The sequence below is a fragment of the Xyrauchen texanus genome, chromosome 15 (genome assembly GCF_025860055.1).
Source record: "Xyrauchen texanus isolate HMW12.3.18 chromosome 15, RBS_HiC_50CHRs, whole genome shotgun sequence".
In the NCBI taxonomy this organism is placed as follows: Eukaryota; Metazoa; Chordata; class Actinopteri; order Cypriniformes; family Catostomidae; genus Xyrauchen; species Xyrauchen texanus.
The window spans coordinates 12,089,392-12,233,570 of NC_068290.1; the positions used below are offsets into that span (position 1 = coordinate 12,089,392).

The window sequence follows — 144,179 nt, forward strand, 5'->3', positions numbered from 1 at the left end:
ACTCTTCTCCACATTATCTGAGCTATGCTATCCACATTCATCTTGTATCTCTTTACTCTTACTGCATGTCAACAATTGTCTCCTTTGTTTCTATTTTTATGTTTCCTAAGGATTTTTTAGAAAGACAAAGTTGAGACTACAATACAACATATTTCCAACAAGTCTCTGCGTGATACGATATTCCTCGCATTCATTACAGGGCATGAAGCACTTTTGTGAAAACTCCTATCCGACTATACCCTGAAGCTGACTGATAAACAATATTGCAATGAGGAAACATACTACGTTTGCTGAGAAGATCATTACTGGCATTAAAAAACAATGGTTGTTATTATTGTGATTGTTGCAAATAAATGATTGCTGTAAATGTCACATAACTTTATGTGAAGTGTCTAATTTGTCTTCATGTCCACATGATATATATACTGTATATATATTTGTATTTAAAACCATATGACTCAGTGCTCCCAGAATAAAAGCAGCATGGTATCTTCCTGTATGGAATCAGGTTCTCAGGGTGAGCTCAGTGCCTGGGTGCTCAATTTTTAAAGTGACTAATGGCACATGGAAATGTTGCGATGACATCAGAATGGTCTCCAAGATGTCTGTCTACTGCTTTTCTCTGTGACCTCACATATTCCTCGCCTTTAAGTGCTGTAAAAGTACATGAGACATTGAATTGTCAGGGAAAAAAATGCCACTTAGGCCTGAGAGATGATCCATCCACTTTTAGCCTAATAATTCCCTAAGGACACAGGCTATTGATAATTTTGGCATAAAGTAAATGCACTGGAAATAATGAATGACAGCAGGTGCTCATATTTTTGTAATTTATTGCCCCATAATTGGACAAATTATAAAGCTCACATGACGTTTTTCAGAAAGTAACTGCTTCACAGGGGGAAAAAAAAAGAATTGTTTTTGAATATGAAACACAGGTACAGCACTTTTTAATTAATATGGCCCAGCATGGTAATTTTGCATGCCAGAGTCAGTCATGTCGCTGTCTGTATATGCATTTTTAAAGTTATTATGTTCACACTTATCTGGCCAATGTATAATTGCTGATGTTTTCCATCTGGCTCATTCAATCTTTACTGTCTTCTCTATTCCTACAGATCTTTCTGAGGTTGTGTGGCATCATGGACAACAAACTGTTTCAATAAGCCAAAGTTTTCTCTCACCCTAAGCTGTCAGTCTCAATGGTTCAGCAAACATCTGAGAATATTACCAGATCAACAATAAGAGGCTGCTGAACCAACATTCCAACAAAAGAAAAGGTGCAAAGGAGAAATAAAGTTCAGCCTCTCTTTTCTGCACATACTTCTGTCATTTACAGCCATGATATCAAAATTCATACAGAACTGTTCGTCATTGGTCCTGCTGTTTCCTCTTCTCCAATTATTGCAGTTGGACATGCTCAACGCTGCCCCCTCTGGCCCGGAGTCTGACACTTGCTCTACCCTGGTCCAGAGTCGTTTCTTTGGTTTCTTTCTCTCATCCTCTGTATTTACCAGCACACCCTGCTCCTGGACACTGCAGAACCCTGACCCACGGCGCTACACCATCTTTATCAAGGTCACAAAGCCAACCAGAGACTGTATTCCCAGACAGCACCGGACTTTCCAGTTCGACTCCTTCTTGGAAACAACACGAACCTTCCTTGGAATGGAGAGCTTCGACGAGGTAGTGAAGCTGTGTGATTCCTCCACTCATGTTGCCTTCATGGAGGCAGGAAAACAATTCTTGCAGATCCGGAAAGGGCTGCCCAGAGCAGGCGCCGGGCCCAGGAATGGGGAAGGGGAGTTTAAAGTGGAATATCTTGTGGTTGGGAAGCGTAATCCAAGCATGGCTGCCTGTCAAATGCTGTGCCAGTGGTTGGAGGACTGCCTCACTTACAGTACCTCCAACCGGCCTTGTGGAATCATGCAGACACCATGCCAATGTTGGGACCAGCCTCCACCTGACAAAGAGATTAATGGATGCTACAGAGATGGAGTCTACTTGGAGAACTGCATCCCTGTAGTGAAAGAAGGAATGGCAGATATTGACACAAGTGGTGAGCAACCCGTTTTTTGTTTTGTTGTATCTAAAAAACTTGTTCTACCACTGTGAGATAGTTAGCATGTCATAGTAGCAAAGCAATAGAGCACAACAGTGCCTGCCACTTTTTCGTCCATCTTGGTTCCAAGTACAGGATAAGTCTCATTCATTTTTTTTTCATATGGTTTGAGGTTAGGGTTAGGTTAGGGTTAGACTGATGGCTTGAGCAGAAGCATGTACCATTGATTAAAAATCTCAGAGCTAACAGTCTGTATTTAAAGTTATCGTTAAAAATAAATGTTTCTATGAATGTGATTTTTACTTCAGAACCAGACTGTTGTCTATTATAGAGCAAGAACAAAAACATTAGTTCTGAGAGAACTGATGGAGGTTAAAAATGAGAAAGAGAGGAGTGTTAGGTTTCAGCTGATGTGTTCCAAGCTGGGTGACCTTGGGTTCTGGCGCCATGCATGATCCTGTGAGGGTTCAGACAGGGATATTGGATCGGCTCGTGGGAGACTTGATGCGGCAGACATGCTCAGGAATTGACATGGGATAGCGGTGATGTTGGGCTCTGAGATTGATTATAAGGAAGGGAAAGAGGCCGGTTACTGAGTTAAGAGCTATGATGTGATCTCTTATCAAAGAGTGGATGTGGTAAAGAAACTCAACACCTAGAAGAGGCTGAAGCCATGGGTGTGGAAGATCACTCACCCAATCACACTGTGTGACTTTCTACTCTTTATTCTCCACTTCAGTGTCTGTTTTTTCATCTGCTTGTTAAAAATTCCACAGGGTAATGGACCTCCAGAGTTTAAAGTGTCCGAAACTCTCTAAAAAAGGCATTTACCGGCTTGCAATGGATATTATGTGCGATTATTATACAGTAGAACCAGAAGATAAAAAGTTAGACAAGCACGGCAGATGGATAGATGGACGGAGGGCGTGACAAAGAGAAAACATCTAATTCAGTAGATTGATTGTGATCTCGGGAGGCGAGCCAGGAACGTCTGGCTGGGTCATTGGACAGAGCCATGGCAGAATGGTAAATGAAAGATGACTTTTGAAGGATATGCCCTGCATCATTATCATGTTGCTCTCTTGGACCTATCACTCCATGGATGTCCCCAACACAGTATTAATGGTAGGATGTTCCTGCTTTCTTGGAGCGACAGTGGTGAGTGAAAATTATGAGAGAGTGGGACACATAAGAGGGTGGGTGTGCGTTCCATCTTAAAATACTAAAGGCGTGTCTATTGTGTCAGTGTGACTCATTGCACAGAAGGTGGAAGAAGAGTGGAAGTAAGAAAGAATGAGAGAGGCTGTGTCTGAAACCTGAAAAGAGCTGCCTTTTCATGCAGTATATGGAGGCACATTCAAACCCTGCATCACATCCTGTCACATCCACATACTAAGATGCCTTCAGTGCAAAAACATTTTCTCACTCAGTATTCTTGTCTTATTTTTCCGGTAAAAATATGTACAAATTCCTAAAACAAGATAAATAATATAAGATATTAAGTCTTGTTTTCAGAGAATCTAACAAGCTGTGTCCCAAATGATGCACTATACACAGTGCAGTTACAGTATACACTATGCACTTGGCCATCCAGAGTATGAATTTTCAAAGTACTGTATTGTTTCAATTGGAACACTAATGTTTTTAACTACACAGAAGCATTCATTAATGTGTTGCCGCTAGCTTTTGTATGCTAGCCAACCCTACTCAAACACTTATTTTTCAAATAATGTACATATTCACACAGGTTGAATGATGGTAAAGCATTCAACCCATCTTTTCAAGGTGCTGTCTTCATATAAGTTTTGCTAGTTGTCACATTAAACATTAATTACAATTGTTTTGTCAAGCAAGTATCGCAGCCACATTATTCCACCCCTTACGCTACATAGGGCAAGCCAGGACCACTGAGTGTATGAAGTGTCCAACATTCCACACTCCGTTATATTGGTTGAAGAACTTACTGTACATCATCTGGGTACTCATAATACTCTTCTTATGATTGTGTTTTCAGTGTGAACACTTCTCACACTACTATGCTATGCTTTGCTTTAGAATAGTGCATAATTATGCCATTTGGTATGCAGCTAAACTTTTGTAAGGTTTATGATTAAAACAAGAGGGGTTTGCCAGAGGGGTTAGAAAAATAAACTGGTTTCTCCTTTGAATTAAGTTTATATTCCTTATTCCATTGGCAAATGGTTTTTATTTCTGAATTTAAGATTAAACCTCTCTGAACTTTGGTAGATTTCTTTGAAAACATCTTTTGCTTCTCAAGTAAACCTACCTTATTTTAAGGATGTTTGATAAATGTCAATTATTTGTTCTAGATGTGACATGATGGTGCCTTAATACAAAACTGCTGTCTCTTAAGCCATTGACTGATGGGGCATCAAGGCAGCAGCCTTCGATTTCAGACAGAGCCAGAAAGAGAGAGACAGTTTAAAGAGAAATGGAGGGAGAGGGGAGTGGGAAGGAAAGTTCAGGTGTCAAGCGATGATGAGAGCAGAGAGAAGAAAATATTGTCCTTATGGCTTGCACTTTTCCCTATTCTGGATGGATGTGTCTCAGAGAGCTTTGGTTAAGTAAGATGAAAGTGTGTCCTTGTTATTTCTCAGCAAGGTGCTTTGAATTGTGAGCGGGCAATTATATATTATAGATTTTAGATGGGCTGTGATGTTGCTAAACAAAGGGATTTCAATTGACTGTCACCATATTCCACAGTCCATTGTGTTCAGGCACAATAATTGATCACTTATGAGTCAATATCACTATAAAGTGCCTTTGGTGTCCTCATCAGAATCGCTCAGTCATCATGATCATAATGCAAAATAATGAAATTCTGAGGTTTTATTATAAATGGCCAAACACTTACACACATACAAGTACAATGATAAGTCTCTTGAAATGTGTTTTTCTGATTTTATACCATTTTCTTTGATTGGATGAATGTGATTTTGGCATGTCCCACACGCTACTCAGCTAAATTCAGTGAGTGTAAAAAGTGGTTAAATGACATAAAATTTAAATACTTTTTGAATGTTCTTATTGTCCTCATCAAATTATTTAATAAAACAAGTCATTTTGATTATTTATATTTTATTTTCATAATAATATTAAGCATTTTGCATGTGTCCCTGAAATTGCTGTCCACCCTGTCATTATTGGGTAAACGCCCCTTTAAGAAACCAACTGATGTACACAGTGTCATCCCCTCCCCCATTTGGTCTTTCTTCAGTGGAGGTTAAAACATCTGCTGCACACACAGTAAGTATCTACACTTATATTTCCTAATTTTCATCATATTGTGTTTGTAGTTGCGTGTTGTCAAGCTTAATATGTCCACCCTGTCATTGTGAAATATTAATTAATATAAAAACATTTCAGAAATTCAAAATATAGATTTTAAACAGTGCACAGTCAGCTTCAGTCAGTGAATCACTTTGCTAACTGCTACACACCATGTGCTCATTAAATGCTAACTTTAGCCAAAAATGTCCACCCTGTCATTGTCCACCCTGTCACCAAGCCTTCCAATGACAGGGTGGACATGGTTCATGACAGGGAGGACATTTACAGTTTTTGCCACATTTTGATGTTTATTTCACATATCAGAACAGTTATAACACATATTATAACAGTAGATTATATACATGTTCCAGTCCATAATCCAACGTACTCCATAAGGGGCTTTTGCACCGCATAGCTCTAGCAGGGTGGTAGGGGTAGGGTTAGGGTTAGGTTAGGGTTAGAACTAATTTCCCCCTGGACCATATTTCTGGTTGCATTTGCACTGGCAGTAGGAATTAAGGGTTTCTTGTTGTTCCTGTTGTTTCTTTAATGTTCCTGTTCTCTTCTAGTTCACCCATTAAAGCATTTGTCCAACCTGTCATGCCAGGTTCCACCCTGTCATCTTGTTGTCCACCCTGTCATCTTGTTGTCCACCTGTCATGTTCAACTTTTATGAAAATAAACAAATTATTTTAACTAATTAAGTTAACAAAACCTTGTGTGTAATTTCTTAATAAACAAATGAGGCCCAGTTAGTATTGTTTTAAAGTTTGACTAAATATCTTTGTTGTTAGATTTTATTTAGAAAAGAATGTGCAACTATCACATATTTTATTGGGCAAAACATATTTAGGCAGTAACTTCATTATTATCAAAAGACTTTTACCATTAACTAAAATGTTTTGTTGGGAAAGGGACACATTATCTTTCTGCAGATCTACATTTTATAATCACTATGCAATGAAAATGTATTTATTCTACTTTGAATTTGTCCATGACAGGGTGGACATATTTTATGGTTTGGTTGTATATTGTCAGCTTGCAGTTAATTTATAAAAAGTGCTGGAGCTTGACCAATATGCATTTCTAACAGCCTAAGGTCTCCTTAATACAAAACATATAAAGTTAAATAGAAAATCTCAGATTTGTTTTGTGGAAATTGTGAAGTCTCAAAGACACTTTATGGTGATTTTGACCCTTATATAACTTATCACTCTTTCGTTGTCTCTCTTTTTAACAGTTGGGCACACACAGGTGTGCATTTGTGAGCCAGTTCATGCAGAGAAGTTTCATTGTAGATGGTTGTACAGGCGGTGCTCAGTCTCTGTGTGTGGGGGTGGGGGTGTCATGTGCATGTTTGGCCACCAGGGGCACGCTCAATTTTAGCACGGTGCTTAGAAAACTGCTTCCACTGCTCAAAGAAGGATAAGCACAGTCCTTAGCTCTGCTGGATGGATGATCACTATCACTCCCTCTCTCTTTGTCTCTCACTCACTTTTGCTCACTCGCTGTCTATTAACGTTGCCAATGTAAGCTCTTGGCCCCTCCACAGCACTCCAGAGCTCATGAAAAATTCATATTTTAATTAAGCAGTTTTACTGCCTGTGTGCTTGATAATAAAATGCCTCAGGTTGGTTGTGTGTTAGGGTGTGAATATGTGTTTAAAATATGTATGTTAGCCATGAGACTGTAACTAGTCCATGGTAAACACTTACAGGAGAAGAGAAAAAAAATAATTTGTCAGACATTTGTCTTGCTGCAGGGGTTCAGTGTTATTTCATGCACACATTCACGGGGGGATTTTTTTAGGTTATTTTTTCCAAAACTATGTTACATTGTCATTCAGGAGAATATCAATGTTTCACTGTTTATTTAGAACTGACTCTGTCTCTAAAGACTCTCATTAATACCTAAAATGACACTGCCCCCCTTCCAAGGTAAACATTCTAGTTAATTGTCCACAGCTAGTTGTAAACGTCAAGGCGAAATCTTGTAAAACAAAGATCCTGGTCTACGTTCACCCTGAAAATAAGAAAAGAAAGACATTATATATTGTTTAAAGAAAATGAAGCCTATTTTCAGGACCATTAAGATTTTAATAGTTGCATTGTGATATTATTTTCAAGACAATTAAGCACCCCTACTACGCCTTTCTTATGCATAGTATTCAAATTCATTTTCACTCTCATAGCTATAATGCAAAAAAGGTTATATTATTTATATGGCTAAGTATTCATAAATCAAAGCAGCAATTTGTTGCACTGTTGAAAATCTAATCACTGTTGAGAAAAAGGGGAATAATACAAAAATAAAATAAATCAAAAGTTAAACACCCACATACATTAACCTACAGTAATCAGAATTTGGAAAAAAAACATGATTATGTCACAACCTTGGTCTAACAGCTCTCTCCTTTCTGTTGTCTGTTAATGTGTGTCTGTCTTGTGTTTGAGCGCATTGCTTTGCTTTGTTTTGTTTTCTGTCTGCCATGCACTGTCCTAACCCTGCCTGCTTTCTTCCTCCTGCCAAGCCTTCTCGTATCGTCCTCCTCATGTTTATTGTCTGCACCTGTTCCTCATGTGTTTGGTTCTATATATTTTGCCCTCTTTCCTCTTGTATTTGTTAAATCATTTTGTGAGTTTGTCAGCCCTAGCCCTAGCCCTGTTTTGTTTGTTTCCTCTCCCTCATGAGAGTTTTGTGTTGCCTGTTTGTTTCTATTGATTATTTTTTTTTTTGGTTTTCACTCATTCCTGCGCTTGGGTCCTTCTTCCTGCTAATGTACTGTGACTGGTTAATTGTCATGAAAAATTGTCTCAATCCAAACAATCCTAATGGCTCTAAAAATAAAAATGTTCTTTATTATGTCCCCTGGGGGTTAGGACTCCCCGCACAACTATCAGACCAAAAAGACTGAGATGGATCCAATGTTTGATTTATTTGATTAAAATATTTTGAAAAAGAGCAGCAAGTATTTGGCTTAAGGGTGACCCCTGGCCCAAAAAAGCATCAAAAGATAAAAAAGGAAAGCCACCTGAAAAAAAAAAAAAATGATTAGCTCTGAATCAGACTATTATTGCTAAGTATAAATGCAAAGAACTCTTGCAGTTCTCACGTGCAAGGTGTTGGTCTGGCAGCTAGAGGGGAGCGTGGAGAAGTGCGACTGCCTGGAGTCACAACAGCTCCCATCTCACAGGCAGAACATGGATTTTGTATGTCCTCGTCCACACTAAGGCATTTTCATTTGACATTTGTTTTCTGACCACACTGAGATGCTGTCTTTGACAGCGAAAAAGGATCTTTTCATAAACGCTCTCCCAATTGGATACATTTGAAAACACCATCTTCACGATGTAGTGTGGACAGGGAAATGGAGATACCTGAAAACAATGACGGATTTGTTGTCACGTGATGCATTCATGTGATCCATTCAACCCAAAACAATCAAGCTGGCGGCCCATGTTGTAGCTGCACTGTTGTGCCTGGTATTCCCTTTGATAGCGTCATTAAAGATTAATGTTACTTTGTACAACATTCACATTGCATGCCTTCAAATGTGAAGGGAAGTTTACTCAGAATTTCTGTCCAGCGACAGGACATATGGACAACTGCGTTTCAGGCCGTACATGGAACAGTGATTTTTCGAATTCGCAGAAAGGGGATTTAAGAGTTTTTATACGTTTCAGTGTGGATGAGAAACTTTTGGAATAATACTTGAAAAAGCCATTATGGACAGAGAGCTGTTCAAAAACCAAAACGCTATGGATGTATCCTAAAACACATGCTGTTTCTCGTTTGGAAGGCTGCATTCTAGGTAGGTTGCGTGCCTTTGAAGGTTGCAGTATACCGAGTGTCCTCCTTTAAACATGTCATGTTTAAACGAGATGGCCTTCGTAGGACAAACGGAAACGGAACGTAACATGGTTACTATGACAGCACACCACTCTTAAACAAGCGCGAGCACGTTGAGCGAGAAGGGAACAAAGTCCCTCTGGAAAGGAATGTATGAGGTAAATTTTAGGTGAGTTATAATGATGTATAGAGAAAGAAAAATATATTTTACAGGTGTACTTTTAGTCAAATACTTTATTTTAATTATATATTAATATAATATTGATATAATATAATTTTTTTTTATATACATTTCTGTTGAAGCAAAGAATTGTGGGTTGTGAGTGCCCACGAAGGATAAACCTCATACATTCTCTGAATTCCTGTGAAAGAAGGTTGCATTCGAAGGCTGCATTCAAAGTGTCCTAGTCTCTTTTCTGAAATGAGACAGACTCGATGACGTATTCGGCCAAAAAATGTGACCTCCGGAGGATGCATTCTTCCATATGAGACACAGCCAGTGTCAGGAACAGCCAATCGCCATCGTTAAGGTGGAGCAAACAATTTCTGAATTGGCAGCACCTGGAACAGACACACACAGAGACAGAGATAAAGAGCAGAGCACAACAGCAAAAATGCATACAACAACACAGAACGTTACATTTATGCTTATTTTAAATTTTTTTCCTTTTGATTTTTTGTGAGATTTACCCACAGTGTACAGTCATAAGCACACGTCTTCACATTGCAGAGTTGTGTCTGGGCCCAACTGAGCTGTAAAAAGCCCTGGGGAGCTGCTTATTAGCAAAACATGCTCCAGGATATAGACCTGTTGTGTTTGTGCATGGGTGTGTGTGTGTGTTTGTGTGTTCTTCTGTCTATGACGGAGGGAGAGAGACAACAATGCTGTATGAAACCAAATGATTACCCTTTTCTCTTAGTCACATCTAACCCACAGCCATACAAAACAGAACCCATCAAAAATGGAAAATATCTTCTATCATACTGAGACTGACCCAGAGCAAATGAGTGAGAGATAGAGTGAGAGCGAGAGATAAATGGTTTGATTAAGGGGATTAGGGGTTATTTGCCTGATAAAGCCTCTCACCCTTGAGAGGTTCCACAAATGGGCATGTAGGAATGCCTAATGCATCTAGCCCATGGGACATACATGTACTGTAGCATAGGAATATTAACTCATGATGAAACACTCTGTTTGTTTTAATCAGGTTTACTACCATATGGGGCTAACGCACATTATCTTTCTCTCTCATGCTCTCCCTCTTTCGACCTCTATAATGAGGTGCAGTGTAACTCTCGATGCGGTAAAAAAGTTTGTTTACTGTCATTCACCAAGTCAAGCATTCACAAGTGCCTGCAGGCGCAGTACTCCCAGTTTATCTCAGTCTGCCGACGTTGCATAAGTTCAGAGGCTGTCTAAACTGCAGGTAACCTCAGAATTATTTCTAACCATGGACCAATCAGCTGTAAACCTGAGGATCAACTTTAGCCACAGTAACAGGAACATAGGAACGGATAACCAGTTGAAAGATTTTCATGACTTTCGGTTCCATAATTGATTCTTCCACTGTTGCGGACTCAACACTGTGCTAAAATACTAATTAGTGTTTCCTATGCTACCATTCAGCAGCACTGCTACACTGCTAATCAATTAGTGACTTCCTCCTGATCTAATCACTTTCATCAGTTCTTTGAAGTAAATCAAATAGTAACTGAACAGCAGATCATTCATTTTCTCATGTCCGACATAAGGCTCACAATACTTAATGACAATATTTACTGCATGGTTGTTGATATGAAAAAGTATGATGTAGTTAGAGATATATATTATTCCATGATGAGCTGACTACCCTTGACCGGGTGGTAGGCCACTTAGATCTTCCGCATCCTATCCAGGAGCCTGACGTGGAGGTTCTAGAGGTCTGGGTGTGGATGTCAGAGGGTGCCCCATCCCTGAGAAAGAAGGTCCTTCTTAAATATAGCATATCAGAAGGTCACTTAAGTCCTGTGGAGCTTGACCATTAAAGACTTTTATTTAGTTAACAGAATTTGAATGTATATGAAATTTAACAGGTAGCCAATGTAACGATGATACAATTGGGCTAATATTAACACATTTCTTGGTTCTAGTCAGCACTTTGAACTAATTGTTTGAACTAAGTTTATCTATTTAACTTCCTGGACATTCTCCCAGTAATGCATTACAATAATCTAGTCTTGAGGCCATGAACGTATGAATACACTTTTCGGCATCAGCAACAGAGAGCATGTGTCGTAATATTTCTCAGGTGAAAGAATGCTGTTCTGCAAACATTGGAAATTAGAATTTCAAAGGACAGATTGGTATAAAATATAACACCTAAGATCTTTGCAGAAGAAGACAACATAACACTACATCATCAAGAGTCAAATTATTTTTTAGCTAGGTTTTTGGTCCAATCATTAGTACCTCTGTTTTGTCTGAATTGAGTAGAAGGATATTTCTGACCATCCAGTCTTTACATTTACATTTACATTTATGCATTTGGCAGACGCTTTTATCCAAAGCGACTTACAGTGCACTTATTACAGGGACAATCCCCCTGGAGCAACCTGGAGTTAAGTGCCTTGCTCAAGGACGCAATGGTGGTGGCCATGGGGTTAGAACCTGTGACCTTCTGATTAACAGCCCTGTGCTTTAGCCACTACGCCACCACCACCTAGTATCTTTGATTTAATTGATACTCTCTGCTAATTTGGAGAATTGTGCATTTTTGTTGGGTTTAGAAGAAATATTAAGCTGGGTATCATCAGCATAACAGTGGAAACTTATTCCATGATTCCTGATAATATCTCCCATGGGAAGCATGTATATGGAGAAAAGCAGAGGTTCTAAAACTGATCCCTGTGGCACTCCATAGTTAACTTTTGTTTGACTTGACAATTCCTTGTTTACACATACAAAGGGGTAGCGGTCTGATAAATAGGACCTAAACCATGCTAATGCAAGTCCACTAATGCCAGCATAATTCTCCAGCCTATTCAAGAGAATGTTGTGATCTTTGGTGTCGAGGGTAGCACTAAGATCTAAAAGCACTAGAAGAGGAATGCAGCCGCGATCAGATGATAAGAGCAAGTCATTTGTGAATCTGATATATGCAGTCTCTGTACTGTGATGGGGCCTGAATCCTGTATGAAATTGTTCATATATTACATTTCTCTGTTGAAATGAACATATTTGGGAAGGCACTAACTTTTCTAGTATTTTTTACATAAATGATAGATTTGAAATCATTCTGCATTTAGCCAATTTTCTAGGATCAAGCTGTGGCTTCTTAATAAGTGGTTTGATAACTGCCGTTTTTGGGACATATCCTAAGGATAGCGAGAAGTTAATAATATTAAGAGGAGGTTCTGATATTACTTGGAATACCTTTTTTAAGAGCTTAGTTGGTATTGGATCTAACATACACAACCGGTCAAAAGTTTTGAAAAACTTGACTGAAGTGTTTCTCATGATTTATAATGTTTTGATCTGAATGCTTAAATGTTGGAAAATTATTTTGTAGACAAAAATATATTTGTGCCACCATATTAATTTATTTAATTATAAAACAATAATTTAATAAAAAAAAAAAAAAAACATTTTTTAAATTGATGACATGGACCAAATAATAAAGGAAAGCAACCAGTATTTGCCCAGCATAGTTGGCAGCTCCTTCAATCCTGTTTTAAATGCATCCCAGGGTGATACCTCACCCAAGTTGGTGAGAAAATGCCAAGAGTACATTTCTGCAAATTCTTGGCAAAGGGTGACTACTTTGAAGATGCTAAAATAAAACACAGTTTTGATTTATTTTGGATTTTGTTTAGTCAAAACATAATTCCCATAGTTCCATTTATTTTATTCCATTGTTTTGATGACTTTACTATTATTCTAAAATGTGAAGAAAAAAAAATGATAATGAAGAATGAGTAAATGTTAAAAACTTTTGACCGGTAGTGTTTATGTTGTGGCTTTTGATTTTTGTATACATTTTATTAGCTCTTCGTGACCTATGACAGAGAAGAATTGAAGATGCTCGTGAGCAAAATTATGAGATACTGAATGTATTTCTGAGGTGCTGTGAGAGTTCATTAAATAGTTCCAATTTTATTTCTGATTATTTAAATTTTATCAGTAAAGAAATCATTACTATTGTGTTGCGACGCAATATCTGGTTCAGTCGATGCTTTAATCCTAAACAATTTATCCACAGTACTGAATAAATACCTAGGACTGTTGTGGTTATTTTTTATGAGTTTGCTATAATATGCTGACTTGGCTGCTTTTAGTTCCTGTCTTTAGCTACAGACACTATCCTTCATTGCACTTTGAAATACCTCTAATTTTGTATTCTTCCATTTGCGCTCCATTTTCCGAGCTGCTCTCTTGAGAGCATGAGTGTGATCATTGTACCAGGGTGCAATTTTGAATTTTATTTAATTGAAGGGGGGGTCGACACTATCTAGAATGCTAGAGAAGACTGTACTCATATTTTCGGTTATTTCATCTTACCATTCTAAACTTTTTGGCTTACTGAGTATTTGAGACATTTCTGGAAGATTATTATTGAAACTATATTTAGTGGTTCTACCTGAATGATAGCATAGTGTAGATTGAATGACATTATCTGATCACAACAAAAACGAGATGAGGTAATGATCTGAGATGTCATCACTCTGCAGTAGAATTTCTATAGTATCAGCATCAACTCCATATGACAGAATGAAATATAGTGTATGATTATGGCGATGAGTTGGTCCTGTCAGATTTGTCTGACTCCAAGAGAGTTGAGAATATCAATAAATGCTAATCCCAATGTGTCATTTCATTATCTATGTGAATGTTGAGGTCACGAACAATTAAAGCTCTATCTACATTAACTACTAGATCAGACAGAAAATAAGCAAATTCACCAAGGAAACCAGAGTAAGGCCCAGGTGATCTATATACTAGAGCAAGGGCAAAAGCTGACAGATATTTTTTATTTATATCTGACAGTGTTACATTAAGCATTATTAGTTCAAAAGACTTAAACTTATATCCTGTCTTCTGAGTAACACCCAAAATGACACTGTAAATTGTAGCAACACCTCCTCCTCGACCCAGATAAGGCTCATGTTTATAACAATAACCTGGGGGAGTAAATTCATTTAAAATAATATATTCATCCAGTTTAAGCCAGGTTTCAGTCAAATAGGGCGCATCCAAAATATGATCTATAATAATTTAATTTACAATTAGTGCTGAAAGATATCTAATGTTTAGTAGCACTACCTTTCAGTTTAACGTTAATCATATTTTCTATAATGATTTAGTAAAGGGGTTTGTGTTTGGTAGTTCGGGGAACAGACACAGTCTCAATATGATATCTAGGTGGTCTCTATGTGTTGTAGTTTATGTGACCTATCTGATATCTCAAGGCAGCTAGCAGATGTTCGGATAAACCAGTTTGTCTGCTTACTGGGACCCAGTTAGTCAAATTATGTAATTATTAAGAATATTAGCCAAATTACTAGATTACTAGCGACACCTTTCCTGGAGGGACGGAGTCCGTCTCTTTTAAGTTAGGTCTACCCCAAAAAGTCTTCCAATTGTCTATAAATCCTATGCTATTCTCCAGACGCCGCTCAGACATCCAGCCATTCAGTGACACTAATCTACTATGAACCTTGTCACCACGATGAGTGGGAAGGGGGCCCAAGCTAATTACAGTATCTGTCATAGTTTCTGCAAGTTCACACACCTCTTTAACATTATCTCTAGTGCTCTCCGACTGCCGAAGCATTAGTTATTACTGCCAACGTGGATAACAATTTTAGAAAATCTATGTTTAGCATTACCCAGCACTTGTAAATTTGATCTGATGACAGACACTCTGGCACCCGAAATGCATTTAACAGTAGTGGCTGAAGTCTCTATTTCCACATTCCTTACAATAGAATAATAGAATTATTAGGGCTCTTTCAACATGATTCTCAGTTGGGTGCATCACTGAGTGGTGCGAATCGATTGGAAACTCTAACAGGAATGGGACTCTAGAGCCGGAACCAAAGTGTGTGTGTTGGTTGTTCTACTTGCACCCAAAACAGGAACTACCAGCTTCTATTTCTCATTGACCTCCACTAATGTTCGGATGCTTGTCTCAGTCTCAGTAACCTTCTCCGTCAGCCTGACTAATTCCTTAAATTTTTCACATGTAAATCCCTCGCTGCTGACGGAAGAAGCTATAGTAAATTTGTGGCATGTAATACAGGAAGAAATAACATGAGCGGATGCCATGTCTTACCACAACTGTTTGTTGTTTTTGTTGTTATGGTTGTTCTTGAGCGGCAAGGATTTGAGATTGATGTGGTTCCTAATCAGCAGATGTTTGAGATTGATGGAATAATCCATGTAAAACATAAAAACGAATACACGCAGCCGAGACACAAGATGTTGACAAGAGGAAAAAGTAAAATGAAAAAACAGAAACAGGTCCGCGTGGTATAATACACACAGATAAAACAGTAAAAAATTTAAAAACCTGAAGCACGCAGTAAAATGGTAAAAGATAGAATAATGAACGTATAAGAATAAGCAATGCTAAGCAGGCTAGCAAGCTACAAACAAACCGGCAGCTACAGAAGCAGGCAAGGAATAGGAATAGCATTTAGTGGAATAGGAATCAGAACTGGAATCGTTAAATCCCTTACAATACCACTCCCTAAAAATGTATATGTTTCCTACTTTATTTCCATTGGAAATCCATTGTTAAGCTTACGTTATACTGACTATTTGAGAATAGATCATTTTAAAACTGTGTATACATATTATTATCGATTTAGATGATTAGGCAATACACCAGAAACATAACAAGCTGGCTTTGACAGTCAGCTATTTAAAGGTACTGTATATAACGAATGAAATTTAAAGCAATTAATTAAAAATGTTTGTAAATAAAAACCTTTAATTTTTGTCAGATAAAGAGAATAAAGTGGCTGGAGTAGCTATGCAGCATGCAAAAAACTGAAACTGGACATCCATCAATAAAAGATTTTCTCGTCGGGTGCTTGCAGTAGACAGCTCTGTTCATTATAATGGACATGATTTAGTTTTGTTGTGTTGCTACATGACGCATACATTTGTTGTAGACACAATATTGTTTGTGATTTGCCACCTTAAATACCACAAAACATCTGCCATTAGTAGTCAATATATTTTGTTTTGATTAAAGGGATATTTCACCCAAAAAAATTTATTCTATCATACACTCACACTCATGCCATCTTAGATGTGTGCTTTCTTTCTTGTGCTGAACAAAAACAAAGAATTTTAGAAGAATATCTTAGCTCTTTGTTTGTGTTCTGCAAAAGAAAGAAAGTCATACACACCTGGGATGTCTTGAGGGTAAGCAAATGATGTGAGAATCTTCATTTCTGGCTGAACTATCCGTTTAGTTCCTTTAATTCCTGAACTTTATCACAGTCTGCGTTTTATAACTGGTTCTGAATAGAAGCATTATGAAATTTACATCTGCTTTCTTGTCAATGGAATGTCGCCAAAATCATTTAATGAGTTCACTGGTATAGACCTGGAGCACATTAAGGTTAATGGATTTGCCATTGAAAGTACAGCTTGGGGTGAAATACAGTTTCTGACCTCTGCATGATTTTTCTGGAGCACTTTTATGATTTTGGAATTTTCACCTTAATGAAATGCTATAAAATTTTGTCATTTGTAATTAGTTTGAATATTTAGTTTTAATTATGCTCATTACATACCAATTTGAGAACACAACTGCATATGTTGCCTTTACATATATTCAGGAAATTGCTTTCCTTTTTGTATCACATTTGAAATTAGATTAACTTTTTTCTTTTTAAATGTCACAGAGTTTCAAAGAGTCAGATATGGTTTCGGGCAGTTCAGCCTAAGTGTGACGGTGCATTTTGCCAGTCATGGTTCCAAGAACTGAAAGTGCATGAAAGTGGATGTGTTTGTGTGTGTGTTCCACTTGGGTAATTTGCCTTCACGGCCACGGAGTGCTCATGGCCATGGAGGTTGTTTCCTATTTGCTGCCAGCGGTCCTGAACATGGTGTCTGTCAAAGAGGCTGTCCAGTTCCCCGAAGCTGTTGACGAGCCTGTCCATTCCCCGAGCCTGTCAACGAGTCTTCAACGGCTCCGCCCCTCGGGTCTTTCATGGCTTTGCCCCTAGAATCGTCTAAGATTTCTAAGTCTTCCGAGGCTCCATCCGCTCTTGAGACTTCTCCTCATGCGGCTCCGCTTGCTCCTCCACCAGTGACTCCCCCAATCCATTTGAGACTCAAATTCCTGATCCTCCAGTGGCTCCACCCCTCCCCCTCCACCTCCAGCTCCACCCCCGAGTCTAAATTCCCTGGTCCTCCTGCAGCTCCGCTCACTCCACCTCTGGCTCAGCCCCCGAGTCTCAATTCCCTGTGTCTCCGTCTACTCCACCTCTGGCTCTACCCCTGAGATTTAAATTCCTGATCCTCCAGCAGATCCACCACTGGCTCCCTCTGCTGAGCCTCCATCCCTGGTAGCTCTTCCCTCGGAGTCCCTACTTTCAGCAGTTCCATTCCTTGGGCCTCTGCCTCCTGCGGCTTCACCTCCTGACCCTGTGCCAGTTCCGTCCTGGTTTCCTGACCTTCTACCAGTTCCGTCCTGGTCTCCTGATCCTAAGCCAGTTCCGTTCCTGGAGCCGCCTCTCAAATCGTCAGACCCCGATACCTTTCTGGAACTACCTCCCTGGCCACTGGCTCCGCTCTGGTCTACTGAGCATCCGCTTGATCTGAACTAACCTGTTTGGTCTCCTGGTTCACGTTGGTCTTTGGACACCCTGTTTGCTCTGCCTTGGCCGCCTTGTCCGTTTTGCCCTCTCGTTTCCCCTGTGTTTTCTTGGACTGCCGGTTCCATGATGTCCCGCTCCTCCCATTAACAATTTATTTATTTTTATTGGTGTTATGTTTAGGAGCGCCAGGAATCACTACTTAAAGGGGGGGTATGTTACACTTGGAAAATTTGTCCTAGCTGCCACTAGAGGTTACTAGGTGTTTTTGAGACTTTTAGTTTGTAATTCTGAGTTTTCCTTGTCTAGTCTTGTGATATCCTGTTTCCCTCATGTTCATGTGTCTTGTTCTCATTGGTTTATTGTCTTGTTAATTTGTTGTCAGTTCTGTTTTGTTATGGGTTCCTGTTTAGCTGTGTTGTTATCTTGTTATTAGTTAAGTCTAATCATTGGTTATCTTTGTCATGTGTTTCCCTTGCTAGTTTATTTAAGCCCTCGTTTTTGCTATAGTCCTCGTTGAGTATTGTTGATTGTAACTGTTCAGAGTCCAGTCTATTCGGTTCCTAGTTAAGTCTAAGTTTATAGTTTAGTCAAGTCAAGTCATTTATGTTTGTCTTATACTGGATTCATGTTTTGTATATCAGCACTGTAAATAAATCTGTACTTGGGTTTTCACACATCTTCCTCTCGTCCTCTCTTCAGTCAAGCCTGCCAGAATGTTACACCTATGTACACCCACGTCCATTTGCTCTTATGAGCAGATGTTTCTCTGCCTAAGATTGATGTGCAAGGGGAAAATAAGAAAAGCCTGTTATTTTTCCACTCATCTGTGAGCCTGTGAAAAGTGGGAGGCCCATCTGATCCTTTTAGTGAAGGTGTTTTTGATTCGTGCTGTTTTTTCCCCTTTTGTTCATGCTGAAGAGAGGCATCCATCTTCGGAATTGAAACGTCGACTTCTCTGACCCACACCTGCAACCGAAGAACATTCAACCAAACCCTTATTCTTATCGCTGTCGTACTTTTGATCTGTTTATCTTGCTTATCAGTAAACCTCCTAAATGCACTCTGCCATAAAGAGGTCAGAGACTTTGACATTGTGGGACAATTGAAAGACACAGCAGAAGTTTGATTATTATTATCACCATAAACAAGATCATATTGTTTGTGTCTATGTGATAAAAGAGATTTACAACTCACTTGTTCAATTAATTGCTCACCAATGAGCCAATGAAAGAGAATTTGACTGATCGCATGTCACCAGAATATAAAACAACAGAGCATACTGCTTTATTGTCTAAACTGTGCCTTATTAAACTTTATATAAATATCTTAAATTACCATGGATTGTTCAAAAACATTTGTTGCACAATTAGAGACAGTTTTAAACATAATGAAGAATAAATTGCATTATTTATCATTTGATATATGTGCGTGTTTACTAGAATATGTGGAATGATATATTAAATGGTGTCATTACATATCGGAATTAATTTTATGTATATTATTTGATTTAATTAAGGGACAAATACACTGCCTGCTGCCTAGAATGTTTCAGATATGCTCAGCAAATATGGGCAAATATGGGTGCAGGAAAAATATTACTTGGATTTCTGAATAAATTGGTAACAAAATATGATATCAGATCTTCACATACTTCATATACCTTTTCTCCAACTGCATGCTAGGGAACAATATTTCACAGTTTCAAACCATCAAAAATCTCAATTCCAAATGTTACAAATAAAAATTAAATGTTGGCTAGTTTAATGCACACCACGTTTCAGAGTTAAACTATTACTATAGAGTGTAAACAGCATGTAAATTGTGTCTTACAGCACTAGGGTTGCTTAATTGAGTGTGGGTTTGCATGGGGCATTTTGGGGGCTGTGGCTCAAAAGGGGAAAGATTATGTGAAGCGTTAAGGGAGCAGAACTGAGTTGTGTTTCCTGCCCCTGGAGTGAGGTTAATCAATGAGATGTGTAAGCACAGCAGTTCAAATATTTTTTCTAAGCAGGATACTGACTTCAGTAATACACACTCATGCACACTGAACAGTGGATTTGACCTGTGAGCTTTAGCCATCAGGGAGAGAGACAGAGATAGACAGAGGGAAAAAGGAGTGTGATGATGAATGGCTGATTTCCTTTTTGATCAAATACTTCCAGAAAGCCAGATTTGATCTGTTTAGTTTCTGCATCAATAAGAAAATACATTTTAAAAGAGTAAGATGAGATAACAAGATCGATTTTTCCAGACATTTTTTAAGTGTTACATTTTCTAATTTCTCTTTATTGTTACCAAGATCACCTTTACATAGTTTTTAAAGTTTAAAAAAAATAAAAATTCTCATCATTTATTCACCCTCATTCCATCCCAAATGTGAATGACTTTCTTCTACAGAACACACACAACACACACACAAAGATTTTTAGAAGAATATTTCAGCTCTCTAGGTCCATACAATGCAAGTTAATGGTGACAAGAAATTTCAAGCTCCAAAAATCACATAAAGGCAGCATAAAAGTAATTCCAGTGGTAAAATCTATGTCTCTTAAAGCAATTCTGAAATTCAAAGTGAAAGTTGAGATTTATAGTAAAAAAGGATTTAATCTGTTTCTCTGATCTGTTTCTCACCCAAAGTGACTGCCACACTTCAGAAGATAAATATTAAACCACTGGAGTTATATGATTACTTTTATGCTGCCTTTATTTGACTTTTGGAGATTCAAAGTTCCAGACACCATTCACTTGCATTGTATAGACATAGAGAGCTGAAATATTCTTCTAAACATATTTGTTTGTGTTCAACAGAACAAAGAAAGTCATACACATCTGGAATGGCATGAAAGTTAGTAAATGATGAGAGAATTTACATTTTTGAGTGAAATTTAAATAGGCAAATTGAAAGTAAAACATAAATACAAAAACAAAATAAACTATAAAAAAACACGTAAAGGAGATCTGATGTAACAATAAAGAGAAATTAGAAAATTTAACACTTGAAAAGGTCTGGGAATTATCCCTTTAAGTTTCATTTAGTTTAATTATTTGTTTTGACTTTATTTCTCAGGGCAACTCATTTATTACCATCTACTGGCATGTTCATGTTAAATAAAGCCTGGTTTCAAATTTTATAATATACGTTGTATCAAAAGACAGAAATTAAATTAATCAATTAATCAGAAAGTTAGTGTTAATTTTATTTATTTTTATATTATTATTATTATTATTATTATTATTATTATTATTCCAGTTAATGAAAATCTTTAAATTAGTATTATTACTATTATTATTATTATTTGATAATAACACTGGACATAATCTCTCTCTCACTCTCTCGCTCTCTCTGTCTGTCTCTATGGATTGCCTTCTTTCTAATTCAGTGTTGTCTGTATGGATGCCAATGACTAGTTGCATCCTCTGGGTGTCAGCACTTACCGTGTTTTGCTTTTCACTTTGTGTCCCCAGCAGACAGCTGTTTTAATACACAAAAGCAGAAATAAAACAGTTAAAATGCTTAGTAATCAGTAATCTAAATGTACTGAAAGATCTTTTTTAGTAGTATATGCTCTATTTGGTGTTGTAGGTGGGATGATGTGAGATCTCGTATTGATGTTTTCTGTAACTGGAGCTGCAAAGCTTCAGCACAACTATGAGGGGTAGTCAAGGTGACTTTGAAGGCTTGGTAAGGTTTTCAGCTTGGTGGTATTTACTAATGGGCAAAGTGATATATATCCACACACACACACTCATCCACTGAAAACAGGTGCATGCCGCAGCAGTAATGCAAAGATGGGGGAAAAGACAGAATGATAGAGGAGGAGTTCACAAATAGAAAAATAGAGGATGAATATAAGAATTTAAAGATGGCATTCTATGCAGAGGTTCTGAATGTTCGCGAGCTACCACCGATCAAGAGAAGCACACTAAATTATTGAAAGCATAATAAACACTACATTAGTCTGTCCCCCTTTTTTCTCCAGCTTGTGGTTATTGAGCCAAAAAAGGTTGTTCTCTCCCATAATTTTTCACAGAGAGAGAGAGAGAGATAACCTTATCTCCAAATGGGTATTGTTTTTTCCATATCAGGATGTTTTCTTATCCTCTATATTAAGATTGTTTGCCTTCGAATATTCTGACCCTTCTCATTTTTACCGTACCCATTTTCACTGTCACTTCATATTCCCATTTCATTTAAATACATTTGAAGTCATTCAGCACAGAAGCTGAAAAGTTTATGTATTGTATATATAGTCTGATTTTTACCACTTATAGTCCCTTGTGGAGCAAGGATTGGCTATACATGCTGTTTATGGCACTTTTCATTGGTTGATGAAGTTATCTGATTGCATGATTGGTGGATGAGATTAATCAAGTTAGCGCTTTGAGAGCTGCCCCGGTTCATTTTGCAAGTGATTGTCACTTGCTGTGCAAGGAGGACATTTGATTGTATATTCAAAGCTGAGGCATTGAAGATTAGAATCCGTTATGTTTATCAGGTGAATATGTCTCCCGCACCATGCTACTAAACCAATCTCAGCACCCCAAGTAAACAATTTGCCATTAATCGCTCATCCTGCTCAAACAAATAGATATTGATTCTGCTTTTCAGTGCGCGCCTGCTGGCAGATTTGTATCAGCATTGCAGAAAGAGCATAAATAGTTTTTTCTTGCCTATATGTGGCATAATACATTAACTTGGGCCTTGCATGAGGGCTATTTCAAGTGGAACCATCTTGGCAGGGTTTATTTTATATTAACTGGTCTATACAAGGTCAATATGGACCCTATACATAAAAATAAATGCGTCAATGTTCTAATGCATTCTACTAATTCTTTCTTTCTCTCTTTCTATTGTGTTCTCATTTTCTGAGTAGATCAGCACTGAGTGTAGAATTACGTACCCTCCCACGTACAATTGATTTGTGAGTAATTAAAAATGTCTACAGCTGGACATGGTCCAGCTTCATGTTCTATTCATGTAGATTAATACATATTTGTCGGGGCCTCCGGGATCAGACAGGCAGCAATGTCTGCTATAAAACATTCATGAGACAGCAGAACTCAGGGACTCATATCCTACTGGTATTTATGGGTCTATTCCTACATCTTTGTGCCATCATAATGGATTATGAAATAAGGACATTATTGCTTAGCACGGATGGAAATTTAATTTGTGTCATGGAAATGTATTAACAAATGGGTTTTGCTTGGGCATTATGCTCACAGGACATTTGTGTGTCTATGTTGTATGTGTGGGTTTAATACAGGTGGCTGGAGTGGGTGGGGCAACTGGGCGGAGTGTAGCAGTGAATGTGAGGGCGGGGTCCAGACACGCACACGCACTTGTCAATCACCTCCTGAGGAGGCGTACCTGTGTGAGGGAGTTCTGGAGGAGGGCCGGCCTTGCAACACACAGCCTTGCATCGGTAAGTTTTGTTTGATACTAATGCACATGTGCATGTGATTGTTTGCCTGTGCACAACCACAAACCTCTCTCTACCTCAGTTCCTCTCTCTTTCCTTATATCTCTCACTGCAACCAAATATCCTTACTTCCCTACTGTATAGTATGTCAAAAATAGTACGCGAATGGAGTAGTATACTGTCCGAATCCTCAGTATTCATAAAATAGTTAGCAAGAAATAACCAGATGACCTACTATTCCCGGCAAAATTCGGAAGTGTGGACTGAGAACTGGATGCTTTACGATTCCATAATGCCATGGGAGCTGAGGAGATGTCACGTTCAAAATGCTGGATTTAAAAAAAATCTTCAGACAACCACGAGTCGAGCAGCTCTTCTCAATTTGTAAGTGCTAAATATATCAAGAAAGTTGTTCCTTGAGCTTAAATGGTGCTTGTTTATCAAAACCTGAACAAATAATTTTTGCATTTGTTATTATGTCATACACTCACTTAGCACTTTATTAGAAACATTATGGTCCTAATAAAGTGTCCGACAAGGTTTTCTGCTGTTTTAGACCACATGCCTCAATGTTCGACGTGTTGTGCATTCCAAAATCCTAGTCTTCGCTCTACAATTGAACAGAGAGGTTATCTGATTTACTATATCCTTTCTTTCAGCTCGAACCAGTCTGGCCATTCTCCATTAACCTCTCTCATCAACAAGGCGTTTCAGTCCGCAGAACTAACACTCACTGGATTTTTTTGTTTTGTTTTTGGCACCATTCTGAGTAAACTCTAGAGACTGCTGTGAGTGAAAATCCCAGGAGATTAGCAGTTACAGAAACACTCAAACCAGCCCTCCTGGCACCAACAATCATGCCACGGTCTAAATCACTGAGATAAAAATGTAGCCCCATTCTGATTGTTGATGTGAACATTAACTGAAGCTCCTGACCCGTATCAGCATGATTTTATGCATTGCGGAGCTTCCACACGATTAGCTGATTAGCTGATTAGATAATCGCAAGAATAAGTAGTTGTACAGGTGTTCCTAATAAAGTGCTCAGTGAGTGTATATCCTTGTCATGGGACAATGCTTACGTTCTTGAATGAAGTATGTCCAGAATCTGTTCATAATACTTGCAGACATACCTAAAGAACATACTGTTTTACTTGTCAAGAAGTGAATTTTTCATCAAATACAGTACATGATTTCTCTCTCTGTCTCTCACTATCTGACACCTCATTTACATTCTTCACATTTCACTGTAAAACAAGCTGTTATGCTTCCTGTGTGACAGAATAAGAGAGCTTAATCAGCTTAATCAGCATTCTTCCTTTGAACACGCTTGAATCAAGGTGCGTTTACTTAGCAAAATTGTGAGATCAGAAGGCTGGTTTTGAGAGAAAATATCTTGAATTAGGAACTGTAACAGAGATAGTATTCTCAGAGCAAATGGAGGAGTCAGGAGGCAGTGTAAACAGTTAACGGGAGTACTTTATTACTTTTCAGCTTCATTCGCAAAACTCAAACAAAAAGGGCACTCAGTGGCTAAATAATCACACACAAACAAGTCACCCAATCGGGTTGTACACACATAGCAAGAGTTTCTCTCTGCCGACTGATGCTCTTTGTCGGCCTTTTCAGGTCTCCCTCCACCATCAATATAACAAGTGACAGGTGTTAATGATAATGACAGCCCAGGTGATGAGCCTTAACACTCTCCCTCTCCCACAGACAAACACACCATCACACCCCATCCTCACAGGAACATAAATATAACAGAATTTAGTTTCACTTAAAATATGAAAAAAAGACCAATTTGTAAACCAATATATGAATGTCACGATTCCCTGTTGTCTGCCCTGTGTTTCTCACTTGCCATCTGTCCTGGACTACACTTCCCATAATTCCCTGCCCTCATCACTGCCAGTTTCATTGTTCTCACCTGCGTTAAATTTATTCATTATCCTTGTGTATTTAAGCCCTGTTGTTTGTTCATTCGTTGTCAGTAGTTAAATGTATGTATGTTCTTGAATGTGGTCCTGCCCGTGCCCTTCGTGGATGTTTCACTTGTTTATATTTTGGTTTTCCCCATTGTGGATTTTTATTATTTTTTTTATTTTTTTCTGATCTAGATGCAGCTTTTAATGGAAAAACAAGAGGTGAACAGGGTAACTCAAATAACAAAACAGGGAACAAATAAAACATCCACGATGGGAAAAACAAAATATAAACGAGAGAAACATCCAAGAAGGGCACGGGCAGGAACACATGCATACATTTAACTACTGACAACGAATGAATGAAAAAACAACAGGGCTTAAATACACAAGGATAATGATTCAATTAAACACCGGTGAAAAAATGAAACAGCAGTGATGAGGGCAGGGAATTATGGGTAGTGTAGTCTGGGACAGATGGCAAGTGAGAAACACAGGGCAGACAACAGGGAATTGTGACAATGAAACTGTAAATGAAAATAATATAAATGAGATTTACAATACTAATATACATTTTTAAATAGTTATATAATATAATTAATATTATTATAAATATATTATATTAATATTACAAATATTTATATTAACTAAAAGCTTTAAATAAGATATATTCTCTTATACAATTTTGCTTCTCATGTAAATAAAACTAACTAATATATATATAATTTATATATTATATTAAAGTATTATAAATACAACATTAATATAATATTAATATTTATATAAACTACAAGCTATAAATATGATACATTTGTCTAATATAAGAATATTTTTCAATTTTGCCTCTTAAGTAAATGTATCTTCTTTTAATGGTATTTTTGACTGGAAAACAGGACAAACATACTGATTAATAAAAGTCTCATTCTTTGCAGTGTAACTTAATACAAACAAGTATTCTCTAAAAAAAGGTAATATTTTTAGTAATATTCTGCAATTTTGTCTACTAAAGTTAACTTGTTTTAAGGAATAATTTCCTTGGAAAAAATAAATAAATAAATAAATAATATATATATATATATATATATATATATATATATATATATATATATATATATATATTCTTTGCAATGTAACATAATAAAATTATAGAATTATAGACTGATGATAGAATGAGCCATTTTTGTGTGCTTTTCATTGGACCCATAGGGTACAGGCAGCATTCCTCTAAAGGCAAGGGTTTAAGTCCAGTGAAATACAATGGAATGCAAGAGGCCATGCTTGGTAAGGGCAACACTGACCAAGTCACTGTAAATATGACAGTAGTGAGTAGATCTCCATTTCAGTTTAAATGGAGGCCATGAGTAAATAACCCACTCCATTGTCGAGGCCATCGGCTGCAGATGTCTTCACCACAATTGTCTGTGTCTCCGATCCGCATGGTCTGCTTATTTTCATCCGCCATCCACTGCTCAATCCATTTTGCCGCCTTCTTGCACACTGCTGATTCTCGGGGTTCAAAGCACACATTTTGAGGACACACAACCTCTTTCAACCACACATACGTAAGTGTCAAAACTCTCATAGAATCTCCAATGATGTATGAACACATCTCATGATTGGTACCAGAAACATGTACACAGGTTCACTATTTCACTCCTCCTCAGCTATGTAACATGTTCACACAAAATCCCAAGCATGGCTGATGCTGATTTAGGTGTTCAGGTCACACAAATCAGCCCAATCAGAAGTCGACTGTAGTTGCTAACCCCACCCCATCCTGCAGGCAAAAGCCGACTTGGCACTCGTAGCCAATCCCTGCGCTCTGTGGACAGCCGTAAACGGGAGGTCTCAGATAAGACCCGCAGCGGACAGCAGTCTTCCCAAACAGGTAAGAAGACATCAGCCTCCTCTGCAGCTTGGGGTTACACACACATACATACACATCAACGTATATGCACACACTTGCAAACTTTGCAACTAATCATACAATTTCACATACAGGGGAGTAGACTGGATGCGTATGTGGCTATGGCTTTGTGTTTTTATGTTGTTGACGTTGCAATTTTTGCTTTGTATGTCTTTTCATGTGTATTATGGCATGGTTCATGGTGATACTTTGGGATGTATGAATCATGGACACCATTGCTTAATTTGAAGCTAAAAGAGTTTCGAAAGTGTCTTGACCCTTTAGCCATACTTTAAAAACAAACAAGATCAAGACACACCTTGCTTGGGGGTGGTCGTAATTGGTTTGCATGCTTTAGTAAAATATATTTTTGGCTACTAATATGATGTAATACTTATTATTTGTATTTGGCTGTATTTTATGTGAATACTGCATGAATTTGCTGTTCTATGTATGTAGCACCTGAATGTTGTTAGAATGAGATTAGTTTCCCTTTTGACAGTCAACATCATTCTATTGGGCATTCTTGATTCTTCAATGACACTCTGTTTCCTCCTATTGGACAGCCTTGACAGCCCATATTATCTATTCTACTGCCATGACAGCCAAGTGCTTCCTATAGAGTGCAACAGTCCGGTTCCAGTAGTAAAAATTCTGTTAATTTTTCCATACGGGAAATTATTATTTAAAGCTACACTATGTACGATATTTTTGCTTAAAATGAACAAATTCACATTATTGATTGAATACATCAACAATCAGTGTTCAAAAAATTATTCTTACCTTACCCAGATTTACTTCTGTAAGCCTATACAAATGATTTGCATTTTGAGCTGTCGGGTTCAATTTGGCACAAAATCACTGGTTTATGACGTTCATCCTTGCATCATTACATCATGTCTGCACACACAGGAAAGAACTGCCGGCTGTCTCATGTTCCGTCTGGAGAATCTAACTACGCTGTTCAACTCAGTTCATTAAAACTCTCACACAGTTTAGGACAGAATCGTTGCGGTCTAGATGGATGTTTATCTGTTATCCGGTTGGCAAAGTTATTTACCTGCTATAATGCTTGGCTATGTTTTCTGGTAGGGTTTTTGAAGCATATATTGCTTGTCATGCTTTTATGAATCGAATATTACTCGTGTGTTAACCGATCGCAATGTATCTACGTTGTTCAGTAAAGTTACTGTGAAATGTTTAACATGTATGGCTTCTGAAATTGACTTCTTGTAATTGTTATATTGCATATTTATATTCTGTCAGCCTGAAGTCGACTAGTCACTTTCCATGTGATATAAAAAACGTATCTGTAAAGTAATACAGCGGATGGTCTATTTCCCTTGCCATCCTATGTTTCAGAAGATTCATATTAACGAGGGAAGCTCTATCTGATTAGTCAGGGTTAGGTTTACTGGTTGGGTCATGGAGCCTACCTGATGAATATTAGTTAATCAACCAATCATTTATCGCTTTTCTCGTTAATATAAATGACTGTTTCCCTGCTATCTTTCATTTCGGAAACTCTCCAGCAGGTGTGTAGGCCGATGACTCTGCACTGAAAGAGCGAAAGTGCTCAAATGTACAGTACTTTGATAAATATGGCACAGATGCCACAGACCTCCAACACATGCAAAATGGCCTTTAAATATACCAGAAATACTAGTGCTATGCATAATCATATAAAAAGGCACCAGTTAGTGCTAGTTAGGGATTTTCAACATGATCAGCACAACTTTATGTGTTTGGGCATCTGACCTGGTTGATGTTTGCTTCTTCAAGAACATGATTTGGCGAGTAAGAAAAGAGCTTCAAGTTTGAGTATGATGACATGATGGAATACATCCCCATCCTGCATGCTAGATCCCCTGTCCACCTGTAATCATCTGTACAAGCGGCTGCAAGAGGAAGGGGAAACTGCCAGCAGATGCAGGTAGTCTACGTAGGCTAATCTAAATATGTCTAGACACTTACAGTATGTTAACTTTTAGCTATGTTACAGCTTGATGCATGCCTACCTATTGTTGCGCATTTTTAATAAAATGATGCTTACGATGAGATAACATAATGGTTGATGTGTATTCCGTTCAATCTGATCCGATCGAATTTGACTCAGTCTCGACCAGTTAAAAATCAGTAGCCATGCAATCTCTACACTACCGATGATCCTGCAGAGCAAGATCCACCAATCAGAGAAATGCAGCCAATAAAGTGCACCAAAAGAGCTATGTAGTAACAGTTCACATCCATTATGCACTTTTTCTCTTCACTCTCAAACTATATACTATATATATTTTTATATTTCTGTAAATGTTGCAATTAAGTTAATATATATTGTTTTGTTACTTATAATCAACTCTTTTTTTTTTTTTTTAAGGATTTTATGAAATCCTTAAATAAATAAAAAATAATGGAAAAACATTACTGAAACCAAGACGGCTGTAAAAAGTGGCTGAGCACTGTTGCGCTCTATTGGAAATTGAGTATTTTTATATTCCTGTGGGATTACTCAATGATTTCTAGGCTAATCCAGTTGGACATCTCTGTAAAACCGGTTGACAGATATTAAAGTGTGGCTGATCTATTGGACAGCCTTATGTAAATGACTGACTTACAAAATCAAAACTGAATGTGTGAACTTATCCTATGGGTAAAGGCTCAGAATATGGCATTAGCCACAAAATGATTTAGAGTTACCCTTTCCTGTTTGATGAAGTGGCTAATCCTGCATTCTAATTAGTTTTGGCCCTTTTCCTACCCTTTCGTCCACACCTTAAACCCCACCCCCACCTCCCCATCCCATACCTCCCCCCGCCCCTCTTAGTGGATCCTCCGTCGGGTGAGGAGTGGTCTGCGTGGAGCGTGTGTTCGGCCACGTGCGGTGAGGGCTGGCAAAGCCGCACGCGCTTCTGCGTCTCCGTGTCATACAGCACGCAGTGCAGCGGGCCGCTGCGCGAACAGAGACCATGCAATAACACTGCTGTGTGTCCAGGTAAGCACAGCCCACCTCAGGCCTCTCCTCACCCCCACCATCTTCCTTATTTCTCCTTTCACCCGTCCCAACTCCACATAGCTCCACTAGTCTGTCACACTCACCATCTAATTACTGCCTGCTTAAGGCTCACTCTTCCTGGCTTCAGTGCACGGCTGCTCCTTTCTCAACACTGGACGCTGGAGAGCAGTGGTAAGGTGTTATTGGGATTAAGTGCAGGATAAGTCCCTATAGTTCCCACTGCATATAGGATGGTGTGTTTTTGTCTCTGTTTTTATGCCTCTCACTGTCTCTTTTCATCCCACCATTTCAGAATCTCAAGGGGCCAGAGAAACGTTTTATTAAAAACTCTACTGGCACGCATATCAGAAATAAACACGTGTCTGCCCAACGTTGTATTAAAGGGATTGTTCACCCAAAAGTTTTTACATTTCTCACCCAGATTGTGTTATAAACACATTTTAAATTCACAGTTGATCTTTTGGGGGGAACTATCCCATTTAATTATATAAATTTAATGTGGGAAATGGTTTTCTTTGAATTTGCCTGACAAGCGCAGTTTTGTTCTTGTGTTGACACAGTACCTCTTGAAACAGGAAGTTTGGGTGGGATAAATTGACGGACTCTTTCCGTCTTTTATTTTTTTTAAATAGCCAATATGCTTTTGTTATATCACAGCCATGAACTTGGTAGTTTGTAGTTGGTGGCAGATTGTATTAGAATTCTTATTCTTGAGAGCATTAGATTTGAAAAAAGTCTGTTGTCATCCATATTTTTGTCCATTTTCCTGGAAGAAAAAAAAACATAGATTTCAAAGCTAAATTAAAAAAAAGTTAACGCTAAAAGTGAATTGTGTCAACATTTTAGAGTACACTAGCAGATAGATGGCCTCAAAGCTATCAAACATTGACTAAAAACAAGAAAACTCTGATTTAGATTTTAACTTTAAGATTCAGAACTTGGAGCCGGAAACTGTAGTTCAGGTTTTTACACACAAACAGTTCCACATGTACTTGCGTTAACATTCCCTCATCAAGTTTTTCTCTAGTGCATGTTTGTGTCTGTAGAGGTGTGTCTTTCTCTCTATAAATCATACCCTAGCCGCTCTGATTGCAGTGCACGGGGCATGGGATGAGTGGTCTCCATGGAGCTTGTGTTCTTCAACGTGTGGCCGTGGATACAGGGATCGCACACGCTCCTGCAAACCGCCACAGTTCGGAGGAAACCCCTGTGAGGGTCCGGAGAAGCAGACCAAATTCTGCAACATCGCCGTGTGTCCAGGTGATTTTTGGGTCTTTAAATACATACTGTCTCACGCAGATTTAATGATTTCCATCAAGCTGCACAATTAAAGCCTAATGCGATGCAGTGTGAGAGGAGTTTGAAAGTAACTATTGTGAAGTTCACAGAGAGACAGTGATTTAGTGAGTCTTTAAATCACTGCAGATTGGACAGCTGTTTGGCAACCCAAAGCCCTTCCTCTCCCTTACAATATATCTTTCAACAATGGCTCCTTTTTATGCTCGCTCTTTTGCTTTGTCTGTCCTGCTTTCACTTTCTCTCTGTCTCTCACACTGGGTTTGTGCAGTTAAGGCTCAGGGCTGATAATCTGTAGATTGCTGGTTCGATCCCCGCAAAAAAGCAAGCCATGAACCATCAACTTTGTGCCCTTGAGCAGAACAATACGTTCATGGCGGCGTAATACTGCAACATCACATGAAAGTCCTAGACACGAATTTCGCCTGCCCTGGTCATGTACAGTGGGTAAGCAACCAAAAGTCTTACTACCGTGGGGAGTACCGCCATGTGAAAACTTGAAATTCTCACACGTGAGACACATTAGCAAAATCACAGCCAAGAGGTGGAAAGGGTCCGTGTACTTTTGCATCTTTTCCTTTTTTAACCCAAAAATGAAAAACAAAAAATTTGTTTCATTATTGATTTTAACACTGATTAAAATAAGCAGATAGCCTACAATTGCATGTTGACCATTTCATTTTCTATTTAAAATGGAATAAAGAGATTGGTGGGAAAGGCTACATTTTTGTTTCCCTTCAGTGTTTAAAAAATGTGTTTACACCTTGAAATTTATGACACATATCATAACTGAAACGCCCCTTTCATCTGATTGGTCAACTTGCCCCATCCTCTGTAGCTTACTGCCTTAATCCTATTAATGCTTTAAAAGATATTAGGCTAAATATCGTCCCGAACCCCCACTAACTGCAAACTCTGCATGCCACGTGTATTGGAATCTTGCTGCTTGGCACATCATGGTGTTGTTGCCTCTAATGGACGGCGTGTGAACGATCGCAAGCCACATCCATTGGCCATATGCTGACTGAGAGTGGGTCTATTGTATATTATTTTTTATTTTAATAAAATATTATGATTTTGTAGTACCCGTGTATTCATGTCCTATTGCTAAAGGTCATAAGAAGTTGTGTCACTTTGTATAAAAGCCCAACAAGTTAATATGAGTTAACACTCTGTAAAGGGATCAATGGAAAGGAGGAGGCAAGAACCGGCTTTTCAACATAAATAATATTTTAATAATAAACTGAAACAAAGGACAAACACACACATGATGGACATGTCCGTAAACTATCTCTCTCTCTCGCACGATCCTCTGCAGTCGACCTTTATCCCTCACGGAGGCTTGATTAGCCTAATACGGGACAGGGTGTGTAATACGGGACCCGGCCCCGCCCTCCGCCCTGCCACACACTCATACAGGCTGAACCAATTAGTTGGCATCACACTCTATCAGCAATATAGTTTACAGAAATGAACATTGCACATAAGGAGATAGGGTGACTAGACGTCCCAATAACAGGGACTGTCCTGATTTTACACCGTGTCCCACATCCCGATGGACTTGCAGTTGGGACAGCTTGTGTCGGAATCTTAGCTATTACAATTTTATGTCCACTCCAATCCATGTTCATTAATGCCAAAACATTAATTTTATTCAAAGCAACAGAACTCCTTTTTTCATTTATCAATGGGACATGAATACACAGGTACTATAAAATCATACAATGTTATTCAAAATAAAAAAATTATATATAATTAATAAAAACATTAATATAATCAAATCTATGTTTTCTGCCAAAACAAATCTAGTTTTATATAGAGTTACTACAATATTACTATAGTAAAACTACCTTTTGAAACAATTTTTATTTATTATAAATTGTAATAAAGAAAATCTTAAGAGTGGAGTTAAGAAATAGAATGGGAAGCGAGTAAAGACGCTGACTACAACCCCTGGAGTCGCGAGTTCGAATCATTGTGTGCTGAGTGAGTCCAGCCAGGTCCCCTAAGGAACAAAATTGGCCCGGTTGCTAGGGAGGGTAGAGTCACATGGGGTAACCTGCTCATGGTAACAATAGAAAAGAAAAGAGAAATAGAATGAGAAAATAATATGCTAAATGCAGAACCGAACCCTGGTTGTACAGGCATACTTACGCTCCACGCCACTGGATCGACACTCTTAACACACTTTGACTATTGGGGTTATCAATAGACTTTTGGGGTACATCTGAAAGCAAATAGTCACTCCAAAAAATAATCATTTTGATCAAGCTTTGGGGCAACATTGGTTATTATCACATATTAACTACTAATAAAATACAATGATAGATAATGAATTACAAAGCTAGTAACCTACAGGTTTGAGACAAATAATGTGGTCACAAAACTTCCAGCTTAATTCACGTAATGGAAAATTGCGATTCTTTTTCAAATATTTTATGATATTTTATTTGATAAGCTGCCATACATATTGATTTTGTTCACTTTTTCTTTCATTTTTATTTTCAGGATAATACAACATAATATTACACAATGGTATAGATATCAATTAATTCATTCACATTTGATAATCCTATTTAAAAATAGAAAATATGGGCAAGCCTATTGGCACGTAAAAAGAAAGCACAGGTTTAGAGTCTTAACAGTTTTTGTAAGTCACAATTGTTTGAATATGCAGTCTAATGATGCACGCTCAATGTCTGTGTGTATAAAATACTCGCAAAATATATTTCTCTCTAATGAAATATGAATTAATAAATGCAAACAAATAACTCTCGAATATGTAGATGTCATTGTGAATGCTGAATGCTGCAGTAAAAATGTAATCATGCGTCTACATTTCAACGTTTAGCAAAAAACTAAGTTTGTGTTTTTAAGTTTGTTGTTCTTCTCCTCTTTTTTTTCTTTTTGTGGCAGTTGGCAAAACAAGCGTAACATGCACTTACCACCTCTCAATAATCATTACGCTGGGAGAAAGAGCTCTGAGGCATTCAGCTCTGGCCTGTTGAAATTATATGTTTATATTGCCCCTTAGCGGTTTATGGCTGCCAGTGAGCTGCTAATGACTCATTCACGCGGTGATCACGGTGGTAAAAAGCCTATTCTGTATGGATACCCACTGTAATTATAAATAAAAGAGTGTTTAGATAATTTTCTCCCTTGCATCATTGTAACTTCTATCCCTCACTAGGCTGGAGGAGATATTGAATATTTACAATACTTTTGCTGAAGATTAGTAAAATTTTTAATATCGCAATAATTTTTATGTGCTTTATATTTGGCAATTAAAGGAGTCATGAGATGATGAACCCAATTTTCTTTAATCTTTTGACATTAATTGTCCATTTGACAATTGATAAATTGTCATTTTACTATAAAAACCTAATTTAAGTAACGACTCGTTCTCAACTTCCTCAACATTGTGATGTCACACTGTGTTAGACTGCCTCCACAACAACACATCAACGGCAACTTTAACTTATCACTTTTGTAGCCCACCCAGTAGTGGTGAGCAGTGAGAGAGCGCATGTCAGTCAAGAGCAAAGTGCCAATCATAGCAGTGGCCATTTACTAACAAGTCTTAAAGGAGATGCAGCACCAAAACCTTTGGCTTTAAAACAGCACCAATTCTCCTAGGTACACCTGGACACAGTTTTTCTTGGTTGTTGGCAGATAAGATGTTCCAAGCTTCTTGGAGAATTCACAATAGTTATTCTATCTATTTAGGCTGTCTCAATTGCTTCTGTCTCTTTATGTAATCTCAGACTGACATGATGTTCAGTAGAGGGCATTGTGGGGGCCATGACATTTGTTGCAGGGTTCCCTGTTCTTCTATTCTAATCTTTTCTAATTACAAAAGTAAAGTTTGTGAGTCTAAAATGTATATTTTCTATTGACACACTAAAGCTTAAGATATTAATAACCATCTTAAGACAAATGCTTTTGTGAAACATCTTAAGTGCCTAAGGCTTTTGCAAAGTACTATATATTTAAATATATTGCCCAGCCCTTATCCTAAAAATAGTTCCAGAATATTTCTTCTGTTTCTCTTATGTTATAAACACATCTATTCCTCTGTAGTTGACGGCGTATGGAATGAGTGGTCCAGCTGGAGTTCCTGTTCTTCATCCTGTTCTAATGGGACAATGCAGCGCACACGGGAGTGTAACGGGCCCTCGTATGGGGGCTTAGAGTGTCAGGGCGAGTGGCTGCAGAAACAGGATTGCTTCCTAAGAGAGTGTCCTGTTGATGGTCAATGGCAGCTCTGGAGCTCTTGGGCTGGTTGTACCAAAACATGTGGTGGAGGGAGCCAACAAAGGCAAAGGGTGTGCTATGGCCCCTTCTTTGGTGGGGAGTCATGTCCAGGGGACAGAGAGGAAGTTCGACGTTGCAACGAGAAGAGATGTCCTGGTAAGACGTTCTGTGTTATATTTGTTACTTTGTTCACATCTTAAAAAATACAACTTAAGGACCTCAAGTTGTATTTTGCAGGATTGTTGCAGGTATTTTGTTTTCTCTTCTGACATCTGTGGTTTAATGCAGAGCCACATGAGATCTGTGACGAGGAGAATTTCTCCAACGTAGTGTGGAAGAGAACTCCTGCAGGAGACACAGCGGCTGTCCGCTGCCCTCCAAATGCTGTGGGTAAGACATGACTCATACAAGCACTACACACACACACACACACACACACACACAGGGATCACGTTTTGTAAACAGTCATCACCAAAAGCTGCACACAGACATATTCAGCACCACGGACAGCTCCAGATGCTTAGTTTAAAGAAGTTAAAGTGATAGTTCACCCAAACTTAATTCTGTCATTTACTCACACTCATCTTTCAAAACCCATATGACTTACTTTCTTACATGGAACACAAAAGGAGATGTATGGCAAAATGTTAGCTTCTTTTGTCTACTTTTGAAAAAAGTCTCCTTTTGTGTTCTACAAAAGAAACAACATGAGATGAGACATGAGACAATATGAGGGGAAAATGATGACAGGATTTTCATTTTGGGGTGAACTATCCCTTTAAAGTAAACCAGCAAGACCTTCATTAACAGCCATTCAGCACAGAGTTAATAATCAATTTATGTTCAAGCTCTTTTCATGATGGCTCATTTCTTTTGTGCAGGACTAATTCTTCGGCAATGTTCATTGGACGATGAGGGCATTGCATACTGGGAGAACCCAACTTACATGAAGTGTGTTTCTAATGATTACCGCAGTATCCAAACACTGGTGAGATCAAACAGATGTCCAAACCTAGCCAAGAAATGATCATGCAGACCCATTCAAAAATGGTGTTTTCAAACTTGTTGTTGATCTTTCTCTACTCCAGACTAGAGATCACTTGTCTAAGGCTCAGAGGGGGCTTGTGGGAGATGGGGTTTCTGAGGTGATGACCAAATTGAGGGTGACCTCCAGTGATGGAACAAGCTACAGTGGAGACCTTCTAGCTATCATAGATGTACTAAAGAACATGACAGAGATCTTTAGGAGATCTTACTACAGCCCCAGTAATGCAGACATGAGAGTCAGTATTCTGTATTATTTGTTTGGTTCCAATTGAAATAAACTTTGCTGAAGTGAATTGACTCTGAATGTTTCTCTGTCGTGTTGTTTTGTTTATAGAATTTTGTGCAGTCAGTTAGTAACCTACTGATGGAAGAAAACAGGGAGAGGTGGGAGGAGGCCCAACTGGTGAGTCACCCGTTACTCTAATTCTCAAGTGATTAACACAAATGCTTCATTCTTTCATTCAATATTTATTTCAGTCATTCTTTCACTCATTCATTCACTTATTCATTCCCTGCATTTTCATCTATTCACATTGTTTCACTCTTATTTACTCAGTAATTGTGCTAGATTCAGCTGGTTTTAAAGATGATTAATTGGCTTCTTTTCTCCTCTTCACTGCGCATCTTTCTTTCAGCTTAATGTCTCCTGCTGTTTAGAAAGATCATTAGTTAGGTTAGGATGTATGTCTTAAAACAAGCTTCAATTTACATTCTTAAAAAGGATGTCATAAAGCTCATGCACACGCTTAACTGCATTAGTATCGTCATTTTTAGAAAATACTATTTATCCGTAAAAATATATGTCATTATATGTCAGAATCACAATGTTAAAGGAAAACTTTAATTTGAAATTAAGATGTTTCTTTCATACAGCTGGGCCCTAATGTTAAGGAGTTGTTTCGTCTAATGGAGGACTTTGTGGATGTCATCAGTCTTCGCATGAAGGACTTCCAAGATAACTATGAGGTCACAGACAACTTGGGTCAGTTTCTGATGACATTCAGCTATGGTCATACCTTGTTTTTCTCCTGTCTGATGACACTACAGGCTAGTAGTAGCCAGGGCTGGAACTTGGACGGAGTGAATTACGTGGGATTACGGCGTTCCCGTACAAACTGACTACATTTATCAGGGGGTTTATAAAGAGTATTTCTATCTTTTCTCCACTAAATAGCCTACGAAATCAGTGTGGGTTCAGCACATAAATGCGTGGGATCTTCTGCGTCTGTGGTTGCGCAATGTTGATTATCGTGAGTGGCTAGAACACATTCACACAACAGATTGACAGATACACACGGGAATCCACGGGCACGCAACTGATCCACACGTGCAGTTTACAAATCCACGCACCAGAATAATGCACAAATATATGTTTTTCTTTGCTCACAATACCATCCACAAGTACATATGTGTATGTGTAATTTAATTAAATTGTATCGTTATATATACCTGTACTGTGAATTTTTTATTATTTTCAGTCAGTTTAATGCATCCTCAGTGAACTAACCCCCACAATCAAACAAACACACACCCCCAGACTAGAGTCCCCCCTTTGAATCTCTGCCATTCCAACCACTGATAATAGTGGTAGTGTAGTGGTTGAATATCTTAGTAGGCAACCTTGTAGCTTTAAAAAGCAGAAAGGGGTTATTTGTGTACTTGAAATGGTGATATAATAAAGAAAATTGCAGTGAAATGTTATTATTAAATATCACTTGAAGCTTTTTATGATGCTGAAATAGATCACAAATTGAAATCACCCCAAAATCAGTACTGACAACAACTCCTTTAAAAGCTTCCCAGTTTCAAACTGGTTATTCACACTATATCCATTTATAAATCCTAAGTAGTCCCTGAGCAATGAATAAGTCTGTCCCTGGGATGCTATACACTAGGATTTCCAAAAAACTGTAGCTCCGGGCATTTGGAATCCCACTCTGAATCGCCCACGTCTCTTTAGCTCAACAAGTGCTGTGTTTTACTCAGCACACAGCTAATAAAAACAGTGGGAAGATGAGCCACCATGGTCATACATTGTGGGTCGCAGCTGAGGGAGAGTTTAAAGGTTAGGGGTCTTAGGGGCAGCAGCACTTTCTGTTTACTTCTGAATCACAGAGCTGTCCATGAACTTAGATTATGCAATAGCATCTCCTGTTAGTCCCACACATGGCATAAAAATATGCATGCACTCATATATAATGACAAACTTTCATGGAACACCCAGAACACATTTTACAAGAACTTTCTAAAGAATGGTATGGGTTTTTGGTTTATTTGGTTGGTTAGTGTAAAGGGATTAATGGAAAGGAGGAGGCGAGAACCGTCTTGATAATATAAATGATATTTCAATAAAAACTTAAACCAAAAGTCACCAACACACACATATGACGGACAGCTGCCTGTAAATGCTCTCTCTATCTGTTGCACCACCGTCCGCAGTCGGCCTTTATCACTTTATCCCTCTATCCCTTTAGGCTTGATTAGCCTGATAAGGGGCCGGGTGTGAGAACCGGCTTGACAATATAAATTCTATTTAATTAAAAACTCAAAGACTCCAACACACACATATGATGGACAGCTGCCCGTAAACGCTCTCTCTCCGTCCACAGTCGGCCTTTATCCCTCTCGGAGGCTTGATTAGCCTGATAAGGGGCCGGGTGTGTAGAATCACGACCTGGCCCGCCCTCCGCCCTGTCACAGTTAGTTAGTTAGTTAGTTAGTTTGTTCCTTCGTTCCTTCGTTCGTTCAAAATTAAGTTCGAAAAGGTCAGAAATGTATGGGCACACACCTCACATTCCCCAGGTCTTCTAACTAGAAGGCTTTGCTGGCTCTTGAGAAATCGCCACTGCCACCTCCCATATCAAATTGTGAGTTAACAGAAAAAAATAATAATAAAATGACAGGTAAAAAGTCAACAATCCTCAAATTGTTTAAAACCTTTAATAAGATAAGAACTACATGGATCATCTGGAACGAGAATTTAATAAATGAGTCAATCAAGAAATGAAGTTAACTATTTAATATTTCCAGTTAGCACCATTCCTTCCATCCCTCCTAATTTATCAAACAGTATAATGAAAGCTCAAAAGTAATGGAATGAATATTCATTATTTTATATATATTATATACGTATCTGTCACAAGATACAAATATTTTTTAGAATAAGGGGATCATTTAGATAAAAGAAAGAGGGGAGGGATGTAAAAAATGATTGGGTTAGGACAGAAAGAAAATTAAAAGGTTTAGGATTAGAGTTAGGGTAGGGGCAGGGTTATAAAAGAATTATGGTTAGGAAAAGAAAACAGTTAGAAATAATAGGGTTAAGACCAAATTAAAAGAGAAATTGGGTTTAGGAAAAAAAAGAGGTAAGGATTAGATTTGGGGTTAGGGAAGGGGGTTAAATAAAATAATAAAATAGGATTAGAAAAAGAAGGAGGTTAAAAATTAATAGGGTTAAGTTCAATACAAATTTAAATTATGAATTAGAGTAAGGGAAGGACATTGAATTAAAACAAACACTGGTATTAATTCAAAGAAAAGGGAATTAAGGATTTTAGGAGAAGGAAGAATATAATATATATTTTTTAAATAAAAATATATTTTAACTGAATTGTAATAAATGAATTTACTTGAGAAACAAAATGTATCAAGGTTTTGTGGCGTTTTTTTGTTCACAGCAAGAAGGTCCCGGGTTCAAGACCTGGTTTAACTCTATCTTTCTGTGTTGAGTTTGCATGTTCTCCCCATGTTAATGTGGGGGGTTTCCTCCAGGTGCTTCAGTACAAGTCCAAAAACATGCAGGTAAAGTGAATTGGAGACTCCAAAATTACCCTGTAGGTGTGAGTGCGTGGCGTACAACCTGTGTTAAGTCAAATATGTGGATCACAGTTGGTCTGCTGTGGCAACCCCTAATGGGAGCATCCAAAAGAAGAAGAAAACGAATCAAGGTTTTATGTTCCTTGAATATTGTTTGTGATCTACCTTCTCCAAACTCCCTTTGTTCTTGTAATTTGATATATCTAAGAAAGCGTTACAAACAATAAATCAATTTAATTATAATTTAGAGACAATTACATATAAAGGAAACAATAGCACAAAAATAACAATGAATATACATTATAATTAATAATAAAACAAATTAATGGACAAAACTTTATACAATAAAAATGCAAGATCTTTTATAAGTATTATTATTATTTTTATTAGTGCATCATTTTTGCTCCAAATAATGGAAGTGTGGTTAGTTTGAAGCTGTATAGATAATATTTGCATAGCTAGCAATAAAAGACAGATATTAAAAAAATAATCAAATAATTTGAGCTAAGAGAGTTTGTACTATAGAGTCTTCTAACATCATGACACTCTTGTTAAGATGTAACCTCTACGCAGTCAGTATTTTGATGTTCTCACTGTTCCCTGTGGGTTTTCCCTCCAGTGTTGAGTATTCACAAGCGTCCTGTCGCCGGAAATACAGATATCAATTTTCCTATGAAGGGATGGAGGGGGATGGTGGACTGGGCTCGCAATTCTGAGGACAAAGTTAGAGTGGCCAAAAACATCCTGGTCACTGAAAAAACAGGTAAGAAACAAATAGAATCATGCACAACTTTACACACATACACATACTTTGACTAAGTAGTAAACACACTCTGGCATTAATTGCACACAAAAATGTGCTCCAGACACATTGACACTTGGTGCTCATGAGAATTGCACAGGTACGTATCTTGCCTGCATTGCATGTCAATTCTCCCCTGGCTTGTGCTGGCTTGTCAGAGGTGTGACTTAGCATTTAGCTCATCTGATCCAGATGCATTAAGCCTTTTTGCTCATGTGGGAAGCACAGAATCAAATCTTGCCTTGCATGCAGATTCTATTCCCAATAATTCCCTGTCTCCCCTCTACTGGCTCTCTCAATAAAAGCAGCAAAAAGCGCTAATATAAAAAATTATGTACTAGCTCTAATATGAAACTCTGTTTATAAACAAATCATCTAGACAGAAAGTTAGGTAGGAAAGTAGATTGCTATAGCCTGTGTAATGTACATCATGTCCGACTTTATAGACCTTTAAAGAAGATCCTTCCCCGTGACTATGCTAATAGAGGAGTTGCTACTTAATCATGAGGTGGCAGGAGCCAATCAAGAGCAATTAAGTTTAATTCCCCCTCCCATTGGGAGATCTGTTGCCATGCCACCAGTGGCAGACTGACAGGTCGTCAAGCATAGGACATGCTGAGACGAGCGTTTATATTAACAATGGTTTTGGATGAGGCAAATGACCTCTGGTGGATATGAAGAGAGAGGGATTTGACAGACTCTGATGGAAAACATGCACACTTCCACAAAGTAGACTAAACTATCTCATCCTAGTCTTGTATATAGCTTTTTCTGACCAACAACCGCGCACTTAGACAGGAAGAGCTGTCTCACTGACATATAAAGCAAACTGTCACAGTTCGTGTTGTCCCTACGTGCTGTTTAGTTGATTATCTGAGATATACAATACCATAAAAATAGACTGGCATAGAAAAATGTATGTAAATAATGTGTAGAAAGTCTAAGTAAAGTACAGAAAATAAGTACAGACTATTTCACAGACATAACTAAGAAAGCATCTTATCTTGTCGATATCTAGTTTACTTGCCTCAAACAAAACTCTTAATATCTTACAAACAAATGGCACTAACCTAGCAAACTTTGGAAAATCCAATGATTTTTTCATCCTCAAAAGTGCTCGTCATATTAACTCAATACCTTGTATACATTACTTTGATCCAGGCGGACTGATATAAAGTACCTTATGTGTGGAAGCTGTGCCCAACCAGCATATCATGTTAGTGCTTTCTAATGTCCCCTAAATAGCATGAACATTCCTTCAGTACGCTGTGTTGCAGATAAATGCCCCCTCAGGTCTCATCTGTTTGCATAATTGTGGCTGTGGCCATGGCATATTGGTAGACATGCTTGGGGAAGGCGGCAAGCAAAAACACAATTACCCCGAGGGAGTCCAAAACAGTCACACGCACACACCCTCCCGCCTTCATAACTCTTATGTTCTTGCCCATGGGAGCTCAGCTGGAGCTGCCTGGAGCTGTGGCCTCTGCCCGCTGCCTGGCACACCCCCACCATCTCTTTCTCTCTCTCTCGCCCTACAGCATATGCCAGTCTGCCAGGCTCTAGTCCACATGTTTTTGCATGAGCTGAAGCAATGTAGCTAGAAGACCAGATGGACTTTATGTGTGTGTATGCATTGTTTTAGGAGATCCTGCTGTCCACTGTTCTTCGACAGTGATGCAGTGAGTGTGACAGAGGCTGGACCTCTGCCCTTCCATCTCACGCATACCTTTTAAGCTGCTTTAATCTCTTCATTAGTGCTGGAAATATGGCCTTTTCATAGCAAACCAACAGGCATTTCCAATGTGTGTCACCATTAAGCACGTATCTGTGCATGTACAATACTCTGCAAAAGTTTTGGGCACTTTTGAAAAATGTTGCATTGTGAGGATTTCTTCAAAAATAATGCTATAAATAGTTTTTTTATTTATAAATTAATTTCATACAAAGTCCATTAAACACAAAAAAGCTGAATCAGTATTTGGTGTGTCCACCTTTGCCTAGACACTGTTTTTCTTGGTTGCTGGCAGATAGGATGTCCCAAGCTTCTTGGTGAATTTGCCACAGTTCTTCTATCTATTTTGGCTGTCTCAACTGCTTCTGTATCTTCATGTAATCACAGACTGACTAGATGCTCTGTGGGGGCCATGCCACCTGTTAAAGGGCTCCCTGTTCATCTATTCTATTCTATTTATAATAGTAATGTTTTGGGACTCTAACGTTTATATTTCCTATTGACACACTAAAGCTGAAGATATAATTGAGACAAATGTCACAAATGTCAAAATACTTTTGTACAGAACTGTATGTGTGAACTTTTTATGCACCTGGGAAGATCCTACATCTGATTTGGGCAGGCGTTATTATGGCATGACACACGATCAAATCAGAAAACAAAATACGGAAATAGACTGGCAGCCACCTAGAAACCACCCAAAAGCCATAGCAACCTGCAAAACAGCATGCTAAAAACACCGGGGGCACCTTAGCAACCACATAGCAACCACATAGCAACCATGGCAACTATCCACAACACATTTACAGGAGTAACTGAATTTTCAATAAAAAAAAAAAAATAAGCATAATTTCCATTAAATCTGTGTAATGTGTTCAGAACCAAACAGAACAACTAGCCGTAATGTTATTTAGAAGCACAAAACTTTGCTGAGAAAAAAAACAATGGCAAAAGCTCTTTTTTTTCTGTTGTACCAGAGGTTAAGATTTGTGAATGCATCTTCTGATTTTTCACAACCTATATGATTATACATGATATATAACAAATAATTAATTATTTTGCATAAAGCAGTCCGTAAAGGGTGAGTCATTTGCCTTGGAGAGACTACAGTTGATTATAAGTTTAGTTTTTGTAACAAATTAAAGCTGATGTGTGTAATTTTTCGATAAATAATTTATGTTTACATGCACACCAATTCACAACTACCAAAGATCAGCTTGTTTAAAAATTAAAAAAAAAAAAAAACGGTTACATGAGGCTAATCTGATTAGCCTCTGCTTTTAATGTCAAAGAGTTAATAGGCATGCGCATAACACTTGCTGGTAAAAATGCTGGTGAAGATGTTTACATGCAATGCAAAATGGGCAAAAATCTACATATGTTGATCGGTTTATGCTTAAACCATTTAGGACCTTAACCTCGATAAACTAAATCTGTTGATGGCTTTCAATGCGCTTAAATTTATTTTGACGCTAGTGTCACAGAAATGAAACACTTCAGCTTTAATATCATTGAATACAGCACTTAAATTGAAATTACTTTACAAAATTATTTACTAGCCACTTCAGTAGAGTAGCTTTCTTCTTTCATGGGAAACATACGTCACAACATCTTAGCAACTCGAGTATTGAGGTATTGAGGATTCTGAGTTTCGACTACCCTTGGTCATTCATTTACACGTATTGGGTAATTACGATATTTCTGTCTCTACTTGAGGGCTGTATAAATGAATGTCAGTGTATGTCTGCACATTTGTGTTTGTTTGTGTGTATGTAATGAAGGTGTGTGTAAACATATATTTGAAAGCATCAGTCATGTGGGCCAAATCTGTGGTGAGAAGCTGGAGGGAAGAGAAGGTGAGAGAGAGCAAAAGAGTAACCTGCAATCTCGCCTACAGTTACATTACAGTTCTCTAAATGAAGGGTTTCATTACTCGACACTGCTCTTCAACAAACAACACAATACATACCACTCAAGTGATCTCTATTATAGCTTTTCTTTTCCTCAACACATTGCTTTATGGCTGTTTTTGGAGGAATGTGATATGCCTATATCTATTATATATGTTTGTGTTACAGATGAAGACGATGCATCAGCTTTTGTGACTGGCATTGTACTCTACAGAAACTTGGGCAGTATTCTCTCTCTACAGAGGTGAGACTTCAATCAAAAACTCCCATAGTAAATTACAATTTAAATCAATGCTAAAGTATTGTTCTGTTTGTTTTGAACAGTCCAATATGGTAACATTTGCTCAACATTTGACCAACCTGTTTATCCAAAAACCAGTGGATGGTGCTAATGGAGTGTTTGGGAAACTTGTTTTGAAACATCAAGTCATTGTTTTGGAGCTCCATGTTGTGCCAAATATCCTCACTTTACCATTATTGGGACACTTCACCCAGAAATGAAAATTCTCTCATCAATTGCTCACCCTAAAGCCATTCCAGATGTATATGACTTTCTTTCTTCTGCAGAACACAAACAACAATTTTTATAAAAATATCTCTGCTCTGGAGCTCCATACAATGCAAGTGAATGGTGGCTATTCCAAATAGCACTTAAAGGCAGCATAAAAGTAACTTACATGACTCCAGTGGTTAAAGGTGCACTCAGTAAGTTTTTGTTCATGTCATCTTGGACTTACACTGACACCTGGAGGCCTGGATGCAGCATCATTCAAACGCAATTGTTTTCAATTAAAGATGCCATTGTAAAAATTTACTATTTACAGTCAGCCATGATTAATTTAATCCATAAATGAAAGTGTCTAATAAGTAAGTAGTATTTGGCTGGTCATGTGATCATAACATAGCAGTCCCCATGAAGGGACCCTCTCAATGTAGATTAAAACAGCCTTTATTAGGTTACTGATACAACTAGAATCTTCATCTAGTGTGAATCATATATACTAGGAAAAAGTATATGCCCCCTTCCTGATTTCTCCTATTTTTGTGTTTTTTCATACTAAATATATAGATATAGATATAAGACAGCAACAAAGGCAACCTGAGTAAACACAAATACAGTTTTCAAAAATATCTTTCATTTATTGAAGCAAAAAGGTATTCCAACCTATATATCACCTATATAAACTATCTGCCCCCTAACCTAATAGCTGGTTCTGACAACTTTAGCAGCAATAACTGCAACCAAATGCTTCCGATAACTGGAAATCCCTCTTTCACAATGCTGTGGTGGAATTTTGGCCCACTCTTCTTTGTAGAACTGCTTTAGTTCAGCACATTGGAGGGTTTTTGAGCATGACCTGCCAGTTTAAGGTCCTGCCACAGCATCTCAATCGGGTTCAAAACAAGACTTTGGCTAGACCACTCCAAAACTTTATATTAGCTTCTTTTGAGCTATTCAGAGGTGTACTTACAGTACTCCTATGCTTTGGATCATTGTCTTGCTGCATAATCCAGCTTGAGCTTCAACTCACGGACTGATGACCAGATGTTCTCCTTTAGGATTTTCTGGTAGAATGTAGAATTGATGTTGGCCCTGAAGCTCCAAAGCATCCCCACACCATCACACTACCACCAACATGCTTGACCGTAGGTATGATTTTTTTTTTGGGATGGAATTCTGTATTTGATTAATTCCAGATGTAACGGGACTCGTCTTCTAAATAGTTCCACTTTTGACTCATCAGTCCACAGAGCATTTTCCCAAAAGCTTTGAGGATCATCAAGGTGTGTTTTGGCAAAATTCAGATTCAGACATTTTTTAAATACAAAAAAATACCACCTGCCTAATATTCTGTAGGTCCCCCTCGTGCTGCCGAAACAGCACTGCCAAAATAGCATTCTGAGATGCTATTTTTTTCACCACAATTGTACAGAGCGGCTATCTGAGTTACCGTAGACTTTTTCAGTTGGAACCAGTCTGGCCATTCTCTGTTGACCTCTCTAATCAACAAGGCATTTCCATCCACAGAACTGCCACTCAATTGATGTTTTTTGTTTTTGGGACTATTCTGAGTGAATTCTAGAGACTGTAAAATCCCAGGATATCAGCAGTTACAGAAATTCTCAAACCAGCCCATCTGGCACCAATAATCATCCATGCGATTATCTAATCAGCCAATCATGTGGCAACAGTGCAGTGTATAAAGTCATGCACATACGGGTCAGGAGCTTCAGCTAATGTTCACATCAAACATCAGAATGGGGAAAAAATTAGATCTCAGTGATTTGGACCATGGCATAATTGTTGGTGCCAGATGGGCTGGTTTGAGTAGGGGACCTACACAATATTAGGCAATATTAGACAGACAAAAAGACAGATAGACAGACAGACAGACAGACAGACAGAGACAGACAGATAGATAGATAGACAGACCAATAAAAAATATTGATCAGTGTCTTAACCACATCTATCATATTGCTTCTGAAGATATGGATTTAAACACTGGAGTTGTATGGATTACTTTTATCCTGTATATGCTTTTTGGACCTTCAAAGTTCTGACCACCATTCACATGCATTGTATGGACCTACAGAGCTGAGATATGTTTTATAAAAATCTTTGTTTGTGTTCTGCAGAAGAAATAAAGTATATACATCTGGGATGAATGAGGGTGAGGAAATGATGAGAGAATTAAAATTTTTGAGTGAACAATCCCTTTAAGCTTATTAAAATGTCTGTGATATTAAGAGGCAAGGTTCACCCCTCCATCCTTTGCAGAATAGATGGTAGTTTTTCTTTTTGTTTCTCTCTGCTCATCATCCTTCATTTGTCTGTTTTTCATTTCCTGGAATGTGGTGATTTTGAAACAGATGACTCAAACATTTTTCAAACACTTTTTGTGACTTAATTGGAAAGGCAAAAGCAGTGGGTGGAAAGAGAAGGTATACTGTTATGTATATGTAGGCGGGTAAATGTGCATGTATGTTATGTATGTTTACTAACCAATGGATTGTAAAGAATGTTTTTTTTTATTAATGCCTATTATATGGGAAATTGTCTGGTTTGATTTTCAAGGCCATTACCTCATCTCTTTTCCCCCCTGTGATTTTTGCAGTTCTCCTCATATTCTCTGTCATGCTTCTCTTTGATTTTGACAGAAATAGCACAGTGCTGAACTCCAAGGTGATCTCTGTGACAATCAAACCCACCCCAAGCTCCCTCTCAACTCCACTAGAGGTTGAGTTCTCCCACCTATACAATGTAAGTCAGCCTGACATTTAAACTGACCTGAACGGGGATATGTTTACAGTCGCATTCCAATATTATTTAAATTATGAATACAAAACTGTTTCTCTCTGACGCATTGATATTAATTCATAAAGACAACACCATCTGATTGTTTTAGTCATATAAATATTGGCTAGGCACAATTGCAAGTTGTTACATCCTTCCCTCTCTCTCACCCTCCAACTCTCTCCACAGGGTACCATAAACCAAACCTGCATTTCCTGGGATGAGAATGACAGGTGAGAACCTGTTTATTGACTTAAAATGTTTTTGCTGTCTGCTGAGCTTTTAAGATGAATCTTGAGTCACACAGTGACACAGTAGGGTGTATTTTCAAAGGTTATAGAGGGAGAATATATGGTATGTTGTTAAAGTATTTGTGAAAATATACTGTATAATGTTAAAACACTGATGAAACGTAATTAACAGAGCATGCCATGATGCTAAATGCTGCAGATACTGTTGCATGGACCTTGAGTTGACCCAGCACTAGCTCCACTCAGACACTGAGTTGAGGAGTTGAGACCACATGAATACTTTTTATGTTGTTAATGTAGCACTGATGAAACTGGGCTTTGCATGGCATGCGATAGGAAGAGTAAATGTTAAAATTAAGTGTTATTTTATGTGTTTTTGAGAAAAATGAAGGATACTTGTTTAATATGTTATGTTGGGATTTAGAAGTGTTTCTGTTATGTTGGACTTTTGGGGGTAACTATTATGGTGAAGAGTGGAGCCTGAACTAATGATGAAGACAGGTAGATGCTACACATGAAATCGTCAAACACGTGGAACCACTGTCCACAATTGAATCATGTTCAGCCAAAGAGCTATTTTATAATATAGGGCAATTTTATGTTACAGGGGTTGATCTTTATTAAGACAAACAGATTTGTTTTTATTATATATATATATTTATATTAAGATCTCATTAAAACTGTCTTGAAAACTATTTTCCCATGCATTCATATATTTTTTTTTGTGCTTTTTTCAGATGCTTTTTAGGTATATATATATATATATATGTTATTTTTTGTAATCTTAAAATATAAAGGCTCATCCAAAAATATGAATGATACATTTTTCAATCAATTATAACCGAAACAAAGATTGAAACCATTCTAATATATATTGTGTGGAAATTATCAGTTTTTACCAAAATTTCAACTATTCTCCAGTTAAGTGTCATTTCCATTCAACCATTCAAAGTTTTATACAAAGATGATAACAGTGTCAGTAAAGAGCATGCTTGAGATGAAATATGGGACATGAAACAAACAAACATCACTTGAACAGAATGTTGTTTTCTTGTGTAATTTCCAATCAAGCTTTAATTTTGTCAAATTATGCTAGTTAAAAAATAATATTTAATTGTATGTATTTACGGTAACTTAAATTCAAGCTTTAAAATTAGCCTTCGTAAGACAGATAAGTCAAAATTTGTATTCCAAAAATATAATTTCCATCACTGTCATTACCATCACAGAATGCAATTGAACTTGCCACATAATTTGAGATATGATGGAAATCACACTTTGCTGAAATTTTCATGAAATTCAGAATTAAAATGTTAACAAATTTGACAAAATGACAAAAGTATCCTGCGATATATTGGACATTATTATTACACCATTTAAATTAGTTTAATTTAATTAAATTTTTAGGAGTGTAAAAAACATTTTTTTAAAGAGTTTATTTTATTAAAATCCATAGAGTCAAAAGTGCCCATCGTTATGCTCTTGCATTTTAAACAGAGAAAAGAAACACAAACCTGGTTAGAGGAAAAAGCAGTTAGAAAGAGAGAGAAAAAGATTGACATGTACTTTTTTTTTCCTTAACTGAGAATAACTATACTGTGCCCATAGCACTTAATACAGTGTGGGTGGAACATTTGCATTTAGATGGATACATACAGTATAGATAATACGGGGCATTAAAAATAAGTTTTATATATTTTTCCTGGAGGGGACAAAGAGTAAGAAAAAAAAAATCTAAGAAAAAAATAGGTTTTTGCATTTTCTGAAGAAAGTGGGAGTGGTGTTTGCTTATTCCAAACTTGCTATGGTGCTAAGGCATGATTGGTTGCCAGGGCGTTGCTATGTAGTTGCAAGATGTTCTTTGTGGGTTTTTTGTTGTTGTTGTTGTTGTTGTGTTGTGTGACTCTGTTGCTAGGGTGTTTTGTGTTTCTACAAGGTTGCTAGGATGATCTGGGTGGTTACTAGGATGCTTGCCTGGTCCTTTACCGATGCCATCATTTCCTGTCTCCCTCTCCACTATACTATCTAATAAATGTGAAAAATTCCCTAGAAATCCTTTAATGTCTATGGATTTTTTTTTTTTATTAAAAAATAATAATAATAATACGTTTTTTCGTGCATCTGGTGAAAGGTCAAAGTCTAATCTGAAATTCAAAAATCTGAAAGTCCAATTGCTTAGAAAAAGTAATACCACAATTCTCCTCAATATGCTGCATGATTTGAGGTATCATTCATGTCCATAACACAAACCAAGCTTAATACTTGGGGTTAGGGGGTTGTTGAAACCCCTAAACCTTAGTATGAGCAATAATAGATTCTTGCCTTGGCAAGCAGCACTGATAACAAAAGAAAAAAAAACAAGGAGAGACTGGTGACTGTGTGGAAGAAGAAATTAGAAAGGAGTCAGATAAAGGGACCGACAGAGAGAGGGTGAGAGAAGGAAAGAGGACAGTGAAATTTAATCTGCCTGCATTGAGCGAAAAGGGAAACGGGGGATGGTGTGTGTTCAGCGCAAAATTTAAATCCATCTTGGACAGCAGCTGTGATTAATGAGTTCATATTTGGCAGAGAAATTGGAATATGAGGAGGCGTCCTTGTCACTGACTTTCTTTTATTTAACAGCTTTAAGAAGTGTGGGCTTACTGTTGACTCACACCTCAATCACAAGCCAGCGACACAAGCCGACATGTTGCCAATCATTTTCCTGCCAGTTCATACATGATCTTTCTCATTCATGTCTGTGCTTAAGACATTTTGAATATTCATATGTTAAAAATTGACATGACGAAAATATTTTTTCCATTTGTTTACGTGACACAGCCTTGGCTTGTTTTCTCGCTGGCGTCTTTCTCACACCTCTGGACTTGGCATGTTCTCCTCAAACACACGCTCTCTCTATGGCTGGACTGCAATCCCAGTGATCCAATTACACAGCCGTGCTGTGCTGTCTTTATATTTGTGTGGTCGACACAAAGTCTTAATCGTATCACGCACAGTGTCTGTGCAGTGGGTGATAATATATTGGGTTTCAGGTTTATGTGCTAATGTTAACACTGAGCCCTCCCTTGGGGCTGCATCATGCTATGCTTCCAGTGCTATACGCTTTGGCCCTCAGCACTCTTTCTAGCCCCGGTGCATTATGGGTAACCCAGGCTGAGACACTGCAGAGCGCTACTGCACAGTGGGTTTGGATTGATGCCGGTTAGCCCTAGGTTTGTGTGGAAAACAGCAGTGTGTGTGTGTGTGTGTTTTGTAAGTATATTGACTCCATATTGCAGCTGCTTGAAGGGGATGCTACATGATTGATGGTTTGCTTTTAGGATCAGTTGAGCGTGGAGCGGGTATGTTTGCGTTTCCATATGACTTTCATATCACTTTCATTGATGTCATTATGAGGTCTTTGTTACAATTATTTGAGCATCATATCAGACACAGACGAATCACGCTGTCAGGAGGGGTCCCCATCAAGATGATGAGATTCAAATTGGTGTAGGTGGTGGAATGGACTAATTACAGTCTGGCTTTGGGCAACAGCAAAATGGATTCCCTAACAGTTTTTTATTTATATTCATGAAATTCATAGGCTGTTGTTTTCATCTGCTTTATTGCATATGTACTTGGAAGCATAACAAAGAGACTAAATTTGGTTCTACAAGATTACAAAAATTAATTTAGCTTTGGGGTCTACTGCAGAGTTATGAAAACTATAAACAGACATAGCTTGAGCATAAAATGGCTAATGTATTGTTTTAGTGTTTAAGTTGTGGCAATGCAGTCTTAACACCCACTCTTCTTTTTAAGATTATAATATTTAGTTATAGGAACATATTATGATACATAATTCAAATGTAACTATAACCAATAAAAATTTAAAAAACGTTAGAACGTTATGCAAATTCATTTGTGATGTAAAAGGTCAGATCCCAGTCAGACGAGACCTGATACAAAAAAGGCATTCATTCAGGTCTGCATGGTGTAAAGTATGTATTTTATGTTCAGGATAGTCTGTTAGATATGGGTATGATGACATCACTTATGACTCTGTTATTAATTTTTCACATGCTGTGCTCCAAATCTCAGTGGCCCTATTTAATATCAGTACACTGCACTTCTTCACAACACTTTATAAACTTACAAAGTTTTGACAGGCGAATAGAGACTGTGCTTTACTTTTCTTGCAAGCCTGGCTGCAGGCTGACAATAGTGTGAAAAGTCTAAATCCAAACTGTCCATTAGTCCTTCCATCTTAAAGTGGAGATTTTTACATGGGAGACCTTTGCTTTTTGACAATGCAACAAGCTGAATAATAATAATAATATAAAATATGCTGACATATTATTTGAATGATGATGATGATGATGATGATTGTTATTATTATACATTGGAAATCTTTGCTTTTTGTCATGCAAAAAGCTGCATAATTATAATAATATATTTTATATTTTATTATTATTATTATTGCAGGGTTTTGACAGACAAATAGAGGCTTTACTCCTCTTGTAAACCTGGCTGTAGGCTAAGCACATTGTGAAAAGTCAAAACCCAAACTGTCTATTGGGAACTTCCATCTAAAAGTATAGATCATGAGTACTTTGGAGTCTTTGCTGTTTTGCAATGCACAAGCTGTAAGTTAATACCAAAGCTAAAATGTATTATTTGAATATTGAACATTATTTTTGTTTTTATTATTATTATTAGCCTATTGTTATATTTAATAATAATAATAATAATAATATAATAATAATACATACATATATTATGTGAATGCATATTATAATTATTATTATTATGAAACTACAGTATGTCATAATACTTACTATAACGGCATTTGTTATATTATTTGTTTGTACATTTTCATAATTTTCTGGCTGCTTTTTTGTATCTACGAACTTGGCCATGCACAAAGCAGAGGTGCGCGCTGCATCACATCATCTATTCGTCTGTCTTTCCACTGTCTTTTCTGGTGCTCCGGCTCTCATATAAGGCGGGCTCGGTGTGCTCTGGATTAAGGGGGGGAAATAGCCGTTTTATCGCGCAGGGATTTGATCTCACTGAGCGCTCGTTTCTCTCTCCGCTCCGCAGCTCGTCGTTGCTGGGCTCCTGGTCTGCGCGCGGCTGTAGAGCCGTGCCCGTCGACTCCAGCACAACCAAATGCTTGTGTGACAGACTCTCCACCTTCGCCATTTTAGCACGCCTTAATCCCGATGTGGTAAGTCGAGCCATTTCTTTCGCTTTCTTTAATTCAGAAGAATGTAAAAAGACGCATTTGTGTGGCATCTTTAGAATAAAGGTAGTGCTTTTTTTTGTTATAGGCGTCAATGTCATTATGTATCAACAAATCCCTCTCACACACACACTGCCCCCTCTCCTCTCCTCGACATGCCACAGCCATACAGGAGATTTAATGCAAGCAAATTAAGACATATTTCAGTCTTTAATGTGAGACGTATATGCATAGATGTTATAGCAAAATTCGTTTTTAGCTATGTTTGTGTATAAAACATGCTGGCTTTATATACAATGGATGTGCATGCATTATAATGTATGCATGTTTGTAGACAAAACTGCATTTGACTAAAGAACATATATTTTTCCACCTATATACTGTATACTGATTTCTTAAATGCAATGTGTATTAGTGAAAATACATTCCAAATACCCATATACTGTATATCATTCGTTAATTATTTTACATTTTATGCTGTGTGAACACACACACACACACACACACACACACACACACACACACATACACATTTTCCTAGAGCTGCATAATGTTGATAGGATCTTTTCATTGGTGTGAAATGTATAGATCGTAATGGTACACCATCGGTTCAGTTGGGCCTTACAGGGCTGTCATTGTGTATAACTATATAATATGTGGATCTTTAAAGCAGAATTTCTGATTCTGAGTTTCTTTAAAATGCTGGGATTTGGCTTGGTTTTATGCAGGAAAAGGCAATGTCTCTGTGTGGAATTTTCATTCAGTGTGATTAGTTATTATTAGACTGGAAACTGCCTCTGAAGCAGTTTATTCACCAGTTGCCCTGGAAACAGCATGGGCAGTGGAACTTCTTAAAGCTATAGAAGACGCTATGACGCTCTCTTTGTTCAGCCTGGCCCAGATATGCAAAAATAAGAGGAAAAGGAAGCTTCACACCCTACTGGCCAAAAACAAAGGCAACATTGTTTCACATTTACTGAGCCAAAATGTGTCATATTGGCTATTTCAAGTATAAGTCACTGTTGTGACACTGTTTTGATTTGGAAAGCCAAGTGAAAAGGGTTATCATAAACAAACAGTTTACGACTTCTTCATTTCAGATTGTGTTTTTAATGCTGTAAAAGGACTGGTCTGTGTGGGTAATGAGGAAGAGTGGTTCAGGTATATTTAAACTCTTTATTCACACAATAAAACTCAATGTTGGGGTCAATACTCTAATGCGCCACACTCCTTTGCATCACTCACTCTTTCTCTCCCTGGGCTCTGGCGTGGGCTCCTCTTATCACTCTTCCCAGATTATTGCAAAAACAGCTGTTAGACCTAATTGTCACCCAGGAATGAATCCTTACCGCTTCCCCTCTCCTGGACGGACACTCAACCACGCCCTCGTCACACACCCTCACCACCCGACTCAGGCCTAGGTACCCCCCCCCCATTTCTGGAGAGGAAATCTGTGATAGCCATCTGCACCCCTAGCCTGTGGACCACCTCAAACTTAAAAGGCTGTAACACCAGATACCAATGGGTGATCCACAATGTGGAGACACTGGAGCAGGGCATGATCTAAACAGATGGTGAACGCCTGCCCCAACAGGTAGTAACAGAGAGTGAGGACGGCCCACTTGATGGCCAATCATTCCTTCTCCACAGTGCTGTACTGTGTCTCTCTCAAAGAGAGCTTCTGACTAATGTTCAGCGCTGGCCGTTCCTCCACCTCCATCACCTGTGAGAGTACTGCCCCCAACTCCCTGTCTGAACCAGCTGTCTGTAAAATGAAAGGGCAAGAGAAGTCAGGTGTATGTAAAAGCAGTCCACCACAAAGTACAGTTTTCACCTGCATAAACACCTGTTGACACTGCTTCGTTCCCTGGACCGGATCTGTTGCTGCCTTTTTAGTAAGATCAGACAGCGAGCTGGTAACAGACGAATAATTAGGTACAAACCTATGATCATAGCCAGCCAGCCCCAGGAAGTCAATTCAAGTTATTTTTATTTGTATAGCGTCTTTCACACACATTGTTTCAAAACAGCTTTAAAGAAGATTTTGCATTAACAGAAAATAAAACTGTAACATCTATATTGTCTTAGTCATCATTGTGTAAATGAACTGTCTTGCCTCCCTTTTGGTCTTAGGTTTCAGGGAGGCTGCAAAAAATGTAGATTTATTAATTTGGTGCCACACCTGCACATGGCCTAAGTGTAAGTTCAGATACCGTACCTCCACCCACCCAATTGCACAATTCTTCGGGTTTGCCGTGAGCCCCGCTCGCCTCAATGACTTCAGGACAGCCCTCAGATGTTGCAGATGCCGCTGCCAATCAAAAATGTAAATAATGATATTGCCTAAATGAGCAGCGGCATAAGCAATGTGCGGTCTGAGGACTCGGCCCATGAGCTGCTGGAACGTAGCCGGACCCCCAAACAAACCAAACAAATGCGTCACGAATTGGTGTAAGCCGAACAGTGTGGAGAAGGCCATTTTCTTATAGGATATTGAGGTTAAGGGGATTTGCCAATAGCCCTTTTTCAAATCCAGTAAAAACGTGCTAACCGATCGAGCAGTTCATCAATACGAGACATTGGATATGAATAAAATGTAGACACCGTATTTACCTTTCGATAATCCACACAGAACCAGACTGACCCGTCGCTCTTAGGCACCAGCACTACCTGGCTGGACCAGTCACTGTGGGATTCTTCTATTAATTCCATCTCAAGCATTGCATCCAATTCTTCTCACACCACTTTTTTCTTGTGCTCGGGACACGTCTGCAAATTCTTTCTGCAATTTAGCAACATCTGTGAGTTGAAACAGTGAGAGATGGTCTCCACAAGTGACCGGGTGAGATGATTGGCTTTTAAATTCACCTCCGGCCCGAGTTCTGCACTCTCCAGAACCACCGTCACCGATGTCACAAGGACCGCCTTCCTCCATAATTTTAGGAGATTAAGATGTTATATTTGACATGTGTCACCTCTATCTGTTCGTTTTACCTCATAAGTGAGATCTCCCACTCGTTATGTGAACTCAAATGTCCCTTACCACTTGGCAAGTAATTTGGAGCTCGAGGTTGGTAGTAATACAAGCACTTTTTCTCCTGGTGTAGATTCCCGTAACTGAGCTCCCCTATCATACAGCTGGCTTTGGTGTTCTTGAACTTGGAGTAAATTCTCCTGTGTTAGTAGACCCAAAGTGTGGAGTTTTGCTCTTAAGTACTGAATTTCATTTTTACTGTTTAAAGGTACCCCCTCCCAGGCTTCACGCATGACATCGAGCCTGCCGCATGGCCGACGCATGTACAGCAGCTTGAATGGGGAAATCCCTGTGGAGGCTTGGGGGACCACTCGGACTATGAATAACGGGTTCAAGCCACTTATCCCAATTTCCAGCGTCCTTGTGCACAAATATATAAATCATATTTTTCATGGTTTTATTAATTAATTCCATTAACCCGTTTATTTTTGGGTGATAAACACTGGTGCGAATCAATTTAATACCCAATAATTCATACAGATCACGTAGTTATGTGACATAAAAGTAGTGCCTTGATCAGTGAGGATTTCCTTCGTAATTCCTATTTGGGAGATTATTCTGAAGAGTGCCTCCGCAACACTACCTGCTGAGATGTTGCGTAGAGACACTGCTTCCAGATATCACATTGCATAATCCAACAGAACTAACACAAAGTGATGTACACGTGCCATCCATTCTAAAGGCCCGACAAGGTCCATACCAATTCTCTCGAAGGGGACCTAGATTAACAGCAGAGGGCGCAATGGTGCTTTTGGGGTGGCCGGTGGATTCACCAACTGTCATTCACGGCATGTCGCACACCACCTGCAAACATCCCTGTGAATGCCCAACCAATAGAAACGGGCCATTAGAAAGTTTTTTCTCACCCTAAGTGACCTGCTATTGGATTATGTTGAGCCGTCTGGATTAGTATTTCCCAACGGCTCTTCGATATCAACAACTGGGTTGTATCTTCTTTTGCCTGAGTGTCCTGCTTCACTTGATAGAACCTATCTTTAATTATTGAAAAATACGGATATGTGAGTGCAGCGTCTGGCCGGAGACAATGACCTAGGGGTCTTGTCTCGTGACTGCCCCAGAGGGAAATCTCCAGCAGGGAAACCTCTAAGGGCTGGGGTAGCCGAGACTTCCCTCTCCCTTACGTCATCCTGACGTGGAGGTGATGTAGACAGCCCTGGCTCTGCCTCCCCAACTAGCGAGTCACACACCAATATGCTTTGTTGCAGGATCCACACACATGCCCCTCAATAAAGATGTAAATGCCAGCCAATTGATTCGCAAAATTAGTGGATCGCCACCATATTGTCCTCAGTCAGCTGGACCGTCTCTTCTAGTGATGCCGGACAGTGGCACTGGACCCATTCTGTTGTTCTGGTCAGTAGATGCAGGACGAACAGCTCCAACACCACCAGATCAACGACTCCCTCAGCATTGCTTTTTCTCAGCCAGCAGCCACTTTCGGCAGACATCACAGAGTTGTTGGGCGAATGAATGCAAACGGGCGGCCGCACCAGGCGAATGATTGAAGTTCTGTCGTTGTTGCTCGGCACTGTGATTTCGGCCATTTCCACAGCTTCGATGTTGGCTCGAACAACTCAAGGAATGAACCTCTGGTTCATCGTGCAGGTCCATTTTCATCAGGGTGAGCGGGGACATGGAAGGTGTTGGTCCAGAGTCGCGACTGAGCCTTATTCCTGGTGTATGAAGCTCTGGATGTCTACCGGAGCCCAGAGAATCACCTGGAAACACAGGTCTCATCGCAGCTCAAGCAGGGCCTGGTGCTGCGCTTGGTGCATGCTGGTGAGGGACTTGATGACTTTGGCCAGTAGTGAGGACTCCATGATGGCGTATTATTTTCCTCAAGGTTCTTGGGTTTCGGCACCACTGTAACAGGACTGGTCGGTATGGGGAATGAGGAAGCATGGTTCAGGTATCTTTAAACTATTCACAAAATAACACTAAAAGTCAGGTCAATACTCTAATGCACCACACTCCTGTGCATCACACTCTCTCTCTCTCCCTCTCTCCCTGGGCTCTGGCGTGGGCTCCCCTTATCGCTCTTCTTGTATTATTGCAACAAGTAACCACTGTTAGGCCTAATTGTCACCCAGGGATGAATCTTTACCGCTTCTCCTCTCCCTGGACAGACACTCAACCACGCCCTTGCCGCAAATGCCAACATGAATTAAAATTGTCCCTGTTTAATTATTATTGTGAATAATTCATTCAGACATATTATTACAAAGAAAAACATTTAATCAAAATGTAACAACTAATCACACCTCTGAAATGACTTTTCTTTTTGACTGACATCATCAAGCCCTCTTATTTTTATTTTTGTTTTATTTTGGAATGCTCAATTCCCAATGCCCTCTAAGTCCTCATGGTGGCATAGTGACGCTCAGTTGCCTGAGACATCAATTTGTGCATCTTATCATGTGGCGTGTTGAGCATGTGAATCATTCATTCACCGCAGAGATGTAGCGCATGTGAAGGGTAAGCTACTGAGCTGAGCTACCCAGGCCCCCGAGCCCTCTAATGTTTTTAACTCCTCCCCTCCAACAACCTGGTTCCATTCTGGTGTGTTGAGCCCACTTAGTACAATTCAATCAATTCCTAGTTAATACAATCAAGCCCACCCTACATTATTTTAGCTGATTATTCTGCTTCACCCTGAAATACATCACATTATGGAAATAAAATAGGTTGTGAATGCCATTACACATTGACTTTAAAGCTAAACCAACCTTAAAATCAGGAACAAGGCTGATGTTACATTTCAAATACCATTTTAGAACAGATTGGGTTTGTGCCATCTTAAAGGCAGATATATCCATTTTATTCTATGACGATCTGTGTAGTCTATAATCTGGTTTTAGTAGGCTTCCTTGAGCATTTACTGTATGCATGAGATGTACTGGTATTTGCATTCATAGTTGCTTGTGTGAAGACCGCATGATCTGCATATGGTTTCACTGTAAACCAGAGTTATAGCAGTATGATAATTTTTGTTTCTTGATGGCTGCACGAATTGCTCTACCTGGTCAGATAGAAGTAGAATTAGGCAGTGTCGCAGTTAGTATACATGCCTCATGGGAAGCATATTGTGGGGATTACATTTATGTTGCCGTGTGCCAGCAGAAGGGAGGGTCGCTCCTCCCCTTGGCTTCTTTCCCTGTCTATCTCTCTCTTTCTCTCCCTTGCTCCAGACCCCCACTGCTACGCTGCTAATTTTTCCTGCAGCTCCACTTGCCACCTCAAAATGGCCCATCCAGTGGCCCCTCCGCTGGCAATAGCATCCTACAGCTTCACAATTATAAAGAGCCAGAAAAACACTTCTCTTTCCCTCTCTCTTTCTTTTTCTATCTTTTTTACTTCTTTCCCTCCCACATTCTAAGAATGATGTGTAAAATACAGCTCAGCTGCAGTGCAAAGAAAGATAGTACACTGCAGCCATTCTAACCACATTCAGTCTGTTTGCAGCTGGGTCTTTCTACAGATTTTGCCAGTTTGGAGCCCAGCTCTGTTTTACATGGGTTTACAATATGACAACAAATCGTTATAATCATGAAACCCCTTACACAGACAATTAAATCGTTGTTTGTAATTATTTGAATGACAATTAATCATCAGCCAAATTTCATAATCTGCAGCCCTACATCTTACTTATCGTTAGATGGTTATTGGATGACTAGCCAATCATCATGACCCATCCTTACTCACAATCAGCTGTCATTTTTAGACAGAAATAGTAGGTTGATTTTTCTTTAGCTAAAATTGGTCTGTAGGTGGGCCTGGGTAGCTCAGTGGTAAAGATACTGACTTCCACCCCTGGAGTTCGCTAGTTTGAATCCAGGGTGTGCTGAGTGACTTCAGCCAGGTCTCCTAATCAACCAAATTGGCCCGGTTGCTAGGGAGGGTAGAGTCACATGGGGTAACCTCCTCGCTATAATGTGGTTTGTTCTCAGTTGGGCTTGTGGTGAGTTGAGCGTGGATGCCTCCACACACGCTATGTCTCTGTGGCAACGCGCTAAATAAGCCACTTGATAAGATGCGGGTTGACGGTCTCAGATGCGGAGGCAACTGAGATTTGTCCTCCGCCACCCGGATTGAGGTGAGTCAATACGTGACCTCGAGGACTTAAAAGTGCATTGGGCATTCCAAATTGAGAGAAAAAGGAAAAATAAATAAATCGCCAAAGCGTTGTCGGCATAATGTGGTCAATCATAGAGTACTGCAACCCTCAGAAACAACATACCAACTTCCCAAGTGAACCATCTCATCAGCTTTGCTGTGGGTGTCTGTCTGCACTGATGGACTGATGGACTAAATCATTCCCTTGGTTCGATAGATGTTGCTCTGTGTACTAGCTGTCTTCCACAGCTTAGGCTTAGTCAAGTGTTTGATTGACTATAGGAGAAGACAAACTTAGTCTCAGAGGATACATTTCTTTCTTGATTATCAGTGGAGACCTCACTGCAGTGCAGATTAATCAGAGGGATTTAATTAACTTGGCCCAGTGCGCACATTACACATAGAGACAAGATAGGCTATAAACTCAACCAATTTTCTTTGTGTGTTCCTATATGTCTGAGTGTTTCTGAGTTAAGGTGAGAAGTTCATACTTATGGGAATACCTAGTACCAGTGGGCATTCTTACTTATGCAGCAGTAATCATCAAACCATTTAAAATGTTTAAAGACATAAAAAATAAAAACTCATTTTGCTCTAAAACTGTATGACTCAGTAAACGTTCTCTTTCATTTTATGTAAAAGTGAGTCGTGACTGAGGTTAACATTTTGCCTAACATCACTTTCTATCAGGAAGACTCGCAGACTTGAGTGAAATTGAAGATGACAATTTATTTGATGAATATAAAACAGAAAAGTAATGTCTCTCTTTGGCTTAAGCCCGTCTGGCAGTCCGACGTTGTAGTACTCAAAACCGTCATATCCTGCCGGAGATAAGAGGCAGGGGCGAGGAGCCTACCCCCGTGCAGGACGGGACTCAACTTGTGGTGGTGCGGTGGTGGAGGTTGCCTCGTTAGAGCACTGAAACAGCAATGTAATAGATTGTGAGCAGACTTATAAAGCAATGGCTTACATGTGATTGGCTGGGAATTACCCAGCTAATGGTGCGATGATGTACAGCTGCTAGTCTTCCCGCTAGAACTACGCTGCACTTACATTTTTGAGTTCCATGGAAGAAAGAAACTCATACAGTTTTAGAACAACATGCGGGTTAGTAAATGATGACAGAATTCTCATTTACAGAATACACCTTTGCATAGTTTGTTGCCTAGTGTTTCTAGACATTGATTAGAAATGAAAAATATCATGTAGCATACTAGCTTAAACCAGCTTGTCAACAAGCTGTCATCCTCTGCAAGGAATGCAGATATTCACAAACACAAACTAGAAACACTGCTCACACCTATGGTATGGTTAATGCTGCGTACACCACAGCAGTGGCCACTGTTTCTCCACTACATCGCCATGGCAACCAAGACAATGGTTGCGCCAGCCTACAAATGTGTTATATTTGAAGATTTTGGCTCTCAGTATAAGTAATTCAAAGATTCTATTTTGGTTTTTGTATGGATTCAGTCTTGCTCACATTCATCGGTTGTTCTAGTGAGCATCTCTGCTGTGCTCTCTGGATCTCAAAGCCCTCAGTATTCAGCCCTTTACTGTGTGACCTTCATCTCACCTTGTTCCTTAGCTGGAGGCTTACGGACAGCAGCCCACTCCCCCTGTTCTCTTCAGTATAGTGAATAGCAGACGGTTAGCCTAATGCACCGTTAGCATCACAGAGTGCTAATTGTGTCCATTTCTTGTGTTGACAGAACATGGATAAGACTCAGATTCCATCAGTGACTCTGATTGTTGGGTGCGGGGTCTCGTCCCTTACTCTGCTGCTACTCATCATCATCTATGTGTCTGTTTGGAGGTAAGCTAAAGACCTTAAACTGCTGAAACTCTATTTAACTGTTTACAATAAGAGGAAATGGCTTAAGAGAGCTTTGGAGTTTGTGATGATAGTACAGAGAACAATAGTATTGTTCCGGAAGTAAAAATCCCAAATGTATTTTTAACAATAACTTAGAAACCATTGCAAACAGGATATTAATCGACGGTATGTGCTTCTTTTGAGGCCATCAGTCTGTGTTATTTCAACTAAAAAAAAATTATAAATCACATTGAATAGCAGAATTTGTAATTAAGAACTACACTACACATCATGATCTAGCGGAGGATGATCCATTAATCAAAGAAATGGGGCAAACAAATTGCACCAAAATAGCTCTGCAGTGACCGCCTACTTTCATGACACTCTGTGAATGACACAAAAAAAGTTGGTTTCTCTACATTCAAAAAACTCTTATATTAGTTTATATCTGGAAAGTTTATAATAAACTAAATTAAATATGTTGCTTTGTTCTTATAATTTACCAACTTTATATCAGTAGCTGTATAGTTTCCATTGTTTTTCATTAGATTATGTAATTCTCAATGATTTATTGAATTGTTTCAATGCTTTATTCCCTCATTAAATAAGCTAAGAACACAGTTGGGAACTTTTGTCTTTTTGTCTGATTTTCATTTTTTTTTTTGCCTCAAATCAAAGTTTGTAATGTTGTGATTTACCTCAGTATTTGTTGTTTTTATTCATGGATTTTATGAAGTATTCAAAGAAATCCCAATGTAAGAAATTAATGTAAAATACATCTGGAACTATGATGGCTGAAAAAGTGGACGGGCACTGTTGCACTTTATTATAAGCATTCAATTCTTTAAATAAGGTTGGTGATGTGACAAGTCCTAAACAAGTCCTGAACATTTACATCATATTAAGCATTTACAATATACCGTGGGGTGCAAAAGTCTCAGATAACTAGAAAAATTGCCTAGTAGCCTTTTTTTCCAAAGGAGTTAACATGTACAAAATCCCTAAATTGCTTATTTGATTAGTGACCTTGAAATAGTACCCAATCTGAAATATTTCTTTATCAATTTTACATAATGACACTTATTTGCTTGAAAATGTTTCATAATCATAAACAGTTTATGTCCAGTTTTAAATTAGAGTTTGAGATTAGAGATCTTCAATCTGGTTTTAGACTTTTGGACCCCACTGTAATAACGTCAGGTCATGTTCAACTGATCTGTTGAAAGCTTGTATGAACAAGGAGAGTGTGTGAATTTTTTTTTGTGGAAGCAATTGGTGTCATCCAAGTGTCTCAGCTCAGTGTGTTCTTCAACAGATATATCCGCTCAGAACGCTCCGTCATCCTCATCAACTTCTGTCTGTCTATCATCTCCTCCAACGCTCTCATACTCATCGGACAAACTCAGACTCGGAACAAGGTATGTCAAAGTTTTGTGTTTTGATAAACTCTTTAATCATTTCAGAATCTGTTTCTTAACCTTTCTAATTTCTCCTTTTTACGTACCGTCCTTACCTATGCTGGTCTCTTTTTCTCTCTCTTTCCTCTTTTCTCTCTCTCTCTCTCTCTCTCTCTCCCTCTCAGGTTGTTTGTACACTTGTTGCTGCTTTTCTGCACTTCTTCTTTCTCTCCTCTTTCTGTTGGGTTCTGACAGAGGCGTGGCAATCTTACATGGCCGTGACTGGCCGTCTTAGAAACCGCATCATACGCAAGCGTTTCCTCTGCCTTGGTTGGGGTGAGGCCTCTGTCTCTGTCTTCCTGCTCGTCCTCATTGATATCTTCATTTACATCTTTGTTTTTCCAATTTTCCCAGTACATATAACATATGCAGTTTTATGACATTATTTTATTTGAGACACTACATGGAGTATGTGTACTTTTAAAGATTAATTTCTAACACTGCATGACCATTTAAAATGAAATAGTGAAAGCAAAAGGTGATTAAAAGTTGCAACAACAAAAAAGATGGTGACCAGTTCAAGGACCTGTTTATCACAAATTGATGCTGTATTAAAAGTTCATGTTACGCCATGTCAACAACAGACCTATTCATTTCTGTTTCGCTCTTGTAGGTTTACCTGCTCTCGTTGTAGCAATTTCTGTTGGTTTCACCAAGGCAAAGGGATATGGCACTGCTAACTAGTAAGTATGACCAATGTTTGATCTACTGTTCTATTTGTGCTTATTCTCATTGCATCCACTTCATCGTCATTGACTGTCACATGACTGGGACATTTATAATATGACTTCCTCACGATTTCTTTGATCTCTTTCCTGTTTGGTCTCTTTATCCTTCTCTTTCTATCTTTCGTTTTCTCTCTGTCTTTCCACTACTTTCTGATCTCTTTTCTTGTGCTTTGTGTTAGTTGCTGGCTGTCTCTGGAAGGTGGACTGTTGTATGCATTTGTTGGACCAGCCGCTGCTGTCGTCTTGGTACAGTCTTTCACTCAACCAAATGTATTCACATAAATCTGCAATTTTTATATCCAGATTCAGTGCTATACATTACTAGCATCAATACACCCAAACACACAAATATTTTACAAACAATAAGCCTCTTCTTTAATGGCAATCACTTAGATTGGAAGTAAATGGAGATGCTGGCAATTTCAGATTTGACCTTCATAACCCCCAACGCAATCTCCAACAAATAAGTGTTTTAGCTGATCTGTTTATGCCAAGTGTGATTAATTTGGTTTGGGCATAATAGTCAGTTCATTACACCACTGCAGATGAATTAAAACTGATCTGAGGTCAAACTCTATTACCATTATAGCAGGAGCTATTTTGCTGTATTACAGATTTCAATTTGTTAGACATTGATGTAATGGTGGTTTTGATTTCTGTCTCACAAGGAAATGTCACTCTAGCAACATTTTCTTGTGTACCACCAAAACACGTTTTTCACCCTTTTAATGTACTAGTAATAATCAGCCCTGATCATCGTCTGTTTTGAAACAACGGCTGACATTTGATAGTGCAGATACAGTAATTGCTTTTACTAGCCAATGCTGATGATTGGACGATACATTGTGCATCACAGAGTCCAGAAAAGGCCCAGTATCACTAACTACTTCACTAAACAATACACATTGTGATACATATGTCAAGATTCTATACATTGAAATGCACCACAATATCATAATTGGATTATGCTTTCTGATGAATCTTAATTAATTTAACTTTAGGATATTATATCAAAATCAGAATCAGTTTTATTCGCCATATACATTTACATGTATTAAGAATTCTTCTTGGAGTTTGGTCACAGCATGATACATTCACCACACACATGTCAGACAGCACAACAAAATTATATAATATACAGATTTACAAATAAACAAATACAAATATTGCACCTAATATACAAATATTACACCCTTACACACCAGCGAAAAGGTAATGAACACAAATAAAATGTATCGATTCAAGAATGTGAAGTAGAATTTTATCAGCACATTCCTTAGTATGGAAGTAGCTAAAGCAACAATATTGATTGTTATTTTTATTGTTAGTACTGTACAAATCGCATTACACTTTGTTTAATTGCAATTTACTCTGCATATATAATGAGCAGAGTAACACTATACAACATGCATGTTGGTATGTTAGCAAGTTAACATAACATAAAAGAAGATAAGTTAACTGTATGCTGAGGTTTTCTCAATAAAAATAAAAAAGGATAAGAAAATTGTATACGCTTCTGTCTAAACAAGCTCAAAAAAGGCCACTTTGTGCACGAGATGGTGTCAACCCAGCATCATGACAAGTCATAATAATAGTACAAGTTGGCGAAATCTTAAGAAAAAGTTGGTTAATACAAAAACATACTACGTTTACTCCCATAAACCCTAAACCTAACCATGATTTTAATAGGAAAATAACTTTTGTGTACAGTACCACAGAAGAAAGAAACCATCAGGGTTTGGAATGAGACAAGGAAAGTGTATTACTAGTTATTGACAGTCTTTTGCATTGCATAAATATGGAAAGTAACCTATTGGCAGACGTTTCTTTTCTTAAAATAAAGTGTTGGATAGGAGGCTAGATAAAATGTGATGCCTGTATTATATCGATCTGAAATTATGTTTGATGTTGGGTGGACTCTATGGGAATAAAAATCATATATTTTTGTTGGTGCCAAGTCATGCAATATCTTGTGATTTCGACATCGCGTATGAATTATAATAATTTGTCACGAGACTGTGTTGGAAAGTGTCACTAGGACAATTCTAGGACTATTACATTGTGAGACTGGATTGGATTTTGATATGCCCATGTGTGTTCACCTCTCTCCTCTCTCTTCAACAGGTTAACATGGTTATCGGGATTCTGGTTTTTAACAAACTGGTTTCCAAAGATGGCATAACTGATATGAAACTCAAGGAGAGGGCAGGGTATGCCTCAAAGCATGCATTCATCTCATTGGCTGACTTCTGAACAGCCCTGGGAAAGAGATTCAATGACCAGACCTTTCATAACATCTCTACCTCCTCCAGAAGCACACATATTTGCTCAAATTAATAAGAAAAAATACTTTATGGAAGACAAGAAATTACAAAAAGAATGATGAGAAATAATGAGGGATGATGGACAATTTAAAGGAAGATAAAGAGAGGATCAGTCATAGGCAATTAAAAAAAAATCACATTAACTGCCTTTTCAAATTAAAAAATTTAACTTTAAAGCTGAAGTGTATCATTTCTATGCCTCTAGCATCACTAAACGAAATTGCAAAAATAATGATTTTTTTCAAACAGGCTTCCTGAGCACACTCCCTATTTACCATTGGTCAGACAAACAGGTAGTCCCACCCCTAAACTCACACCATTGGTTGAACCAGTTTTGAGCTGTTGGGCTCATCAGGTTACTAAAAAAAAAAACAGAGCAATATTTTGATAGCGCCAAATTGTTTAGAGGTTTGGGAGGAATTTAACTACTAACGTTTTACTTGTAGTTGCTTCCACATATTAAGCAGGGATTAAGCTGGAAAACGTTGAAAAAATGACACACTTCAGCTTTAAATGACTCCAGGAGGATGGAAGTGAACAGCAGTTCATCCAGAGAAAAACAGAGAGGGGAGAGATCATAAAGGACTGGTTATTGATCCCATCAAATGCAAAATGACTCCTCTGCCCACCTCATTTCATTTCTTTTACATTTCTTTTGATGATTTGCATGTGTCAATTAATCATCTCTCCAGCTTCTCTTGATTTCAAGGTGTTTCTGTGCATCTTGATACGAAGCTGTTTGAATCCATGTGTGTCTTTTCTTTGTGTGAAATGTTTATTTGAGGGGCAGACGCAAGACCTGGCAAAGGAAATCTCATGCAAAACGTTGGTTTCATGTTTCTGATCGATAGCATTCAGGCTGAGTGATTTTCTCATTTTATTTTCATTGATTTTGACAAGTTTTCATTCTCGTGAGTTAAATGTCATTGGAGCTGAAGTTTGAATTGGGAATTGTTATTATAGACCTCATTATAAGAGTTCTACATTCTTATGCTGTCCATCTCGCTACCATGGACCATTAATTACACAGTCGTATTGTTAATCATCCAAGAATCACATGCTTTCTTCCAAAATTAAAGCTCTCATCTGGCATTACAGCATAAATTTGGTCTGGGATTTATTACAGAGAAGAAGAATATTACTCATGCTTTGACTCATGATAGACTGTCTGTGTTTCCTTTTCTGGGCTGTGCTCCTCTGCCTGCAGGCTGTCGTGTGCCCTTACTGGGATTGTTTCTGCATCCAACTGCTTTATTTCCCTTGTCCTTATCTCTTTTTTTATATATTTTTTTTAATTATTTTATTTGAACACCGTTGTGTTTACCTCTGTTCTCTATGATCGATTGTGTTTTTGTGCTGTTTGAGACATTGAGTTACCACAGCATCCCCTCGCTCACACTCAGGGCTCTCCTTTCTGCCCCGCCCCCCACCTCACTGATTGGTTGAGATGCAAGTCCGGCCACTAAATCTCTGATTACCTCAACTTTAGCTCCTCCCATAATCCGGCTACTATAAATCTTTGGGTCAATTTTAATGAGTATTTCTAATTTTAAATCCACATTCTGCCTTACAATTCTCTGATTAATTTGGATGAAAGCTTGTAGGTTAAATTAGAAGTTTTTCTTTAGATTTTTGTATGGATGCATAAAGTATTTCTGCAAGGAAAATGGCTTAATAATATATGAATGAAAATGTAAGCATGAGGGTTATGGTTAGGAAAGGGTAAGGTATATAACATTATAGAACACTAGCTCTGTATAAAAACAACAGCAGTCAATGGGAAGTCCCCACGAAGATAGAAAAACAAGTTTTAAAAACAAATTGTGAGTGTGTGTGTGGGGGGGGGGGGGGGTAATTCAATTAGCTTAAAAAACATACTAAACAGTGTTTTTTTTTAATGTAAAAATGCAGAGTTTTTTGTGAGGGTTAGGTTTAGGGGTTATGGGTAGGGTTAGGGGATATAATATATAGTTCATACAGTATGAAAATCATCGTGTCTGTGGAGAGTCCTCATAAGGATAGCTGCACCAACGTGTGTGTGTGTGTGTGTGTGGAAAATAGTTTTGTATGTCCAAATTTGCAAACTCTTATCAACATATTTGCTGCAGTATTTTACAGCAGTCAATTCATGTGCCGCACTGCATTCTCTGCAGATTAACTCAAGGCTGACTGCCATTGTTCAGGGCTCAGAGTGAATGAGATTTGGAGGGAAGATTTTTTTTCTCTCTCCCTTGCCCTCATTATTAAACACAGCATTTTCCATTTGCCTAATTAATAAGTGCTTCTGTTAATTACACACAATGCGGGAACAGCACTTTTTAAGTCTCTGTAAACCGAATTATGGCATTTTCGACAGTTTTATATATAAATTTTGACAAATTGCTCTTTGCCTCCCAAAGCAAGAACTTTTGTATTGTTTACCACCTGCGGCAATAAAAACTGAAAGATGAACTTTGTCAAAAGAAAAGTTGTTTTAATATTTAGTTGGATCCAATCAGCTCTGTTTTTGAAGTCCCTCTCACCTCCTCCTTAAGACTAGCAAGATGGTCTTGTAATTCCAAAACACTGATTGCTTTCTAATATCACTGCCTCCAGTGAGGTTTTATTGGTCGTATTGGTCTTTTGCTTGGAATTGAATTTCTGATATTATGTGGGTTTTAATCTACATGTCTAACAGTAGCAGAATAGACTTCCTGCCCGTTACAGCAGCCATGCCAAGCTGATGGCTTTAATTGTTTTTTGCAGGTGGCCATTTTGTGTAAGCGAACAGTTACATGAAATATTTTGGGACGTTAAATAATTAATGCAGCTTTAATTGCATTCTAAGGGGATTGTGATATTTATACCAAAAGGGGGAAATATATTCTGCATATTTTTTTCCATCAGCTGTCTGCAAATATTAAAATGTTCTTGAGTTCCTTGGTATAAGCATATTTAGATCGTTTTTGTCTCAGAGGTGACATTACAGTAATGCATGGCTGAAACTTTATCTCTGCCGCAAAGCATAATAGGAATAGAACGAAAATTAAAAGCACTATTGTATATTGCAATGAAATGTAAAAACAGCAATAAAAATCTTTTAGCCACACAGATAAGTGCAAAGTTTGGACACATGCACACATAATTTTGGCAGTTATGGCTGTGAATGACTTTAATATGTCTGCTAAAATGACTGATTTAGCAAGAGTTTGTGTATGCATGATCTCTGGCTGTCAACATGAATGAATGTTTGTGTGTATGTTTCTCAGCCAGCTTTATGGATTTGCCATATCTCTCTCCAGGGCCCAAAGACAGATGCAGAGTGGGATGGACAAACCTAAATAAAAAAAGATTCCATATGGCATACTAATGTAAAAGAAGACTTTGATGTCATTGATATGAAAGAATCAAAATCTAATCATGTAGTATTTCACATAGGTTTATTTTAAATAAATGATAGTAATCCAGACATACGTGCATTGCATATATAATTTTTCTCACAACCTTTTTTCCCACATTCGAGACCATTCGAGAAATAAAACTAATGTAACAGCACATTTTCCATTATTCTCACACTCTTCCCAAAGCCCTGGCAGAGATCCACCCTGAGTGAGAGCTGGAAAGGGGATTCTGTGTCCACTAGATCTGTGTATCTACGTGTGTATAGCTGTATGTAGTTGTGTTTCCATTCACATATTTTAATGCAAATTTTGGAATATTGCATAAATAATGTTGGATGGAAAGGCAAGATGTGAATTAAATTTGCTAAATGCGAATAAAATGGATGAACTTCTGTACCACATTCACTCTTAAATGTGCGTCAAAGAAGTCACGTGACTGCATATTTTGCTTATAACTGGACTAAACAGGAGACAAATGCCATCGAATAGCATATCAAATGTTGCTCTGGTCATTCTAAAATGCCAGAGACAAAGCCTGCCATCAAAATAATTGGCTAATGTTACCACCCAGAATACGTCTGATACGCCTCAGATCGCTATCAAACATGAAGTTTGTCAGAGCAATTTGTCTGTGCCCTCCTAACCACCAAGTAATTTATTACATTTCCTAAAAGAGCCATAATGGCTTCCCCAGAGGCTAAAACATCAGATCCCCCAAGGAAGTGACGGTTGTGTTCTATTAAATCCATGGATTGGAAAAGATGCTTCATTTGCAAATTGTTTTTTCACATAAATTATATTTAAAACTTGGATGGAAACCTGACTTTTGTCTTTATATGGTTGTGAGAGTATGTTTGTGTGTGTGTGGTTATATGTCTGCGTACATGTGTATTTCAGTATGTTGATTTGACTTTGCAGTCAGATGACAGTGCCACTGTACAATATGACGCTCAAATGTGCCAAGTGCGGAGTTATCTCATCGGCTGACGTTTCCACCACAGCTACCAGTAACGCCATGTTAGTCCCGATAATTATTTACCAACTTTTTGATGCTCTGCCTTCGGTTTTGTTTACCTTTCTTTTTGCATTTTTCTACTTCACTCCTTCTTTTTCTTTTCTGGTTTCCTCCCCCATTCATTTCCCTCACCCTACTATTGCTCTATAGCTGTTATGACATAAATTAATAGCAAAGACAGCTTTCATGTTGTCAGTGTACTAAATGTGCACACAGATTGCAATAGGAGCAAATCCTAGGATTGCTACGTTCAGTATGTTTGTGTGAGTGTGCATGCTGTATGTGTTTGCATTGTGCAGTTGACCAGCCCATTGAATAAAATGTATCATGGTAACTGACAAAATACATTAGTTAATGCAGTTAATGCTGAAGCGTACTCTACCCAAGTCCGTGAACGCAGATACTTTTAGCTATGCAAGATCAATTTAGTGCGTAGTTTAGACCACAATTCATAACACAAAGCAAGTATTTGTTGCATTCAACTCACATTTGTAAGGTCCTGTATCCACTGAAGTTTCGTTAGAAACTTCTTCATTATTTACAACTTCATTATTTACAACTGTTTTGTCAGACCAGCAGTGCAGCAAGGTAACTCCGCCCCTTCTACTATGTACAGCAGGCGTTGAGTGCATGAAGTGTTTAAAATGTCTAATATTCCACACTCTGATTTGAAATTGAAAAAATGCATAATCTGGGTACTTAAAGTACACTTCTTTATGCTAAAGTTTCAGTGTAAACATACTACTCGCACTACTCACACTACAAAATGGAGTAGAATAGTGCAGAAGTGTGCGGTTTGGGGATGCACCTTATGGTATTTTGGTGGAAACTATGCTGCCATTCAAAGGCAAAATTAAGTAACAAAATTGAGTTATGATTGAAAAACTCTTAGCTTACAATCTGTTCTGAGGTAGACGAGTTTGGCTCAACCATGCTCAGATTCTGAGAAAACGGATTGTGAAAAATTGAAAATTCACATATGGCTTGACAATAAAAAATGTAAAGCCTTTTTTCTCAATTTCATTGTCACAATTATTATTGTGTTTTGCCTTTGTAAGGCAGCATGGTTACCATGGCATATTTTAGTGAAAGTTTCATAATAGCTGTAATCTAAAAATGGCTGATTGTGAGAATGAAATGAGCGATGCTGGTCTGGTCTCCATTATTACCTTGTTGCTAGTTTGTTGGCTGGTGTTCTCATCTTGTTATCTGAGATAGTGCAGACCAGTCATATAATAATGTAGTTGAGTGTGCTTGTTTGTGTGAAGGATTATTCCATATGCATTTGTGTGTGGTGGCAGATGACTAAAAAAGAGGGAGCGAAGGTTAAAATCGTGCTTGACACAACCTGCAATATACAGTATTCATATATTTTTATTTTGCTGGTGAATTGCAGAAATTTGCAAACATACATCAATAAACAATAGGGTTTAAGGTTGAGTAGGTTTACATATTTGTTACATATATACACTCACCTAAAGGATTATTAGGAACACCTGTTCAATTTCTCATTAATGCAATTATCTAATCAACCAATCACATGGCAGTTGCTTCAATGCATTTAGGGGTGTGGTCCTGGTCAAGACAATCTCCTGAACTCCAAACTGAATGTCAGAATTGGAAAGAAAGGTGATGTAAGCAATTTTGAGCGTGGCATGGTTGTTGGTGCCAGACGGGCCGGTCTGAGTATTTCACAATCTGCTCAGTTACTGGGATTTTCACGCACAACCATTTCTAGGGTTTACAAAGAATGGTGTGAAAAGGGAAAAACATCCAGTATGCGGCAGTCCCGTGGGCGAAAATGCCTTGTTGATGCTAGAGGTCAGAGGAGAATGGGGCCGACTGATTCAAGCTGATAGAAGAGCAACTTTGCCTGAAATAACCACTCGTTACAACCGAGGTATGCAGCAAAGCACAACACGCACAACCTTGAGGCGGATGGGCTACAACAGCAGAAGACCCCACCGGATACCACTCATCTCCACTACAAATAGGAAAAAGAGTCTACAATTTGCAAGAGCTCACCAAAATTAGACAGATGAAGACTGGAAAAATCTTCCCTGGTCTGATGAGTCTCGATTTCTGTTGAGATATTCAGATGGTAGAGTCAGAATGTGGCGTAAACAGAATGAGAACATGGATCCATAATGCCTTGTTACCACTGTGCAGGCTGGTGGTAGTGGTGTAATGGTGTGGGGGATGTTTTCTCAGCACACTTTAGGCCCCTTAGTGCCAATTGGGCATCGTTTAAATGCCACGGCCTATCTGAGCATTGTTTCTGACCATGTCCATCTCTTTATGGCCACCATGTACCCATCCTCTGATGGCTAATTCCAGCAGGATAATGCACCATGTCACAAAGCTCGAATCATTTCAAATTGGTTTCTTGAACATGACAATGAGTTCACTGTACTAAAATGGCCCCCACAGTCACCAGATCTCAACCCAATAGAGCATCTTTGGGATGTGGTGGAACGGGAGCTTCGTGCCCTGGATGTGCATCCCACAAATCTCCATCAACTGCAAGATGCTATCCTATCAATATGGGCCAACATTTCTACAGAATGCTTTCAGCACCTTGTTGAATCAATGCCACGTAGAATTAAGGCAGTTCTGAAGGCGAAAGGGGGTCAAACACAGTATTAGTATGGTGTTCCTAATAATCCTTTAGGTGAGTGTATGTTTCGATGTCTGGGGTTACTTACATTTGTATTTTGAATTGCTTGCAGAGTGCTATCCATCGTCAGACAAAAAGGTTATCTATTAGGGATGCACAATATATCTGCAACCATAACAGTAATGTCTGTTTTTTGTTTTCTTTAGTTATCAGTGTCTGTCTGATCAGGTCGATATTAGAATTATTTAAAAGAATGGCTTATTTGTGTTTATATTTAAACTGTACTTTAGACTCTCTTTCTATGTTAGGATTCAAAAGTACCTAACAATTATCCATGCCCCTACTATACAGTACGTTATGATTTGATGCCTGATTTCACTGGGAGCATGTGATTTCACTTAGTATACAGTGAGGAAAATAAGTATTTGAACACCCTGCTATTTTGCAAGTTCTCCCACTTAGAAAACATGGAGGGGTCTAAAATTGTCATCGTAGGTGCATGTCCACTGTGAGAGACATAATCTAAAAAAAAAAAAAATCCAGAAATCACAATGTATGATTTTTTAACTATTTATTTGTATAATACAGGTGCAAATAAGTATTTGAACACCTGTCTATCAGCTAGAATTCTGACCCTCAAAGACCTGTTAGTCTGCCTTTAAAATGTCCACCTCCACTCAATTTATTATCCTAAATTAAATGCACCTATTTGAGGTCAGTTAGCTGCATAAAGACACCTGTCCACCCCATACAATCAGTAAGAATCCAACTACTAACATGACCAAGACCAAAGAGCTGTCCAAAGACACTAGAGACAAAATTGTACACCTCCACAAGGCTGGAAAGGGCTACGGGGAAATTGCCAAGCAGCTTGGTGAAAAAAGGTCCACTGTTGGAGCAATCATTAGAAAATGGAAGAAGCTAAACATGACTGTCAATCTCCCTCGGACTGGGGCTCCATGCAAGATCTCACCTCGTTTGGTCTCAATGATCCTAAGAAAGGTGAGAAATCAGCCCAGAACTACACTGGAGGAGCTGGTCAATGACCTGAAAAGAGCTGGGACCACCGTTTCCAAGGTTACTGTTGGTAATACACTAAGACGTCATGGTTTGAAATCATGCATGGCACGGAAGGTTCCCCTGCTTAAACCAGCACATGTCAAGGCCCGTCTTAAGTTTGCCAATGACCATTTGGATGATCCAGAGGAGTCATGGGAGAAAGTCATGTGGTCAGATGAGACCAAAATAGAACTTTTTGGTCATAATTCCACTAACCGTGTTTGGAGGAAGAAGAATGATGAGTACCATCCCAAGAACACCATCCCTACTGTGAAGCATGGGGGTGGTAGCATCATGCTTTAGGGGTGTTTTTCTGCACATGGGACAGGGCTGACTGCACTGTATTAAGGAGAGGATGACCGGGGCCATGTATTGCGAGATTTTGGGGAACAACCTCCTTCCCTCAGTTAGAGCATTGAAGATGGGTCGAGGCTGGGTCTTCCAACATGACAATGACCCGAAGCACACAGCCAGGATAACCAAGGAGTGGCTCTGTAAGAAGCATATCAAGGTTCTGGCGTGGCCTAGCCAGTCTCCAGACCTATACCCAATAGAGAATCTTTGGAGGGAGCTCAAACTCCGTGTTTCTCAGCGACAGCCCAGAAACCTGACTGATCTAGAGAAGATCTGTGTGGAGGAGTGGGCCAAAATCCCTCCTGCAGTGTGTGCAAACCTGGTGAAAAACTACAGGAAACGTTTGACCTCTGTAATTGCAAACAAAGGCTACTGTACCAAATATTAACATTGATTTTCTCAGGTGTTCAAATACTTATTTGCAGCTGTATCATACAAATAAATAGTTAAAAAATCATACATTGTGATTTCTGGATTTTTTTTTTTAGATTATGTCTCTCACAGTGGACATGCACCTACGATGACAATTTCAGACCCCTCCATGATTTCTAAGTGGGAGAACTTGCAAAATAGCAGGGTGTTCAAATACTTATTTTCCTCACTGTAAATGGTATATTTGCATAAATGCTGGAAAAACAGTGTAGATTTACAATGTTGGTCATCATTTAGTCACAACAAGAAAATTACCCTCCATACAGTAAGTCTTAAGACAAATGAAAATGCCCTTATGTGTCTGTATGGGAGAATATGTGTTTGTGTTTGTGTTTGTAAAAAGACATTAATGCAGAACACCAATTCAGATCAAGACTAAAATAAATAATAATAAAAATAAAAAGAATGCTGAGCATGATGGCCCTTCCTTCCAAATTGACAAACAATGGAGAGATCTTCTCTAAAGTCCACTAGTGTGTCTTCATACCTTCATCTCTCACCCTGCCATTTGTCCTTCTCTTCATCCATCTTCCATTGCTCCTTTTTCTTGGCTTCTTTAGGCTTTTATTTACCTTTTGCAACAGTTTTCGTATGTTTTGAACTGTGATGAACCTACATGTTTTAAGTATATTGATATTGTATAATAAACAAAAAGGGCATCTCTAGCTCATGTAGAAAACTGTGTTGAACAAATGTATTGATCTATGTATTTGTGTGGATTCAGATATTAATGCTTTTTAGTGAAATACCAGATTTGTGCCTTTAAAATACTTCATATCTTATAACTATGAATTGATTCTCTAACATTTTCATTTCTAAATATCAACCAAGGTCACTTTGTTTATACTTTTATACTTTAGTTTTGCCCTCTTTGTCATTTTGTATGTCATTGGAGATATGCTGTAAGCACTAAGCACCCACTAACTGTTATTCTGCTCCTATCCTGTAGGGCGTCACTGTGGAGCTCCTGTGTTGTACTGCCACTGCTGGCCCTCACATGGATGTCTGCCGTTCTGGCCATTACTGACCGCCGCTCGGCCCTGTTTCAGATACTCTTTGCTGTTTTTGACTCCCTAGAGGGCTTTGTCATTGTAATGGTGCACTGCATCCTACGCAGAGAGGTGGGCGAACATGTCTAAAACCTGGTGTTACAGTTTTGAATCTGTCTTGAAATTTGAAACGTGGACTTTCCATTTTAGATAAAGATGTTTAGACATGATTTTGGCATCTGTTTAGGTCCAAGAAGCTGTAAAGTGTCGAGTAGTTGATCACCAAGAAGATGGAAATGGTGACTCTGGTGGATCTTTCCAGAACGGCCATGCTCAGCTGATGGTGACTTGCTACTAGATAACAATAAACTTAACTCTCATGATATGTTTGGGGTCTGAGGGACCTCAAGGCCCTTTAAATAGTTCAGAAAACCTACTGAACATTAAAGTATCAGATTGATACTTCTTGATTTTTTGTAATTAGAGAACTGATTATAAACAAACATTCAACTTAATAACATGACATAAGGTCTCAGAGACCTTAGGAATTAAACATGAAGAAATGCAATGCATTTTCATCTGGCCATGGCTGCATTCCACTTCACTTTAAACATACACTGGCTAACTTCCCCTTGGGAGAATTCCGCCTCCATTTTGGAAGTCCATTTAACTTCATTAAGTGGGCGATGTGAAGTTTCTGCTGTCAGACTCTCAACCCCTCGATTTTGACAGAGGGAGCAAGCCTACACTTATTCAGGCAGCTCCATGTCCCAAAATCTATCTTGATTACAACATCACAGCAGATCGTGCTTCATCTACACCCACCCCACACAAATCTAGTGTGTGATGGAAGGGAAAGCTGTTTACAGCTGTAAGTGAGGTTCAAATGCAAATCAGGAATTGCATCAATCTCTGAAGATGTTGTCTTCTCAGGTGCAAAAAAAAAAAAAGACACACCAAATAATTCAACAAAATGACATCAGCCTTATTGCTGGAGCAACGGTAGGTTGCATAAGGGGTGAAGTGATCAAGGGATAAGGCCTACATTTAAACCCATGGCACGGATTTCACCAGTAGTGGGCACTAGCACAATGTACGCAATGATGTAAATCCGAGCCCATGAGATGGATTGAAGTTAGCAAAAGAAGAGCATACAAATTTTAACTGGAATGCAGCCCATGACTACGAACGTTGCCCCACACCAGCTATTAGTTTCACGTACTGCTGCTCATTGTTAACTGTACCCTCATTTTAATAAGTTTATACAGACAGATTTGTAGACCGTTCCTTTAATAAATTAATTAATCTGTGCCTACTGATTTAGTGCACAACCTCTCAAGTTGTTGACATTGGACCTAATTAATCATAGATGAATAATCATCTAAATCTGATGCAGCTCCTCACTTCGACCAGAAGCATCGAGCCCTAGCTTTTATTCAAATTTGATCACACTTGTAAAAAAAACCTCAAAGGATTTAGGAGTTGTTTTTATCAACTTATTCATGCAAATAATCCTTTGAAAAGAACTTGTAACCTTTGTCGAGTTTTGATTTAACCATTGATTAATTAATTTGGATGAGGCTGTCAACTTCTCCAAATGTAAATGCCTGCAAAATTTTTAAGGACTGTGAAAACACATACACCTTGGCCTCAGCCATGCTTGCGTTAACCAAATCTAGGATGACTTCTGTTTAGCAATTGCATAAGTGTGAAAAGGCTGTATTGGATAACTGTCACATTTCTGAAAAGTCTGTGCCTATTCTATGATTCTGTTTAGGGTTGAAGCTTCCATTTGGTTAATTTCAAAATTACAATGATTATTTTCAGTGTTGGGTGTAATCCATGGCCCCGTAATGAGTCACTGTTAAGAAGAAATGTAATGTGCTGAGTGTATGACTTGTGTGTAACAATGTGCAGGGAGAAGTATACTGTAGAAACTATTTTACATTTTTTAAGTGGAAAAGTGTTTTAGAAAGTAACTTAAAAGTAAATGATGTGTATTTAATGTTAAGTAAGTATTGTAAGTAATGTGATTACTTTTTAAGTTATTATTAAAATAGTCTGATTACTATTTTAGAGAAATTATTAGTAATTTAAACTGGATTACTATTTTTAAATAATTTACCCACTTGTACATAATTTGGGTCTCTGGATCACTAATCATAAACACAGTAAAGTCTATCTCAACAGAACATGAGGGTTAAATTCATGTTACTATAGTACACAAACTATAATTGTCTACTTTCTCTCTTGAAAAAACTCCCTGTTTTTTGTCCCTGTTTTCTCCAGACTGACTTTGAGAAGGATGTGGACATGGCTTGCCGATCAGGTAAGTCTCATAACAACATAATTTAGAGTCAGTGACTGACTGAGAGGGCTCAGTTCTTCCAAAAGAGCTCCACTCACTTAGTAACATCCCCCTGCTATCTGCAGCCTGCTGTTTTAACAAGAGAAGTGCCACATTACAGGGCCCATAATGCATTTTTTTCAAGGAGATTCGGAACTTGATCTGCTTGCCGACGAGCAGCAAATGCAGATAAGTAGGCTTTCTTCTTTGATATCTATCGGGAATGGGATTCTGATTATGTGTCCAGAAGACATATCAAGCCAGCATCTAGAAATAGAGACTTGGATGTGGTGACAAAGTGATATTTTTGCACACTTTGAAGTGAGAAGGAATAAGAATTAAGCTTTCCATTAGACTCTGTTTATTTAGTTACACTAAAGGCCTTATTACATGACTTGCATCCCCAATGTATTGGCATCTAAGAAGCGAAGTATCAATCTAAAGTGTTGCATATGGGACAAGCATGACATGATGCTCAATGTAAAAAAAAAAAAATTACACTTTTCCCCTGTAAGTCACTGGTCTCTCAAAGAGCATCAAATGATTACCAGACAATGAACCTTTTTCATATTTCCGGGTTTGGAACGTGGAAGTAATCCACAGTGAGGTAAACTTCTATAGTGGTGAATGGAAGACCACAGCAAAAAGAAAATACATTTCTTTTCCATTTACTCCAACAGCAAAAGAAACCACTAAAACCACCATTCTGTTTCCACGTCTTTCCAAAAGAGGGAAATAAATGCATAAAGTGTGGTGGATAACTGCAAATGCCAAATTTACTCTCACTCCCTCAGCAGCTGTATTTGAATCTCCATTGCAGATGATGTGAATATGTATTATTATTATTAATGCCTGGGTAATATAAAACAAAAATTATGTTATAAATGTACTCAAAATCATTAAAATGTAAAACATTTAATAAAAATTAAATAGTTTGCTAGATTAACGCTGCTAAATAAGGCGGAAGCGCATCATGACAGTCTGTGAAAAGGGTCTATTCACATGATGTATTTTTATGTGGGTTGTGCCAGTGTGAAAATCAAAACAAGATGGAATTGAGATGGATCCTTGGTGTTTCTAGGTACATACGTATACCCACATTCAATAAATGTTTTTTTTATTTTTACGTTATATCAAAGTTAACACCAGGACTTTTATCAGTTCCAAGCTCAAATACATGTTACCTCTTTGGTTTGCTTTCACTATTTTCACTGTTAGTACACTTTCTGTTTTCTTGCTATCTAACAACCTTGCAAAATTGCCCCTTTGATGCTATCTGCAATAGTTTTTACCTGAAAGTAAAAGCGGTGCATGGCCCTTGTGTTGAAAGGTGCATTGAAACCCTAAGTCATGTGAAAGGTCCTTAAAGGATAACTACCCAAAAATGACTTTTTTAACACAAAAGGATATGTTAGGCAGAATAAGAGCCTTAGTCACAATTCACTAATATTCACTAAATGTGAAGAGCTAATCTTATTTGCAAATCATTAAGCATACATTGGTCTTACCCTGTTTTGTTCTGGACCGTGTTTGAGTTTCATGATTCATGTTTTATTTAGATGGATTATGTCGATATATGAGCTTAGACTCACTGAGCACTTTATTAGGAACACCTGTACACCTACTTATTAATGTGATTATCTAATCAGACAATCACGTGGCAGCAGTGCAATGCATACAATCATGCAGATACGAATCAGGAGCTTCGGTTACTGTTCACATCAACCATCAGAATGAGGAACAATTTAATCTCAGTGATTTTAACCAGGGTATGATTGTTGGTGACATACGGGCTGGTTTGAGTATTTCTGTAACTGCTGATCTCCTTTTCACATACAACAGTTTCTATAGTTTCCTCAGAATAGAGCCAAAAACAAAAAAACATCCAGTGAGTGGCAGTTCTGCAGACAGAAACGCCTTGTTGATGAGAGAGGTCAATGGAGAATGGTCAGACTGGTTTCAGCTGACAGAAAGACTACAGTAACTCAGATAAACACTCTGTGCAATTGTAGTGTGCAGAATAGCATCTCAGAATGCACAATACATCGAACCTTGAGATGGCTACAACAGCAGAAGACCACATCTGGCACTTTATTAGGACCATAGTGCTCCTAATAAAGTGCTCAGTGATTGTATGAGGTGAAATTGCAATGAAATTTAGTATGGCCTGTATCATATTTCCTGCATTCTCCTTTCAATTTGTAAACCTTTTCTCTATGATTTTCAGGCACCCTGAAACGTTCCTCCCTACAAGGTGAGGAGAAAGTAGCTTCACAGCAAATCACAGCACAGAAAGGCTCCAACTTTAATACTCTTCCTGCCAGCTTGGCAAAGGTCCACTTGCAAAACGTTGCAGACTATGCCAGCCACACGCTCACCATGCGGCGTGAAAAGGGAGCCGTCGCCGGGGTCAGCACCGAGCTGCCTGGAGCCAAGTCTATCTACATATGTGATGGAGAGCTCTTCAAGCAGCTGGACAGAGCTCCAGGAGACAGTGGTGGACCCGAAGGAGGAGTATCAGGCCAGGGTTATGTCCTCTTACCCAACAACAACAACACCCTAAGGCCTACAAAGGGCAGCAAGGAGGACCAAGCCACCAAGTACAACATTAGCATTGAACAGTTACCCCAGACCAGGCTCATCCATCTGGCCAACAGTGCTGGTGCAGATCCCGTGACAGGCTTTGGATTGAAGAGCCTCCCCACCGACCGAGTTAGCGTTTCCTGCACGGAAAGGGACTCTCCTGTGCAGACGGTACAGAACATCTCCAGCGAGTCCCAGATGACCAACAACACATTTGAGCCAGGGGACTCTGTCAACTCGGGCATGATGTCTAAGTGTGAAACCGTTTCCACACTGTCTATGAGCTCTCTGGAGGTAAGACATGATGATCAGCACGTGATCACAAACCATAAGGTACTCAGCATCACCATAATAGTCTGCACCTGTTCCCACAATTTAGAGAAGCTTGTTTGACTTCATGTATTCTAAATAATGTAGACCACGCATCACTGTTTGTATGGTAGGATTCACAGCTTAAATTTATCAGAGCCCCTGTGACAGAGCTACTTTCTAAATGACTATCCATTAACATTTGATGGCAAACAGTGCTGAGAGGGTAAGTGCGTGCGAAGCGCATCTAACAACTCCGTGGAATTAGCTCAAAATTGAGGTTTCTTTCTTCTCTTTTAAATCACGATTTCTTTTCATGCTATTCTGTCTTAAGTTGTTGACTTGTGCACTCTCTTTTCTCAGCAATGACTATTCCTGATCACTGATGGTAAACTTTGGTTTATGGTCCAAGGGGACATGCTATAGACCAGGGGATCTCTACGGGGGCGTTCAAAGGATGCCTTGGGGCCCTAAGAGCAAATTAGTAGAGAGGGGGGTGTTAGGTTACAAATGAGGGGTGTTTATCAGTCATATTAATCAAATCTATCATCTAGGTCCTCTTTGCATTAAAACGTTTAAGTCAAGTGAGGCATCTGAAGTGTCTGGTTTAGCTGCGTCAAATAGACAGGTGCTGTCACAACTTACACTAATGTACCTGTATGGCTCTGTAGATGGATACGGGTCAATGGACAGAGGAGAGCGAATGCAAAGCAGCTGCTCTTAAATGCGCGAGCTGCGAGATTCAGTGAGAAGCATGGCGCAAGATGGCACGGCATGAGATGTGAAAACCATTTGAATTTGGCATAGAATTCTACATCACCAACCTTGAATTTACTGTAGTAAAACTAACTGAAAATGATTAATATTAAATATTATCAGATCTCTGCTTAAGCTCTATTAAATTTGTAATAGTCTACATTAAGGAAGTGAAGGAACATAATTTATTTTGTTACAACTTATAAATGTCTATACTTTGTATTTATTGTTTTTAAGTGTGTTTAGGGTATGCCTACCATTTATAATTACAAAAATGCCATAGTTTGTTTTAATAGAAATCATGTTGCATCTAACCATGGTAGTGAAGAAGATCCATGCTTCCATGTGCTTACTATGGTCTTGTTACAAATACCACTCTTAAAACTGTAAAATAAATTAATACATTTAAATTTGAAAATGCTAAATACACTAAATAAAATTTAAGTTGAGATAGAAAATAGGCAAAAATCATTTTTTGAGTGTAAGAAAAAATATCTGCTTTTGTTTGCCTACAGAAATTCCATGAGATGACTGAATTTGAATCAATAAGAACCTATAAACAAGTTCCAACTTAGTCACACCATCAGAATATTTTAGCCACATAAATTAGGTGTTAGCTTTTTACTTTTTATAGAAGTTATAGATACCCTTATTGTTATTATTAGAAAATGTACATCTGCATCCAACTCAGAATCAATGTCTTGCTGTAGAATGAGCATTTCAGTGGGACAAAATATGCAATATTATTAGTCTTTTCACTTATTTTTGAAATATAATATAAATATCACTTTTATGATTAGTTTCTGTCTTCGCATTTTTATTTAATTGGCCCCAGATATAGCCCACCATCTGAATGCAAGAAATGCAAGGTTTGGTCTCACATTCATGATGTTGAATTTATTAACAAAATTGTAATATTATGCAATGCATTGAAGTTGCATCGAGCAAATTAAGCAAGTAACACAAATATTGAGTTTTATGTTATTTTATTTTTTTTATAACACAAAGCCTCTGCTGTTGAGAACCACTGGTGTAAACCCATCTGCCAACAAGGCTGTGAATTCGCATAAATGCTTGTCCTATTTGCCACAAGGGAGTGAATGCCCTAATTTCTGTGCAGAGTGGAAAAAGCATGTTAGTGGAGTGGAGTGTCTGTGTAGATTCGTTTTGACTGACATTAAGCAATGCACTTCGCTTCAACAAAACTGAAGCCACATCAAAACACTCAGTGGCATAAAAAATCTGTCATTTCAAAAAGGAAATGCCTGAAAACTACATAAATTCTGCCTTTTTACATTTGCAATTATCCCTCTTAGGAAAGGAAGAGTCTCTTCAAAGGTCGGATTTTGCTCATGTTTTAAAAGGGAGCAGATGATAAGCACGGCTTCTTCCTCACCTCAGGCAGTGCTCCCGGAATGCATTGCAGGTCTACAGCTGCAGCCGTTCACAGCTCAGGCAGAATGTCAGACTGCCCTCAGACGCTCACAGACAGGCTAAAGAAAGGCCATGCGGTCACAAGCTGTTTACCACATACTCATGCCAGGGGCTTATTCGAAACATGCAATATAGAAGCAATACAATGCCTTCTTAATGTCTGCCTTTAGTACCAAAGTTTTATGATTAACTCTGTTAGATATCATATGGTGTTCTTTCCAAAGATCTCTTTGGATTGTCAAGCATTCTACATTCAAACATTGTACACATTTAAGATTTTTTTTATCCCTAACTCTGGACAAATTTAATCTATCTATCTATCTGTCTATCTATCTGTCTGTCTGTCTGTCTGTCTGTCTGTCTGTCATCTGCATAAATCCTTAATGCTCACGTGCAAGCTTTTTTAAAGTTTTCCTTTATTGTTAAAAATTGTACACTTTTGCAATAACATCCTCATTCTTTATATTTCTTTCTTATAGAGACGAAAATCACGCTATGCAGAGCTGGACTTCGAGGTGAGTGTAACGTCATTATAGAAGTGTAAATCCAGTTGTGTGGTGATTTTGTTAATTTCTGTAGAGTTTTTAGTCTTGTTGTATCTTACAGAAGATTATGCATACACGAAAGCGCCATCAGGACATGTTCCAAGACTTGAACAGGAAGCTACACCATGCAGAGAAGGACAGAGACTCTCCTCCAGTAGATGGGAAGGCTGGGAAGAGATGGAGTGTGTCCTCGGGAGGCAGTGATAAAACCAACCTTAGTGTACAATTCTTCTTTTTTTACTCCTCACATATTCCTTTTTCTATTCTTCTTTTAGCTATTAACTTAAAAAGAAATGTCTAGGTCATATTTTAAAAAGAATCATATCAGAATATGGCAAAAATCACTACTAATACTGACAAAAATGTATTTTCATTACTGTAATGTGTAAAAAAATCTAATTCTAATTCGGTAATGAAAATCATCCTGTTCAAACACCATTATTATATTAATCATAATAATTGAACAGTAATAAAGTAATAATTTGACATGTATTATATTTTTATTATTATTATACATTATAAATGTATGCCTAAATAAAATTTAGTACAACAAAACTACCATGATGATTGTATTTTACTTATTTACTTTACAATAATTAACTTTTTTATTTTATTGCCTTATTTTTATAGTTTTTATTATTATTATAGGCTACTGACAATTGGAATCAGGGAGTGGGGTGGGGCGGAATAGTATCATAATGGCAAAAAAAATAAAAGAAATAAACTTAATGAACCAAAAAAAAAGGCTTAATTTTATGTAAAATATAATTTATTTCCTGTAATTATTATTTAGGGGTGAAACGTGACCCAGAAATGTATTCACAGTTTATATATATATTTACCCTAACATCCTTCTCTTATTAATCCAGGACAAGCAGCAGACCCCCAGTAAGCGAGTGTGGGAGGGCATCCGGAAGACCCATTCCCCACCATCATGGGTGCGTAAAGAGCTGGAACCTCTGCAGGCCTCCCCCCTTGAGATGCAGGCAGTGGAATGGGAGAAGGCCAGTGCTACCATCCCTCTGGTAGGCCAGGAAATCATGGATCTGCAGACGGAGGTCTGAGAGACTGCCAGCGCTACTCTGAGAAACAGAACAAACTCTACTTGCAGGGAAAATGGATAACGAGAACGAATTATGTGTTAGAAAAAGTGTGTGAAATAAAACAGGACAACAAATAAAAAAGTCTTTCCGAAAGACACTGAAAGATTGGGAGAAACAAAGAGAAAGAAAGTCACTGAGAGAAAGGAACATGGAATTGTGGATGAGCAATTTGTTTTTTCTTTTTTCCTGGAATGGCCTTTTCCTTAATGTCAAAGCGAATCATAACACTTTTGAAAAATCAGGTCTGAGCCTGTTGCCATGGTAATAAGCTGGCACGACCAAGAATTGCTGAACTGGGAAAATCAAGTGGTGACCCTCTTTGGCATTCTGGGATGTTGCCATGGGTATGTTGGGAGTGAGTGACTAAAGGGAAGGCCTGAAATTCAGGCAATGAGCAGATGAGCCTTAGTGAGTGGCCTTCAATTACTTACAACCTCTGGATACACACAAACACACACATATATTAGTGATTCTGTCATCAAAGGTTAAAAAGAGTACATAATGGATGAGAGATTTGGAACTAAATATACAGAAAGCTTTCAAACTGCCTGGCAGGAATCAGGAGAGACATATAATTCAAATGAAACAATCTAATTATAGATATTATTAATATTCTCTTTGTGATTACTGTTAGTTATGACACAGCACATGCATACACTTGGGATGTGTGGGGTGATGTGATCAGTGAGTTGTCCTTCGCCCACAATGCAGTGCCCAAATCCATCTGCATATGACTGTTAATCTGTCTCAAACGCCCTTCCATTATGGCAAGAAGATCTCTCAGAGCCAGTATAGCCCACAGCAGTGCCACTCACGCCTACAACTTAGCTACTGTGCTGTTCTGTGCACCTCACCGACCCATGGACTCTTCAAAGATGGCAGTGAAAGTTGCAACTTCCATTGGTCACTGTCTCAGTGACGTCAGCAGACTTGTCAAGTACTCTTACCAGTGCATTAGTCAGTGACTGTGGAACAGGAAGTTAGCAGGGCCAGAGTTGGTGGGTTTGCGCATTCTTCGTGCTAAACCAACACGATTTCATTCGCTTGATGTTTAAGCCTTGGTGTTTTCATCAGAATCACTGGTGAGAATCGTTCAGAATCATGTTTGAAAAGAAAATGGAAATGTGAAGATATATATATATATATATATATATATATATATATATATATATATATATATATAATTATTATTATAAATAGTCTGTAGAGGGGTGATATTCTCTTGTAAGGTCATGGTTGCACATAGAGAAAGCACAAGACTCACTCCTCAAGAGTCCTGTTGTACAGCATTGTAATTATTTCCAAGAGAGTTCTACAAAAATTAATTTTAGCATATAAATATCTTTCTTACAGTACTTGGGGAATAACGTTATCATTATTATAGATATTACTGCGATTCTGAGATCCCCAAATCTCATCGGGTTACTGGACTATATCAGTGTTCTGTAACTTCATGTAATTGTGTGTATTTTCGGTATCACTGACTGTCACTCCAGATGATACGTACTTGCCTGAATTCTCCACCATCGCCCATCCTTTACCCTACCCTCCCTGCCTATCCACACTCCCTTTTTTTAAGTTTACTGGGGTTTCTTTGTTATTGTACAGTTTTCAGAGCACAAAATGAATGTGTAAAATTTCTAATAAAAAGTATATCTATATAATAAATGATAAGGTGTCTTATTTATTGCTTTTCGTTTCAATGGTGGAACACTGTATAGATAGATAGATAGATAGATAGATAGATAGATAGATAGATAGATAGATAGATAGATAGATAGATAGATAGATAACAATGTATTCTAAAATATATAAATTGTTGGTGAATAGTGGCTGTGGAGAGGCCTGAATGAAAGCATGCAGAGAGAATTAGGAGAATGACATTAAAATTATTTGCACTCTGTGCCCTGCAATTTCAACCAGGGAGCCCACAATCTGCTGATAAAATGATCAATTGTTAATGCTGGTGAAAATAAATGTGTGTTATTGTTTGATTAAAAGTAAACTTCAGGATTTGAGTAACAGGAATTTGGTGGGAAGAATAATTTGGCCATGCTACAAATGGGGGACATTAATTTCATGTCAGCCCAGGGCAGGCCAGTGTCCCGAACCCAATTATGCCAGCATTATTTACCCAATATTTACTTCAATACATACTTCAATAAAAAGAGTGGTATTACAGATAAATTAACTGATAAATCTGTTAAATGGAATCTGTTAATCTGCTGCTACAACAACAAATTCTGTTTCAAGGTCCACCCCATTTCTTCAGATGATTCTGATAAAATAAAATAAAATAATATAGAGAAGAGGAATTATCAAGTCATGGTGATAAGTGGTTCAATAATAAAATAATAATATAAAAAAATTTATAAACATTTCAAAATTGTATTCATTAGGTTTTATATTATGCATTTAGAATGACATATGGTGAAAAGATCTATAAGTAAGCTATTAACGTAACTATACTAAGGTATAATTAAGGTACGAGAAATGCATTTCCGTTCAGTTCATTTGGTTTGTGGTGCAGTTATAGGGTCAGTCTAGTTCACTGTTGTAAACAAAACTCAAGGGCAAACCTCCATATGTCAAAGACATACATTCAGTTCAAACACACTCACAGCTAAGAAGGGAAAAACAGCAGAGAAATATCAAAGTAATAATTAAAATGACATAACCCTACTGGCTTTGTTTCATTTATGTCTGTTTTCAAAGTTTTCCTAATACAAAATGAAATCCAGTAATGATGTCAAGTGCAGACTGTAGATAGATTAACTGTTCAGACCAATAAACCCACATTAAAGTCCTTTTTTTGCACAACAAATATATGATATTACTAATAAATAGATCTGTCAGGTGTATGTAAAAAGGCCTTAGCAATTAAATGGATAAGACGTGCATCAAAGCATTTGGTGACTCACTGGAGAACATGCTATACTAATTAAACCCACCTTGAGCTAATGGGGTATGCTAAGATGAGCAGAGACAGACAGAAAAAAGTGGTGTATGTTTATCTTGCACATAGAGAAATTAAGAATGCATGTTCTGGCTAATTATACCTGTGTGTGTGTGTGTGTGTGTGTGTGTGTGTGTGTGTGTGTGTGTGTGTGTGTGTGTGTGTGTGTGAGAGAGAGAGAGAATTTTGCTATATCGTGTAGGCCTATATTGTGATATGTAAAATATACATTTGTGTGATGGGAGCGTATTTATCAGTGGTCAGGGCTTGAAATGAAATCACCTGTTAAATCGAGGGTTATTTGCTCCATTCACTAGGAATTATGCAGATCAGGCAACAATGCAAACGTGCCCAAAAACTTGATTTCGATCTTGCGGGGAGATTATGATGAAATAATGGAAGAAGCATATTCATCTACATTTTTATTCTTAGATGGTTGCTGCGATGATTCAAATGAAAGAAAATGGGAAGATCCGAAAAAGAAAGAATAAGAGTGTACATCAAGCCATTGTAATCTTGCTAACAAAACTACTTGTAAGCCTCAAGCCAGATTTTGATTCTGTAGGAATCATGCTCATTGATGAAGAATTCCCTTCTCTCCCCAACAGGGGATAAACTGGGGCGTAACAGACCGGAACAGTGTTCCGGAACTCTCTAGGTTGGAGGAGGGAAAATAAATATATTGTGATTTGACCGCCCGGATCCTTTGCTTAGTTTTACTGACAGCCTGAACCATATTTGCTGTAGCTGTCAATTTAAGAGCCAAACATGTTTCAGCTTTGTTAAAGGGTGTCCCAGCCATTGCCCGCCAGTAGTAGTGGAGAAAGCTCAGTTTGAAATGCAAGAAGCAGAGCATGCATGCACAAACTCACAAAGTTTAAATCAATTTGAATTGCACTTGCAAGGTCCTCCAAACAAAACTTTTAAATAAATATGATAATCTTATGTATGATTTACTCCCTAATAATGTCCAACATTTTTATAAAATTATGTTCGAATAGAGCTAGCTAGCCAGTTGGTTTTCATGGCGTAACATTAGCTTGTGTCTTAGTGATTAAGTCCATTGCTGTAGCCTAAGCTAGTGCATTTAAGTCAGAGAGTTGAACAGAACATTTTAATAATAAATAAGATAATCCTATATTTAACTTGCAAACAGTGTAATACCACACTATCTAATTCAGACCAACTAATTGATCATTCCAACTTACTGTCGTGATGTTTACTATTCAATAACAGTGCACACCAGTGAAATAAATGAAAATAAAAATATATATGTGAGATGTATCAAATATAGGCCTGCACTGCATTTATTTACTGAAGTTCTGTTATATGTAAGATAAACTTTGCATTTGCTTTTAGAATGAACAGCTGCTCAAAATCAAAGATAATCAAAGGTCAGGTCAGGTCAGGACAGTGCCACTGGTCAGAGAAGCAGTGCCACAGCCCAGAACAGCAACATTGCCACAGGTCAGAGCAGCAGCGCCACAGCCCGGAACAGCAACATTGCCACAGGTCAGAGCAGCAGCGCCACAGCCCGGAACAGCAGCAGTGTCACTGGTCAGAGAAGCAGTGCCACAGCCAGAACAGCAGCAGCTTCACAGCCTAGAACAGCAACAGCGTCACAGGTCAGTGCCGCAGCAGCATTGCCATAGCCCAGAACAGCAACAATGCCACAGGTCAGAGAAGCAGCACCACAGCCCAGAACAGCAACATTGCCACAGGTCAGAGCAGCTGCGCCACAGCCCAGAACAGCAACAGTGCCACAGGTCAGAGCAGCAGAGCCACAGCTCAGAATAGCTACAATACCACAGGTCGGAGCATTCGGCAGCACATACCTGATAATCTTTTCCCGGTTTTTGAATATTCTGAAGTTTTACTGGACATTTTAGTTGGAGGTGCAGCTGTGTTGTTTAAACGCGCTATGAGACGCAGTCGAGGGAAACGAGCCGGTGCGCTGGTTAAACTCCGTCAGCACGGCGTTCGAACGGCACTGCCAAGCATTCATCTAGCAAATTTCTGCTCTCTTCCTAACAAAATGTACAAACTACATCTCCTCACACATACTAATAAGGACTTCTCAATCTCTGCTGCACTATGCTTCACAGAAACCTTGCTGAGTGAAGGCATACCGGACAGCACATTACATCTGCCGGGCTTTCAGCTGTTCAGAGCGGATCACATCGCGGAGTTAACGAGGAAAACGAGAGACGGTGGAACATGCTTTTACATCAATGAAAGTTGGTGTACAGATGTAACAACATTACACTCTTTATTAACTGTAAGCCGTTCTACTCACCACAGGAGTTTTCTTCGTTTATTCTGGTATGTGTGTACATTCCTCAAAACTTAGGCGGGAACATAGCGATGCAACAGCTGGCTGATCAAATCACAGACACCCGCACTCAGATATTATTATTCTTGGAGACTTTAACAAAGCAAAGCTCACATGTGAACTGCCCAAATACAAACAGCACATTACATGCCCCACCAGAGACAGGAATATACAGGATCATTGCTACACAACAATAAAGGATGCATATCGCTCTGTCCCACGTGCAGCTTTGGGACTCTCTGATCACTGTCTGGTTCATCTTCTTCTGACCTACAGGTAGAAATTAAAATCAACAAAGCCAGTTGGTGGACCAATGAAGCAGAGCTGGAACTACAAGCCTGCTTCGATTGCACTGATTGGAGTATTTTTGAGCTGCAGCTACAGACCTGGATGAGCTCACAGATACTGTTACATCATACATCAGTTTCAGTGAGGACATGTGCATCCCTACTAGGACATTTTTATTATTCAACAATGATAAACCATGGTTCACAGGAAAACTCAGAAAGCTTCGTCATGCCAAAGAGGATGCTTACAGGGGTGGGGATAAAGTCTTGTACAATCAGGCCAGGAACACACTGGATAAGGAAATCAAAGTGGCTAAAAGAAGTTACTCTGAGAAGCTGAAAAACAAGTTTTCAGCTAATGACCCTGCATCAGTGTGGAGTGGCCGAAAACAACTTACCAATTACAGGACTCCTACCCCCAACCCTGTGGTGGTCCAATGACTGGCTGATGACCTGAATGTGTTTGTGGCAGTTTGTTTAAGTTTTCATTAAATTATTATTTATATTGACAAGCCGGTTCTCGCCATGGTCATATCCTCGCAATGAGGACATGACGCATCCATGAAGGATGTCTCTTCGTGGGCAGCACTCAGGCATGAAAGACAGCGATCGTTGCCGTCTGAAGGCAAGAGATAATGACCGCACCCAGGAATAACACACAAACGGAAGGGCATCTTTAAAAAGACGTGTCTTTAAAAAGACATTCCGTTGTGTGCCACTCTTTTAGAATATATTCTTTTAGGTTTGAAAAAATACTCTTTCAGAATATATTCTTGCTACCAGCATAACTATCATGTAGTGTGATATGGTGTGAGGCTGTACTAAGCCATAACCCTACCACAACCTTAAAAGTATGTGAATATAACATTGGTAGCACATCTTGATAGGGAGCATATATTTTCAGGACACCGGCCACGAAACGGGCAGAATGGGCCGCGATAAACTGAAATGAGCCACCGCGTTATGCAGAACAGGCCACAAAACGGCATCGCAATATGCCGAAGGGGGCAGCAATATGCAGAAAAGGACAGCAACACCCCCATAAAACCACGTTGAAGCACTTTTTTGCTAAACAAATATTTGTTACCAATAAATAGATCTGTCAGGTCTATGATATGTGAAAGGACCTTAGCAATGAAACGGATGATAGGAAAGATGGTAAGATGTGCAAAAACAAAATGAAGATTTTCTTTATAGATTGGAAGAACATACATGGGCACTGTTAACTAAATATCCCAATTCATTTACAATTTTGGGAGGAGATTTCAATGTGTTTCTGAATAGTAGCATTGACAGGTGGCCACCAAAATCTGAAAATTATATTTTTTTACTTAAAGATGTTCATGCAAAGATTTTGATAGCTGAAAGTTGATAGATGGAGGGAGACTCATCCCATTTAAAAAGATCTAACATGGAGAAATAACTCTCTCTCAAACCAATCTCAGATTGACCTGTGGCTTACTTTCAACTGACATTATATCATTGCCTTTCTCCGACCATAAATGCATTATTATTTTCATTTCACTCCTTATTGGAAGCTTAATAACGCAACTGTTATGTTTGATAATGATCACACCGACACAGTGAGTAGCCTCAACTTATCTTCACTTTTACTTCATCCCAACTGTCTGTCCAGACCCAAGTAAAACAACACATCGATTCGTCAGGCATAACCGAATGATTCAGCACAATCAAACTCTAAGCATCACTGAACACTAACTCAATGCATTAGTAACCCCACTTGATAGAACACAACATTTCCCCCCCTCCTACAGGTTTTCAAACATGAAATGTTGACACAAAGTCCTGTAGGTGCCCTGGCCGAGAACGAGTGCGAACAGGCCGCGGTGAAAGACAAGGATGAGGCTGGGCAGTCTGTGATGGACAAGCACACATCTCAGCTGGCAGGTTGACAGGGATGTCTGGGGCCCGTGCAGGAGCTATCTGAGGTCTCGGCTGAATCGCCGGATTGTCCTGCCAAGCTGCGGGAGTGGCTTGAGATGTGACACCTGTTGTATGTGCCGGGGCCGGTACTTTGCGGAGACGGCCTGCATGCCACCGCGTGCCATCACTGAGCAAGAAGGTGGCTGGGCCCAGCTGATGACTAACTTTGAGAGGTGAAGACCAATACGAAGCAAGTTTGTGGTCTCTGTGGGGCCTGCGAACCCTGACCCAATCTGTGGCCTGTATGTCCGGGACCTTTGCGTGTGCTGAGAGATCGAATTTCTGCTTCATCCGCCTCTGCTGGCGTTCGACTGAGGCCCTGACCTTTGGTAGTGGGCCCTGAGGCATGGCTGGACTGAGCCTGTCGAGGGGAAGGTGGAGCTCATGGCCAAGCATGAGGAAAGCTGGAGAAACCCCGTTGTAGAGTGTTGGGTGGCCCTGTAGTGCAGCAGTGTGTGTCGGATGGCCTGTTCGAAGGTCCATCCCTGGAACAGGTGTGCTCTGAGGCTGTTTTTCAGCGACTGGTGAAAGCGTTCAACGCCACCGTTAGCCTGGGGATGATAGTATGCCGTGCGGATGTGGCGAATACCCTTGTTTTTGAGGTATGTGATGAACTCAGCCGAGGTCAGCTGCGGGCCATTGTCCGTAGTGATAGTATTTGGGAGGCCCCAGCGGGAGAACAGAGAGTCCATAAAGTTGATTATGACCAGAGAGGTCACAGAGCCTGTGGTAATGAGCTCGGGCCATTTCGAGTGCAGGTCATAGACAACCACTAGGAAGCGTTGGTGATGAGGAACTCCCTGTATCTCACCACATATGTCCAGCTGCAGGTGATCCCAAGGCTGTGATGGCCAAGAAAGAGGTTGTAAGGGTGGGGGGCCTGGTGACCCGTCTTCCCGCTCAAAAGACAGGCGGCACAGTCTTTCACCAGGGCCTCAATGTCTTTATCTATCCCTGGCCACCAAACCCGGTCTCTGCAGCGCTGTTTCAGCTTCACAATACCAAGGTGGCCCTCGTGAGCCATTGCCAAGACACGTGCACGTAATGTGCTGGGGATGACTGTGCAGAGGCCGCGTGCCACACAAGTGTCATTCCAGCAGGACAACTCCTGCTTTATTCTGGAAAATGCTGCAAGCCCCTCCGATATCTCATGAGGCCAGCCGTTCAGAATATAGACACGGAGTTGAGAAAGAATCGGGTCCTGTTCAGATGCGTCCTTCAGTTCTTGTAATGATACGACGGCCTGGAGGGGTGTGTGTAACATCTGAACAATGTCTCGTTCCCCTTGGTCCGTGTCGGTGTGTGTGTGTATGGCAGGGTGGGGTGGAGTAGCGCGGGACAGTAGATCAGCCACAACATTGTCTCTGCCAGGGGTGAACTTCAGGTCAAAGTTATACTGGCGAAGACGGTCGGACCAACGGTGTAGCCGCAGTGGTCTGTGGCCTGTCCCCGATGTAGAAAGCAGTGCCGTCAGGGCCTGGTGATCAGTCCTGAGGGTGAAAGCGCGGCCATAGAGATACAAGTGCCACCTCTCGCAGGCCCAGATGCAGGCTAATGCTTCACGTTCCCCCACCGAGTACCGCTGCTCCGTCTGATTGAGGGCCCGCGACGCAAAGGCGATGGGCTTCTCCACGCCCCGCTGAATCTGTGACAGCACTGCTCCTATGGCTGTAGCCGACGCATCGCAGGTCACCAAGGTGGGGCTAGAGATATCGAAATGAGCCAACACTGGAGCTGTGGTGAGCTGCACCTTGAGCGCCTGCACCGCCTCAGAGCATGCCCGTGACCATATCCAGGGCTCATCCTTACGCAGCAGACGCCGTAATGGGGCAGTGGAAGCAGAATAATGTGGGAGGAACTTCAGATAGTAACCTGTCATGCCCAAGAAGGAGGCAACCTGTGCAGCCGAGCTGGGTTCGGGAAGTGCTAGTATAGCATCTACATTTGACTGAAGTGGTGTGATGCCATCAGCCGACAGTCGGAAACCCACATACTCAATGGTCGGTGCAGAGAAAACACATTTTTCGGCATTGAGGGTTAGTTTGTGTTCAGCTAGGGCTGCAAAAACTCTGCTGAGGCGTTCATCATGACTCACCGGAGAAGGCCCATGGATAACCACATCATCCAGGTAAATGGCCACCCCGGTATACCAGCCAATACGGACACCATGATTTTTGAAAGCAGCTGGGGGCGGAGCTAAGTCCAAACGGCATGCGCGTGTAACGAAACACACCTGCATGGGTCACAAAGGCTGTGAGGTTTCTGCTGCTCGGGTGGAGAGGCACTTGTAGGTAGCCCTGTCTGAGATCCAGTTTAGAGAACACGGTTGAGCCATGGAACTGAGCAGTGAGCTCTTCAGAGGTAGGCAGTGGGAACCTGTCCGGGATCACTGCCTTATTCACTGCTCGCAGGTCGACACACACTCGTAGGGCCCCTGACTTCTTCTGAGCTACCACCAGGTTTGAGACCCAGGGTGATGCATCCACTGGTTCGATAATGCCAGCGTCCAGCAGCTGCTTAAGTTCAGCTGAGACACCATCACGGAAAGCCAGAGGAATGCGGCGAAGCGGTTGAATGACCGGTTTAACGGCAGGGTTCAGGAGAGGTTGGTGGGCAAAAGCAGTGAGGCACCCCAAGCCGTCAAACAGGGACGGCCATTTTTTCTGCCAAGGCATGGAGACTGTCAGGATCGCAGCTCCCTTTGTGTCCACCAGGGAGAAACCCAGAGCCGAGAACAAATCCAGACCCATCAGATTGGCCCCGCGACGGGCAACATGGAAGTTAAAGTCGGGTACCAATTTGTTGCCATACCTAACAGTCACTTGCAGGGAACCCACTAGGTCAATCTTTGAATCGCCATAGCCACAGAGTGAAGCAGAGGGTGGCGAAAGTAGCAGTGCACTGAAAAAACAACTGTATGTGTGCATGTTCAAGAGGGACACACTGGCACCAGTGTCTAACAGCAGTGGGATACATACATCATTTAGGTGTACTGAGCATGCTTTAAATGAGACTGGCCCAGAGTAGACATTGTGAATGATAGTGGGTGACTCAGCTGGAGCAGAGCGGCAGACTGAAGCAAAATGGTTGCGTTTGCCACAGTTGCGACACGTTTGACCACGGGCTGGGCAGTTCTGCGCTCTAGACGGATGAGATGAGGATCCACAGTTATCACAGGACCGTGACGCTAGTGTTTGTGGGCGTGGCCGAGACCGCTGTGTGCGTTTCAGTAGCATAACTGCAGAGGAGTCTGCTGCTGGCAACGTGTCGTTCTGACTAGGCTGTAATATTGATGTAGGCATGGGGGAGGGGGCTGGGTAGTCCGTGATTGTTTGCTGTTTAGTCAGTGCCGACGCACATGCAGCTGCACTCTCTATTTGTAATGCAATCGTGATTGCTCGGGACAGTGATAAATCGTCCGGTTCTAATAGCAGAGTTTCACGTACTTTTGCGTTGTTGGTATGTTCAATTAACTGGTCGCGAATCATTTCGTCCTGCAACGCACCGAACTTGCATGTGCTGGCCAATCCATGCAAGTTGGCTACATACTGTTGCACTGGCTCACCGGGCAGCTGTTGTCTTTGGCGGAACAGAAAACGGCGCAAGAGCGCGCTCTGTGGGGGCGCAAAGTGTGCGGTCAGTAGTTCCACGTCTTCGTCATAATCACTTGTGGCGCGTGACTGAAGCGTTCCCAGCACACGCTGACCCTCGGCTCCCAAGCAATGCAGTAACAGCGCCTTTTTGCGGGCTGTGCTCACATCAGTCAGCCCCACTGCCAAGATGAAAGTCTCGAAGGAATGTAACCAGCGAGTCCAGGGAATCGGAGGCTCACCAGGCAGCGCGAGGAAAGGAGCAGGCGGTGGTAGTGCGATATATCCCATCCTCGTCGCCAAATGTTATGTTTGATAATGATCACACCGACACAGTGAGTAGCCTCAACTTATCTTCACTTTTACTTCATCCCAACTGTCTGTCCAGACCCAAGTAAAACAACACATCGATTCGTCAGGCATAACCGAATGATTCAGCACAATCAAACTCTAAGCATCACTGAACACTAACTCAATGCATTAGTAACCCCACTTGATAGAACACAACAGCAACCCTTAATCATATTGAAGTCAAAGATAAAAAAATTTGGATCAAACCAAATGAGCAGATCAACTACTGCAGCAATTGTTAATTAACTAAATATGAAATCGGCAAGTATCTTTGAAAATGTAGTAGTGATTTAGCAAAAAAGAGGAAATCTAACGAGTATATCAGAAGTAAAATTACCAGTCTTTTATCTAACAATGCAGACAATTTTTATGGGGCGGCTGTGGCTCAGGTGGTAGAGCGGGTTGGCCACTAATTGCAGGGTTGGAGGTGCGATTCCTGGCCCACATGACTCCACATGCCGAAGTGTCCTTGGGAAAGACGTTGAACCCCAAGTTACTCTCAATGGGCAGGCTAGCGTCTTGCATGGCAGCTCTGATGTCATTGGTGTGTGTGCGTGTGCGTGTGTGTGTGTGAATGAGTCACAGTCTAAAGTGCTTTGAAAACAGCTAGGTTAAAAGAACTAAAAGAACTATATAAGTGCAGACCATTTACCATTTTACTGACTAGAATTAGAACTTACCAAACAACAACACAAATTAGACAACATATATAAGCATAGATCTGAAGGGGCGTTTATTAAATCGTGCAGAAAATGACTCGAGGAAGGTGAGTAAAACGCTTATTTTTTTAGACTAGAAAGACAGCAAGCCAAAAATAATCAGATTGAAAGACATAAGATTGATTATATGATAAGTGATGATCAAAAGATTATTGAAAAATTCTGTGCTAAATTTTATAATGATTTGTATGCTTTTAAATATTGCCAGCAAGACACCTTTGATAATTTTTTTTTTATCTTCACCGAATATAAATCAATTAAGCAAAACAGATCAAGCTCTTTGTGATGCTTCTATTACTCTGAAATAAATAATTGAAGCCTTTAATTCTTTAAAAAACAACAAATCTCCTGGAACAGACGGTCTCACTTCAGAGTTTTATAAATTATTTATCAAAAACAGCACCATTCCTATTAGAGGTTTATAGGGAGAGCATAGATAAAATGCTTTTCCCAACTACCTTATGCCAAGGATTAATTAGGCTACTTTAATCCCTAAACCAAACAAAGACGCCCCTCAATGACAATTGGTGTCCAATAACATTATTAAATAATGACTAAATATAGGTACCTCAGTTGTGGTTAAAAGATTCAAATGTGTACTGAACTCCATTATTTGTTGAAACCCAGTCAGGATTTCTGCAAAACAAACAACATACGATTAATATTAGACATAATATTTTTTTAGATTACTAAGTCTCTCCCTATCTTTTTTAAATTGCGACACAATTCCTTAGCTCACACATTAAAGCAAGCCATCTTAAAGGCATCACTAATGGCAACACAGAAATAATTATTAGTCAATTTGTTTTGCTCACCAAGGCAGAGGGTCTGTCTCTTATGTCGCTCAATTGCTTCATGTAGATAAGACCATAAGTAAATTGGTCGATGACAGTCTACAGTTTTTTTTATGGAAAAACAAATCCCATTCTATAAAATAATCTATAAAACTAAACTCCTATAACCATGATGGATTCAATTGTATCGACTTCAGTTCTTTTAATAACACGCTTAAAATAAACTTGCTTAATCACTACTTTAAAAAACACTTCCATTTAAAATATCTTTCCTTAATCAATTCCTCCTTCTCACAGCTTGGAGAAATACATTTTGTTTTGATGTGCAACTATGATATATTAAAACTCCCTATCAACTTTTCATCTAACCATCTAATAAGTAATCTTAGCATGGACTCTTATTTATAAACATAGTTTTCCTCCCCATATGTGTTATATCTGGATCAATAGAAACATTTTATTTAAGATTAAGTTTCTGTTTTATCATCACCAACAAACTGGTCTATGCAGCAAATATTTTTCCTTGTTTATGAGGTAAAATAAATATCCTTGAAGTTGATCCATAAGTTTTACCCTATCAAATAATAAAAAAGTTTTTTAGAACTGACATACAAAATGCTAATTTTGCCAGACCTAGACTGAAAGTAATTACCATGAAGCTTAACGTTGTCTTTGTGTTTGTTTTTGAGTTGCCACAGTATGCAATAGACTGGCATGTCTTAAGGTCAATTTTAGGTATAAAATGGCAAAAAAGAAACACCTTTCTCTAGAAACTCGTTAGTCAATCATTGTTTTGAGGAATGAAGGCTATACAATGCTTGAAATTGAAGATTTCATAGAAAGGTGTACACTGCAATCTTCAAAGACAAAGAGAAAACTGGCTCTAACAAGGACAGAAAGAAATGTGTATAGGCCAGATGTACAACTAAACAAGAGGATAAATACATCAGAGTCTCTAGTTTGAGAAATAGATGCCTCATGTGTCCTCAGCTGACAGCTTCATTGAATTCTACCCACTCAACACCAGTTTCATGTACAACAGTAAAAAGAAGACTCGGGAGTGCAGGCCTAATGTGAATATTGCAAAGAAAAAGACACTTTTGAAATAGAAAAACAAAAAGAAAAGTTTACAGTGGCCAAAAGAAACACACATATTGTACAACAGATAATTGGAAAAGAGTGTTATGGTTCTTAACCCCATTGAGATTTTGTGGGATCAACTAGATGCGTGAGAAGTGTCCGACAAGACGGCCACATCTATGGCAAGTGCTACAGGAAGCGTGGGGTGAAATGTCACCTGAGTATCTAGACAGACTGACAGCTAAAATGCCAAGGATCTGCAAAGCTGTCATTGCTGCATATGGAGGATTGTTTTAATGGGAACTCTTTGAAGTAGTTTTAGTTCTGAAAAAAATGTTCAACCACGTGGAGGATTTTTTGATGAGAACTCTCTGAAGAAGTTTAAGAAGTTCAGAATTTTTTATTTTTTTTAAATTGTAATAGTAATTTTTATGAGAGAAACTACTTTCTTTCGCCACAGATTCAGTGTCCTGCTTTAATACAGTCCGAGCCTTCATTGCTAATTCGAAAACGTCACATTAGAACTAGCAACGGAGGATTGAGAGGCTTGCACTGCTTTACTGGAGGCCTTACTGGAGTAACAAGGTTGTGAGTTTGTGCATGTGTTAGTTAGTGTTGGGAATCAAAAGAGAGAAATTAGATATCGCTTCTGAGATAAATAATTATTTTTTGCTGTTCTCGTCAAAAGTAATGCCTGTCGCCATATTCCCGCTGTAAACCTTAATAACTTTTTTCATCCCCGGATATAACTGCTCTGACATAATGACTCTCACGAGTATGTTTGGTCCTTAAGTGTGTGCGTAATGTCTGCATGTCCACGAGTGTGGGAGTGTGTGTGAGAGGCGGAGCGCAAGGTTTTTTTTACACAGATATTTCAGATAATAAAGAAACCGTTGTTTCATTGATCAAGTGTATCTAGCTTTGATACAGCTCAAGCCTTCGTTGCTTATTCAAAAACGTCATGTTAGAACTAGCAACGGAGGATGCATTGCTTTTCAGCATAGGAGTAAAAAGGTTGTGTGTGTGTGTGCGCGCCAGTGAGAGCATGTGTGTGAATATGTGTGAGCATGTGGGTGTATGAACATATGTAAGTGTGGTGGAGACAAGGGAGCACGAGGGCTCTTTTTAACCAAAACTGAACCGATATTTTTAGACAATGTTTTGATGTTAACCAATTTACTTAACCAATGACTTGTATTTTGTTATTTTGTTGTGGTAGCCTGTAGGGCTCTTTGAAATAACTGAAATAATTTGGCTAAGTGATATGGAACCATTATGCGGTCTACGAACTGGAACTACTTTATAGCAGTGCGTTTCCTTGAAAAATAATTGCACACATTAGAAATGTCCATAAACCCATCAGAAACAAGCATTTAACAGACCCGTGGTGTGTATAATATATATATATATATATATATATATATATATATATATATATATATATATATATATATATTATACCACACATACAGGGTTGGGGAGTATATGTATTGGGGATACATGTAATGGGATTATGTATCTAAAATACAAAATATAAGTAACTGTTGTAACAAATGCAGGAGGAGGCAGACGAGGAGTGAGGATCTACACGCGGGCTTTATTTAACAACGGTCAAAACAAATAAGACAGGAACAAAAGGAAACGGCCACGATGGGAAAATGAAACCGAAAACATACAAGGGCACCCGAAATGAGTCAGCAGGGTAAAACATAGGCATCCAGGCATCTACAAACATCAACAATCGACAGGGGAATGGAGAAACAGCAGGGTTTAAATACACAGGAGACATGATGACAAACGACAATCAGGTGAGAACAATGACACAGGGCTGGCAGTGATGAGGGCCGGGAATCATGGGAAGAGTAGTTTGTGACGGTGACACGAAACACGGGGCAGACAACAGGGGATCGTGTGATCAACTGTATTCCACTACTGTTACAATTTAAATCATTGGTAATTATAATACAGTTACATTCAACAAGTATTTTGATTACTGAATAGATTACTTTGCATTTTATTGTCATTTGTTACATTTAATATTTAGTCCTTTCAGATTTATACATATAAATTATGAGATCCAAAGTGCATTTGAACAGCAGTGAAACACTTTCTTATGATGTGTTACATTCATACGAGCAGACAGAGAAGTTTGAAGTTTACAGAAGAAATAGAAATAAACCTTGAGTAAACTGTCAGCTTTATGCTAAGCTTCAATGCTATTTCTAGCCATTTTACAGGCACATTACTGGACATGATAATATTTCTTTATCAAGAAAATTTACATTGGATCATAATTTCTTTTTTTCTAGTAACACCTTTGATATTAGGGCAAAAATCGTATTCTTGATGATAATTTTTGCATTGTTTTCCTGTAAAAATATCTAAAAATCGTTAAAACAAGATCAGTTTTATTTATCTTGTTTTAGAAACAACACTGCATAAGATATTTAGGTTTTTCAGAGAATGTATTTTTAAAATTTGTATATTGTCTTACTGTACTAGCATAGTTTATATATATATATATATATATATATATATATATATATATATATATATATATATATATATATATATATAGTACCATGCAAAACATTTTCATTTCATTTTCATTTATCACTTAATGATATACAAAATCCAGTAAACATAAAAAAGCTAAATCAATATTCGGTGTGATCACCTTTACCTTCAAAACAGCACCACTTCTCCTTGATACACCTGGACACAGTTGTTCTTGGTTGTTGGCAGATAGGATGTTCCAAGCTTCTTGGAATAGAATTCACAACAGTTCTTCAATCTATTTAGGCTGTCTCAATTGCTTCTGTCTCTTTATGTAATCTCAGACAGACATGATGTTCAATGGGGGGTTTTGTGGGGACCATGACATCTATTGCAGGGCTTCCTGTTCTTCTATTCTAATCTTTTCTATTTGCAAAAGTAATGTTTAGGAGTCTAATATTTATATTTTCATATTGACACACTAAAGCTGAAGATAAAAATGACCATTTTAAGACAAATGCTTTTGTACATACATATTTACAGTTGAATTCAGAAGTTTACATACACCTTAGCCAAATACATTCAAACTCAACTCAAAGTCCTGACATTTAATCATAGAAAAAGTCTTAGGTCAGTTAGGATCACTATTTTATTTTAAAATGTGAAATGTCAGAATAATATTAGAGAGAATTATTTATTTCAGCTTTTATTTCTTTCATCACGTTCCCAGTGGGTCAGAAATTCACATACACTTTGTTAGTATTTGGTAGCATTACCTTTAAATTGTTTAACTTTGGTCAGTTGTTTCTGGGTAGACTTCCATAAGCTTCTCACAATAAGTTGCTGGAATTTTGGCCCATTCCTCCAGACAGAACTTGTGTAACGGAGTCAGGTTTGTAGGCATTTATGCTCACACATGCTTTTTCAGTTCTACCCACAAATTCACATTGAGCATAATGCATATAATCACATTGAGGTTAGGGCTTCATGATGGCCACTCCAATATCTTGACTTTATTGTCCTTAAGCCATTTTGCCACAACTTTGGACGTATACTTGGGGTCATTATCCATTTGAAATCTAACATCCTGGCTGATGTCTTGAGTTGTTGCTTCAATATATCCTCAAAACTTTTATTCTTCACGATGCCATCTATTTTGTAAAGTGCACCAGTCCCTTCTGCAGCAAAGCACCCCCACAACATGATGCTGCCACCCCCATGTTTCACGGTTGGGAAGGTGTTCTTCGGCTTGCAAGCCTCACCCTTTTTCCTGCAAACATAGTAATGGTCATTATGGTCAGAAAGTACAATTTTTGTTTTATCAGACCAGAGGACATTTCTCCAAAATATCAATATCAATAAGATATTTGTCCTCATGTGAACTTGCAAACTGTAGTCTGGCATTTCATGGCGGTTTTGTAGCATTGGCTTCTTTCTTGCTGAGCACCCTAAGGTTCTGCTCCAAAACAAAAGGCTCGATTGGAGACACAAAACACCGTTTCCTCATCTCCCCACTAAAGTTTACAGAAAAAATGTTGTTCACAATATTGTTCAAAATGTTTTTTCTGTGTATTGCACTCAAATAAATACAAAATATTTTTACCTTTTTTTTTTTTTATTTACTTGTTCATTGAACTGTTGTATATAAGCAATATCACACTCACAATCATGCTATATGGCCCTAAATCAGCACTGGTGTGATTTCCTACGGCACTCGAATCACAGTAGTGCTGATGTAGGGCCATATCGCACTCTTGCTCGTGATAAATACTGTATATTACATACATATCACCTCGGTCTATTGATGGACTATGATCTTGAAATGGAATGCATAGACTAGCAATTGCCAACAAAAGCCTTCATCAGCCAATTAACAATGACAATTGCATCTATGTGAACTTCTGCAGTTAATCCAGGATGAACTTCAAAGACATTAGTCATTAATCTTACAGATCAAACAATCGATGTTTAAACACTGACCCTTAACACTTCATTTAATAATTTTAAACCATGACTTGAACTATACATAAGTAATATTTACATTATATTCATGATGTTAGTCAGAGTGGAACTGGCCCCCACAGTGAGTCTGGTTTCTCCAAAGGTTATTTTTCTACATTAATCAACATCTTATGGAGTTTTGTGTTCCTTGCCACAGTCGCCTTCAGCTTGCTCACTGGGGTTATTAATACAATTATTATTTAATTACTTATTTTTAAACATGATTAACAATTGTATTTTATCTAATTACACAATGATGATTCATCGACATTAAAGACATTACAGTTTTATCGTCTGTTAATGCCTGATTTTCTGTAAAGCTGCTTTGAAATGATGTGTGTTGTGAAAGGCGCTATACAAATACAATTTATTTTTACACTTTTTACAAAAAAGATTTTAGTTAGATTTTTAAAGATTTTTGTCTGTTCTCACCCAAAACCAAATTGATTGTTTTATGGACTACCTTTATGCTGCCTTAACTTTCAAGCTCCAAAAAGGACATTTGGTCAACGTTCACTAGTATTGTAGAGACAAACAGACCTCATATCTCCATTAAAATGTCTTTGTTTGTGTTCCATAGAAGAAAGAAAGGTATAGGAATTTGAGAACATGAAGGTGTGTAAATTATTAGAGAATTATAATGTTTTGGCAAACTACACTTTTAAAAAAAAAAATGTCCTCAGGTTACATAAAACTGCAAGAATGTGAATAGAGTTGGGGGTTGCAGTTGTCCCTAAACCACACTAGCCTGTAAACACGCAAAACATTTTTCGGACAACGCAACGGACCAGGATATAATGTGATGCGGTAGGACTTCTGGTGTAATTAAATAATACATCACAAATAACAAATAATATGAAACAAAGTGTTAAAATATATTGTCTACCCACTTTCTTGCAACAATAATTCATACAGCTTCGAAATGTTCTTTGCGTTTTGCCAAGAGATCAGAGTGTGATGTTACGATCTTCTATTGGTCACACGTCCTCTTGTCTACAGATTTGCAGATTCATCTGTTGCATCTCGTCTCATCAACTGTCAATGCATACTCTTTTCCTGATAGACATCTTTATTAGACAGAGTTTACATTAAATCCTATTAAGCCCAAATCATTTCACGTATGCACACGATTTTCAGGCAAAATTTTGGTGCATCCCTCAGTTATTTTACCTTAAGTAATTTCTCAGTCTGAGGTGCTGTAAGAATAGTGACGATTACCATTGGCTACATGTATTCTGGTCATTCACAAAAATCATCATTGTGCAAACACAGATGCAGCAGATCTCACCACATTTATGTATTATTGTAACATTTTACTGGAAGGCCACACCCTTGACTTAGCTGAAGGTTATAATTGTTGTGCCACCAAATAGAATTGTAAAAATTGATCAAACAAATAGATAGTCCAGCCCCCAACTCACGCCATTGGTTGAGTAAATGTTGTTGTGTGTGGCTGGATGGACCACTTAAACAGAAATGTTTATATTGCCACAGAGACGGCGTTTAAAGTTTGAGAAAATTTCCCTACAAATGGTTAACTTAAAGTTGCTTCTATTATCATCCAATAACACACTTAAATACACACTTTGACACCCATACAATGCTAAACAGTGCTGTGGCATACCAGCGTGGAGCAACTAACTGCAGAGGCTATCTATCCCGGAAAACTCCGTCAGACACACTCACACTCACACACACACACACACTCTCTCACACCCTCTCTCACACCCTCTCTCACACCCTCTCTCACACGCACACACTCACACGCACACTCGATATGGTATTGAGCACCGCACAACACATAGTGAAGAAAAACCTCCACCAGGTACAGAATGGATGCCAGTCTACCAGCCCCAAGCATTCACCTCCTGCAAATAATGAACAAAACTAAAATCTAAATTAACATTCAAATAAAAACAGTTGGTATGAGAATGACACAATGATGGGCTAAGAAACCCTCTAAACAGTGCCAGACACATCAGAGCTTAGCACAGTTAGTTTCAGAATCACTCAGAGAAAGGTGATCTCAGTCCAGAACAAATTATTTCAATGCCTTTAAGAAAACTGGAGTCTACCAGATTGTATGAACAGCCGACATCCAGGGCGATGAACCGTGATTTTTGGCATAAACCTCTGAGGAAAACAGGACAGAAACACACTAGTGTAACACACGTCAGGACCCCTTCCACTGTCTATAAACAAACAAGAAAACTTAACAGAACACTAGAACCCAAATAACAGGAACAAACAGCAGTATCCTCCAAGGGGGGCAAAGAAGGTGAACCCAGCAACTCTAGCCATAGAGGGAGCACTTCAGCATGTCAGCCAGCATACCAGGAAAAGATGACTCATTAGACCACGGCAAAGCAGCCAATGGTGGTTATATAACTCACTGGAGATGAACAGCAAGGGCTACAGTTCTCCACACCAGAAACATCATCTGCATGTAAACTTGCACTGACCAACACAAGCCATGAGAACATTGCTAAAAAGCTAACAGGAAATAATACTATTATGACCCATGGGATACCAGAAAGACGGCAGAGTTTAAGGAGATGCATCCCTAGGTGGCAGACAACAGCCCTTAATTAGACTGGCTGTAAAGCTGATTGGCAATCAATCACACTGTTAACCCTCTATGGTACCGTGTTGCCTCCAGGCAACACAGTCTATTTTAGTTGTTTTTTAATAAAATGAGACACCCATTTAATTGGGCAATGCTAGGGAGGAGAACTCAAATACTAACCAATGAAAATGCAAAAAAGGTGGTCACAAGACCCATAGGGGTATATTTTGTTTCCTCTTTCAGCACATATGTTCTCCATTGAAAAGTGCATTTTTCAAAAATGTTTGTCCAGATAATCGCCTTCAAAAAATCTGAGTCACCTTCATTGGTAAGTAAAGAAGTATTTTCAAAAACTTTACATTATATATCATCAAATGTATCATAGGACATTACAAAAAACTGCAGGTTGCCTTGAGGCAACATTGTACCGTAATGGAATCATATAAGGCCATACCGGGCATACTAGGTTGGCTGGGTCTCCAATGACAAGCTGTACAAGGTGCGCCCACTGACATCCCTCTTGGAGAAGTACCAAGCAATCCCAATTGATGGAAATCTTTGTGTGGATGAAAAAATTGTCACATTCAAGGGGGAAAAACCCCATGAAACATTACAATCCCACAACAAATGGATGGGAGGGGATGGTAAAAAGTGTTATCACTGAGTGGTCTTCCACATGTTTGATCTGGCTGTTGTTGAGGCCTGGCTCCTCTACCGGAAATACAGCAGTGACTGTGACATCCCCCCCAAAGGGTGTGTGCAGCCTTGCAAAATTCAAAGCTGAAGTTGCAGCATGTCTCTGTATGGAGAGGAAGGCCTTGAAGAGAAGGGGGAGACCATCACAGCACAGTGAGGAAGAACAGCCTGAAAAGCATCCAAAAACCCCTGTAGAACCACGACCATCAACGCTGGTTCGCTTTGATCAGACAAGGGTTATGCAAATACCCAGGATGTTCAGGCACTGTAAAAGTGCAGTGCTCAAAATGTGCTACATATCTGTGTTTTTCTGTAGAGAGGAATTGCTTCAACTTTTACAAGCGGTAAGGTGCCATTTGTGCGGAAGGACATTTTGTGTGTATGCATGCTTGTAAGGATAAGGTGCATATTAGGATAAGCTTATGGTGATTTTTATTTTTTATTTTATTGTTTTATCTTGAAACAACACTGATTGTAATGTTTTGAAATGATAAATTGATGATATGATGGTTTGGTAATACTTACCACGATGGTACAATGTTGCCTGAGAGCAATAGCTTGATATGAAATGTTACTTTCTATTAAATATGAAATTTGTTATACATCTAAAACTAGATAAATCTGTTTGTTCAAGTGTTTGGTTAAAGAAATTGATGTATTCAATAAATATATTTATGAAAATGTGAAATGTTTCAATTTGTCTATTGTGGTACAATGTTGCTTTGAGGCAACAAACTTTTTTAATAAATACATTTCAAAACAATGAAAATGTTTATTGATATTGTTAAGGTGTCCAATTTTAAGCAGGAAAAGCATCACAAATATTTTTTTCCTAATTGATATCATATTGCATATCTAAAAATGGAGATGTAACATCCTATCCTGCTACACATATGTTACATATTTTTCCAATGTAACTTTGCCAAAATAGCCTGCAACACAGTTACATTAAATATAATAATATACATTTATATTTTATTTCATAAATTTGATAAATATTGCATCTAGGTCCTCTGCCTGTTCTGGATGTGAGTGCCAAGTCTTTGTCATCGTGACTTTTAGTTCTGGTCTTTGGAACAGACAGACATTTAAATCTTTGAAGCATTTCTAAAATTACGAAGGCAATTATCTGCACAAAATAGCTTTGACGTAGAATATGTTATTTGGTAGTTTATGGATTTCAACTTCTAGACATCTTTCTCTAGACATTGGGAACTGAATACAAGTAAAAACAGAATTACTATCCTTGGTGTATATGAATCAACACCATTAAAATCAACAAGAATGGCTTTTTGCAATGCCAAATACAATAACAGTCTCCTATGCATCATTTTGAAACACTCTGCTTATATCCAACCTAATTGTCAATATCTTTTTTTTTCTGATGAACACTGGCAATTTATTATATTTAAAGCCTGAGATTATGTCAGGGTGGCTTCTAGGAGAAGCATTTAGGAGCCCATCGATGGTCCAGAATGGCACCCTTGGGCTGTTCTGGTTCTCAAAGACCAATTTAGTGAAATGAGCATATCAGCTTGATCTAATTGCAATATTAAAATTGATAGGTACTGTTGCAGCTCCTTTTTACTCTATTTATATTAAAATGTTCAATAGTTTGTACTAAAAGTGATACAGTATGTCATTTTTTTTTTATGTTAAAATAATTTCTACTATACCAGATAAATATGCAGAAACAACTAAATGTAAGCCATTCCTTCGAAAACTGTAAAATTTGTGGTGCTTTCAAAACCTTATTGCAGTATTCTGAACAGACAAAAAATAGCAACATTGACTTAACCAGATGGTTGACACAAAAACAAGTAAGCCATTTATTAGATTACTTCACAAGAGCGAAATAAAATTAGCTCTTTGACACTTTCAACATTGCTTTGTTTGTCTGAGCGGTCCTTGTTGTAGTTCTGCTGCAGTCCAGTATGCACCGCTTTCTAATTGTCATTAAGTTGTTGCAAGAATAACATAATGGTTTAACAAAAGTTTCATTTTTACCGTGCTCCGTAGTCTAACACGCTCGTCAATGCCATATGAGATCAAATAAAATCGATGAAGGTGGGACTCAAGTTTGAGAAGCTAAACTGGAACATAGTGGATTATCCCAACGCAGTTCAGGTTAAGGGTGTTTGTGTCATGTAAGACGTAAGTATCTAACTAAACATGCTATATGTGACCACTGTTTTATTATTGAAATAATTTACCAACCGATATTACTTTCCAATGGTGCAAAATATTCACCATTTGGTAAAATTAACCATTTTGAATTTTAAATATGTCATGTACAGTATGTGATTTTTATGTCATTTAAAATTCTGAGTGTGAAAACATTAACGGAGCAGTTTTCAGTTAATCAGGCTTAAGACCTAAAAGATAAAACACAAATTAGAGCATTATAACCTAGATCAGAACAAGACTTGTGACTTGTGACTCCTATTGTGTTTTTAGGTTTTGGCAAGGACAGTGTCATATATTCTTAATGCAAATATTATTAGGTAATAATTTAAAACCAATTTAAGATTTTCTAAATAATTTATTTGTTTTAAATTAATCCTGAATTTTAAAATGAATACTGAATCTAGCTAACGTTGACAGAGTTTTAAAAAATCCACATGAGCCGGTTTATAATTTGCAAACAATAACGTATTCATTATCTGATCCTATGAAGGCATTTCAACGCCATTAATTCGCGCGCGTTACTGGCGTTCGCATTTGCGATTGATTAAAGCCACGCGAGGAAAAACGAAGAACTCGCGCGCGCGTTTTAAACCCTCGCGCGCATTATTGACACTTGCGCACTACTGTTCATTGCCGCACGAGGAAGAGGGAAGATCCTGCGCGCAACACAAGATCTCGAATGGGAGGACATGCCTGACAGCACAAAGTCTCCAGCTCTATCTAATCTCATCTGCTGCTTTTGCTCGCTCAAACACTTTTATTTTTGGCAGTCGTGGGGCGGGCTTTGCTATTTTGATTGTAAACTAAAATGCCATTAGTTACTTACCCTTTTCCGGAATTTTTTAATTATTATTCTTGTATGAACATCAACAGAAAGGCAGTCATACTTGAAAGATTTACAAACAAAGACTGAGATTACAATGCGATGTACACATCGCATTCTCCACTACCAAACAATACATAAAAAAATAAGTAAAATAAACAAAAAATAAATTAAGGGAGAAGAAGATTTTTACATAACCAATCCTTCAACAAAGAATACAAATATTTTGCTTTGGGACTTTTCATCCCACTCAATGTCTCTAAATACATTGAAATTTCCTCTTTAAAAGCAAGTTATTGGGGAGGGATTTTGAAAAATTTACATTTGTGTATGTAAAATTTACAAAAGCAATACATTATTAATAACATTATACATTTGTATCCTTAATTAATAAACCAAATGTAACAATTTCCCATGAAATGATCAGTCTCGCATGTATTTTTTGGTGCATCCACCTATGCATCCTTCCAGAATGAATTCACCAAATTACCTTGAAAAAAAAAAAAGTGTTCAGCTGTTTCTATCTCTGAATTTTTGACACAGATTTGAGACCACAACATTAAATCTTATTCTAAAAATTAGTTAAATAACATAGTTTACATTAAGGGGCAATGAGAAATGAAATAAATTGGTTCTATTTTCACTCACTTCTTTCTTCTGCAAATAATGATCTCTTTACAGTACCTGGAAAACATTGTTGTAGTAAACCATCTCTCAAAAATCTGTTAGAGCATTTTTTATCAAGTTTACATTTTCTATCATGAGATCATGCAATTTAGGGTTTACCACTGAATATTTTAATTGTTCCTTAACTAATTTAATCATCGTCAATGGGATACTTTTAATAATTTTATCATACACTTTAGGTGAGCAACTTATATTGTATTTAACACAAAAATTATTGAGACTCATTATATTCCAAAAGTTATCCATAACATGTGTCACTTGTTGGTGAAAATCTGAAAGTTTTACAGGGTGTTTAGAAATTTCAGTCACACAGTAACAGAAAACTTAGCCACCACATTTTTTAAATACATCTGAAGCACAAACCAGAATAAGGACTCATTATTAAAAAACGACTGTAACCATTTAAGCTTGATAGCCCCATTCATAATGTCAAAGTCAATTGTCTTAAGACCTCCGTCTTAAAATTCAATTTAATTATTGCTTTTATCTTTTTAGCAAAAGCTGGTAGAGAGAAACACGGATAAATTAATATAGAAATACTCTCTTCGTCAATAGAAATATGGTTTTGTCTCTCTGCAGCCAAATCATAATTCATTTAAATTTCTCTACATTTTTATAAAAAATAAATAAAAAATTATCCACCAACTTGGATATCCAGATACCTAAATATTTTACTTCGTTTTTAACTGGGATATTATACAATGTTCTGTTAGGATGATCATGGATGGCCAATAACTCACATTTTGAGAAATTATGCTTTTGAGAAAACGTTTATAAACTGAAGTGCTAGGGGTATTTGCTGTTCATGTAAAAAAGAAAAAAAAGAAAGAGTAGTGTCATAAGCAAACCGACTGACAATAAATTAAATCCCTTCTAAATTAACGCCAGATATGTTGCCTATTTCCGGAAGTATGTTGTGATTGGATTCCTGTTATAAGAGGATTCATAACAAGCACAACTTCATGGCTTCACCAACGGACACGCTGCATGTGTCACTGTTTGAGCGAGCAAAAGATGAGATTAGATAGAGCATGAGACTTTGGGGAAATGTCTTGCGCGTGCTGTCTGGCATGAGATTAGACAGAGTGGGAGACTTTGGGGAATTGTCTTGTGCGTGCTGTCAGGCATGTCCTCGCGTGCGAGATCTTGTATTTCGCGCGCAGGATCTTCCTGTTTCCTCATGCGGCAATGAACTACTGTGCACAAATGTCAATAATGCGCGCGAGGGTTTAAAACGCGCGCGCGACTTCTTCCTTTTTAATCTATTCTTCCTTTAATATATCACGCGTGGATTAATGCTTCATACTGATCAATTTCCTGTGTAAGGCTCGTCGCTTGCCATTGTCAGTTTGCTCATTCCTGTTGCGCCTGTAACCTGGCAACCTGCGTGAACTTCGAGTCTTGGGAGGAGGGGGCAGGGGAGACTACTCTGCCAATTATTATGAACCCACTTTAAACACTTGATATGAATGTTACATATTGCTCCTTTAAAGGAGTATTTGACCTAAAAATTAAAAATTTAATTAGGAATTTATTGGAAAAACATTTCTTGTGTCGCCATAATTTAAATTGCTTAAACATACTAAACAATGTTTTATTGAAAATGTAAAAATGCATAACTTTTTTTTTTTTTTTGTGAGGGTTAGATTTAGGGGTAGGGTTAGAGTTAGGGGATAGAATCACTAGTTTGTACAGTATACAAATCATTATGTCTATATGGATAGTCCTCATAATGATAGCTGCACCAACATGTGTGCGTGTGTGCATGTTTCTGTGTGTCTGTGTCTATGCGGGTCAAACTGACCCAAACATCGTATGAAGGACATTAATGTGTGGGGGCATTGTAGCATGTGTACTCAATATTTTTTTTTTCTTTTACATGTTCTTCACAGAAAATAATCCAAGGCCATAGAGTTTCAGGTTGAACCATTTTCGTATAATCTTTCTTTTAGTTAAAATTTGAAATGGGTCAATTTGACCCAAACACCACATAAGGGTTAAGTAGAGACCTTGTCCGTTACATTGTCCTTTGAGGGGAAAAAGGTGATAGTTATTTTTGCACTTTTTTCACTCTAGAATGTGAAGTGTCTTTTATTGTTATTCCTTGCATTTTCTACCTTGAAAGCAACGAGGGAAGACGTTTATGCATTTATTTGAGTAATTTAGAAAAAAACAATGTTGTACTGTTTTTCACTTTGACATTATATAGCATATTGTGTTTTATTTCTATATATATATATATATATATATATATATATATATATATATATATATATATATATATTTACAGTTAATAAATGCTTAAAAGCAACAAAAATATTCCCCCTAAAAAAAACTACAGGAGTAGGCATACAAAAACAATGTCTTGAATTTAAATATAAATGATAATCTTAAATCAATGAGAAGATGATAAACATTTGCAAAAATAAACTACATATAAACAAAATATAACTCCTAACCCAAAGAAACAAACCAAAAGACCAAGAAGTCCCTAAGAACATCTATCTTCAGATAATACAACAGAAATTGTAAAGGTATTATACTATTCCATAGATAGCTAATGTCTACATAGAAAAATTTAAATAGTCATATCTTAGAGAATAATGTTTTCAAAATGCCTTGTTTTGTGTGATTATTTCAAATGTTCGTAATAAGTAAATAAACTCAGCAAAAAGAAACGTCCCTTTTACAGGACACTGTATTTTTTTAAAAAACTTTACAGATCTTTATTGTAAAGGGTTTAAACAATGTTTTCCATACTTGTTTAAATGATCCATAAGCAATGAATGAACATGCATCTGTGGAACGGTTGTTAAGATACTAACCGCTTACAGACAGTAGGCATTTAAGGTTATAAAACACACAGTAATAAAAACTTAGGACACTAAAGAGACCTTTCTACTGACTCTGAAAAACACCAAAAGAAAGTTGCCCAAAATCCCTGCTCATCTGCATGAACGTGCCTTAGGCATGTTGCATGGATGCAATAGGACTGCAGATGTGGCCAGGGCAATAAATTGCAATGTCAATATTGTGAGACGCCTAAGACATCCCTACAGGGAGACATGAAGGACAGCTGATCATCCTTGCAGTGGTAGACCATGTGTAACAACGCCTGCACAGGATCAGTACATCCAAATATCACACCTACGGGACAGGTACAGGATGGCAACAACAACTGCCCGAGTTACACCACAATCACTACATCAGTGCTCAGACTGTCCACAATAGACCGAGAGAGGTTGGACTGAGGGCTTTTAGGCCTGTTGTAAGGCAGGTCCTTACCAGATATCACTGGCAACAACGTTGTCTATGGGGACAAACCCACCTTCGCTGGACCAGGCAGGACTGCAAAAAGTGCTCTTCACTGATTAGTTGTGGTTTTGTCTCACCAGGGGTGATGGTCGGACTCGTGTTTATTGTCAAAGGAATGAGCCTTACACCGAGGCCTGTACTCTGGAGTGGGATCGATTTTGAGGTGGAGGGTCCGTCATGGTCTGGGGCGGTGTGTCATAGCATCAGATTTATCTTGTTGTCATTGCAGGCAATCTCAATGCTGTGTGTTACAGGGATGACATCCTCCTTCCTCATGTGGTACCCTTCGTGCAGGCTCATCCTGACATGACCCTCCAGCATGACAATGCCACCAGCCATACTGCTCATTCTGTGCGTGAATTCCTGCAAGACAGGAATATTAGTGTTCTGCCATGGCGAGTGAAGAGAACACTCAATCCCATTGAGCACGTCTGGGACCTGTTGGATCAGAGTGTAAGGGCTTGTGCCATTACCCCCAGAAATGTCTGGGAACTTGCAAGTGCCTTAGTGGAAGAGTGGGGTAACATCTCACAACAAGAACTGGAAAATCTTGTGCAGTCCATGAGGAGGAGATGCACTGCAGTACTTATTGCAGCTGGTGGTCACACCAGATACTGACTGTTACTTTTGCTTTTTACCCTGCCTTTATTCACATTATTCCATTTCTGTTAGTCACATGTCTTTGAAACTTGTTCAGTTTTTGTCTTTGTTGTTGAATCATTTTAATTTGATACAAATATTTACACATGTTAAGTTTGCTGAAAATAAAACCAGCTGAAAGTGAGAGGATGTTTTTTTTTTGTTTTTTTTGCTGAGTTTATATATATATATATATATATATACAGTAGGAACTAATTTATCTCTAGATTAACAGAACAAATCAAACTGTTGGTAGAGCAAGAAATCAAATTATTATTGTTTGTGCATGATGCCCTGCTAGATGCAAGGAAACTCTTTCCTAACCAACATTCTTGATCAGCATAAACGAAGCCTATAATATGGCAGCAAATCTATTCCAATAATCCGTGCGTGCGATAGATTAAAGCCACAAATGAAAAAGGAAGAACTTGCATGCGCAAAATCTCCTGCGCATGCAATACAAGCTCTTGCGCACTTACGAAACCTCTGCCGCGCAAGCAAAGTCATTCTTCAAACATTGCTTGACCAAACACCTTTTAGTTTTGTCAGTAGTGGGGTGGGCACTTGCTGTTTTGTCTGTTACCTCAAATATCATTGGTTATTCACTTTTCCCAGACATCAGTTGTGATTGGCTCCCTTTAAATAACCATAGCAAACTCACCTGTTCTTTTTGAGACATGACTTCATCAAGGGATCCTCTGCATGTGAGTCATTATTACTTTATTTGTTGCTAAAAAAAAATGATTAATTTAACAGGGCTGATTTCATACTATATATGTTTATTTTTGCCAGTCACTTTAAAAACAGTAAGTTTACTACAGATTACTAGCTAGCTGTTGCATTCCTGTGATGTTAGGTGGAACTACATGGAACAGTTTATCTTTTAAAATTTGTATTACTCCAGTAATAAGACTCAACAGTAACAAGTGGCAAATCAGCTCATCAACAGGGGAGGTACATGCAGAGAACATAGGCTGCTGGTTATTCAACATTTTAGTTTAACGTTATTTGTTTTGTATGGTCATTTGCTTTATCATGTCCTTTGATCCTAAAAAAAACTTTGTTACATGTATTGTAGTATATTGGCTCATGTTTGTCTTAGGCATATAGTGTATTTCAATAAGCCAATATTTTCTATTAACGTCTCACTATTTTATACCATATACTGTACATGCTGTGCACTTGCCATTTAGTTTTCTATGTTGGGCCTTATAATGGTTTCTCTTTCCATGCATGTAAGGCCAAGTTGTAGGATCCTGCTTGGCATGTTGTTTCCCTTTTACACAGTGCTCTAGCTAATGACGCTAGTTCAATATCTCAAATTGGTATGTAAATCATGTTGAGTGGCATGCCATTGAATTAAATATTGCACTTCTGTATCACATTGGAATTTCATTATTATCATTGACCACAATAATATTGTTTTATTGCTTTGTGTAGTATAAAGCCACAACTTTCTTGTGTTGTTTCTACAGAAGAAGGGCAGGTTCAGTGAGAGCCGTTCAAAAGATACAGCTGCTGGCGACACACAAACTCCATGTAATCCAGATCAAGTGGAATTCTCAAAAGTACTCTCTCACAGAGAAGTTTCCCCAAAAGATGGCACTTCAGAATGCACTGCAGAACAACATATAATTGAAACTAGCGACAAATATTGCAAAGTAATAACTGATCACCTAGTGATCTTTACCCTTATTGTTTTTCCCTAATGGGGGCAACATATATTTTAGAGGCTGGGGGGAGGGACTGTAAGTGGGCCAAATATTTTTCACAAATACTCAAAAGAGATCTACAACTACACAGGTAAAGTGAATGAATAAAAGCTCTGGCATTACTTCATCATTTTATACCATCGTGTCATACTATGAGAAGGCCATAGACCTTGAATTAAATGGTTAAATCATTTACATGTTATTTTCATGGGAGAACTGTAAGATTAAAATCAGTATTTAAAGTAGTGTGAAATTAAATCTTTGAGTCTTGGAAAATGTAAAATAAAACAATAAAAATTATAAAAGATTTATGTTCCCTCATTTAGAGTTAAATCATCAATCTACATTTGTATGACAGCAATGATCTAAAAAGAGTCATCTAAAAAGTATCCCGTGAAGAAGACTAAAATGCCCCTGGTCTAGTAAACTACAGCTATTTATTAAAATTTTGGCACAGTTAAGTCCAAAAAGCATAGCTGTGGGTGACGTGTAGGTAGGAATCCTTGTACAAAGGATGGAAAGCATAATAAAACGATCAACCACTCATATTGACAAGACGGCAATATATAGGCTGATAACAATATTTTTCTCTAAAATGTTTATATTGCATGCATATTTATATGTACACTAATTTACTTTTTTATCTATAGTAACATACATTATGCAAATTAAAGACTGTAATCATATAGCAACTTGAAATCAGAGTCCATACAAAGGTCTCTTTAGTGTCCTAAATTTGTATAATTAGCTGTTAGTGTCTTAACGACAAGTTTCGTTACATCACAGGAGTGCAACAATTAGCTGGTCAACTTCCTGTTTTTAAAGTATCTGGCAAAGATGCACAGAAATTGCATACATTATATAACATTAAATCAGCCCTGTTATTATATGAAGAATAAACAACAAATAAAGTAATGACTGGCATGCAGAGTGTCCCCTGATGAAGCCTTGTCTCTCACGAAGAATGGGTGAGTTTTTCTTCTTGTTTAATAGCGATTAACTCTTTAGGAGCATTATCGTCACCTACTGTACTGGATAACAAATTACACTTGTGGTGTACAATGGGTAATGAGTCTGAAGTTTAAAATATGTATGGATGTTTCATACTCCTTCCCAATCTGTGGACCAATCAGAGCGCATGCTCATGCTAGCACTGCCTGTTCAGCTCCTCTAACATGCACAAATAGTTCTTCATAATAGGTGAGTTTGTTATGGTTCTTCAAAATAAAAGGCAGCAAATCACAACTAACTTCCTGGAAAAGAGATTAACCAATGAAATTTGAGGTTACAGACAAAACAGCAAGAGCCACCCCATGACTGTCAAAATTAAAAGGTGTTCTGGCAAGCAAAATTTGAAGAAAGATTTTGCTGGCACAGCAGAGGTTTCTTCGCACACGAGAGCTTGTATTGCATTTGCAGGAGATTTCATGCGTGTAAGGTTTTTAAAACGAGTGTGCGCATTTTTCCTGGCTTTTATCTATTGTGCGCGTGCAGATTATTGCCACTGATTTGCTGCATATCTAAATCAAATGCACAGCCTGAGCAGTTAATTACTAGTGATGATGTCTCTAACTTCCCGAGGTGTTTGAAATACCCAGTCACTAAAACAACAAATGTATGCTTTTGCGCAGGAGCTCTTCAGAGTGCGAGATCTGCCAGAAAAGCTTTCATGTTAATAAAGGAGAGTGGAGCGATGGCGTTCACTGTAGAAATGAGCAACAGGCATGTGCTTGGGCTAGTGCAGCCAGGCTCTGGCAATAATGAGGAGCAACAGAGCCAGCCTATTCCCCATATATTTCATTGCTGTCAAAGCCCAATTTCTACCTGTAAAATGGTATCAAACTTAAAAGGGACTTCGTAAAGATACACAATATTCCATTACCGCATGGCATTAGTAAGAGATGTGCCCAATAATCAGCCATGCATGCCTGTGAAAACTGTTTACATGGGGAACAAGGGTCCTTCTTATTGCTAGAAACATACGTGGACATTCTATTACAAATATGATGGTTAAAATGTAATCTTTGTAGGTACATTTTTCATCTTTGTGTTCTGAGTTTTTCATTTCCTGTAAAATATAATATCCTGTCCAAAGGGCTATTATTCAACCGCCCTCATGTGTACCCACCAGCATTCTATACACACAGATGTAAAGCAACATTTGTAGGTTTCATTGGTTAAATTGATGTACTGTAGCTTAGAAAAGATGTTCAAATCTAAAATTGCACCGAAATCATAATACATTCTTACAAGCTTGATGTTTATATATTTAGGCCTAGTTTGGATTACCATATAGATGTCTTATGGATTTTGAATAATATTCTAGACAGTTTTATCTGGGGGCATTAACATCCAACTGGAGGTTTAAAAAGAACGTCTAATTCTTTACTTTTACTTTACTACATTTTGAAAAGGAAAATAATACTTTTACTCCAATACATCTCTCCAGACCCTTTTTTGCTTTTGAGACTGAACAGTGAAAAAATTATCTCTGATATCTGCATATCTCTGGCTCGGTAAACTAATAATTTGAATTTGATTCTTTTGAATTGTTCAAATTGTTTAAAAAAAAAAAAAAGACTGAAAAATGAGTTTAGCAATTTGATTTGATATCATAAGTGTGGGTGAGAAACAGATCAATTTTTAAGTCCTTTTTTACTATCAATCTCCACATTTACATTCTTTTTTTTTTTTTTTTATGGTGATTCACATTCTTCATGCATATTGTCACCTACTGGGCAAGGAGTAAAATTTATGGTAAAAACTGACTTAAATATTGATCAGTTTCTCACCCGCACTTATCATATCACTTCTGAAGATATAGATTTAACCACTGGAATCTCATGGATTATTTTTATGCTGCATTCATGTGCATTTTAGTTCCCATTCAGTTGCATTTTGAGGACCTACACAGCTGAAATATTCTCCTTAAAAATATTTGGTTGTGTTCAGCAGAAGAAAGAAAGTCATACACATCTGGGATGCCAAGAGGGTGAGTAAATGTTGGGAGAATTTTCATTTTTGGTTGAACTATGCCTTTAAGTAGCATACATTTAATATCAGTTACTTTTAAATGTTTACTTAAGTATTTTTACATAAAGGTTTCTTGACTTTTACAAGTATGACATTTGGATACTTTATACAACACTGCTCACACACTTTATGTATTTAATTCCTATTAACTTCTGTAGGTGGTAATAAATCTTAATTGTATCAGTTGAAGTGCAGAAGTTACAGATGATCACTAGTGAGATGATCATTCATTTTAATTAATACTTTCTAGAGCATTTAATCTACTGAACTAAGCATAAGTTCAGGGGGTGGATATACTCTGGCTAATGTAAACAGCTTTTAGGAAAAGCTAAAGAATCATTACATCCAATTTTGTTTATTCAATATTTAATATTTTATTAGTATTCACTATCAATTATCCCATCCGTCTTTTATTTTGTTCTTTGTTCTTATGTTTCAACAGCATAGCAAAATTCCTTCAAATGCACTCTTGAAGGCTTTAACACATTTCTTTTCTGATCTTCTGTAAAGCTGCTTTGAAACAATGTGTGTTGTTAAAGGCGCTATACAAATAAACTTGACTTGACTTTGCATTGTTTTCAATGCATTAACGTAATGTTAAAAGGTATGCAACACAGAAAAATCTTACGCGTAGCAAGTCATATAACAGTCTGGTCTGTGTCATTGGCTATCTTCCCTAACACAAGAAAATGCATTTGTGGCATTCTATTTTTCTCTCCCAGAAATAGCACTATTCATTATTCTCTCACATATTTCTTGTTCTTGCCATCTCCTTCAATTTGCACATGTGGGAAAACATGCTTTAAAGGGACTTTTGCTGAAAATATCAGACTGGAGATGCACTGCCTCTATATTTTAGGATATATTGAATGTATTAGTCTACATTCATACCTAAATTGTATTCTCTCCTTCCTCTGCCATGTCTTTCACATAACTCTAAACATAAGAGGAACATCTTGTAAAATTAAAGCAATTGGTCTTTTACTTGGACTTAATAAAATAAATATATTAAGTATATATCAAATATAATACACACCGTTTGATGGCTCCTGTTTCACTTTGTTTATGCTATGTAAGTTTCACATGTTGATGGCAACATCTAATGGTTATTTGTGGAAAAAAAAGTGGTTTCAATATTTATTTAGATCTATTTAAAATGCCGGCAGACTTGCGCAAAACGTCATGGTTACTGTCATAACCTCCATTCCCTGATGGAGGAAATGAGACGTTGTGTTGATGTAGTGACACTTGGGGAACACATCCCATTCTTTGAGAAAAGGCCAATGAGAATTGCCGAATGGAAATCTATACTACAAGGCACCTCTACTCCCTTAAGTGGCATATCTTGGCTAGGTGGTGTTTTTCCCGTGGCGAAGACCCCCAGAGTTGCGCAGTCAGGTCAGTGCTTTCCTTCATGCAGGAGAGTCTGGAGGGGTGGCTGTCCCCCTTGAAGGTATACATAGCCACTATATCCGCACACCACGATGCAGTGGATGGTAAGTCCCTAGGGAAACACGACCTGATCTTCAGGTTCCTTAGAGGTGCCCGGAGGATGAATCCTCCGAGGCCATGTCTCTTCCCCTCATGGGATCTCTCCGTGGTCCTCTTGGGCCTTTGGAGAGCCCCATTTGAGCCGCTAGAGTCAGTCAAGTTGAAAGCCCTTGCCTTAAAGAGGGCCCTACTGATTGCACTCACCTCCATCAAGAGGGTGGGGGACCTGGAAGCGTTCTCTGTCAGCGACTCTTGCCTGGAGTTTGGTCTGGCAGATACGCACGTGATCATGAGACCCCGACCGGGCTATGTGCCCAAGGTTCCCACGACCCCTTTCAGGGATCAGGTAGTGAACCTGCAAGCGCTGCCCCGGGAGGAGCCCCAATGGCACCTCTCTAGCAGACATCTGTTGGGCAGCGGGCTGGGCAACACCCGATACCTTCACGAGAATCTGCAATCTCCGGGTTGAGCTGGTCTCATCCCATGTTCTTTCAGGTATTAGCAGGCAAGTTTCATTACACGGACAGCTGGCTGGGTGTATCGCTTGTGCACAGCTTGTGCACTACCCCTCCAAGGTAGGTGAAGCTGTGCGCTCTTTCTCCCATGCGTGTTCCCGACTTGTGAACCCTGGATGCTCTTCCCCCTAGCCCTCTTATTCATGAATTCAGCGGAGGAATCCATAGTCAGACCCGGTACGTATGCTAACAGGCCCTGTACTGGGGTAAGTGTTCCACAGGTCTCGGCTACCATAGTTGCCTCCTGTGTGTATTTTCCACGATACTGTCTCCCTTCTCACTTCTCAAATGCACACTGTATTTGTGCATGGAACTACTTTCTTACACGATGGTCAGAATATGCCATTGCTTGTTCAAAACAAATGATGTGTCCATGCCTCCATTAGTAATTCAAAAATGTAAATTCAGAAATAGTATCACGGCTTATGCTGTTTCTAACAAGTTATTGGATCAACAGTATGTATGTATGTGTGTGCGTGTGTGTGTGTGAGAGAGAGAGAGAGAGAGAGAGAGAGAGAGAGAGAGAGAGAGAGAGAGAGGAAGAGAGGTTCAAAATTCTTAAATTTTTACATTTCAAAAATACATACATATACTTATTCTAAAATAAAATTAGAGCATAAAAATTAAAAAAAAAAAATTTAAATTCAGAACCATCACATCCTCATAAATAGTGCATAAAACATTATTAACACACCATATTTCAATAAAACTCCTGACATCATTTACAATATTATAATATGCATTCTCCACTTTAAGCCTTCCTTCCACTAATTTCCTAAACATAACTTCAGGATCCGTGGATGCAAATTGTAAGCCTTTTTTCTTCCTAGTCTTCCACACTGCCAATTTTGAAAAATAAACCATTTTTTTTCCTCATCAAAAATCCATACTTTAACCCTCCAATGAACACTTTATCCGAAAAATCCTCGTTAAATTTCTTGAACCATTCCTTAAGAAGATTAAAAAGATTCTGTAGTCTTTCACATCTTAAAAACAAATGTTCCAAATCTTCCTCTTCTCCACAAAACCTACATTCCCCACCCACTGCTGGATCCAAGTGTGCCACATGTCTGTCTGTAGCTATTGCCCTGTGAATAATCCTCCATTGTAGATCAGCTGTTCACTTCTCCACTGGAGGTTTATACAGTGCTCTCCATCTGTCCCTCACGAGGAACTCTGGTGTCAACAGTTCTGGCCACCCAGAGGCTTTTACTCTTCTGAGTGATTCCTGGTGTATAACCTTCACGGTGATGTGATAAATGGCCTTCTTTGATGTAGACTCGAAGAGTTCTTTTGAGGAACCTCAAAAGACAAAATTGAACAGGCGTCCAGGCCTTCCAAATCTTCCTTACTTGCAGGAGCTATTTTTTACTTCGGGAATCCTTTCTCTTCGGTTTCCTTCCTTGCGATGATCTCTCTGTAACTGCTTGGTATTACATTAAAAATTTCCTCCATCAGTTTTGCTGTAAGTCTTAGTGACCGTAATCCTGTCACCTCTTTGAGAGTCTCTGCTGATCTCCATCCATTATTGTCCAAGAGGTGTCCCAATTTTACAATATTATTCTTTAGTAAGCATGTTCGTATACTCACAGAAGATAACATCCTTGTCTGGATCATTGGATTAAAAAGCAAAGGTTCTTCAGTAACCCAGTGTCCTTGAGGATCAATGTCCCGCTCTACTTTAAAAACAGTTCTCCAGACCTTCAACATAGATTTGTAAAACGGTGTAAGCTCAGACAAGCTCAACTCCTCCAGTTTTATTAGGAATAAATGTTTATCCAAACCCAGTCCTCCTGCTCTCTGTAGCAAAGCACAAGCAGTTTGGGCCCAAGTCAAGTCCCTATGATATAGGAGTCTCTGTGCAGCTTGTATCCTAAAAGCACTGATATGACTCCTCACGTCCACCAACCCCTGGCCACCTTCCTGGGCAGGTAAATACAACGCTGCTGCCCGGATCCAGTGCTGCCCACTCCAGAAGAAGTCCACCAATGCTCTTTGTATACGGCAGATCAGTTCATCAGGTGGCTCCATGACAATAAACCTGTGCCACAGTGTAGAGGCAGTTAGGTTATTAATAACCAAAACTCGCCCTCTATACGACAACTGCGGTAATAGCCATTTCCATTTAGACAATCGGGCAATCACTTTCTCCAGCATTCCCTCCCAATTCTTCATCTGAAATTGATTATTCCCTAAATATACACCTAAAACTTTCAGCCCTTCCCTACCCCATTTCACACCACCAGGAAGCTGCGGAGGTCTTTTCCCCATCCACTGTCCAATAAGGAAACTCACTTTTTCCCGAGTTTAATCTAGCTGAGGATGCCTTCTCATATTGCTCAATGCTCTTAGTTAAAGCTGTAACATCATCCTGGCCTGTAATAAAAACAGTAACGTCATCAGCATAAGATAATATGGACACCATAGAACTTATGTCTCTATTTGGAATTAAGACCCCATTGAGATTTCTCATTAACCTACACAAGAGAGGTTCAATGACAAGGCTATATATATATAACTGTCCTGAAAGTGGACAGCCTTGCCTAATTCCTCTAGAAACAGGTATTGGAACAAATACCTGTTTTTTTCGGTGGCGGTGGCTCTCCCCCGTTCGGGAACGACGCCATCCTAACACCGTCCAAAAAACTTTAACAAATGCATTGGAATACAACAACTGAATATATGAAATAAATTTATCACCAAAGCCAAAATGCTGTAAAACATTATAGAGATACCCATGGTCAACTCTATCAAAAGCTTTCTCCTGATCTAGAGAAAGAACCCCAATTTCATAATTATTTACCTGACTTATTTCAATAACATCATGTAAAAAGGAAATATTGTCCATTATAGATCTTTCAGGAATGCAGTATGTCTGATCCCCAGATAACACTTTAATCTATTAGCCAAACATTTTGAGAATATTTTATAGTCAACACACAACAATGACACTGGTCTCCAATTTTTTAAAAGTCCCAGATCTCCTTTTTTTGGAAGTAATGATAATACTGCCTGACTACAACTTATGGGAAGTATTTTACTTTGACAACATTCAGACAGTACCTCGTAAAAGTCTTCTCCTAAAATACCCCAAAAAACGTTGGTAGAATTCAGTAGACAATCCATCAATTCCTGGGGATCTACCTGTGGACAACTGCTGCATTCCCTCTGTAAGTTCTTGAAAAGTAATGTTTTCATCCAAAGTCTTTTTCTGTTCACACTCAATCTTCGGTAGATCACCAAGTAAATCCTCAGCGCTTTCACAGATACATTTTTCAGAAGCATATAGTTGGGAATAGAAAACCACAGACATCTTCCTTATTTCCACAGGATCAGTTGTTATAGAACCATCATGACGACGAAGATGAAGCATTTGCTTCTACATTGTACTCTTCTTTTCAAGATTGAAAAAATATGCGCTAGGGGTGTCCATGTCTTTAATAGAGCAAAATCTTGCCCTTATTAATGCTGTCTTTACTTGTTCTTGTAAAAAAGTCCCAAGTTCTTTATTTTTCCTTCGAAGAGCATCATCATGCACAAGTTCATTTTTATTAAAAATGTCCAGCTCTAAAAGTTCAATTTCCCTATGTAGTCTTTTCACAGTTTCCTTCACCACCGATCCAATATGAGATGAATAATTCTGATACAAAATCCTTATATTAACTTTACCTACATCCCACCACTGACTGAGATTCTCAAACAAATCTTTCTTCATTTTCCAGTTCTTCCAAAAAAAATTAAATGAATCACAAAAATGTATGTCTTGTAGCAATTTAACATTAAAATACCAGTAATAAATAGGTTTTGACATATTTTTTAAATTCAAATGAAAAATAACCATGTGATGGTCTGAAAACCCATTAGGTAAAATAGAAGCATTCATCACCCGATTATTCCATACTTTACCCAAATAAAATCTATCTAATCTTGCACCACTGACTCTATTATCATTTACTTTAATCCAAGTATATTGTCTAGCTCTTTTATTAATCATTCTCCACACATCTATTAATTCAAATTCATTTAATACTTTTGTCAACATCATACTTGATTGAAAATGTAGCTCTTCACCATTTCTATCAATTGTAAAGTCTGTGGTGCAATTAAAATCTCCTCCCACAACAATACACACATTACTATCAATTGTCTTAATTAACCTCGTCATTTTCATAAAAAATTCCATCCTCTCCGACCCATTGTTTGGGGCATAAACATTAACACAAATACCATTCCTCCAACCTCAATCTTATTTAACAACAGTCTACCTTTTATGACCTCATCTACAGATAAAATATTAACATTGACATTTTTCGAAAATAAAATGGCTACCCCTGCGCTGTTATTTGTCCCATGACTTAAAGTGAGCTTCCCTTCCCACCACATGCTCCATTCATTTTCATTGTCAGTATCAGTATGGGTTTCTTGTAAAAAAGCTACATCAACCCGATTAATTTGAAGAAAACCTGAAACCATTGTCCTATCTCTACCTCCATTTATATTCAAGAAGCCCACCCTTAAAAGCCCCATAAGAAAAAAGAAATAAAAGATACAGGACAGGTACAAATATGATGCACAAAGTTTAGAAATCACCATGTGCAACTTCTTCATTTTACTTTTTTCAAAGCATGCATTTTATCCTTCCTTAACCTTGTTATCATTTTCTTCAGACGATATCTCTTTTTTTTTTCTAAGGCTTCGTAACTGACGGTTTTCAGTAGCATCAACACTGACCCAATGAATTTATCCGTGTCTGGAACAAATTCGGTAACTTCCACTACTTTTCCAAATGTTGCATCCAAAAAGTTATTAATCTCCTGCAATGTGTATGTATCATCCAAAACCTGTGAACCTATCTCAGAAATATCAGAGTTTGAATCGTCATCCCTTATATCATTATCCTCATACATTACAACACATCCAGATGTCCCTGCCACTTCATTATCCACAGTTCAATTAACTTCAGCCTTTTTATTTTGTTCAGACAAACCAGATTTGTCACCTTTCTCACTAGACTCATTGCCATCATCATCATCATCATCACCACCACCACCATCAACAACATCAGTTTGTTTAGCACTTTGAGCTTGACCGTCACTCGTCTCTCCAGCATGGGACTGTTTTGCGGTCTCAGATCTATTTGCTACATCAAGAGCATCACTAGGGCCTGCAGTCTCCTCACTGTTCTGAGCTTTATGTGGACACGCCATCCTTTTATGGCCCACATCTCCACACTCAAAACACTTCATACTTCCAGAGTTTGCATACACCATGTACGCCCTTCCTTCATGCCACACTCTAAAAGAAATATCCAATTCCGGCTCATTCAAAAACATGAACGCCTGCCTCCTAAACGACATAACATGCTTTAATGCTGCATTTTTACAGCGAAGTGGAACCATTTTAATTGCGCTAGCAAACTTTCCATAACGAACTAATCCCCGCTCAATCTCATCATTTTGAATGAATGGGGGGCACGTTCGAGATAGTTATGCGTGTCGTCGGGGTAACCCGCGGTGAAACATTAATAAAATCACCACTTACCACGATTCCATTGATAATGAGATGATTAGCTACCTCTTCCTCCTTTACAAAAATCACAACGGCCTTGTTCATCCTCGAAGCCGAAGAAATGTTCTCAAAGCCGATCTGCTCTCCGACCGCAACTAGCACATCTTCCACCTCCACACCTGGCGTGGGAACACACCTGATTCCATTACGCAGAGACACAGGTGGCGGTGGCTCTCCCCCGTTCGGGAACGACGCCATCCTAACACCGTCCAAAAAACTTTACTCAATTTGACCTAACCAACTGTTATACCCCAAATCTTAAAGATGAAAAAAAATAAATAAATAAAGTAAATAACAGTCACCCTTCTCCCCTTACGAATCTCCACACGCACCCAACGTGCACCGGAAATGAGAGAGAGAGAGAGAGAGAGAGATGGAGCATGTGCAATCCCCTGTTGTCACTCCCAAGCAAAGATGCTGTCAGCTTCTGAAGCTTTCTGAATATATATATATATATATATATATATATATATATATATATTAGGGCTTTCAATCGATTACCATTTTTTAATCGCGATTAATCACTTTAATCGCATATACAAATATTTGCTGAGAAAGCCCCTCATATAACAATAAATCAATATATAAGGATGAAATAATTATACATAGTTATCTTTAAATATAAATAAATTATATTATAAGAATGTAATGCATTTTAATTATCTGAATATATATATATATATATATATATATATATGTATATGTATATATATATATATATATATATATATATATATATATATATATATATATATATATATATATATTTTCAGATAATTAAAATGCATTACATTCTTGTGGCTGAAGAGTTAATTATTGATAAGACAGTACAATAAACAGCTTTAGAATACAATGTATTGTTTACTACTATATTCTTGAACATAAGCCAATCATTGGCATACAGTTCACAACAATCCATTTCACAAGTGAATTTGGGGTCGAGATTTATTATGAGGGCTTGCTTAAGGACCCATCAATTTCAACCAGCGTAAGACATGCTTGTGTAGCGTCTCGGGTGCGTTGCGTCATAAACATAATTTTTTTAGGTCACTGTGTCAAGTTAAAAATCACTCCTAGACTATTTACATTATCTTGTACATTTGACAACAGAGGACTTAACTGGCCAACCAGGCCTGGTAAGGAGGACATGGAGGAACCTAAAATCTTTGGTTTTGCTGTCATTTAATTGTAAATAATTGATTGCCAGCCGATGTTTAATATCTTTGAAGCAATTTAGGGTGTTATCAAATGAACACTTCTTGTCAACGACCACTGGTAAATAAAATTGAGAATCATCAGCATAACAATAATAAGATATGCGGCACTTCTTTAAAATAGAGCTAAGAGGAAGCATATTCAGGGAAAATAGTAAGGGTCCTAAAATCGACCCTTGTGGACACAAGGGACACATGATAATTGAGACAAAGTAGAAGAAAAATTCCCTAAATAGACAGAAAACGTCCTTTGTTTTGAGGCAAACCACAGGAGGACCATACCCTGGATGCCAACCATACACTCAAGACAAGTGAGAATAATATTATGGTTGATAGTGTAGAATGTGGCTCTGAGGTCTAATAAAACTAAGACAACTGGTGAACCTGAATCCATGGAGAGAAAAATATCATTAGTGACCATCAGAAATGCAGATTCAGTGCTGTGCAAGTGTCTGAAGATTGAAATGTATCTAAAATGTTAAATGTATTTAGATTGGAGTAGAGTTGCAAAATACAAGGCAGTTTGAGAGACATCTCTCCAATGGTCCATTCAACTACTGAATATGGCCAACAGTGCTTATAGCTATTGTCCGTTTTACCAAGCCATTTCACGTCAGTCAGAATCAAGTGCGATTCGCATTACAGATAATCTTTATTCAAATGCTGTACTTATCTCAGTACATGATTGTAATAGAAAAGAAAATATCTTAAACTAAGAAATCTTTGCTGTCATTTTTAGTTACTGTATGTTCCCTCTCTATGATGACACAGGAAAGCTCTCCAAATGCAGCGCATCCCAAACCAATATTTCCCTGTTACCATTAGCGGTTCTAGCTTGTCCTCCACTGCCTGTTACAGCTTATATTTGAATGCCTTTTCAATTTGTTACATAAAAATAATATAGTCTACAATTGGCTTGATAATGATTACTTCTCTTTTAAGTGCTTGTCTGTTCAGTTCATTATTTTTCCTGCTGGAGACGACAATTCACACACACAAGTAAAAGAGTGCATACTCACAGTCAAGATTGGATGGTATGTACATATTTACAGCAAGTTTATTTTTTATAAATCCCAATATATGTGTAGAAAATTGTGTACACACATTTCAATGCCAATTTTACGCAATGTTTATACGTCAGGCCCCATATGGCATGTGGTGGTTGTCAGGGAAATCACATCTTCAATGATCCACCAACACAACCCAAATTCAAATTCCATGTGCTCCAGCACCACTGGACATGGACGATGGACAGGCAATCAAGCATCCCATTCAAGACTACATGTAACAGTTCCTACAAAGACCATCAGTGAGAATAGCAGTGCTTATTTACTTTGAGGTAATCCAGTCAAACAAGAAGATGACGTGGAGATCAAGCATTTTGAGAAGGGCTCAAGTTGGCCTGGTGAAGGTGTAGCGTAGATTTTAAACAAACTAAAAAAGTAAATAGTCCATAAGATTATCCATGAAAGAGAAGCATAAAACCCTATTTCCTTAGGTCGCTCCTTCAAAAGGCCACTAAACTAAAGCATCTAAAAATATTTAAAAGAAGCCGGAGCAGAGTGTCAGACAAACACGCCAGTGTTCACATTTTGCTACACAAAAGCATAGGCTACTACTGGGATCTTAGTTATTATTTAGCTAAAAAACATCAGCCCTAAAATGTTTTGAAACTGGACACTTTGGCTTGCTTGCCCAAATCCTTTGGGCAAGCATCACCCCAGAAAGCAGCATGACATTTTGTTGCAATATTGATCCCAAATGGATTTCATTGACAATTTACCAAGATATAAATATCAACAGATATTTTCCATTACTGTATGTCAAAGTGAGTTTTTCTTTTTTTTTTTTTTATATAAATTGCCCAGTAATTCAGATTCCTACAAAAGGAGAATCTCTTTCAGTGCAGGTAATTTAGGGCTCCTGGACTAGAATAGACTGAATAAATGGAATAAATAAATCGACAAAGTGGTGAAGAAACCATGCAGAGGAAAATGGCATGGCTAAAGTGTTACTACCAGTCAGTATGCAGACTCTCTCTCACAAAGAGTGAGGACACATTGCAGCCAGCTAATTTCTGTGTATTGGACACAAAGTCAATATTTGAAATCCCCCTGCTTAGAGTAAATCTCATGAATGACCCAGCTCTCTTGGGTTTATGCACTTATTTTGTGTGTCCTGCTTAAATTAATTGTTCAAGAAAGTCTATCAAATTTCCATATATTATTCCATTGCTGTTGTGTTGGTTTGAGTGGGTAAATCTCAGGAAAGCCTGTCAAGAATAGCTACAAGTCATATATACAAGTGAAAAATAAGGACCCTTAAGATTTGATGCAATAGTGTAATGTGAAAAAATAATTATGTATTATTAACATTTTAAAATATTTTCTAAATGATGGTAGTATTTGTAGTATTTAAAGTATGCTGATGTAAATACAATTAATATATTTACTAATATATATATATATATATATACATACAGTATATGACCCATCAGGACTGCTCATATAGTAACCTCTGCTTGTACAAGAGTTAATATTGTATTTGAAATTGCAGTATGGTGCTAGAGAAAATGCATCTAGTGTGAAGATACCATCCAGGCAATAAGTCTATAACTGTCATCTCCAGCAATCACAGGATTCTGGGTTCATCTTATTGAAGCAACAATGTTTGTGACATAATTTGTCAGGATTCCATGTACCTTTGCTTGGCTGGAATGGAATTATATGGAGGATATATACAAACCTCAGACAGTCAACTTCCAATGTGTTTATATGAAGTCTTCATGTCAGACCATTGCTATGGCTTTGTTGATGGTTGTAGGCATAAATGCATGTGGACATAACTGACAGGGATGCAGCTGAATTGATCAGTTACAGTGTGTCAGGTGAGAAGGAAATGTCGTAGATGAACCAGGAAGAAAGAGATAGAGAGGGAGAGGGAGAGAGATTTCAATTCACAGTGAAGAGTCCCAGCCAGACAGATGAAGAGGTGTATTGATCATGACCATTGTCTGCAGCCAACGTAGAAAGATAAATAATTTCTTATTCAACCCACCTGAAAGGGGAGACTTGTCAGATGGGACTAAAAACAGTATTTCACCAAGACAACCATGTTGGTTTAGTAACTGAGTCAAACGACTGTCCAAGTAGACAAAACACTCTCCAGTATTTAAGAAAATATTTTAAAATCAGTCAATATCAAAGTCAGCCTTCACCCACATTAAGTAGGAGGGGCAATCACACATTTTGTGTTAGAAAATTAAAGAAGCAGCCAAACATCGGTGAATAGTTCAGAACAATTTATTTATCAAATTAATTACTTGATACATACACTCACTGAGAAGTTTATTATGAACAGCTGTACACTTAATTGTTCATGTGATTTTCTAATCAGCCAATCATGTGGAAGCAGTGCAATGCATAAAATCATGCAGATACAGATCAGGAGATTCAGTTAACCCTCTGGGGTCTGAGGGTGTTTTGGGCCCTGGAGAAGTTTTGACATGCCTTACATTCGTGCTTTTTTCAGTTGCTTAAAAACACATTAACAGCTAAAGTCTGATAACACTGTATTCAGCACAAACTGGTCTACAATAATATGTAAGCAACATGTGTGTACATGTTTTTATTTTTGAGAAAATAATGTTTATGCATGGTTTTTGAAAAAAAAAATTTTAAGTCATTAAAATAAGGCCATATAACACATACTAAACATTTGCCCACAAGCCTTTTGAGAACTGGATCTTGTAGCCTATAATTTTTGCTACAAAATGATGTGAAAACCATCCTTATCACACATTCATACAAAACAATATAGTAATTTAACTTTTGTAAGACACTTTTAGTGTTAGAAAGGTCAAATGCGAGGAGGTGTGAACTACCATGAATATTGATTGTAATTCACACCTGAGGAGACAAAGACCCCTCCCCTGGGCCTCAATGAGGAATGTGACAGAAAGAGAATGAATGTGAATGAATTCATGATCAAAATCAAGTTTTAAGTTAAAAGAAATAATCTGACTATACATTTTCTTAACATAAAAACTTTACTTAATTTTAGACCTACACTACCGTTTGAAAGAAGTCTCTTCTGTTCACCAAGACTGCATTTATTTAATCCAAAATGTTGTAAAAACAGTGATATTGTGAAATTTTTATAATTTAAAAGAACCGTTTTCTATTTAAATATATTTTAAAATGCAATTTGTGATCAAAGCTGAATTTTCAGCATCATTATTGCAGTCTTCGGTGTCACATGATTTTCTAATATGGGCATATTTAAAGTGCATTTTACTAATTTAACCTGAACACATATTTGCAAGCACAAGCTTTGTTGATGATAATGAGGCAGCATAAACACTAGTTAAAATATAATCTAAACATTAATATTATTTTTATATCATATTAAATATCATATTTATATCATACAGCATACAATTTAATTGTTTGATTTAGCCAAAACAGCATTTAAATGTAACTAAAACTTGCATATTAGGACATATTTCAAATTTCAATATTCACTCTGAATCCTGGCTGGCAAGTCTTGAAACAGTCCCACTAGTAAAATATGTACATGTTTATATAAAATAGCATGTCAACTCATTTGTAAGTAAAAATAAATTACTTACTCATCCGAAATTGTATCCTCGGCTGGATCAAGTCTCTCTTCAAAATACAAACGTTCATCGGAGTCCCGCTCTTCTTCTGAGGAAAATTGTAACTCTTCGTCACTATCCAGGAGTTTCCTCGGCTGTGTATCGTGCTATCTTCCAAATACGCTGAAAAGTGAATGAACTTCGTTTTTAAGGCACAGTGGGGGGCGTTTACCATTTGCATTGATCGTCTCAGCACATTACCGCATGAATAGCTCCCTCTGACCATGGGTGTGATCACATTATGGATAATTAGCTGAGCCAGAGGAAATTGTACATAGCTTTGTTTCATACCGATTACATTGCAGAAGAATATTTGTTTTAAAATTGAATTCTTTTATTTAAATGTAGACATTTGAAGCTTTCTTTAGACATATGTTTCATGTTTGTGTGATAAGTATTCACAGAGTTTCAGTTCATTTTTTGTGACGTGTTTCAGATATATACTCGGGAACACAGAGACTGCTTACAGCTCACCCTTTTTATTTTCTTTATTTTACAAAAGCACAAGGATTTGTTATTGTGAGTGTACACAAATAAAAGTAGACCCTTTATAGTCTCTAATGATGTCTTAAACTTATCTGTATGCCCCAAAATGACGGAGAACATTATGTTGTTTCCGCTGTAATGACGAAAAAATCCTGCAGGATTCCGTCGACCCCAGAGGGTTAATGTTCATGTCAACCATCAGAATCGGTAAAATAATTGATCTCAACGATTTCGACCATGACATGATTGTTGGTGCCAGATGGGCCGGTCTGAGTATTTCTGTAACTGCTAATCTTCTGGGATTTTCATGCTCAACAGTCTCTGTGTTTACTCTGAATGGTTCCAAAAACAAAAACATCCAGTCAGCGGCAGTTCAACAGAGGGAAACACCTTGTTGATGAGAGAGGTCAATGGAGAATCGCCAGACTGGTTCGAGCTGACAGAAAGATTACAATTACTCCGATAACTGCTCCATATAATTTTGGTGCGAAGAATAGCATCTCAGAATACACAACATGTCGAACCTTGAGGCGGATGAGCTTTAACAGCAGAAGACCACGTCGGGTACTTTCTTAGGAACATAGTGTTCCTAATAAAGTGCTAAGTGAGCGTAAACTTTTATTTTCAGCCTGTTTTGTCTCTGTATTCAAGAATCAGTTATTTGAGTCTGTCATACTCCAGGCTTAAAATTTCTAGTCCCACCCCCTATGTTTAGAAGGACATGCAATTGTAGAGTGCCTCGACAGGCGGCATCTGTTAACGTGTTTAATGGATCTACAGGCAAGCCATGAGTAGTTCAAAATATTTTATGGAAGGATATTTTTATTTTAAATTCAAAACCTTATTTGGCATTATTAAAAAAGCTGTACATTGTCAAACTATTAATATTAATATATGTGACATGCATGTACAGTATATAGGCAAAAAACAACACAACACAAAACCCAAAGCAAAGTAATGAAAAAAAAAAAAAGCAAAGCAAAACTATAAATTCAAAGTTGTACTAAGTTAACCAAATGTTTCCTTTATGGCTACAAAATATAAGCTGTTTATGCAATACAGCTAGACCTTTGTTAAAATAAGCAATTCTTTTTGTTATTTGATAAAAAGGGAGCATTTTTTTCCATCATTCACTGTCACTATTCACCGTTCTTTCAGTTTTTCTCCTCTGCTATTTTGCGGTTTTCACACAGGTTGTTGGAGATGGCATTTCAGCAGTGCTGCATGAGGTGGGTGGGACATTGTAACTGCCTCAGGCTCTGTCAAATAAATCATGTTGTAGCAATTAAACTGCTTTCCTCTTCCACAGGAACCTGGAGAGAGTGACTCAATGCACTTTTAACTTAGGAAAAACACTAGTAAGAAAGGAGAGAGAGAGGGAGGGAGGCAGGGGGGAGAGAGAGAGTGTGTAAGTGGGTGCATTATGGTATTTAGCACAAAAAAATAATAATTATGTGCATTGCACTTTGGTGTGTATTTTACAATTTGACTACAGATTTAAACAGAGCATAATATTAGCAAAATTTGATTAAACCTGTGTTTCAAAAGTTCATCCGCTGGATTTGTAAACAAATTATAACAGTAAGTAAACTGCCCATTTTCAAATTAATGACTGTTTCCGATAAACAAAAGGAGCACAGAATGAAGGATTTACATGCAAATTACAAAACAAATTTCAATGTCAAAAAGAGAAAATGGTTAAATAGCATAACAAGGGTACTTAAAAAGCATATCAAAATCTTTATAATCCAATCAAGTCAAAAACAGTCAAAATGCATTTATAATCAAAAAAATCCAAACTGTGTTAGCATCCACTCAGAAAGACAAAAGTTGCAGATTTGTATAAACGCTGAACTATATTAAGTGAAGAGTTAAATAGGTGGCAGATGTGTAAAAATCACTTACTGTACAAAATAAACGGAACATGGTCTTTAAGTGAGGCAGAGTAATGCTGTCTCATTGGCTTCAGCTATTTAATGTGTGAGTATCATTTTTGGGAAGAATTGCAAGGTATTGCAAAATAGATGGAACAAATCTGTGCAGGAAAAAGCTATCATAACTGGTTTAGTGTTTTTTTTTTGGCCCAATACATGTGGCTGCCTTAATGACCCAATAGAAACTGTTTCACACATTTGTTTTTTTATTTATTAGTTGTTTCCATTCAAACCAAGCAGTCTGATTTACCAGCACTAGTAGATTATGATTCAAGTATTGTACATTATAAAATAGTGCTTAAGATCATTTAAACACAAATAGATAAATTACATTTACATTTTACATTTATGTATTTGGCAGACGCTTTTATCCAAAGTGATTACAGAGCCCTTATTACAGGGACAATCCCCCCGGAGCAACCTGGAGTTAAGTGCCTTGCTCAAGGACACAATGATGGTGGCTGTGGGGATCGAACCTACAACCTTCTGATTACCAGTTCAGTGCTTTAGCCCACTATGCCACCAACACTCCAAATACAATTCAATAGCAGTGCAGAATGCGTTTTAAAAGTACAAGGGCTTTATCTGAGCATTCAAAGTTATAGTATGGATTAATAGCAAGGATGGTGGGTGGTGCATCTTCCATTTAAGAGGCAGAAATTAACCTTCTACATCTCCATAGCACCATCTCACCATCATGTATGCGAAGTGTTCAAACAAGAACCGCAAACTGGGACTGAATTGTTTTTAGATAAATCATAAGCGTGAGTATACAGAACAGAAGAGTAGACATGTGTTTCTCAGACTGTTTTTACAAATATAAACCAAGTGGCAGAAAGAAAGGGGAGGTGATGTTTGGAGCAAGATTACTCCGTCAATCTTCTCTGCATGCACCTTTAGAGTTGCAGGAGTTTTTAAGGGTTATTTGGCAGACTTTGCAGGTAAGATCTCTGATACTATCTGACTCCTTCCCCAAAGTAAATTTGTCGTGAAGAATCGAAGAAGCACTCCCTAAGAACTGAAGAAATTTCACAGTATCTAATGGTGCTTGTTGACATAAAACCTTCAGTCTAGTGATGGTCTGACTCCCTAGAGAGAAGATGCATTCTGAACGGGCTGCTGTATAGTTACACAGTAAACTGGACACTGCACCAGAGAGCAGCTGAGTTCACTCTCAGTTAAAAGTGTCAGATCAAAACTGGTCTGATTGCTTGGATCTACCAAAGGCTGTAACCTTTTTATTGACCTTTCTATGACTTTCATCCCCCTTACTGAATTCATTTACAAAAGTTTCAAAGGGCACAGGGCACAATATTGCAACAAGTATCCTATTCTTTTATTTTCCTGTTTGGTCATCCTGCAAACAGATTTCCTTTTTGTTCTAGATCTATATATATATATATATATATATATATATATATATATATATATATATACACTCACCTAAAGGATTATTAGGAACACCATACTAATACTGTGTTTGACCCCTTTCGCCTTCAGAACTGCCTTAATTCTACATGGCATTGATTCAACAAGGTGCTGAAAGCATTCTTTAGAAATGTTGACCCATATTGATAGGATAGCATCTTGCAGTTGATGGAGATTTGTGGGATGCACATCCAGGGCACGAAGCTCCTGTTCCACCACATCCCAAAGATGCTCTATTGGGTTGAGATCTGGTGACTGTGGGGGCCATTTTAGTACAGTGAACTCATTGTCATGTTCAAGAAACCAATTTGAAATGATTCAAGCTTTGTGACATGGTGCATTATCCTGCTGGAAGTAGCCATCAGAGGATGGGTACATGGTGGCCATAAAGGGATGGACATGGTCAGAAACAATGCTCAGGTAGGCCGTGGCATTTAAACGATGCCCAATTGGCACTAAGGGGCCTAAAGTGTGCCAAGAAAACATCCCCCACACCATTACACCACCACCACCAGCCTGCACAGTGGTAACAAGGCATTATGGATCCATGTTCTCATTCTGTTTATGCCAAATTCTAACTCTACCATATGAATGTCTCAACAGAAATCGAGACTCATCAGACCAGGCAAGATTTTTCCAGTCTTCAACTGTCCAATTTTGGTGAGCTCTTACAAATTGTAGCCTCTTTTCCTATTTGTAGTGGAGATGAGTGGTACCCGGTGGGGACTTCTGCTGTTGTAGCCCATCCGCCTCAAGGTTGTGCATGTTGTGGCTTCACAAATGCTTTGCTGCATACCTCGGTTGTAACGAGTGGTTATTTCAGGCAAAGTTGCTCTTCTATCAGCTTGAATCATTCGGCCCATTCTCCTCTGACCTCTAGCATCTACAAGGCATTTTCGCCCATAGGACTGCCGCATACTGGATGTTTTTCCCTTTTCACACCATTCTTTGTAAACCCTAGAAATGGTTGTGCGTGAAAATCCCAGTAACTTAGCAGATTGTGAAATACTCAGACCGGCCCGTCTGGCACCAACAACCATGCCACGCTCAAAATTGCTTAAATCACCTTTCTTTCCCATTCTGACATTCAGTTTGGAGTTCAGGAGATTGTCTTGACCAGGACCACACCCCTAAATGCATTGAAGCAACTGCCATGTGATTGGTTGATTAGATAATTGCATTAATGAGAAATTGAACAGGTGTTCCTAATAATCCTTTAGGTAAGTGTACAGTGTGTGTGTATATATATATATATATATATGTATATATATGTATATGTATAGTGTCAGAATAAGAGTTTCTCTTTCTCTTTTAAAGAGCTTTATGATGTCGTCAGCTCACCAGTTTAAAGCAAAGCAGAATTAGATATGTCTATATCTTATTAGATATGTGTTAATTTCGTGTCATTACATAAAATTAGAACTTTACAAGGTCACAAGAGCCAGCATTTATGTAACTTCTTCTTTGAAGTGCTGGCATTTGATTTGTGGAAAATTATAACAAGAATAATCTGTTACAGTTATTGTACCCAACTCACAACTCAGAAGCCACTTCATATAAAAACATTCGCAGACAGACCATGCGTGTCATAGGAGCTGCCACTGAGAATACACAAGACAATAATAAAAGGCACAGAGCTGACAAATACAGAATAAAGTCAACAAGGACATAGAGTTGGATTTTCAAAAAATCTAAACAAAAAAAAAACTGAAATGTGGCTGGGGCCCCAAACAAACCAAAAGGAAGTGTCACAAATTGGTGTAATCCAAACGGCGTAGAGAAGGCCGTTTTCTCACGAGAAATTGGTGTCAAGGTGATCTGCCAATAACCCTTCATTAAATCCAAGATCGCGTAAAAGCGAGCCGTACCCAACCTATCGAGCAACTCATCAACACGGGGCATTGGGTATACGTAAAAAAAAAACCTTATCTCCCAGTGCAAATTCCCTTAGATGAGTACCCCTGTCATACAGCCGCTGTTGGCGTTCTTGAGCTTGAAGCAAATTCTCCTGTGTTAATTGCCCCAGTGTGTGGAGTTTTGCTCGAAGATCAAGAACGTACTGAATTTCATTTTTACTATTCGAAGGTCCTTCCTCCCATGCTTCGCGGATTACGTCAAGCACCCCGCGCGGGCGCCGCCCATACAGCAGCTCAAATGGTGAACATCCTGTGGAGGCTTGCGGGACCTCTCGTACTGCAAATAACAGGGGGTTGATCCATCTATCCCAATTTCTAGCATCTTCGTGTACAAACTTACGAATCACATTTTTGAGTGTTTTATTAAATCATTCCACTAGGCCATCGGTCTGCGGATGGTACACGCTAGTGCGAATCGACTTAATGCCCAACAGTTCGTAAAGCTCGCGAAGTGTACGTGACATAAACGTCGTGCCCTGATCGGTGAGGATTTCTTTCGGAATCCCCACCCGGGAGATTGTTTTGAAGAGTGCCCCTGCAACACTACGTGCTGAGATGTTGCTCAGAGGCACTGCTTCCGGATTTCGCTTTGCATAATCCACCAGGACTAATACAAAGCGATGTCCGCGTGCTGTCCCTTCTAATGGCCCGACGAGGTCCATCCCAATTCTCTTGATCAGTGGACGGGGGCGCAATGGCGCTTTTGTGGTGTCCGGCGGATTTACCAGCTGATATTCGCGGCACGCCGCACACCACCTGCGGACGTCGCCGCCAATGCCCGGCCAATAGAAACGGGCTATTAGTCGGAGCAGTGTATTTCTTTCCCCTAGGTGACCTGCCATGGGATTATAATGAGCCGCCTGGAAAACCATTTCCCGGCGGCTCCGTGGAATCAACAATTGTGACACATTCTCTTTTCTTTGAGTGTCCTGTGTCACTCTATATAACCGGTCATTTATAATGGAAAAATAAGGGTATGAAATGGCGATGCCCGGCCAGAGTTGTTGACCATCGATTTCTCTCACTTGGTCAAAGGCGTGCTTGAGGGTTTCGTCCCGCGACTGCTCCAAAGGGAAGTCCCCCTCCGGGAATTCCCTGAGAGGAGGGGCGATAACCTCGTCCCCTCCCTCGTCATTCTGACTTGAAGCAGTCGAGGACGGCCCTGGCTCCGCCTCCCCTGCCAACGCATCGCACATCTCCCTATTATAGTGCAGGACCCATCCGCACAAATTCCCCTTAATATTTTCTTAAAGCCCGGCCAATCAGTCCCCAAAATCAGCGGATGAGTGAGGCGGGAACTAACCGCAGCCTCCAAGCTATGTTTTTCCCCCCGGAATTTGATCAGCAAGGTCACCATAGGATACTTGTGACCATCCCCATGCACACCCCTCACCAGCTTAGCTGTGCCCAAAGCCCCGGATTGAACCAAGCGTTGTTGGATGGTGGTCTGATTACACACTGTATCCAGCAACACTTGGTAAGTACCCCCTTGATTCTTACCGGAATCCGGTACGCTCCAGCCCGATCGGGGGCAGTCTGCTGGATATCGGGGACCCGCACCACCGTCCCCACCTCCATCAGTGGACACTGATCCCTGAAGTGGCCCGGGTCTACGCATCACCAGCAGGCCGGCCCAGGCGCTACGCCCGTACCTGCGGCGGGCGCCCCCATCTGAGGGGGAGAGCGGCTGAAGGTTGGGGAAGGGGAGTGTGTTGCTTCCCTCGGTCTCGGGGGGCCTCCCCACCTACGTGGGGCAGGAACGTGTAGGCAGAAAGGAAGGGGAGGGAACAGGGTAACATACAGGGGAAGGGGGAAGACAGGGAGAGAGAGAGGGCTCCTCTGCCCTCGGGATCGCCGCCATGTGGTCCTCCGCAAGCCAGACGGCTGCCTCCAGCGACGCCGGGTGGTGGCACTGGACCCACTCTGCTGTTCTCCTGGGCAAGTGTTGGCCGAACTGCTCCAGCACCACCTGGTCGATGATTCCCTCGACGTCGCGGTCCCCCACTAGCAGCCACCTCCGGCAGGCATCTCGGAGCCGTTGGGCAAAGGCAAACGGGCGGTCGGAAGTCTCTAGCCTCATGCTCCGGAAGAGCTGGCGATTCTCCTCCGGGCTCCGACCAACCCGTTGCAGGATGGCTCTCTTCAGATCCGCATAGGCCAGGAGGTTCATCGCCGGCAGTTGTTGGAAGCTGGGCTTCCCCCGGACAGAAGAGGAATGAGGCGAGCTGCCCATTGATCGTGCGGCCAGCCCCAGATCTTGGCAGTACGCTCAAAGAGATCCAGGAACGCTTCCGGATCATCTGCCACCCCCATCTTTTAACGCGGGCGGGGGCAACAAGGCACGGGGGTCCGGGGTCGCGGTTGCAGCCGGGGCGGCCTCCTGGCTCAGAAGACTCTGGATCGCATGTCGGTCCTCTGCTTGAGCCCGCAAGATCTCGAAGAATCGGCGATCCTGGTTCTGCCGGAGTTCAAGCAGGGATTGTTGGTGGCTCTGGTGTAATGTAGCGAAGGACTGGAGGACCCCTGCCAACTGGGAGGACTCTACGGGGCGATCACCTTCCATCGTTTCGGGAACGAACAGAGCGGAAAAAAAATAAATTTATATTGAGTCCTGGGTTTCAGCACCAGTGTAAGAAACTTCAGGTTTGGAGGGGAAGGAGGACACAGGGAACTGGTTTCTTCCACTCACAGGTAGGGGTTTTTAATTAATAAACTTCAGCGCTTACAGCTTCACAATAAAATGTCAGCTCACAATAAAACATCAGCTTCACAATACATCTCTTGACCCAGACTCTCTCCCCCACTTTGGGGGTTCTGTGGCTGCTTATATGCCGCTCTCCCCGTGCTCACTGGAATTAGAGACAGGTGTTAGACATGATTTAGCTCAGGTGCAAGCGCCCTTACCGCTTCCGCTCCCTGATGGGCACTTGACCACGCCCCCACTGCCACAAAACAATTTGCTCCACTTTATTGTAGATACATTCGGAGATTGAATGCTATCAGTCATTTTGAATTTTATATTAACTCAGAGATCTTGTTGCTCATTGAGGTTTCATTAAACGGATAGTTCACCCAAAAAATGTAATCGATCCCAATTATGTATGACTTTCTTTCTTCTTCAGAACACAAGCTTTGTAGATTTGTAGAAGAATCTCATCTCTGTTGGTCCTTTCAAAGCAAGTGAATGGTGTATAGAAATCTGAATTCGTTGTTCATGGTAAAAATGGGAGGGGGGGGGGATCACCAAACTAGATTGCGCTGCCTTAATGTACAGGGCACCCCCGGGCAGTCAAGGGCCCCTGGGAATTGGCCACATTGGCCCGGTCGGTAATCCGTCCCTGCATCAGGTGCCTGTTTAGTTTCACCTTTACATCTAAGGTTGGAAGTGGAGATTTATAAATGACTTATTTTTTATTAAGGAACATTGATCTTTTTCTCACCCAAACCTATCATACCGCTTTTGAAGATATAGATTTAACCACTTCCAAGGAACACTTCAATTGATCAAATGTATCGCTTGAATACAGTACGCTGAAAATTGCTTCAGATTAAAGTCTGCCAAATAAATTTTTTTATACATAATATTTACATAAAATTTGAACTTTACAAGGTCACAAGAGCCAGCATTTATGTAACTTCTTCTTTGAAGTGCTAGCATTTGATTTGTGGAAAATTATAACAAGAATAATCTGTTCATATAAAATAAAGCCTCTTCATATAAAAATTACATTTAATTAAAAAAATCTTTGTGTTTACAAAAACGTCCTACATAACTGGATGTGGATATGAAAAAAGAACAGCTTGAGATAGAAAAAAGAAAAGAAGATTTAAGATAAAAAATAAATATGCTATTTAAGACTGGTTAAATAACTAACACAGAGATCTAATAATAAACAAATATAATAAATAAAAAAATTCAAACATCCAATACCAGTAAACCTCTTTGACATGTTTTTGGCCACTGACAATAACAAATGGTCTGTGTAAAAAGGCTTCCACATTTGTAGCTCAATAGCACTACTGGTGACAAGATTGTGCAATTTGATTTCATTAAGAAGCAAGAGATCCCACATACCTTGCCTAATGAAAACTCACAGGCATGCTTCTCTCTATTTTTAATTTTTTTTTTTGCAACTTAAATTGCAATTAAGTTTCCTCACATATGCTTATGAATTAAAATATTAACATTAGAGCATTCAGGTTCATGCAAGCAATTTATTAAGTTAGTAAGTTTAGTTAGTAAGACTATTGAATTCTACAAAAAATTACTTACTGTTTGGAAACTGAAATTAATATTCACATTTGAAGAAGAAGAAAAAATATTGCTTCCAAATGAGTGCACATAGAGTCACACTGAGAAAAATGAATCGGTGCGATTGTAATTGTAACAACAACAAAAAAAAGAGATTATTTTAAACAAATGAATATATGTTTGT

General features: G+C 38.6%; 1 protein-coding gene across 7 annotated transcripts; it reads left to right on the top strand.

Moving 5' to 3' along the window:
* Positions 1-1,258: 1,258 nt before the first annotated feature.
* LOC127656209 (adhesion G protein-coupled receptor B1-like) lies at positions 1,259-87,971 on the top strand. 7 transcript variants are annotated; one of them, XM_052144406.1, is made up of 30 exons: positions 1,259-2,059; positions 23,284-23,442; positions 27,148-27,252; positions 30,095-30,262; positions 31,364-31,543; positions 35,660-35,989; positions 36,122-36,223; positions 36,715-36,821; positions 36,922-37,116; positions 37,215-37,283; positions 37,754-37,862; positions 41,316-41,459; positions 45,309-45,384; positions 48,300-48,402; positions 48,625-48,668; positions 53,769-53,895; positions 62,791-62,894; positions 64,210-64,312; positions 64,477-64,627; positions 64,965-65,034; positions 65,259-65,325; positions 67,204-67,289; positions 71,702-71,800; positions 77,210-77,381; positions 77,497-77,592; positions 79,539-79,578; positions 81,824-82,473; positions 85,158-85,193; positions 85,267-85,443; positions 86,093-87,971. In XM_052144406.1, the coding sequence occupies exons 1-30, from the start codon at positions 1,342-1,344 to the stop codon at positions 86,285-86,287; spliced, it is 4,782 nt and encodes a 1,593-aa protein (XP_052000366.1). In that variant the 5' UTR covers positions 1,259-1,341; the 3' UTR covers positions 86,288-87,971. The 7 variants fall into 7 exon arrangements, with proteins under 7 accessions (XP_052000366.1, XP_052000370.1, XP_052000372.1 ...); XM_052144410.1 differs by having other exon boundaries at positions 85,288-85,443; XM_052144407.1 differs by having other exon boundaries at positions 1,260-2,059; positions 31,379-31,543.
* Positions 87,972-144,179: the final 56,208 nt, after the last annotated feature.

What these genes read in the sequence shown, in the direction of transcription:
- LOC127656209 (XM_052144406.1), top strand. Translation starts at nt 1,342, where the DNA reads ATGATATCAAAATTCATACAGAACTGTTCGTCATTGGTCCTGCTGTTT. An exon ending in ACAGCAGTCTTCCCAAACAG is followed by an intron (nt 27,253 to 30,094) that starts GTAAGAAGACAT and finishes CGCCCCTCTTAG; the next exon opens with TGGATCCTCCGTCGGGTGAG. An exon ending in ACGGCCATGCTCAGCTGATG is followed by an intron (nt 77,593 to 79,538) that starts GTGACTTGCTAC and finishes TGTTTTCTCCAG; the next exon opens with ACTGACTTTGAGAAGGATGT.